Source organism: Anthonomus grandis, chromosome 13, assembly GCF_022605725.1.
Source record: "Anthonomus grandis grandis chromosome 13, icAntGran1.3, whole genome shotgun sequence".
Taxonomy (NCBI): Eukaryota; Metazoa; Arthropoda; class Insecta; order Coleoptera; family Curculionidae; genus Anthonomus; species Anthonomus grandis.
Window position 1 is genome coordinate 10694495 of NC_065558.1, and position 144179 is coordinate 10838673.

Consider the following 144179-nt stretch of genomic DNA (forward strand, 5'->3'; position numbering starts at 1 on the left):
GTGTCAAAAAAAAGTCACATAGTCGTTCAAACTCACTAAATAATTTCGTAAAACCTTGCCAAAGTTATCAAAAATATAGACGGGTAGCTGAAGTGTATATAGAAGAAAGGAATCCATAGCCTATGGTATGTTCATTTTTATTATCCTTTTCTCTCATAAATTTATTGCTCTCACCCCCACAGGGATATATAAATAAGAATTCGACTTTTCCACCTTTTTCTATATCATCGTTGCCTTTTCTTAATAAGGTTTGGATCGCCTGCAAATAGTATTTTTCTCATTTAATTTGTTAAATTAAACCCGAAAAACATCACTTCATTCCCATACTTTTCTCTAATTTTTAGACTGAGACAGGGAAGAAGAATTATTATTAAGATGTACCTCATTAAGAATTATCACGGCCGAGTAAATATCAGAAATTAATTTCTAAATAGCCTCCTGGCTACATTTACGTTTCCTAAAACCAAATTGGAGATCCGATATTATATTCTGTTTATTAAGAAACATAATAATTCTCTCTTTCATATCTCCATTCATATTTAACCCAAACATGTTGACGATATACCTAATATAACCTATAAAGCAGTACAGCCGTATACACAAAATTTGCAACAATGTTTGTCTTCTTTGTTTCATAACTAGGCATCGTAGTCCGCCGTAGTCGGCCCACCCCCTCAAATTGGGGGGGTAATCAAGACAAAGGGGGGAAAACAAGGGGGTCTCGGGCTTCGTTCCGCGCCGCTGCCAATTTAGGGGCAGCAATAAAACTGCCATGGCAAAGCTCCGTCGATGCCGTTAAGTGACATGAATTATCCTTCCACATGCCTCCTGAGCTGCTGGCTGGTGCTGTTGGCTGGCTGCTTGCTTCTACGCGACATGAAATATTTAAGAAGATACAATAAACACTGACGAGATTAAAGTCGGCTCCGTTTATTGCAAGCAGTTATATTAAATAGACAATTTGTGTATAGAATCTTAAAGCCCGGGAGGAAGCGGGAGACGAAACGAGCTTGCAGCTGAAACGTGTCGTTTGTGTTTTATGGAGGCAATGCCTCGTTGATTGTTTCTTTTTGCTATTACATTATTCATTTTTTACATGTTGGTACTTTGTGGCGTATAATTCCGATGCAGGGTGCTCGCTTTTTGAGCGTAATTATCGGGTATTATAAGATCTACAAGGTGTTTAAATGTTGAAGAGCTTAGGCAATTTATTTCTTACTTAATAAATTAGTACCAACTTATGATTTTAAAAAAGCTTTTGACACGATTAATCGTATAATATTATAAAAAAAACTTCAATATTTTTTCTATACGGCAGTCTATTTCTATACAGGGTGGAATTTTTAACTGGAATAAATTCAGTATTAGGGAGCCTACTTATTTGTTGAAAAAATAAAGGAAGGGGTTCCTTTATTTTCAGTTTGGCACATTTGTTTGGTCTCTTTTAACAATTTACCCTCTTTTGTGGGTAGAAACCACCTCTAATTTTTTTTTCAAGTGTGAAGGTATATTTTGTGATAGCTCGTTGGAAAGAGAAAAAAACAGGAATATGATTCACTATTTACTTATTATTAAGTATTTTAATACAAAAATGGGTTATTTAACTAAATCACTAAAATTGAAATTTTATTGATGATTGGCTTTGGAGACAGATTGCGTACATAAGCAGAAGTAGCAGCTTTATTTCACAAAAGACACCCTAATCTTCCAGCAATTTCCCAAAGCACTATCAGCAAAATTAAAATTCGTTATCGTGAAGTTGTCTATGTGAGAGACATACCAAGAGTAAGACAGTCTCGAGTAATAATAATACGATTATTTCCAAAATTTAAATACAATATTCTACTTTACGTACAATTACAAGGAAGAAATAAACGATTTGTACCGAAGCTGCTCTCTTTATAGGCTTGTTGGTACGTAGGGATATATATAGTTCAATTCGGGTTTACAGGTCAATATCGGGTTTTTCTTGTCAAGTCCGAGAAAATATTCCATCAATGGTATTTCAATACATCACTCATAATTTATTTGTATTTGTCCATATTCAATTATTCCTATCGCCGGTTTTAAAACAACAATAAAAATAAGGACAACTACATCTTGCACAACACACAATAAGGAAAGACAACACTATTTAAATTCAAATATTCACAGTAGCACATAGGAACCAACAAAAGAACATGGGAATTATCAAACGTTTAATAAAAGTTATTGCTCTGTTATTACAAAAATAATAAGAACAAGCTACAAGTTATTCACCAAATGATGAAATATAGCCGCATCTGTCTGTTCAATCCATTGCCTTACGTAAACTTTAAACGTTGCTGTAGACATTTTTTCCTGTATGGGTTGGGTTGGGTTGGGTTGGGACTTATTATAAAGTTTCGGTGCTAAATACTTGAAATGACGCTGACCAATACTTTTTTTGTTCCTACCAATACGCGCATTTTGATTAAGCCTATTTTTTGTGGTGTATGAGTGCGATAAAGTTTCAAGAATAATTTTTTTCCTATATATATTCATACTTAAGTTAAAACAGTAAAGTTTCCTCATGTCCATTATTTTTATTTCCATATAAAGTAAATTAGTTGGAAATAGTCGATTTTTTTCTAATATGAGTTTTAGTATCCATTTTTGAATGAGGGTTAATTGCTGTAAGTGGCAATTCCGGACACCACCTCACCCGATCAATCCATATGTTAAATAAGATTAAACCAATGAATAGTATTTTATGGTAAGATTCTTGATACTTGATACTAAGGTAAATATTTAAAGGTTGAAACTAAACCTCTAATTTTATTGGTCAACTGCCTTAATTGTAAATCCTATTTAAGATGTTGATCTACAATAATACCCAAATATTTTATAGACGGTGATGCAGGAATTGACAACGATTGACTAATTTCTAAAGCACCTATTTGGGGAAGATTTCTGGTGTAAGAAGTAAAACTAATATACTTTGTTTTTGCCCATTTAATGTTAGTTTGCTTTGCAATTAATTGAAAATCATTTTCAGCTGTTTGTTTAAGGGCTTGCCATGTCTTTCCTACGTAGACAACAACTGTGTCGTTGGCGAAAATTAATTATAATTCTTCCCACAGTTCTTATAGAAAAAAGACTATTTATATATAAAATAAATAAAAATGGTCCCATTACAGTGCCTTGAAGTACTCCACATTTGATATCTCTCTGAATAGATGAAGACATTCATATAAATGTTTTACTGACTCTCCAAAAAAATCGTAATACTCCAGTTAGACAGGTTGCAAGAGAATGCCACATAAGCCATACGCCTGCATTAAAGTTAGTAAAATCAAGTCAAATGCGTCCTTATAAAATGCAATACGTACAAGATTTACTAGAAGATGATGCAGACCGCCGTCTTCAGTGTTGTGAAGTAATAATTAATGTGATTTGGATTGGATTCTTTTTACCGATTAGTGTACTTTTGCACTCAATGGTGAAGTCAATAAACAGAATTGTCGATATTGGTCTCACTGGATACGAGAAACACACAGTCAGTGTCCGCAAAAATTTTATGTTTAAGCAGGCATAATTGGCGACCAAGTCATTCCAGCTAACTTAAATGGCACTACATATTTCAATGTTTGGCAACAAGAGCTGATATCAGCATTGACTGATTTGTTTCCTAATCGAGTGGAAGCAGATCTTTATGATGATCAAATATGGTTTCAGCAGGATGGTGCTCCGCCTCATTACGCCCGAAACGTGCGACTTTGAGTGAAGTTTTTCCAAACCGCTGGATAGGAAGAAAAGGTACCATTAAATGGGCGCCAAGATCGCCGGACTTTAATCCTCTGGATTATTTCCTTTGGGGTCACATAAAAACGAAAGTTTACGTAATGAGACCAGGAAATTTAGATGAACTTAGGCAACGACTTACATACGAAATTCGCCAAATAACTCCGAATATAATTCGTAATGTCAAGAATTAATTTTATTTTAGATTAGGGTTTTGACAAGAAAAAATTAGGCAGCATTTCCAACAATACTTACAATAAAATAACTTTGTCAAAAAATTCGATTTTTATTTCTTTCTAGCTTCGTAGCTTATCTAAATGCGAAAGTAAATGGTGAGTCATACTCCTTTTTTTATTTCCTTTCCAACGAGGTATCACAAAACATACCTTCACATTAAAAAAAAAAGTTGGTAAAAGTTACCCTCAAAAGAGGAAAAATTTTATAAAGAGACCAAAAAAATATGCTAAAGTGAAAATAAAGGGACCCGTATTCTTTCATTTTTTCAATAAATAAATAGGCTCCCTAATACTGAATTTATTCCAGTGAAAAATTCCACCCTGTATAAACATCCAATATAGGGTTGTATCTTGAAGCCACTTCTTTTTTTATTATGTTGCAAATGTAAATTTATAAATGTTATGATAATACGATTCTCAAGGATTTAAAGGACAACTTATAAATTTTAAAATCTAATACCAAACATTTGAGTCTGTTTTCAAAAGTGGTGAAATCTAATTTTCGAATGTAGCACGATATCATTAGGTTAATACACTAGACGTGTGTGACGGCCGGTCATGTGTGAAGTGCCTGACAGTAGGGATCTCCAGATTTTGTCCAGGAATATCAACACTAGGATGACTGAAAATTCCTTGGTCTTCCGTCATATACCTTACTTCCAGGAATCGTCTTTTCTTCCAATGTTCACACGTGTTTCACTCATTGCATAAAACTTGGCTTCTGTCCAATATATGTTGTCGCCATTGGCCATGGATTCGTAAAATAATTAGTAGAACTAGATTCATTTAGCCCAAAAATATTACCTTAAGAAAATTTTATAAAACTATCCTATCCCAGTCCATTTTCTAAAATATTCAGTGGGATCTAAAATCAAAATCTTCATACCCAAAAATCCCTAAAATTGTTGTTTTTCAGTTAAATCCCTTCCAATTTGCAAAATATATTTTTGGTGGATTTCTTTGTATGCTTATTCTTTTTGCTCTTTTATTTTAGGAACTTTATTATAGGCGATTTATTAAATTAAATATTATAGCTTTCCAAAATTTCCATCAATTTCAGGTTGGACAAAATTTTTGCAGGAAGTTCCTTTGTCAAAAAATCATTTGTAGAATTTTCTGAATCACTACTCATTTTGAACGTTAACACTTAAAAAAATTTACAAAAATGTGCTCGATATTTGCCTTTGTCGATTTGCACATCGGCATTTAAAAATCCGCAGGTCTGCGCCTGCAGTTCCACAGAATTTAAATGCAAGAAATACGTTTGTTCGTTATTCCCAGGCAGTTTCTTTTGCTAATAGTGTGAACTAAATATAGCTAAAAAAACCGTAAAAATAAAAAAAAAATTATGTTTGATAACCAATGCACCCTTATAAACGACCAAAAGGGTCTTAAATCTAAGTTCGATTTCATTTGTCTATCTTTGTTTTTTTCATTCACTAGTTATTGTTTGGTGATATTAATTTTGTGTCTCTATAATGCTCTTTATTTTGAGTCTGGTTTGTTGTGTAGCCAATTTTCAAGTTCTTTTTTAAAACCTCCCAAGCTGATATTCTAGTTAGTTTATCTGGAAGACTTGCATAAATTTTTGGGCTTATGTATTTAAATGAGCATTGTGCCAAGGTTGTGTGTACTTTAGGTAGATTTCTAGTTTGCCTTTTTGCTCAGGTATCATGTAAGTGTTAAATAGGCATAAGAGTATAGTATATTTTATTTTAACTGTCTCAGTAATACACTTTAAACAAACAATTGTGTCAAATCAAAAAAGCCCATTTTTTGGTAAAGTTTAATTGAAGGTTTTTTTCAATTTTTGCCAAGAATAAGTAGCCATTTTTGGAAAATTTCTAGAGGTCTAAAATTTGTAAAAGGGGTATAAAAGGTTTTAAGATAACTGACATCAAAATATTATTTTAGTTGCTTAAACTTTCCGACAAAAGATCTTAACAAATTCGTTACATAGACGCATGATTTGTCCGTTCAAGTTTAGTATCTGGTAGGATTCCAATATACTTTATCTTATTTGTTTATTTAATTTTTTGCATGTGTTTGTTAACTTTGATTTTTATTTTTTTGGAAATTGGATGGAGTAGCTGCCAGAAGCCATAAAAAATATATTTCTTTTAAATTCACTGTTAGCATTTGGTTATTAAACTAATGAAAGGCTTCACCTACATCAATAGGCATTTCCACAATGCTCCTTAAAAATTAATACTGAATCTTCTGCAAACCAAAGAGTTTCTCTAGCAGAGTTGATATGGAATAGTTCATTCATATACATATTAAATTGAATGGGCCTCAATACAGTTCCTTGGAGAATAGCTATCTTTGTAGAAAATGCTGTTTTATAATGGTTCTTAATTTGTACACACTGTATTTTTTGTGACACGTAGCTCTCAACTAGATTATGTAGAACCCTTCCTATAACATAGCTTTTTAGAATATTCTTCAAAACAGTGTAATCAATGGTATCGGAGGCCTTGGCCAAATCCAGAAATACACATACAATTTATTCTCCCTTATCTATCTTAATTAAGTACTGTTTGACGTACCCTCTCTAAACGCGTACTGATATGATGACAGAACGTGGTGTTTGTTCAAAAAATTAGCTAATCGATTTTTTATTATTTTTTTTTAAATCTTACTAACAGCACTTAGTATGATAGATAATGCTCGATTATTATTTGTAATTTGTTCTGATTCCGACTCTGTAAGTTGTCAAGGGCTAGTGACTCTCCATTCTTAAGGAAAAAAATTTTTATTTAAAAAAAATTGTATTGCCGATAGAAACAGGAAGAAGAATTTAACTCTAAGTCCAAGTTTCATAAATGCAGCGTCTACTTATAAGACTTACTTTGATTTAGAGTTATTTTTTTATACGTCTAAGTCTCTTTAGAATTATTGGATGAATAATTCAAATATTCTATAAGTTACTTGAATAGTAAAAAATTGAGCATTTTAATTTAAAAAAAAATTTTTTTTGACCTTTTGGTTTTCACAAGCTTTTAATAAAAGATATTAAAATTTAAATCTTGTCTACAATATCCATATACTACATCTAATTTAAAATCAGTTTTTAAACGTGAATATGTTATCCTATTGTTTTCCATAATAAATTACAGCAGCCCTTGTAAACCTCATATATTTTAATTTTAAAAATTATTTAATTGTATCTCTATAGTATAACTCTTCATTTAAATCGTCCTAACTAAATCTAATAAGAAACCCAATGTTCCGTTTCCTTTTCAAAAATAGACTAATTAAAAGAACAAACTGACGGCGCCAATAAGGCAATATTACCAAGTTTTATGAGAAGACACAACTTTGTACAGACATTGATCCATTGTAATATTCCTAATTAAAATTAAGTATGTGTGAGCTTTATGGCTTAATAAAATCGGATACGGTAAACATTGCGCTATAACACACGAATGAGAACTTAAATGGTACATTTAAAATTGATCCTTAAATAAAATGCAGGCAAAAAAAGCCCCTGCACAAGTTAAATATATAATTTACTTTTCTGATAAATCCGTCGGCTTCTGACAGATGACAGGATACTCGCCGTTACGAATAGATATTGCTCATTTGTACTGCGGTCGGTCGGATCGGCTTTAATTTACCCAAAGATTTTTAATTGCTTTTGTCTCTGCCATCGGACGATCTTGCTTTTATTGGACAGCTCCGCACTTTCATCGACTTATACCTGTTTTGCCTCGGTAATGTCTCGTATCACTCGTCCATAGGGAACAGTTTATTGTCGACAGTTGTGTTCATTAAGCAAAAGTAATACAACATGGTTAAACACCCAGCCTACCATCAATTCGCGATGATTCTGACAAGAGAGATCCATACGCTATGGTTTAAAGAAGATCATAACTGTTATAATAAGGATACCTTAATAAAACCATTATTAGTTGAAGTATGAGCGGTAAATAGTTGCTTAAATGTATTTCTCTATTCAAAATTTAAAGCCTTTAAAGTTTTAAAGTTATTAAAATATGAATTAATATGAGCACTATATTTCGCCTTCAAAAGCACCTAAAGATGATCTCGTTTTATCAATTTGTTGGTCAAAGATTGCTGGCATAAAAGACAAAAGGAAATCCGCTCATTTTAACCGGATCTCTTTTGTATGAAATTGGATTCTCAAAAAAAGTCACATAGACAAACTACAACCATTTCAAATGTAGTGCTACCAAGGAATCTGGCATATTTCCTGGACCGATAAAATTACTACTGGATACAGGAGTGCGAAATCATAATTACCATAAAAAAAGGAAGGTTCAACTATGCAGAATAGAAATATACACTTCTCCAACTGATAGTTTAGGGAAAGATGTGCATCTATCAGTGATTTGCTGTCATCGAAGCAAACCGGACTTTGATTAAATAAATTTAATCAATTCGTAGTGGAAAGCAAAGCATTGTCAGACATCGGGTGTCTATAAATTAATAAACTCGTATAATTGCTTTCTTTAATTTTTGTAAGCATTACTTATCCTTACTTAAAATATTTTTTTTCTCGAATATTCTTGTATTTAAATATTGTAACTTAAATCTCGAATTATTGCAAAATGTAAACGTTAAATGAATATGCTTTGGAAATTGCATATTTTTAATTATTTTATTTTTTTGCTGTATTTAAATAATTTTTATTAATCGTTTTCTTAAACAAAATTTAAACTTGATTTTTTCTCTAAAAGTTTGAAGTTTTGTTTGTTTTAGTAAAAATTAAATTTTTCAATTGTTTGTTAAAATATTAACATAGCAAAGACTGAAAAATTTTAATTTTTGAGTCAATTTAAAACCTTATTCTCACACTTTACTAGGCATTTGTTTTATTTAAAAATAAGAATAAATTAATGTTTTTTAAATAGTCAGTTTTTAATTTAAACATTAACCGTTTGTATTATTTTTAAATTTTATTATATTAGTCTTTGTTTAAATTTAGTTTTATTTTTTTTAACGTTTTTTAATTTTTTTTTACCTTAATATTTTTATTCTTATTAAAAGTTAGTATTTAGAAGATCTTTAAACCAAATGGATATTCTTAAATATTTATGATTTTTTAATATACCAGTCTTCTAATTTTTTTATAAATTTTGTATTTTTCAAAAAAAAAATATTTGAATTTATAATACAGTTTTTTGAACAAAAAAGCTTAAGTTTTCTATTGTTTTAAAATTTTCCTTTTGGGTAATTAACTTTTTAAAATTTAGTTTCTTGAACTACTTGAATAAATGAAGATTTTTTACCTGAATTTTTTCTTAAAAGTTTTTCTAAATGAAACTGAAAAAATGTAGCTCTATTATTCACAGGTTTAAGCTTTCTATTAATTCTTGTTTTTTTTTTATATAAGTTTTTAATCAAAAATTTATATTTATGTTCCAATATTTGTTAAAATATTCGTATTAGCAAAACAAAATCTATTTTTTTAAATTACTTCCTTTATTTTAATTCAGTTTATTTCATTCTACAAATAATTTAAATAATTATTATAGAAACTCAAACAAATTATAGAAATGACTGTGATCAACGGTATCAGGCAATCAAAGAACTTACTTTAGATGTGAACTATGAGCCAATGTTTGCTAAGATTGACTCTACCTGTCAAAAGTTGAAAAAAAATTTTAAACAACAAATCAAAATTTCCAAAACTGAATACTACAAGCATCAAGATAAGCTCAATCTCCTTGAAGGAAAAAACCATAATCCGAGAGAACCCTGTCCAATACTGAGGAAAATTTTGCGATCGCATTAAAACTTTTGGTCCTGGATTTTATCACTTTTATGAAGTTAATTACCTCAGGTAGAAGCGGCCGAATTTTGGTATGAGATAAGAAATACTCTAGACCAACTGGTAAAAGCACCAAAACCGAATATCTCCAGATATAAACAGAGTGCTTTTAAAGATCTGTAAAGAGACACTATTATCAAAATTTCATTAGCAGACAAGAGTAATGCAACCGTTTTTATGTATGCAAAAAACTACAGCAACAAGGTTGAAGAAATCCTGAATAAAGGCGAATATAAACTACTAATCAAAAATCCTGCACCTACAATAAAAAGAAGATTTTACAGGGCTCTTAAGAAGTATTCTGCTTATTTCTCTAATGCGTTGCAGATCAAACTCAGGGACTTCTTTCTATGAAACTTAGCTCAATTTGTCAAACTTCTTTAGGCTACTAAAGTTAAACCCACCGATAAGCTAGTAAGCTTTGATGTCTGTATACAAATATGCTCATCGGAGAATCTCTTAACTTGATCAGGGAAAGCCAGAATGCAACACTTACAGAACACACTAGGTGGATGGAGTCATGGACCTTTTAGAAGTTTGCCTTCGTAACTCCTACTTTCAATTCAAAGAAACTTCTTTGTTGACTTCCAATGGGCGCGCCGTTATCTCCAGTGGTAGCCAACATATACATAGAGTGGTTCAAAGACCACGGAGTATATGGATAGCTCAATCCAAACCCAACGTATGGCTTCGATATGTCGATGATACATTTTTATTTGGGATAAAAGCGATACAGGGCTAGCAAACTTTTCAAAATAACATTTTGATGTTTCAATATTTCAATGTTTCAATATTTCAATAACATTAGGCCAAGGTATAAAGAACTGTCCTTCTTGGATGTTCTTAAAAAAAACTACAATGTACGCTTAAGCACATCAGTTTATCGTAAACTAACACACAGAGGACAATAGCTACATGACAACTACGATCATCCTGGTTCAATAAAGGTGAGAATCATTAATACGCCATATAGAAGGGTAGCCACAATGTGTAGCAATGTCGACTTCAAAAAATGGAAATAGAAAACATCATCAAAGATTTACAGCAAAACGGGTATCTAAGCAAACTAATAAAGACTGATTACGCAGAACTGTTAGAAAAGCAGCAGAAATAATAAAGAAAGAGCTAGATCAGGAGGAGGATCCTACAGGATTTTTTAAGAAATCTTTAAAAATTCAACATCATAACCAAACCAGAATGCCTACTGGATACCTAAAACTACGTATGGAAATTCCCCTGTGAATGTCGAGATTTATACATAGCCCAAATAAGGGACCACTAGAAATCAGAACAAAAGAACACAAAAGTAGACTTGAACAGGAGAAGTTGCCATATTAGGAATAGCAAAATATGCCAGAGTTTTAGTTGCCGTAACAATAGAAATGTCCTGTTCCTCGTACTATTTTATACCTGCTCTTATAACTAATTTGTTGACCTGTCCTCTATGCTATCCACACTTTCGCGCTACTATTACCAAGTTTTTAGTTATGGCAGCCTTTTTTTTCTCAGTGTGGGTAAAATAGGAACGAAATATTTTGATATATCTAGCACGCCCAATTTTATAGGAAGTAGATCTCTACTTTATAAGCTCAACTGGGACCCATTCTATATTTTTAATTTTTTTGAATCTGGAACAAACTCCATGACAAAATACTTTACGCATATTATACTAATTTGTTTTTTCAAGATAAAACAATTAAAGAGACTCCTTTATAATATCTGAGGAGAAAACAAAGAGCCAATTTAAACGGTTTCATCTTTTGCATGTGTATGCAAAGATCTCGAGATAGGAAAAGAAGCGCCAGCACGGCTACCGGACGGCCTATCACCGGTCCCTCATCGTTCCGGGAACGAAACGTCTTTGATTTATTCATCTCGATGATGCCTTCTGCTATACTCCTTGGTCTGCCTGCCATCTAAAGACCCTCTCGCTCTGCATACTGGGAACTAATTAAACGACGTTAAGCTGAATAAAATAATGCAAGGTGTAATACCATGTTTAAATAATCAGTTGGTATTGGTAATTTTATTCTAGGTTTGTTTACCTTGGAGTAAACACTTAACTTATAAATAAAGTTTAGAATAAATGGCTTAGAATTTTAATGGAGACTGTGTGCACCCACTTTGATATTAAAAGTATCTATTTATTTACTTATTAATCACAAAAGTAATAACGTAAAATACTCCAAATAGTATTATAAAAAAATCTTAAAAGTGTGCCCTTAAGTTGCACCATAAAATGTCTATGAGGGTAGTCCCAGAAGACCCGGCCTGACTAGTAGTGAAAAATATCAGTGTATTAGAAAGTATATAATCTATAAAATATATGTTTCAAGTTTGAAGACGCCACGTTGTTTAATATTTGTTTGGCAGCCATCAATAGTGAACGTTTTCAGTGAATTTGTGAAAATGGAGAAAATTGATCATCGTTATGTGACACAATACTTTTATTTGAAAGGCCCCAGCCCAACCAATATAAAAGCTGAACTGGATTCTACTCTCGGTAATCTGCTCCTTCGTTAACAACAGTAAAATATTGGGAAGCAGAGTTTAAACGAGGCCGTACGAGCTTCCAAGACGAGCATCGCAGTGGTCGACTAAATGAGCTGACGACTCCCGAAATTTTAAAGAAAATTCACAAAGTGGTACTGGATGATCGCTGACTGAAAGTTCGCGAGCTAGCGGATATAGTAGGCATTTCAAAAAGTGCGGTACATCACATAATAACTAAAAATTTTGACATGAGAAAGCTGTGTGCAAGATGGGTGCCGGGTATGCTCACACTCGAGCAAAAACAGTGTCGTGAAAATGTTTCAATTGAGTGTTTAGCGAAATTTAATAGCCACAAAGCAGAATTTTTGCGTCGGTTCATAACCATGGATGAAACATGGGTCCATCACTTCACACCTGAGACAAAAGAACAATTAAAGCAATGGACTCAAAAGTGAAAACCGGCTCCAAAGAAGGCGAAAACCGTTTCGTCTGCAGGCATCGGTTTTTTGGGATGCGCGAGGGATAATTTTCATTGACTATCTTGAAAAAGGTAAAACTATCAACGGCGAGTATTATGCAAACTTATTGCAACGTTTGAGCGAAGAAATCAAGCAAAAACGGCCGCATTTGGTTAAGAAAAAAGTGTTGTTTCATCAAGACAATGCACCAGCTCACAAATCCGTTATTGCAGTGGCCAAAATTAATGAATTAAAGTTTGAATTCCTACTTTATGCAACCTACTCGCCAGATTTAGCCCCCTCAGATTATTTTCTGTTTCCAAACTTAACAAACTAGCTCAGTGGTCAAAGATTTTCCAACGATGATGAAGTGATGTCTGCAGTTAATGGCTATTTCGAGGCGCAAGACAGTTCTTATTATAAAAAGGGTATCAAACTTATAAAACATCGCTAAAGAGTGTATAGAGCTGAAAGGAGATTATGTTGAAAAATATATACATTTTTTTCCAAAATTTTCGTGTTTTCTTTTTTGGGTCGGGTACTTCTGGGACCACCCTCGTATATTAGAATATCATTTCTCATAAGTTCTTGTCAAACTGTAAGAAAAACCTTATTGTCCATAGTTGTTGTCACACTCGTTCGAAAGTCTTCGTTAAGTTGGTCCTACAAATTATATTAACTTGATATTCCTGCTTCACTGCGTTTATCAATTAGTTCTGACAAACTGCGAAATTGATAGCCGTTGACCTACCCTTAGTAAACTCGTGTTGGTTCTGTGTTATATCTTGATTGCAGCAGAAAACTCATCCGTGATAATGGATTCAGATATCTTTGATAACACCACCGACAAAAAAGAAACTTCCCGGTAATTCCTTAAGTCTTTGCGCTTTTCAGACTTAAAAAGTGGTACAAGCCACGATTGCTTCCACATAGCTGCAAAGACCTCGCAGTTGAATGATTTTTGTACCAGGATAGGGTTTATAAAAGAATTGTAAGACCAGAATAGTGGGGACTGTAACAGTCCTAAAAACAGCCAGCGAACGCCTTAGCAATGTCGTGAGGAGTGATCCTTTCAACGATGTCCAAATTTATCTTTATGGGAGACCAATCACTTTCTTCAGTAAGTTAATGTAGGATCAGAAGTATTTTATGTGTACGGCATTTGTTCAACAGTGGAAATCGAAGGTAGGAGTAGTGTAAATTGTCGTCCCTGTTTTTACTTTTTATAGATCGCTTATAATATGCCCTCGTTAAAGATGGTAGCATCTTCGGGAGAAGATTAAAACTGATAAAACTGAACTGTTTTAATCTACTCCCGAAGATGTTAACATCGTTTGCGAAACACGTGTCAAGTATAAAATAAAGAGTTTTGGTTAGTGGTAAAATAGCCTCGTGATTTGAACTCAGGTGGAGTGCTAATCCAATTTCTGCAAGTATAAAAACAAACTAAAAGATCACGTTTTGTCTTACCTATATTGAAACAAATTTATTTATTACCAAAATAGGTTATAACAAAGTACAAATAATCATAAAAATATATAAAAGAAGAAAAACTGTCAATTAATTACGTGAAATCATAAATAACACAAATCTTGTCTTTTTGAATAATTTTTATAACAATTTTTTTAACCCTAATGGGTCTGTATTTGCAAATATCTCATTTTATAAATTTTTTAGATATGCAAGTTATATTATTTATATAATTAAATTTGTAAAAGTAGTAAAGCTGTAAGTAATATTCCTGTGATAAAGATTAGATTTATTTTTGATTTATTCATCTTGGAATAAAATCCTTTTTTACTAGGTATACAATAATTTTTTGATGTAATTAATTACTTTGCCTAATGTGACTGGTATGAGTAATATAGAATCTGATAGGTTATAGTTCAACATCCAGTCGTTTTTCCCTTATACGTGTAAATTATTTGTTGCAATAATGGGTTACTTTCAGTTTGTCTGTCATTGCTATATTATTTTTATTTGTTACAGTAATATCTGCATTAAACCTAATGCTCGTTTTGCTTGCAGTTTCTTTAATAAATTTATATATTTGGTTAATTATAACATGCTACTTGGTAGTTAATAGGACGTGCCTATTTGAGATTGTGGTTAATTTGTTTTTTTAGAGATTTTTAAAAAAAGTTTCCGCATATTTGATTAAACATACAGGTTACCCAACATAAGGATCCTAAACATGGTGATCTTGCTACCTGATGGGGTTAGGAGGGATTAAGTTAAATTGGGAAAAAATTGCGTTTAAAAAAATAATAAATTTAATTTTTTCTGATTTTATTTTAAAAGACTTAAAAACAAATAAACAAATAATAGCACCGCATCATTAGCACTCTTAAAGTACTACATAATAATGTTTTTAGATTTTATGTTCAACATTTCAGTTCCAACAAAATATTCCGAATATGGCCGAAATAATAATGCACCCTGTATTTGATTCTATTTTTTATAATAAATTCAGCTATACCACATGCCAATTTTTTTGTTATTTAAAATAAAAAGTATATATTTTAATGATACTTAACTAAAATTTAATTTTAACAGAATAACTTAACATTACACACCACGTTAATAATGTTATTAAATATTGCTCTCCGCTTTTCTATTTCAGCCTTTATCTTAACCGAATAATCGTAAATATCATCATCGTGAGTATGCAGCCTAGATAATGTCATTTTCCTCATTATGTCAAGGGTGTTCTTGTTAAAAGTTAATTTTAACAATTTATTTTATTTTATGATTTTATGGAATCGAAGTTTATGGTTGTCAAACGAATAATACCTTTTTTCTCAAGTAAATAATTTTTGCCTGAACTTTCTCCCAAATCCCAACATGTGTTTTTACCTACTTTTTAAGAAATGCCTTTGTTACCAGTTTAGCTTAAGTGCACTTAAAAATCCATTTTTCTCCTCAAGTTCACTTAAGTGTTGGCCCCATGACACACGTGCATCCCACATTTTTACCCAACATTTCACCCCAAGTCCCACGAGAAAAAATCAGTATTCACTCCGTCGCCGCAAAAAGAAGTACCTACTCTCGCGCCCCAGAAACACAAGGTTTCTTTCACCAGTGAAGGAATTCACAAAGCTTAAAGTACCGAGAAAATAAGTTAGTCAAGAGCAAGTTGGCGCAAGCAATTCCTCTCTCTCTCACTCTCTTCCGTTTAAGTATTTGTCTAAAGTTCATATATGTATACCTAATTGTTACGATAAAGTAGTTTAAGTTATGTAAAAAGGTCTATAGTGAATAAGTGTGCGTAAAGGTGGAAAACTGAACTGAAAGTGAGTGCAACGTTGTGAGTGCAACAGTGGTTGTCAATAGCTGCACAAACCAAGGTGACGTTAGTGCTAATGCCGTTCCTGGTTCCTGCTAAGTTCCTGCTATTGGTCTTGTGATTCTGGAAGGCTGGTAACGTCAACTAATATTGTAAACCCTGGTAAATAACTAACTTCAACATTGTAAATCGTTCATTAGTCTATACCTGTTAATTATTACTAACCAAAAGGTACAATAAACCCTTATGTAATCGTAAATCACAACTGTGTAATTTATTGAACTGGACCTATGTCATCGAAGGGCTCGTCAATGCAGTAGCCGTTGCTCGAGCAGGTATAGGTAGGTTTTTTAAGAAACCCTAATCTATATTCAGTTCTTATTTATGGTTATTTCAGGGCTAGCAATTAAGTTTTTACTGATAACCATTGATTTACTTTTATTTATGTTAAATTTCATGCCATATTCTTCACAAGCGGTACTATTCGATTCATAAGCAATCCTTCTTCACTGTTGCTTATAATGTAACGCAGACTATTTACACATTCGCCATTGGTAATAAGGGTATCTGTTGATTCATCCAGTATTTCTCTAGATATTTTCTCCGAATATTGAATCTCATTAAACAATAGAGGTGACAGAATGCACCCCTGTCGTACTCCTTTTTTAATATTGACATTGTCAGTTGTATTGTTTTAATTCTTACATTGCCAGTTTGATTCCAATATAAGTTTGGGATGGTACGACTATTAGCAGATCATTAGCAACACTAGGTTCCAACATTATTTTGCGTGTTGGTTGTGAAAAACCAAGAAATAATTAATTTCGTAAATAGTTAATAATAATATAATAATAAGTTTCTAAGAAACTAAAATTTTAAACATCACTTCCCATGACCTGAGTTAATCAGCATTATACAGCGTGTTTAACAATTAAATTAATATCTTTCATTTACTAAAAGTCAATTGTTTTTTTAATGAAACATCCTACATTTTATTTTGAATTTAATGGATAGTTAAAAAACCTTTAATTTAGTATCCATATTCTTATACCCAAGTAGCCGCGTTTTAAAAATAAATACGTGTTTTCATAAAATTTGATAATTTTTAATATTTTTATTTTGTAAATTACTTAGTAAGCCAAGTTAAATTATTAACATTTTTATAAACAACTTAATTAAAAAGTTTAAAATAGAAGATAACTTAACTACTAAAATGAGTAGATGAAGCTATTTATTTTCTATGGATAATGTGGTCAAATAATAGCAAGAACATGTAGTCTATTTAATGAAAATCCACCATCAATGAATCGACAAAAATTTCTAAGGTAAAATAATTTTGTTAATTAGGGCTCTAAATTAAAACCTTAGAGAGTTAAATAAAACAAAGCTAGATACTAAGAAAAAGATAATATTATGACTATTGGCATACTTAACGTTATATCCACAGATTCTGGATGTAGATGTGCTTGACAAGTGCTAGGGATGATTTATGTTTGTCTTATTATTCAATTCAAAAAATATTAGCCAATCATAAAACGCATTTATACAAGTTCACTACAGTTTAGGCAGAAACCATAAGATTAACACAAAAGGGAAGAATTCTGTAAAAAAAATCTGCCATTGCAGGTTTTTCGTACTTGTTGGTTTCAATTTGACGGAGGCTTCCTGCACTGTAGAGGAAGTGTAACAAGAGAACTGTACGAAATATTTGATGACAGATGATTTAGGCGTATAGGACCATGGGATTGGCCGGCGAGATCGCCAGATCTGACACCCTTTATTTTTATTTGCAGGCTAATATAAGGTGTACGCAACACCAGTAAACTGTAAAGAAGAGCTTCGTCAGCGAGTTATAACCTATTTTGAAGAGCTTGATGAAAGCATAATTATAAAATAATTAAATTTTTTGAAACTAAATATTTATTTTTAAAACGCTATTTCCGTTTTGGTGAGAGCACAGTGCCTCATTATTTATGCAGAAGTAGCATAAATATAGGGTGAGTCTTCCATTTTTCTACATGTAACAAATTGATAAACCAGGCTGTTTTTACCAATTTTAAGTGGACAAGTCCTGTATGGTCTCAAATACAATAGGTCGTAAAATTCGGAACAATGATTTCGGGTTCATTTTTGTGACAAACGTGTTGTCAGTATCGTCCCGACTATGGACATTGATTTAAATTTTTAAGTTAAATAATCATCTGTTATGAAAAATTTATAAATAATGTTGGATTTTATCTATTATCTATTAGATAAAGATTTTTAGAAAAAGTATGGTTGGTAGGTATAACCTATATTTATTAAATTAACAAGAAACATTTCTTAAAAGCGGAAAAGCCTTATTATAAAACTATAGCAAATAAAATGAAATATAAAAATGATTAATACCGCAATTTGATTATTTTTTAAATGTTTAAAAAATTGTTGTAAAATTTCATTTTTTTAATACGAACCAATAAAAAATGCAACTCTTCAAACATATCTTGTCATTTATAAGGAAGGTACATAAATATAAGGATCTTTTAATTTATTTACCATATTTACATATATTACAATAAAAATATTTACGAAATTTACAAAAAAAAATAATTTATAAATCACACATTTCATTACTCTCATTGCTTTCATCCGAATTAGACATTCTCACAGTTAGTCACAGAAGATTATCGAGGGTCCACATCTTTTCTTCTTCTTTTATAGCATGATTCACAGCATTGCTCCAGTTTTCTTGGGTAACGTTATCCACTGCTGCTTTCAGAAGTTCTCTCACATCTTTCAATTTAAAGGTTTTATTATTTCTAGCCACAAATCCTTTTACTTGAGCCTAAATTAACTCTATAGGATTTAATTCACAATGGTAAGGTGGCAAACGAAGTACAGTTATATTGTGTTGATTTGCCATTTCGTCAATAACGTGTCTTTTATATTTTGATTTATTTTCTGTAACTATTGTCAAAAGCTCGGCTTTTACCGCGTCATCTCCAAAAGGTATTTCTTTTTCGGTAAGCCAGTTTTTTATTTCTCCTTTTCGCCAGCATCAGGATGATGGTAATTTTTCTATTAATCTTGAATGGTAGCTGGCATTGTCCATAACAATAATTGAATTTTCGGGAATTGACTTAATCATTTCGGAAAAATAATCTTCAAAAACATCAGCGTTCATTTCTTTGTGGTAATCCTTAGTTGACTTCGATTCGAATTCAAACAGACCGCCATTTACAAATCCTTTATAGCTCCCTATATGTGTAATTATTAATCTGTGGCCCTTACCAGAAGGAGACTTCAAACCAGTCGATAAACCTTCTAAAAAAGCCTGACGGGAGCTTCCAACATTTTTATCCTGCCAGCACTTGCTCACGGTGTGTCCTTCGTTAAGCCAGGTTTCATCCAAATAATAAATGTTTCTTCCTTCCTTTCGATACTCCTTAATTTGCCTTAAATACTTTCTTCTCCAACATATTATTTATTCTTTATCTATTAAAATATATTTTCTATTTTGCTTTTGCCAAGAAAAATTGAATTCGTGTAAAATTTTCCATAATTTTTTTCTTCCCATTTCTGGTACATTTTCGTCTTCTTTTATAAGTGTCAAACATTTATCGATAGTTGGGATTTCATTCTTAAAATAAAATGAATGTACTGTCCTCCTGATGATCTGCTTTGCTGTCTCATCAACTGCTATCGGCTTCCTACTGGCAGTTTTCTTTACACTCTTCTTAGGCAAGTTCTCACGGTTTTCACTTTTTCTGTCACTAAGAAATCTGTAAATTGTTGCTTTACTTATGCCTGTCATATTGGCACATGAAGAAACTAGATTTCTAACAGTATTTATAAAATTTATAGAGGCATTTGATGCACAAGTGCATCATGTACGTTTAGTACTATAGTCCTTGCTTTAAAATCTAAAACACCTTTACACACTACGGGGCTAAACTTTGACACTCTTACAACAAATGCGCAACAATACTGAAAAATAAATTCAGTTTTTAGGATATATCTACATTATATACCATAAAAAATAACTACCTGTTTGCATTTAAGATTGCACAATTTAGGTACCTATAATACTTATACCTCCATATTTACCTACCTAGACAATATCTACTTAAAAAGGTTGAAAAGAACTTGTTCATTAGGTACTTAAGTAATTCAAAGAATTTATGGCTAAAATTGGCCTATTTCTTGCACTATTAAATAAACCCAACAAATGAAAACATTCATTTGTTGGGTTTATTTAATAAATTTTATTCTTGAAAAGTGGGACGCCAATGGTTTACGACCGTTTTATGGCTATCGACCCTTTCGTGTGCTCCTACGGATTAAGAAATGGACTATAGAAATGTGTTTTAATAAATTAAAGGTATTTCAACTATCTATTAGGATGAAAAATAAAGAATAGGAGGTTCCCTTTGCAATGTAGTAAATAAATAATTTTAATTTAATTTTCAACGACCCTCTATAATGATAAGTAAATAATTTTTCTGTCAAAAACTGCTAGAGATAGGTATAGAAAAGGCTGCTTAATAAAGACTCAAAAATGAAACCGGGAATCAAAATATCCAAAAATATACAGGGTGTTCAAGTTTGTTACCATGGCTACCAATTTTTCAGAAAAATGCTACGTTCCGTTTTCCATGTACGGCTAATGCACCTTCGGTTTTTAGTCACCCTCTATAACCAAATAAAGAGCTTTTTACCCATAGGCAAAAAATTATCTGATCGTGAATAATAATTTTTCTACACCTAAATCAAGGATGTATGTTTTATAATTTTCAGATATGGTTGTAGAAAAAAGTATATTTAACACCCATAATTATGGGAGAAAATCGTCTAGGGGCTAGATTCAAAAGTCAACATTATTAATCCGAAATTCATAACTCTTGTTTTAACAAAAATGATCTACACGGAAAAAAAAACCAAAACAATTCAATAAAACCAAACGACTTCCCGGCAGAGTGTCGTAAAATTTTATCGATTAGAAATGCCCGAAAGTTTCATTGTCCAAATTGCCGGTTAATAAGCTCGGACGGTAAAGAGGCATTCATGAGGTGCTTTCGGCATGTATTAACTTATCCCCCGGTCTCGTTTGTCTCGTTTCGAGTACGGCTCTCTCCCTCTCTCTCTCTCTCTCGCGCGCGCTCGGTTTCGCGGAACTTTTCGACCAGCAATTAAAAAATGCGGCCTATAAAATTTAACAGGTTCCCAGTACCATGCTAAAACTTTTTTCCCTAGATTCTTATTGAGGTATATTTGAAATAATTAATTAAATTTCTTCGGGAGCACCGGAATCTTTATTATGGATTTTTTGCTATAATAAATCAGGTGCGAATGCAGACGCGGCGCTCCCGTGGAGCCCGCACGGGCCGTTCCCACCGAATTGTTTTCGACATTTACAGAGACGGATTTGAACATTGACGAATTTTAACGTAAAATCAATAGAAATTTTCTAAGGGAACCAATTATTCATCACTAAAGATAGACTATAAACTTTCGACATTTTAAAGTTTAATAAGTCAAGAATTAAGAAGCTTTATTGGTTCCCCCTTGATACGACTTTTTTGAAAAACAATGTGTTCAAAGATAGAATTTCAATACTCAATTAAAGATACAGTTAAACTATCAGAGCCTTTTCAACTCTTTTGGTTCCAGTTTGGACTGAATAACTCTCCAAAGCTTTATAATTTAATATACCCTAAAAACTACACACAGAATTTTTTAAAAAATTTTTCCTTTTTCCTTTTCTTTCCTATCCTGAGGAGACTTAAAAATAAAAAGAAAAAATAAATCTAATGAGAAAATGAGCATTCAAATAGAGTTGCCTGTTTTATAGGAGGGGATTTAATATTTTTTGCCTTAAGTCTGCGTTATGTGTTTCATATCTAAACCACTTTTTTTATACAGATACGAAGGAAGTTTTTTGAATAATATTTTGTGGTACAGACTTAAACTAAGTCGTAAGTAAATTTCTTTCACACATATTTATCTAGCCTATTTGACTCTTTCTTCGATTCCATACTTGTGAACAAAAGTCAGTAAAAGCCTATTCAGAAGCTGACAGACACTTAGGAATAGACACTAAGAAATTAAAAGAGAGACTAAAGAAGAGTAACATATGTAGAAACGCGGAAATTAAAATAACCATCAATAAACCAACAAGTAAAAAAAACCTAAATATCGGTTCCCAGGCCTGAGCCATGAAGATTAGTTGAATAAACTTTAAGAGCACGACAATTAGGAACATCACAGACGACTTGCTACAATCTAATAATATGAAAAAGAAACTCTGGATGACCGACGAGACTCTGCAGTTGATGGTATAACGAAGAAAAAATAAAGACGATGATAGCGCATAAAACAGCACAAACAAAACCATTAGAATAAAGATCCTGTCTTGATGGAGGAAAAAAAACATTAATCAAAACTGTACTGGAATAGAAAGACTGCAGGTAAGACATAATAATTTCACCGTAAACCGAAAGCTTAAAGAATTCACTGGGATGTCCAAATCTATATTTCAACATATAACCACCCTTCTGCTGACTTGTAAGGCACATGGAAAAGATGGAACCAGCAATAAAAAAGATCTCCGAGACCCGATTATAAGGGTATAGAGTTTTTGAAACTTTTTGATGAAAACAATATGAAGTGACTAACAATTGTGTTTAATAAGAGATACAGTTCTGATAAGATTCAGCACGAGTGGCTCACATCTACTGAAGCTATTTCTAAAAATCATACATAGAAGAGTGAACAGGATCTAAAAAATCTACAGGTTTCAGAGATGTAGTAGGAACACTAGAGGCTATATACAGTATGTTCGAGATAACGCCGAAATAATGACGAAAAAGCTTAAAAAATAAATTGTTTAGCCAAAAACAGTCGAACGCAAACAGTTAAATTTAAAATTGAGGGGGACATTTATTGACAAAAAGTGCGTCTCTTTAACGTTAGTATTAAGGGAGACATTTATTGACAAAAATTGTATTTTTCTGATATCACCCCTCACCCCAAGGGTGTCCATGTCAATTTTTTTTAATGGGAATAGCGGTCGAATGATACCTTAAATTAAAGGTAATTTTATTCTCTTTATAGCCCTATTTTTGTTTTTTATGTTATCAATTTGTTTTCAAGAAATATGAATAAAGGTGGATAAAAAAATAAACCTTATTTTAAATGAAAAAAATAAAAAATATCTAATACCTATTTTATGAAATGTTAAAAATGTCTTCCGTTGACCTCCATAGAAAAATATAATTGTTACTCAAAACGTCTGCGCACATTAGCGAGCGTTTCGGTTGTTATTAACTGATATTCGGCAATAAATTTTTAAATAACCCTATAGATAAAAATTCAAAAGGGTTAGATCGAGAGATCTAGCAGGCTATTCTTTAGTCCTCTCCAGCCAATCCATCGACTAGGATATATGTTATTTAAAAAATGACCAACGGCAGCAGCGTAATGTGGTGATGCCCCATCTTGTGGAAAAATCAATTAATTTTTTAGAAGTTTATCATCCTGTTCAAGTAAGTTATTCTGGGATTGATAAAATTCTGCAGAAAATCCAAGTAATTTTCCGCTTTAAGATTTTTATTAATAAAAAAAGACCCAACAATATGATCTCCCAGGATGTTAGCCCATACATCATGTTTTTGAGGTCGCTGCGTATGTGTTTCTCGACATAAATGAGGATTAGGGTCGCTCCAATATCGACAGTTCTGTCTAACGACTTCACCATATGTAGAATTAAAAGGAGCATTCGTGGGAGAAACAGATAATATACAGCAAATTTCTCTCACAATTTAACCTATCACTAAAATACTCATAAAATTGTACACGACGATCAAAATCATTTTCATTTAGCTCATGTACTAGTTTGATTTTGTAGGATGATATTTGTGTAATTTGAAATTTAGTAAACGGTACTTTTAGACATGCCAGATGTCATTTTTCGAGCAGATGTATTAGGTCAACACTGCAATTTCTCACTGGATGCTAAACTTAAATGTCTCTATTTTGCACTGACCCTGTTTTTTAAAACTTCCTCATGAAATCCATTACATAAGGATGATTTCCCTTTTATTTGGATGATTACCATTACAAGTGCGTGCTGCTACTCTAGCAGACTTATTTTGTTCATAATAAAGAACTACCAACTCAATTCTTTCTTGCAGCGTATAAACCATTGTTATCAATACTATCAAAATCACCAGGACTAGATTAAACAATTATTTCGTGCTACAACTGCTCACTTTAACATAATATCGATACCAAAATAAAAATAAATAAACCAACAATAAGCGTCGAAATGTGCATTTAATGCATAATTTGACGTTTCTGTCAAAATACACTTGAATTTTCAAAATATATTTTTTTTTATTAGAGATAACACCAATATAATTAAAAAAAAAGAAAATATATGCAAGCAACAAAATTGCATGATTTAAATTTTTTAGGAATGTTAGCCACGTTTATTTATATTTCTTGAAAACAAATTGATAAAATAAAATAAAATAAAATAGGGCTATACAGGGTGTAACATAAGTGATGACTTTAATTTTAAGGGGTGATTCCTTGTCATTTTTTAAGTAAGAAAGTTCATATAAACATAAGTTCGGAAACGCTTCGTTTTCGAGATACAGGGTGTTAAACTTTTTTTTAAATCGATTTTTTATTAATATCCCATAAGCGCATTTACCGAACTTGTTGAAATCTTTACATTTTGTTAGTCACTTTATAAGGTACCTTTTGGAATTCTCACATCTGGCCTAGAAATTTCAGGGGTATGCCCACGGGCTAAGTCGGATAATTCTTTTGTAAAAAAAATATCGCCCGGTACATTTTTTGTAAGTATGATATTTTTTTAAAATAAAGCACCTAAAAATTAAACTTTTTTGTCTCTTAATTTTTTTTCGTATCTTGCTTTGTTTAGAAATAAATTTTAAAAACCATATTTTAGCACGTCTCGGGCCTCTATAAAAAAAACCTAAAATGCTTCAAAATTGATTTTATTGGGAATACTACATATGTATTTATGCAAGTATGTATAAAAATTTCTCTGATAAGAACATTCCTATGTCTTACATTAACATTTACCAGGTACTGGGTACTGTTAGTTAAATGTGTTTTACTGTGCAGATAATTATAAATAACGCCGAATTAGCTCAAATGCATTTCATTTATGGCCTTGCAGATGGAAATGGTGCAGAAGCCCGTCGAATTTATCATGAACGCTTTCCCGATAGACCAATTCCAGCAGAAATAACTTTCATAAGACTCCATGCCCGCCTGTGTGAGACTGGATCTCAAGACTGAATGCTCATGCTGAGCACGTTGGTAGACCGAGGGTAATAATGACGCCACAACTAGAGGAAGCAATTCTGCAAGCAGTGGAAGACAATCCGTCAACTAGCACGCGAAGATTATCGTTACAGTTTAACATCAGCCACGAAAGTGTTTGGAGGGTTTTGCACATAAATTTACTTTATCCATTCCACATTCAGCTGGTGCAAGCACTGTTACCAACAGATTTTCCTGCACGATTAGAGGTTTGCCAGTGGTTTCTTCAAAAAACTGCCCAGAATCCAATTTTTTTAAATTCTTTTCACAGATGAGGCCTATTTTTCACGGGAAGCCATCCGAAACTTCCACAATAACCATCTTTGGGACTTTGAAAATCCCCGTGCCATTGGAGAAGGTAGATTTCAACAGCAGTTTTCCGTGAATGTTTGAAACGGAATTATCGGTGATCATCTTATCGGACCGCACTTTCTCCCTCCTAGGCTGAATGGTGATAAGCAACAAGAAATACCATGTGGTTTATGCACGACGGTGCACCTGCTCATTTTAGTCTTGTCGCTCGAAACTATCTAAATAATACTTTTGCTCAGCAATGGATAGGTCGGGGGGGACCTCAGCTATGGCCAGCTCGTGCTAAAGATTTTCGATCTCCAGACCTGAATCCTCTGGACTATTTCTTTAAGGGATATCTAAAATCGCTTGTTTATGCGACGCCAGTTGTGGATGAAAACGATTTGAGAAACCGGATTGTAAACTCTTCTAATGTCATACGCAACACACCAGGAATTTTCGAACGTGTGCGCCAGTCGATGGGAAGAAGATTGCGTGCTTGTATTGACAGTCGTGGTTCTCATTTCGAGCATTTGATTTAATAAAATTTTGATGATATTTAAAACTAAAGTAAGTTTTTATTATTTTTCACAAAAATTAAGCGATCGTATTTTTAATTGCTTAAATTTGTACAAATATCTCGCACAAAAAAAATGGTGGCGTACACAAACAACAAATAAATTTTAAATAGGTAACCATTTGCAACGCCATTACATTAAAATTTAAACATCAAAAATAGCATCTTATTTATTTTTGTTTTCGGTCAAGTTTCCGGACATATTTTTGTATAAACTTTTTTACTTAAAATATGACAAGGAATCATCCCTTAAAATTAAAGTCATCACTTATGTTACACCCTGTATAGAGAATAAAATTACTATTATTTCAAGGTATCACTCGACTCCTATTCTCGTTTAAAAAATTTTACCGAAAGATAAGGGAATGACGTCAGAGAAATGTAATTGCTGTCAATAAATATCCCGCTCAATATTAAATTATAAAAACCTATTAGGCCGTTTTTGGCAAAACAATTCATTTTATAATATTTTCAAGGTGAACTATTTAGTTTAGGACCCCCTGTATATTAAATATAATGTCCTATTCTTTAACGAGTTCAATTATCAAATTCGAGCTGTAATAAGAGAATTGATTTTTATTTTTACATTGAAAGCTGCAATAAATGCTAAGATTGGCATGAATGAGAAATATATTTTTAATAAGATTTATTTCAAAACAAAGAGAATCGTATGCTTTTAAGTTATGCCAACAGTTATTTAAATAACTGTAGGTCCTAGACAGTTATCACACATTGAGCTTTATTTTCAGTTTTATCCCTCGTTTTAAAAGTCCCTGTTCTATTTTCTTTCTAGATAAATTAAATGTTTTTAACCTTTAAGTAATCCTTGGTGATTAAAGCTCAGTTGACTTCATTTAGACCAAATAAATGGGTAGACTGGACTTTCTAGAGAAGGTTCTTCAGCAATATATTTATACGTTATATATAAAATTAAAACGAGAAAACGGGCCCGAACCTGTAAAATGTACGTCAACTGTCTGTCACAATGGCTAATTTTGATCCGGCCTGTCGATCACGTCCGCGCTTCCAGGAAGCCTTCAATCTGTCTACTTTTGAGTAACCCGCCATAATTTTGGGACCGCGACGGCGGCGGCCGAAAGCCCAAGAATCCGCGATATGCTTTAGGGGCGATGCCAGTCTATGTCAAGCTCAAAACCCGCTCAATTACCGAGAGATTATTATTACATTAAATTTTTTACCGTTGCCTCGTTATAGCTACGTATAGAATATTAATAGTCTTTAATGAACAGACCAGAAGTCCATGAAAGTGCCTTAAAATTTAATATAACATTTCATATATAATTACATAATATAAATATAATATATTCACAGAATATATTACACGTGTTATCAAGAGAGACATCAACAAGTCTCATTAATTGAGTAAAACGTCATTCATTAGCAGAGTTGTACTGCATTATTTCTTAAGCATAAAAAAATATCAGTGTAACGTCTTGCATTTATTTGTTTATTTATTGGTGATAAAAACAGGACTAACTATATATAAAATCTAACAAAGGCCGTAATTTGTAAAGCTTATCAAAGTTTTGGTGATTACGGCCAGGCTGTACAGAGTTGTCGTTTAGGTGCAGGTTGGCTAACATCCATGAAAACCTGTCTCTTGACATTATTGAACTTATGACTGGATCTCTCATTTCCAATCGTGAGGACCAGTAATCCTTGTAGCTGGGTAGCTTTTTTATGCCCATTATCAAATTTATTGCAATAAAACCCTTTATTTCCTTTACATTAGTAGGAGTAAATGCATGACTATTACCTCCGTTTCTTTGCAAGTTAGTTTGAAAAGCTATGTGGTCTAACAGATGCTCAGGGAATATATGCAAAAACATGTCGGTAGGGGTTTCTATATCGGTGGGAATGTTTGGCCCTATTTCTTCTCCAAATTCTTTAAAATTTCGAACACAGTGTGAGTTGGAGTTAGTCCATATAGTTTTTTTGCGAATTTCCTGGGCTCGTATTAGTGACAAAGCTCATCCTCATTGCACCATTTGGCTAAGTCAGCATCAGCGTCTTCGGATAAAGTATCATTCCCAAATATAATAGGCATATTTTCTATGTCAAACAAATCAATTGCTGGCGACGCCACTGCCGTTGGGCCTACTATTTCTGTGTCCCCTTCAATCTCATCTTCACTAACATCTCCTAACTCGCTAATGTCGTCACAAGGAATTTCTTTCAAATAATCATACAGGTCATTGTAGTTGCGATTTATAAGCTTTTTATAAAATTTATCTGTAAATAAAAATAAAATCCAATAAAAAAACCGTTTAGAAAATACTCATGAAATTTTGAGAAAATTATTTGCCTAAGAGACTGGTGTCACCGCCCTGAGCACACCATATATTTTCTTTAAAACTAATACCTTTATCTCAAAATTGCATTCTAGCGATAACACAATTATCATCCTAGATATTTTATTTCTAATATAAAAGCAAATCTTACCACCCATGGTCCCAAAAACTGCTTTAACAACCAAAAAACAGGGAACTTGTTACCACAACAATACCATGTGCGAACATTAATATGCGAACTGTCCAAATAATACTCGACTCTTATTGGCGCTTAAATTTAGAGGAGCGACACGCTTCCGCATACGTCATCAATGATATCTTCGCTGTAAGCACACCAGGACCGTCAGTAAAAATTAATTTGTGTTCTCACCGCAGGCACACTAGCTTTGTGCGCTAACTACACTTTCATAAAATTAACTTGTCTGGCTAAAAATCAATAGGAATATTAAGATATTTCTCATTTGGTGATTTATTTAATTACCTGGAATGTTATCAAACAATGTGTTCAAACCTGATATACATTGAGATTGTCTATATAAACGAAAAATAGTATGGGCCCTTGTGGTACCACAGATATCTGCGTTACATTTTGCTTAAGGCTGAGTTGCTTTGCTGAATGTTGGAAATGAGGAAAGAGTGGGAAACACAGTCAAATGTTTTCGTCAAATCTCAAAAAACTGCTCTCACGATCTTTATAATTTCACTCTTTTTTATAATTTTATTTGATTTGAAGGAGTATTTTTCATGTACTTCTTGGCCTAAGCCAAATTATTGAAAATAAAAAAAAATCAGTTATAACAAATGAATTTTTTTTATAATTCAGATACTTTAAATATACCCAACAGACTTAGAATTAACTGTATATTAAATTTTTTTTATAAAAGGATAAATAATTTGTCCTTTTACAGATCTAAAAAAATTAACATTTATAATATAGCAATTTAAACCTAATGAATCATGAGTTTTATTTTATTTTCGTTTGAAATAAAAACAATAAATTTTAAATAAAATCTGTAAAAAAGACCCTATAATTTTATTATACGCGCTTAATATGTAAATTTATTGACGGCCGTCCGATGTTCAAAAGCATTGACATTGCCGTACGTATATAGTCAGCTATATTGTTATTATTTCACCGGGTCGTTTGTGATTTATTGAAAATTCATTTAAACTGCCTCGGCATATGGCGTATATACATAACAGCGCAATATTTGATGCAAAATAGCAGTTTCAGTTCGGAAAATGAAAATTCTGGCTATTCGATAACATCCCGATATTGTTTCGTGTTTACGTATCAATAGGGCGAAATGGTTTTGAATTTTAATTTGGGTCCTTTTTTTTTGTTTGGGTTTTGATACAGAATTATTTATTGATTATTTGTATTGAATTAGTTATAATTTGGGCCATAATTTTAATTTTTTTTTGGGTAGAAAAACAATTACTAAAAAAATTGCATTTATATATAACACTATTTGAAACATTTTTTTAGGGAAAATTACCCATACACGATATTTATCTCAGGCAAGCATTAAATGCTGGAGGCCAAAAATGTATTTAAAATCTTTTAACCCATTAAAGGAAAATATATTTTTATTTATTCGGTAAAATTCAATTAATTATTACTCATATAATACAACTAGAGAGCTTCTTTATATAGTAATCATATTAGAAGAAATTGCTTTGATAATTAACAATTATAGGTTAAAATTAGGTTTGCTAAGCTTATGTATTTATAAAAAGATATGGCCTGTCTATATTTAATACAAAATATACACCACCTATTAAATTAAATCTAAAAAATACTTTGTAATTTACTTTATAAGTATCAAATAGTTGACATTTTTAATCATTAATACCAATAGCTAGTTTAAAAAAAAAATTATGTTCTCTTAACGGCTTGGATATGTAAGCATACACATTATAAATCCTGATTTTTAAGGCTTCCCATATTCCAGCCACAAATGAAAAATGATTATTATCCAAGAATTACTTTAAAAAGGTTACTCTTATCAACTTAAATCTGTCCACGATATCAGCGAAATTATTGTACTAAAGTTCAGAATACTAAACGAGTTATTTTTCGTCAGTATCTTAATTTAGAGATTAGAGCAGTAGGTTCTCCTTTAGCGAAAATGCATTTTCTCTCTAATAATACAATCTTTTTCACTTATGATTCTAACAACTTCTTCTTTCATTAATTTAAACGTGATAACATATTGGTTTTAGCAGTAATTTTCGTCTACCTATTTTCAATAAAAAAAATATTTTTTTCATACATAATTTATAAGAATATTTTTAGAATTTTCAATCACAAAATTCACAAAAATCAAAAATCACAAAATTAAAACAGAAAAAACAATTTTTAAACATCCTAATTAACTTGATTTTTTTGGTATATTTAGTTAATTTTGAGCATAATTTAAAAGGGCACAGTTCCTATTTCTTCTTTCATTAATTTTAAGTTTATAGTAAATTTTAAATGACGTAATGTAAAAAGAAATACAGCAAATTATGTATAACTTATATAAGGATTTAACAACAACAGGCCGCTATTTATGCTATTTAAATGGGTGGCTTACACGGTTGGCCCCGCACGACACTCTAGACATAGTTGGCCGCGGCATATTATTATTGCTTAAGGTTATTACTTCGCATTTTAAAAAAACCCAAAATTTCCTAAAAAATAGTATATTTCTTAATATTATAATTGATTGATTACACACATGATTACTATAATATTATAGTACTTAATCAAGTGTTTTTTAACTAAAAAAAGTTCTAAACCTCTATGAACACAAGCAAAAGGAAAATAAAAACAAAACGAACAGATTGTTACATTCTAATATATAAAAAGAAAAAAATAGTACCTAGGTTAACAAAAAAGCTTAGCTAATTGGCAAAAATTAAGCAACCATCGAAAGTCCAGAATAGGGAAACTTAAGAATGCTTAGAATTAAAACAAGGCAGGCAAATCTGAGGCTGTAACGGGCATTTGCAAAATGTAAATACCATTTTGGCTTTTTTTCGTACCATTTCTCTGCTGGATTCCTTTTGGATCTTGGCATAGCATTCAGCGCACTTTCTTCCGATTTTTTCCCCATTTGAATCTAATCTCTGTAAGAGCTGATGGTATGAGCCCTTTGATGATCTTGGTCTTTCCATCGGTTTTACCTCTTCAAGTTGTAAAAGTTCGGCTACTAACGATTCTCGAAAAATGGGTATGGTGATCTTTTTTTTTGTTACAGCCTTGTACACCACCCACGAATTCACTACTGCCATGCCCAGTAACAGTTCCATTCCCAATTCCTGGTACCATTTGATACCCTTTCTCAAAGTAGAGACGTAGGACCCCAACTGGTCGGAGAGATCTATTCCAGCTTTACCCTGGTTATAATCAAGTACAGCTAATGGCTTTTCAGTGGCACGTTTTTTTTTTCTGTCTTGGGATGGAAGCTGCGGTGGGAACACTCAAAGGTCTCGCTAACACGTTTTCTTCAGAGGGCTCATCCTGTAGCTCAGATTATATTTCTTCAGTGGGGTTTGTTGGAGTCTCGTCTTCTTCTTGTGATGACAAAGCATTAATACTAGAGCTCGTGGAAGGCAAAACTTGTAATGGAGCAGTATTAGAGACAGTGATCGAGCTTCGTTCTTGTGAAGATGATTTTTTATTTTTTAGGGACGTTTTTGTTTTTACTGGAGCAAGTTCCAGAGCATGTTTTGTGGAAAGCATTCTCACATCTCTGGTATCCTTATATTTCAAGATAACTATACCATTATTATCTTCTCAGGCTCTTTTCAAATTCTTCTGAAGAACCTCTTTCGGAAGATCCTTTTTAGATGACCTTACTGTACCTACAACAAGTGTCTGTCTGGATAACAGGGCTTTTGCTAGTTCATAGCTTGTATAAAAATTGTCGACATAAAGCGTTCTTCCCTGGTCCAGAAGATCATGTAAGAGTTCCATGCAGACGTTTTTCGCTAGTCCGGTTTCTCTCTCCCCACTTGCAGACTTTCCACTGTAGATTTTTAAGTCCCAGGTATAACCATCTACTGAGCATAATTTAAAAAGTTTAATACCATATCGATGCGCCTTATTTGGTATATATTGGCGAAAAATTAGTCGTCCCCTCCAAGGTACTAATGTCTCGTCAATAACAATAAATTCACCTGGGCAAAATAGATTTTGAAACTTGCTCTTCAGGATATCGACAAGCGGCTTGATTTTTCCCAAACGCTCTCCCGGAACAAATGTTTCCTTGTCATTAAAATGAACCATTGACAACAGTAACTAATACCTGTTCCTCCGAAGCGCAAAATAGGCCAGAGATAATCCTAGCATAGAATATGGGCAACAATAAGGCTGCAAGAAGGGCTATCCAACTTGCAACCCAGGGAGCCAGCAACAGCCTGGTAGGCCCTGAACCAACATGTTATGTCAGCGATAAGACCTGGAAGAGGGAAATCGGCAACTGGCTAACAAACCAAAACAAATTCTACTGGGAGCAGCTGCCAAAGATGGAACAATCCAAACAACTTATAGGCAGCCCACCCTTCAAGAAGGGTGAGAACATACTGGGCCTCTCCAGACAACAACTGCGAAAGGTCGCAGGGCTACTTACAGGCCATGCACCCAGCAGGAAACACCTGCATACGCTAGGGAAATCAGTTACCTCGCTATGTAGGGGATGCAATGAGGAGGACGAAACAACTCTTCACATACTGTGCTTCTGTGAAGCATTTAATCAAACCAGGGCAACATTCCTGGAAGAAGAGAAATCCGCACCAGAGGGTATAAGAAATCTACCACTGGGCACAATCCTGGACTTCCTTGAAGCTACAGAATTGAACCTGTGGGACTAAACATGTGGGACACAATAGGACTGCTTCTTAGCAGACCGCAGTGTAGGGAGCCACAAGGCACCACCCAGCGGTGGAGTTTTAGTGGGTATAGGACGAAACAGACTCGACACTGAGTCCCACACTACTGGGGGCGGCGCCGCGTAACCAGTGTTCATAAAGAATTTCTCCACCGAACCAAAAAAAAAAAAAAAAAAAAAAAAAAAAATACCTGTTCCTTGACATCACTGCTCGCGGAACTGCAAGGTTATAGATACTACGAGTGGACCAATAATCTGAAAGGGTACTCAGTCTTACTAAGCCCATCCACATGATTAGCCCCAAGAACTTTTTAATTTCGTTGTTATTCGTCGCTGTCCATTGATTTATCCTTGGTCCTTTGGTTTTTTGGCTTGATCTTATTTTTTGTTGTGCATATTTATTGGTTTTCGTGACAATATGACTAATGATTTCGTCATCGACAATCAATGAAAAAATGTCTAGTGATGTAGAGTTTTCATCATCATTCAAACACGAATTTGTGTTTTTCACAGTATTCAGTCCAACCATGATTATCATTTTGGTCATCTTGATAGGGTTCATCCACTTCATTGGCAAGATCATCTTCTAATTCTTGGACTTCCAGAGTTTCAAATATATCATCTACATCTTCTGGATCTTCGTCTTCAGATAAGTCTGAATATTCTTCGATATGATGGTCAAGCAACGTTTTATTTTTTGACATACCAGGATACCAAACAGGGTCATCAATGGAATCATTGGAGCTAAAGTCACTACCTTCAGTATCACTTATACAGTCTATTTCACGGAGAAGTTCTTGTTCTGTCAGTGGTCTCTTGTTTTTTTGGTGGTCTCCTGGTCTCTTCCTCTTACTCATTTTACTTTTATTTTATACTTTCACTGGGGTATCTGCAAATCATGACATTGAATTATGGATTCCTCACTCATGAAAGCCAGAGCTGTAATGTGCCATTACGGCAAATATACAGTTCAAGGTGGAGAAATCCATGATTCAACGTTGTCTCGAGATCTGGTAAGCCTCTATTTCTCTTCAAAATGACCTGTAACAAAAGAAAAAGCTATCATTCATATATGAATGACACATTAAAAACCATAAACTGATAAAAAACTTGTTATTTGTCCATAATAACATACCCAAATAATATTTAAATCAAAAATATAGAAGTATAGAAGTAAAAATGAGCTTGGCCTCGAGAAGAATTATTCTAATAACAGCACGGCAGTAGAGCTTTATGAGATTAATAATTTAAAAAGAACTATTTGACAGTTAATTTATATCGATTTTTTTCCAATATATTTTCATAATTACTGGCATAATTTAAATGGAAAAGATGCGTTTTTTCTTATATTGAAGTAAATCGACTTTAAAGAGAGTTCATCGGTTTCTTATCGGTATGATCACACATAAATTTCATAAAGATTTAAAAAGATCATTGTCCCGTAACCAGTTAAAATGGTGTCTTTGCTTGTAGCAGCTTAGATGCGTTGATAATATATCTTCATAAAAATTGTAATAACATCCCTTGAGTTTCTTCTGTTATCTTCTGTAATGTGGAAACTTATTGATTTTACCAGTAATTTTAAAGCTTCACCAACCAGTAAAAAAGCTTCATTATCTAATCGACTTATATAAGAAAGATTTTTTTTAAATATTTATATCAATAGTGATTTTAAAATATCCATCAAAAAGACTAAATAAAAAGACCAAAAGTATATACATTTATTTTCTTCATTAGTAGAGTTAATATGTTCATTTTAGCTATGATATTAAGAGTTCTCAACCCAGATGGTAAATAATTATTTGCCCCTTTTCACTTTTAGTTTTAAAATATATATATTATTACATGTTACAAAAATATATTAAAATTAATGATCTAACGACTGGTAGAAGTATTTTACCTTAAAAGATCATAAAATTTTTTGCTAATTTATTTCAATTCAATTGACGAAATTAAATCAATTATATAATTGAAAATCAATTAACTTTAAGAAATTTAAATGAACTAGAATATATTGTCAATTGATTACCAATTTATTAATGTTAAAAAATTAAATGACAAAACACGACAAAAATTTAATATTTTTAATTTATTGATAGCATTCTATGTTAAAAATATTATTAAAAATAGTATTAAAAATAAATTTTTTATGTCATATGTCAAAAAATGACAAGGATGGTTTCATTGATTGTAGAATATAATTATATTAAAATGTGTAATAATATACTGGGTATCCCATTGAAAATTATTGTAATTTTCTATTAAACCGGAAATGACAGAAAATAATATACCTAAAAAAATTCACATCTATATAGCATAATTATATACCAAATTTCATTTTAATTGCTTAAAAAGCAACGAAGTTATAAATGTTTTCTTATTCCGAGCCGCCTAATTTAAACTGTACTATTCAGCGCTTTAAATAAATAAAACAACATTTAAAATAAAATGCCAATAAAAAAAAATGAAAACCGTAAAAGTGATGATTTAACGCTCAATAAAAAAATACCACTGTTGTTAATGGAACAAAATAGTTCCAACCATTAAATATTTATAAACGTTCTTTACAATAATAATTCCCGCTAAAATATCAGAAAACATAAAAGCAAAAGCGGCCAAGGTGCAATAACTGCACGCATTTATGAACTTCTTGCAAAAATGTTCGCTACACTGTGGCCGCGGTATCGTTATAGCACCGTCATTGGGCTTTATGGCCGTTATATTAAATTTTATTAAAGCAATTTGATACGATTCCATCATTTAATAAGTTTTAATATCCCGCATACCGAGAAATGCCGCGTACAAAAATTGCGAAAGAATCGAATCCTCGGAATGATTCCGGGAAGAATTATTCGACCATAAATTACTCGAGTTTGTCAAAGTGTCAGACCAAACTGCACGGTAACCGGCGGCAAATTAATATTTCTTTGTCAATTTTTTTTTAACATAACCTGTATAATTAGCGAGGCGGCAAAACAGTCTTAAGGCGATACCTTTCAGAAAGAAATGAATTAATACGTATTGATTATTACAGGTAATCTTGGAATGATTGAGTTATGCACTTGATTTTTATTTTTCTTTTATTGGAATATTTTTTATTTAATTTTCTTACAGCAGGTCGTGCACTAGCAATTATTGCTTTTTTACTTGCGGCATCATGATTCTGATAACTACTACTTCTTAAAGTTAGTCAGACGTAAACTGTTGTGTCCACAATTGAAATTGCAATATCTGCTTCGTATGTTTCTTTTCCTATTTTATTTTATTTTATTAGAATAGTTTCTGAATTTTAAATTCTGAGTTTTATATTAGTAGTGATAAATTGATTCAAGAAAAAGTGAAGAATAATCTACAGAGGAAGACCAAAGGGAAATAAACAGATAAATCTACAAAGCAATAAAAAGAGATACAAACAGGTATAAATTGAGAGATATTGAGCCGACCATAGAGAATAACAAAAGCATGAAGGTACTTTAAACAAAACTTATGAATGCAGAATTTAAAATAAATATTAAATATTTCCTATTTATTGATTCTATAAACTCCTTTACAAAAGTCAATATGATAATAGAGACGGAGAGAGTCCTGAACTCAAAATCCTGACATCGAAGGGGAACCAATCAACCAATAAGCCTCTTAAGTCACTTTTACAAATGGTTTACTCGAATTATAACCACCCGATTGTAAAATAACTTATATTTCTATCAACCTGTGGAATAGGCATGCTTTCGTCGTGTATTTGGAATAAATAACTACCTATAAAGCATCAACACTTAAAAACGACAACCAAATACATCAGAGCTTTAGTAATGACATTCGTGGAATGGAATGAGGTCAGCATCTTAAAGACATTCTCAAGAGTCGGACATTGAATAACACACAAACAATGAACACTAAATACATTATTACAAATAATATCTTGTGCTTTTTTTTATGATAGCTGATCCTCTGAATATCATATTGGAGTTCTAACAGTTAGGCTGGCAGCTGTAGTTAAAAGATGGATGCTGTCAGTTACATTTGGCAGATATTCAGACATTCTTTTTAGTAAAGGGGTTGACTTATTCAGGACGAATTGGGTGAGGCTCTAAACTCAGCGAAAACCTGCGGAAACTTCCTAGATTGCCTACTTTTTCCCAACGTTTCAGCAATAGTGTCTGACTACTTCAAATGTAAAACTAAAGTAATAAGTTTCGGATATGTTGTGCGTTTAGGCTTTCTATTCCTAGAGAACAGTGGACATATCGGGATATCAGGGAAATGTGAAATGTAATGAGTTTAGAAGGTGATCACATTTTTCTGATTTATGCACATTATTTAAACTGATTTCAGGTGATGTACACTATCCTGATTTTTTGGGCAGCATCAATTTCCGAATTCCAATCCACAACACTAGAAATAAAGTTCTTTTCCATACCCCTAACCATCAAACAAACTATATGTATAATAATCCTTTGAGCCATTTTTATCGGTCGGCAAATGGTGTTGGTGGTGACTTCAGTGGCATTTTTCTCTCTTAATTTAAGTCTCAGTGTCAGTTCAAGTAAGTTCACTTATCATGATGAATTGTGAATTTTTGTAAATTTTTGTTAATATTATTTAAAATAATTATTGTTAATGCTCATGATTTTATAGAATGTCATTTTCGATGTGATAAAAGTACATAGTATCTGCCTTTTTATATATTTTGTTAATAAGTTTAAAAATACAGGGGTGATCCCCAAATAAATAAATAACAACAGAGAAAGCTCATAAACCCTGACCAAAATCGGGCTAGCCCGGGTGGTACCACCTGCACTCTGTAAAAATAATTAATTTTGTAATGTCTATGGAATGTCTATGGAAATGGCATACATTATTGGAGGGTCACCCTGTATCCGTTTTGCATACTTAATAAAGTTTCACTACTCTCTACCTATTTTTAATAGACTTACTACTCTCTACATATTTGAAATAGACTATATATTGTAGTAAGATCTAAGATCAGATACAGATCAGATACCAACTTGATGGAAAAAAGTTATATTACTCCCTCTTATTCATAAGAGAATCAATAAAGAGAAATATATTGCAATTCTGAATAGGTTCTTAAAGTTCTCAAGAAAATGGATATTTCTTATCTTAACTTTTCAGTACGAGTAATTCGTTCATTCATTCATTAAACAAAAATCTCTTCAGAGGTCTCTAAACAGATTGTAAGATAAAGGGATTCCCAGGTGAGTGGCGCCTGGCCCGATGATTTAGTGTGACAGGGCCACAAAAAAGAGCCCTGATGGGCCTGCCACGGTTTTGTGTGTCCGCAGAGGAGACGCCACGCCACAGCCAGACCCTGATGCGACAATCAGAGACTAGATTTATGGGAAGTTTTACTACGTTTCCTTTTACTTAAAAAGATAAAAATTTGAGAAACAAAAAACAAGGGAATAAGTTGCATCGGGTCGCTAAAGGTTTGACATTTTAGGGGTGTTATGATGACGTTTCCTCAGATTTTATGAGGCATGGCAAATTTTTTGGTTGAAATTTGTATGCGATACTTAGCTTAGTCCTTTGTAGTGTTTTGGAATTTTTAGTTGTTTATTACTATAAATACTGAATACACGATAAAAACTTTAGGGCATTGCAAAAAAATCTTTCATTCACGCTATTGGTTTTCATTTCTCGTAAAACCTGTTAAAATACTTTTGTTCTTCATTGAGATGAAGCGTCTTTTTGTTGAGCTTCTACTATATAAACCAGCTTTCTTAAGTCTTCATTTTATAGAGTTTACTGATATTGAAACATGTCCCACCTGTTGTTTAACTCGAGAAGCACTAATGAATGGATTTTTCACATCAATCTCTTGATACTGTTATCCTCCACATATCAGTTTGTTTTTTTCTGTTTACCACTGTAGTGTAAAATCTAAGATGTTTAGGACATGTTCATATACATTTTTTCTTGCTTGATTTCGTTCAAGGAACACGTCCCTGAATTTTGTCGCAACATTAAAAAAATACCCTGTATATTATTGTGTTTAGTAATTGTTTTTCAAAACTGTACTTAGTGCAGAGTACTTTGACAAACAATGCATCAAAAAGATTATTCCAATAATGCTTAATACTAAAATACTAAGATAGTCTACTATTTACTTGATCAACTATAAATTTTTCTATAAAGGTTTGACCTAAAAAGATTTAATAGCATTAAATTTGGAACAGTTCAAACTTTAAACCTAATTATCTCAAAACTATTTTTTTTGTAATTATATTGTTTTGACTTGGCACGGCACAGATGTCTGACTGATTTTTTCCCAAATTTAACTATGTATAATTAGAATCACAGCAAAAACTATGTCCCGATCAAAAATTCAAAAAGACCATCCCTATTAGACATTATTATATTGTATGTCTAGCTCCTGTCAGTAATGTATACAGTATAAGATTTATAGAGAGTATATGTATAGTCCAGTTTAGAGATCTATTAGAATCTTTGATGTGCCGCGAATAGTCCGTGTGCCGGTGTTGCTTGTATTGTCACATGGCATGCATGTTTAAATCGCAAATTTTGCGATATTTAATCATTCCACTTTTTGAAAGTTCTTCTAAGGTACCTCTTCTATTAAAGTTAGAAATCGTTATGCATACTACTAATTTATTTAAATTTAAGTCTTCTGCTATTTTTCATTGCTTTTCCCTATTTTTAGTTTCTCCAACAGTTTTTCTTCACACCGTTTGGCATGTTGACTCCTTATACTTTTAAATTCACCAAAGATAAACTCAAGAGTACATACAAAACTAAACAGGAAATAAATATAAAATTTATTTGCTCTGTATGTAAATTGCTTAAAAATAAAAAAAATATCATATTTAAGATTAACAAAACAAATTTCCAAATATTATGGTACTAGATATATTTATTTTATACATGTTTCTTACCGTACTAAATGAGGGTTTACTTTAATGGTAAGCATAGTGTGATAAAGATAAAGCATTTTAATTAATAGAAGTTGTTTGTTTCAAAAGGCTTCGTGATAAAAAATTCCTTTGAAAATTACTGGATTAAAATGTAATGAAAATATTATTTTTTTTTTACATATTATTAAGTAATTCCACATTATAACCTTCAAAATTTGTAAAAACTTACTCACTGAATAGAATTAGTATTTAGAAATAAAGAAAGGAAAAAATCCTATTAAAAAATATTAAAATCGAAAAAAAATTTTTTTTTTAATATTTATTTTTTGTTTTATTTTCACAACACATTTTTAGATAAATAGCAATATTATTTAAATAAATAAAAAAATGACCAAGCCTTTTATCCGACAATTGCGTATAAAATATATTTTTTTATTTTAGATAGATAGATAATGCCTATATTCAATAAATAATTTTTTTTTTAACAAATATAAATAATAATTCTAAAATAAAAAAAGAAAAAAATAGCTACTTTCTTTTTTTAGACAGATTCGTGAAATTTACTAGCCATGGCTACTCTTAATTAACCTGCGAATTTCATTTTATTCCGTTTTTTGATCTGAATTACCATTAAGTTGTACCATTAAGTTGGGATTATCATAATAAATGACAAAAAAAAATAAATTCTATAATAAATAAATATTTTTTTTATTTACTTGTTTTCTCTTATTAAAGTTTAGTTTAAAAACAAAAATACATAAAAAGGAAAACAAATTAATTTTTTTGAAAAAATCATGATATTTGTAAACCTCAACAAAAACTGACACACCCCCTCTCGCACCCGTTCATATTAAAGGCGATATTCAACGATTAAACGGAAGTTTGTAGTAGAGATTAAGATAAGCTCATACGTATGTAATAACGCATAATAGCCCGTTTAATAACACATAATGGAAGCGGATAATACAGTGTGTAAACAAGCTGCCCATCGAGATCGTATCGCACGGTTATTATGAAAAGTGAAGTCGATGATATAGTGGCGATAATTTTGCGCAAAAAGGGTGACCTCCTTCCCCCTCGGGTTACAAAACAGGATCTACGGGGTCGCCTTGATTAACGAGCTTCGAGGATTATTTTGATCCGATTGCAATATTTGATAGTAGGCGACTCACATGACACATAAAAGATTGGGTAAGTTTGAAGTGTGCGATGACTTTGGCGGATTAAGTTTGTTTTATAACTGAAAATCCTATGCTGCCATCATACAAATATTTTTTAAGTCCTGTAGACCGACTCCGTTTTCTTTTTTTAAGTTATAATTTTTTTTTCTAATTTGGCTTACTCACATTATAATAATAACAATAATAAACGGTGTATTTGTTTCATGACAAAACATTACAATAATAAATTTCACCTTGTAATCTATAATGAAATTAGAAAAGGCTATATCGGCTTGCTTCAGATGAAGCTGCTGCAAGAGCTTTGATACACTTTATCAAATAAAAATTATTATAGTAACTAAAAATATTACGATTTGTAATCAATCATATAATAATATTAGGGTTTGATTAAAAAATGTGTTTATAATATCATCACACAATAATATAATAAGAGAAGAGCAAAAAAGCGAGGAGAGAATTTAAATTTAATTTTGACATGCTTCATCATATTTGATATGTATCTCAAATTAAAGGTCTTAAAAAGTTAAGACGAAAAAGTGAAATCCGTTTTCCCCTATCTTTAATAGAATTGGCTCTAGAGCCTCTAAAAGTAATGAAAAGTACAAATTTGAACACCCTGTATATTGGAAACAATTATAATATAAAGTATGACATGTGATACATTAAAGTTTTTGGTATTTTGCGTAGAATCCAATAAAGTAATAATATACAAAATTAAAAATACATTTATGTTTAACTTTGTTTTGCTTTTATTTTAGATTTCAATTCCATCTGGCAGTAAAAGATCCTTAGCCATTTTGGAAATGGTACGAGTGAAAAACCAAGCTAACAACCCCAATGTTGCTGCTTAAAAATCTTTCGTCAAAACAAATCAAAACTTTTCGATTCGAGATCAGTCTACGGAAAATGATATGAACATGCAAAATGTATCATCTCTAAACCATTTTGATCAATCTCTCATAAAGGATATGCCTGACGAACTTCTCGACACATCTTTAAATAATCTAAATACATCAATTTTTGATAAAAGTGACCTTTTTGAAAAAGAAACTAACTGCAGAAGCTTTTTTAATAAGGGTATAAATATTATTAGAAATTAATATTAATATACAATCATATTATTACATTAATTATATTATATTACAGATGATGGTTTAATAAATATGGAAAGTGACCAAGATCAATACCACGACCGAGACCACCGAACAATCAGCTCCAATCAGTCCAACTACTGCTCTGACCGCAAAACTCCAGACTACAATTTAACCACCTTAAGTACCGTCGAAAATAACTTAAAACAAAATTTCAGCAGCACTGATGAGAGAACTACAACACATGATGGTTTGTTAATAAATCAGGAAAGAAACAACGAATACTACTATAATAATAAATCCGAAAATATCCCCGAAAACAACTTAACAGATGAAGATTCTTCTTTCTTGGACCCTGAAAACACATCTGAATATGATCCTGAAAATAACTTAAGTGATGAAGATTCTTCTCTTTCTGAAACCGATTTCTTTGCCATTAAACCAGGGACAAGGAAGAGAAAAATGTATTTGCATTCAAAAGAGGAAAGGGACAAAATTAAAAAAACCCAAAAAATTCAGTCATATAAAGTTCAAGAGTCATGTAAATGTCGCAACAAATGCTTAGATAAAATACCTCAAGACATGCGTATTAAAATAAATACGAAATTTTGGAATTTGGATTATGAGGGTCGAAAAACTTTTGTGAACATGACTTGTCAAGGTTTGCCAAAATTTCTACTTTGGAACTTTGGGATTTAAAGGAAATAATGGTTCTTTGCACAAGTTCTTATCTCCCCCTCAGGACAAAAGAGGAACACACAACAACCATAAGAAAACAGTAAATGTTGACCAAATAAAAGAACACATAATGTCCTTTTGTCCTACGATTTTACATTATCGTAGGGAGCATGGTCCAAACAAAATTTACTTACCGAGCGATTTAAGCATCACAGCTATGCATAAAAGGTTGACAGCAATTTATGGATCCAACGCAGGCAGCTACTCTACCTATCGACATATTGTGACTAACGTACTGAACATATCGTTTACACATCTTGGTCATGAGGAATGTGAAATGTGTTCCGAGAACAAAATACACAAAAAAAACACATTGTAATGAAGTATCTCCTGATTGTGCAAATTGCCAGAAATACGCAGTTCATTTTAAAAACGTATCTCAAGCGTGATAATTATATAAGGAAAGCGAAAAAAGCGCAAATAAAGAAAACGAGTTACATGTTGCTGTTGATTTGCAGAAGGTTATCATGCTTTCGAGGCTGGATATGTACAAAGAAGTAATTTTTACACCTCGATTAATCGCTTTTCATGAGAGCTTTGTACCTGTGGGAAAATTTTGTCAAAATAAACCTCCCTTCGCTACGGTTTGGCATGAGGCCGTGTCAGATCGCAAAAAGGAGGATATAATCAGCACCTACAATGCCTTTTTTACCGAATATGCCAGAGATTATAAGAACATTGTTATATGGTGTAATAACTGCCAGTCACAGAACAAAAACTGGTGTCTGTTTTCCTATCTAATCTATTTAATTAATAGTACCGAGATAAATGCTGAGACCATATCTTTTTGGTATTTTGAAAAGGGTCATACTTTTATGGCTGCAGATGCTTTTCACCATCTGGTTGAAAAAAAACTAAGAGAAAAAAAGTATGTTTACGATTTTAAAGATTTTTGCGATTGTGTTCAATTTGCATCAAAGACGCAACCTGTACTTAAAACAATGACTCACAATGATTTTAGGAAATGGCCGGTCGATATTTCTAATAACCAAATACAAAAAATGAATAAAAACAACGCTCAAATTTTAATAAAGGATATGAAAGTGGTTACAGTAAAAAGAGGGTCCAAAAATTTGTTTTTTAAAACAAGTTACAATGATGGTAACGAAGAATCACTGATGTGCCTTGCAAAAAAATTACAACCTCAAAATGTTGTAATTACTAAGCCTCCAGCCGCTGAAAACGATAAGATACGAACACAAGCGCGCATTTTGGCTCAATTTGCCAGTCCATAATCAAGTTCACGATTATATTATTGAAAGTGATGATGAATAAATAGTAGAGATAATGTTTGCTTATATTTTAGGTTAAGTAACCAAAGTTTTTAAGTTTATATACATACTATGTACTCACACGTTTAAAATAATTACAGTTAGTACCTAATTATCTTAAAATGTAGTTTTTGTTATTTTTTATTATGTGACGTACTAGTTAAATATACATTAATTTTTTTTTTCTAAATATATACGTGTTTTGTATTTTTCTATGTTAATTTTATTAGCAAAAATATTTGTTAAATATTAATAAAAGTTAAAACTTTCCTTTTTTTTGAGTTTTTATTCCGTTAATGCATACTAATTTAAAATTAATAAATTTAATACTAAAGATTCGCTCTTTTTTCTTAAAACGGTGAAATTAATTCCACCAATATACTGTTTAATAAAAAGGGCGAATGTACTTTGTATGTTACATTCGCTCTTTTTGCTAAGAACGTTGGCTTAAATATAAAAACGAGGAAACATTCGCTTTGCTTTTTTTGATATTATTATTTAAATAAAGGAGTTAATTAACTTTTATTTAAGCAAAGGGTAAGATACGTTTGGGGGAAAACATTAAAAAAAATCAGGCCAAAATATTACCTAATAAATAAGTTATTGAATTACTAAATATGCAAAAACTTTAAGTGCGTTTTTCTCAAAACTGTAATTTGTAACATTCGCTCTTTTTAATAACCACGGCAGAATAGCTGTAGATTTATCTCATAGACAAGCCCGGTTAAAAGGATATGTAGACTTAAGTATCGCAAAGAAATAATTTTTGCAATATTTTAGGTCCTATCCAGAGATTCTAACATACCCCAGATATTTTAGAATTCGTTTTTTAATGGTGTATGTTTGTAATGTGAGCTCTCCATGATATTATGAGCAATCTTCTATACAGCCACATTTCAAATACTTTTAGATTTTTAGTGGTAGCTTCTGTGAGTGTCTAGGTTTCAACTCCATACAATAAAACAGAACAGATATTAAGTACCTTACTCTTGTTTCAAGAGAAATGTATATATGCACCTTTGGCAACATTTTGTGAAACGTCTTCCGTGCTTTCCCCATACGATATTTTATTTCTAGTGCACTGTCCTATTATTCAGTTATTATCACTCAAAGGTAGCAATCTAGTTAAACACATTTACTTCGAGTTCCATCAACATACAGATGATCCTTATTTATATCAATAATTCAATCTGTTGTTCACTGGATCTCTATTAAATCTTAACCAAGCTGTGTGATTCCAATAGAGATTTGAAATTATTATAATATATTTATCATTCAAGCTGGTCTCTTCCAGGATATTGATCATTTTATGATGTTGAATGTGAATAAATGCTTTTAGATGCTACAGAGGAGCTTAGAATTTCATAAATCGTATTTTCTTATAACGAGGATACTCTTGGTAATTTGTCAAGCCGACTTTATTTAAAGTTTACATAATGAATTAATTAAATATGATTATGGCTGCTAACCATCTTAACTCTCAAATATTTTATTGATCTAGGTACCTTTTGAGAATATTTAAAGTTGCACAAAAAAAACAACCTTGTTTTTCAACAGATTAAATCTCCCAAAGCAGTTTTTCTATTGTTAAGTGCTAGAGCATAGGGTTTCCCTTATTTTGCAACTGGTAGAATCAAATTATCTCTCTTTCTTAAGAACGTTTGCTTGCAAAATATTCTATTGCAAAAACATTAGCGAAAATTAAGTCCACCCAACCTCATGAAATGAAACCTTTGAAAGTTTTATAATTGAAAAAATCCTAATTGAAAATTACGCCTTTGAGACCTTATCGATCCAGAAATATTATATTAATTATCTAATAACTTCGCAGCCGTCAAGTGAAAATGATTTTTTTTAGATGTGATACCAGACTTTGAGAGCAGTAGAATAAGTTTCTCTCTTACATTCTTATGCTTCTTTATAATTACTACTTATACAAAATTTGTGGTGTCTAGTACGCACTAATAAATTTGAGAACCAAATAAGTTTCCCTAACAAGAATAATACCAGGGATGGATTTCTAAAACATTAATTTCTTTTTAGTGAAAATCGTTCTCCAACTACCTGGAAGAAAATAATTATTTTATTAATTCCAGGCAGATGAAAAACAAAATAAAGAAATTAAATTTAAAAAATATTAGGAAGAAGATGAACAAGAGGATTCAGACCCATATCATCATAGATGAAGAAGAAGAGTTAGAGTTTTGATATGGCAATAACTTGATAAGTTACATGAGGAGAAGAATTTTTTTCTCCAACTACCTGGAAGAAAATATTTGTTTAATTAATTTCAGGCAATTTCAAAACCAAATGGGTTAAAGTGCCTGAAATCCGAAGTAAATCGCTTAACTCTTAGCGGCGCCTAATTTAGTTGGTAAAAAAATAACTAGTGGAGCCAAAATATTTTTTTTTATGAATTTTTATATTTTTTGTAAAATTGTTGTAATTTATTACATTAGTAATAATAAAAAAATAAAAAAATGAAAATCTGCCAATAATTCGGTGGATCATATTGTGGACCACCGCGACACAAAATAAAAAAACTAAGAGTAAGATAACAAATTTATTTAAAAACTCATACAAACTTGGGTACTAAAAATTACGTTGCATGATAACTTTGGAAACACTCTTTATGTTTTCCCAAGCACAAAGGGACTTTACATATGGAACATACCCAATCCGTCCTTACTGGGTTAGCCTTAGTGCTAAAAAGCGCGCATCTTCTTCTGGTACTCCTTGTAGGGTGATGAGCAGATCACTGCTGTCTTATCTCTAAGGGTACGTAAGATTTGTATTTTTTTATTTCAACATCTGATGGTGCAACCAAGTTTCTCTTTCGATTTACAAGCATTTCTGAGATTAAACTGACACTTCGTCTAAAATCTTTAGCAGACATTTCTGATAACTCCAACCTATTATAAATAATATTGGAATTTACAATTGATGCATCTAATAAGTAAAAAAATATTCGATGCCACCACTTTTTACTGCGATGGTCAATCTTGTAGTTAGAAAGTTTTTGGTCAAATATGTCGACTCCATTCATATTAGAATTGTAATCGATTATAGATTGAGGACATGGAATTCCAGTAATTTGTCCACTTTTTCTTTTCTTTTTACTGTTTGTACATCTTCTGGCTGATGAAAATTTGATAACATGTGAACACATCGACGGTCTTTCCATTTTGCAGCTTACAATCCGGTACTGCTACAAGCACATCACCGCGTTTTAAATTCTTGTCTGGTTTAAATTTTGGCATATGACGACGGTTAAGATTTACCGTTCCAACAGCATGGATTTTTCTTTCTTTCAATTGTTAGAATAGATCGACACTAGTAAAAAAATTATCAACATATATTACATGGTCTTCATTTTCTAAGTTTTTTATCAAATTTGTAACGACTCTTGAACCATGGCACTTTTCTATCTCATCAGTAGGTGATTTTCCAGTGTACAAATCAAATTTTAGGCATTAACCAGATTTATCAGCTAAGATCCACATCTTATACCCCCTTTAGATTGATTTTTTTGGCATGTATTGCTTAAGGCTACTACGACCCTTAAATTTAATCATTGACTCATCAACTACAACTACTTGATTACGAATTAGGCATTTTCAAAGTTATGAGTCAACAGTTCTAGCATAGGGCAAATTTTATAGAGCTTATCATAGTCTGGGGAAGATTTTGGAGGCAACAGAGAATTATTATTCAGATGGAGATGACTCAAGAGCCATCCAAATCTTTTTTGGGTCATTACTGAGCTGATAAAAGCATCATGCAATTCGGGAGCAGTTGACCAATAATCCTTATAGCTGGGACTACGTTTGATACCCATTAACAAATTTATGTCCAGAAAAGCATTAATTTCACACTAATTCGTAGGGACATAGCTTTTCCCAGTTGAAAGTTTTTCCTGCTCGGCATAAAGATTTGTTTGAAACACTAAAGTACCAATAAATTCCTTAGTAATAAACATTTTAAAAATCATATATGGTGTTGGATCATTAATGTCTTTGATAACTGAGGAATTCCAGAAGATTTGGTAAATTGAGGAAGAGGATCAGGTCTATGAACATTAGACCAAACAGAAATTTTAGCTTTTGACCACTGTTGTTGCAGTTCGGAAAGGGGGATATTATCACTTGGATCTTCCTCCTCAGAAACCAGCAGTTACCATATCTGTAATAACTGTAGGAACTAAAGTTTCGTCCTCTATATCGGAGGAGTCCATATCAATTTCTGACTCAGACCCCGAAGGCAGTGTATCGACATAAAATTTGTCGATTTCTGTGTTGACTTCATCGTAAGGCAAACCTACTACCGTCTTAAATGGCAATGGCTCCATACCTGCAAGAAAATATTGTATAGGTATTTTATAATTAGTGAAACTCAATATTCTAAGTTGAGCGGTGCTAGTAAAAAAGGACCACCTAAAAACAATGTTTTTTTTACAACATACTAATAAATATATGTAAATTAAATATCTATACTTACTGGAATGATGTAAGCTATCACTTTTTGCAGGATCTAATAGTATTTATCAATTTAGACACAGATAACTAACTTTTGTTTATTTTAACCTCAAATTTAATTCATAACAGGTGTCATCAATGCTGCTATCCACCGAATAAGAAATCTAATAAGTTAAAATGTCCACGGAGGGAGCTCCAATAGGTGGTTTAAATTTTGTGCTTCGGCAGCGCATTGCAAAGCAACATCAAAATATGGTCTATTTTTTGAACTACTGAGCCTTTAAACCATTAGTCAGGGTGGTTTAAATTTTTAATGTATACTTAAAGAATTAAATAAATTAAAATAAAAAATTACTTTAAACTTCAAAGAGAAATTAAATACCAGGCACAATTTATCAGTTTTATTATACATTACATCTTCATCTTCCGTTTTTAACTCTTTAGGCCGTACTTTTATTATTTTCATTATTATATTTTCATTATTAAAAATTTCCGAGATTTTCATAAAATCATTGACTATATCTGGATCAACTGGATGGATGCATTAGAAACACGTAAAAACAGTCTATATTATGAAAGATTGATTTTGAAAGAAAATATTTGATAGATTTGGTTGCATCTCCCTTTATCTTATTTATTTAATCTTTCCATAAATATGATATCAACGTTAGGTTCAACTTCAATCACTATCAAGGATTAATCAACAATTAAAAAAAAAAGATGAAATAAAATATAATAATTACAATAAGTTAAAGGTGACATAAGGGTCTTTCATAACTATAATTTCTTTTTAAATAATATATGATCAGATCTAGATCAATTGAATGCATTGATTATGAAAAATATTTCAAAGAGCTGGATTCATTATTTTTGCTTTCTCGAAAAAAAAAATGCATCTGACCTGTTTCAGTTCTCGATAAAGTTTGGAGCTGATCAATAAAACTATTTTTCGCCAAATGAAATATTTAACAGACGTTTATGCCACTATACCATCGACTTTGTCAATAAATTGAAAATATATTAAATAATAAAAAAAATTGAAAATATAAAAAAAATAATACGCTATAAGGTATTAAATTAAAAAAAAACTAATTTTTGGTGAATATTGGTAATTTACATTTTACAAAAGATCAATGTGATTAAAACCGTTAAGCACTGCCCCCCGATAATTTACACTTTAAAAGAAAAATGCAAGCTCATACCCCCGGCTACCGAATGAAGAGAACTTCATATATATGGTAACTGATATAGCTAATATGCTCATTTTATAATTTGAAGGATATGATGAGTTGCACTTTCGTGAACACCCACTGTCACGGTGGATTTATTAAACTGATCATTCCCTTTATTCTTTTAGCCCCCCGTTTTAAGCATGAAAAATTCCAAAATTGCTTTTTTAATTTTTTTTTATAGGGTGTATTATTAAAAAGTATAGTCATCGGGGCCTGAATATACACGGTTTTTGTTAAAAGTTGTGACCAGCAAACAAAATTACTTGGGGTGAACCTTTTTATAACTTAATAACGTTCGAGAAAATTAGGCACACCAAAATGACCCCAAAAGCGAAATTATGATTATTAAAACATAGGGAGGCAAATTCGCCGTATCAGTTTACCTTTTAACTTAAGGCCCTGTTTTGGTATAATTATCTTTTCTATCTTTAAGACCCTCGTTTACATGGACCAGAGCTACTAATTAGGCTGAAAAACAGATCTGATCTCATAATAATTAAATCGATTTTTAGTAGCAATTTAAGAAGTTCGGTAATTGGGCCCTAGGGCACGTGACAGGGGGAAAATTATAGAAAATTTCAATGATTTTTGTTTTTTTTTTTAAACCGAACAATTCTCAGAATTTATAACAACTATATGATTAATGTAATAGTCTGTATGGCCTCCGTAAATACGCAATAAACCATTACCGTAACTCAAACCCCATTTGTATTCAGTACCATTCACTTTTAATTCATTCATATTAATATGACAGTGCCTCGTTTGACAGTGGTATGCGCTAGTAAATATCGGAACCGTGCGAAAATATGAATGACATATTTCTATTATGATATTTGCATGTGGCGCACCCTCACGGCACTTGTTTATTGGGCACGTGGCGTGCATCTTGATTTGTTTAAGCAAAGTCGTTACGTGGAAATTTCTTTGGTCATATGGATTGGTACCGTTTTGTGAACGACCTTCATCTAGGTCGTCTGAGGTCATTACTGCTTGTTTATGATAAAAGAAATGGGTCCAAGTTTGTTAGGTAATTGTATTGAATTTGTTAGCTTTAAACGGTATGCAATAGTTGTATTTTTTGTAGAAAACATAAGCAAAAGAATGTGAGATGCTTAAGGCATATCTGTAACTATTTGTTGTTTTAATTTTAACTTGGTTTAGAAGTTCTCTTTAGTCGTTTATTAATTAATTAGTTAATAAGTATAGTACGCGGTATGTTTAGAAAATAATAAAAAAATTTAAATTTCGCGGATTCGGAGCGTCCAATTGTCCATTTTTTTCTGTAATGTTGGTACATATGTCCCTAAAGTATGATAAAAGTTTCAGCTGGATGCATTGTTTACTTTATTAGTGACAGGTCCTATTTACATCAAATTTTGCGTAAAACAATGAAATAGGGTATAAGAAAGTGTGTGAATTGTTAACGGAGACCTATGGTGAGTCTGCAATGAGCAAAGCAAGTTTACCAGTAAGGGTACGGTATAAGGATTTTTAAAATGGTGTTGAAGATGATGAACATAGCAGCACATCAAAACCCGATGAAAACTACAATCAGAGAAGTCGCTGGTTATGACGTATTATAATAGATGACGAAACATGGGTTTATAGTTGTGATGTCAAAACTAAGGCTAAACTATCCCAGTGGAGCCATTCTAGAACACTCAGTCCAGAAAAAGCTCGACAAGTGCGGTCGAATGTGAAAGTTATGCTCACTGTGTTTTTCGATTTTAGTGGCTTAATGCATCATGAAGTGTTGCTACGAGGTCAAACGTTTCGTGAATATTTGGCCAAAAACGATACTCCAGCCTCTATATTCGCCAGATTTTACTCCGTGTGAGTTTTTTCTATTTTCAAAAATAAAATAAACCTTAAAGGGCCATTATCTTATAAGCATAGATGATGGCTAAAGGCCATTCTAAAAATCAAGCTTGAGAAGTGTTTCAAAGATTGGTAGAAGCATTGTGAGTTGGGTTAACTTAGTGCCCTTTTTGTGTTTAGTGGCTTCAAAGAGGGATTTAGCAATTTCTTTATTAAGAGTTCTTCTATGATACTCATCTGTATACTTTCGTTCAAGGACTTTGTTATAATCTCTTGCATCGAGATTTTCTGGATCTTACTATACACTCATATTTTTATTTATAATTAGTTTATTACTTTCGTGGCATAGGCTGATTTTTATTATTGCTCTTACCATCCTATGATCAGTTTAAATATTTCACTGGTTTAGAAATCTTTCGTCCTGAACGACGGTTCTCTTGTCTGTTACGATAAAGGAAATTTCATTCTTTTTTCTTCTTATTAGACTTATCCACCTCCATCTTTGATTTGCTTTCTTATAGAAAAACCTGTTCATCAACAATAAGCCGTTTTCTAAAACTTAGTTGAATAAAGGGTTTTTCTGTTTATTTTCAAAGTTATTCCCAAAGTCTCTCTAATATATTTCTATTTCCTCAGTTTTATAAGTCCTATTTTCACGTAATAAAAGTCTGTACTTATAAAAGCTGTCTAAATATTATTATAGAAATCGTTAGTTTCTTTATCAGAGTTTTTACTATTTGGCATGTAAACATAACTCATCTTTAGACCATAAGGTAAGATTAGCTCTAGGATTAGGTATGCAAAAAACTTATGCGAAAAGAGAAATGGTCAAACTCAAGAACAAGAATGGTCATACCACGACAAACAAAAAACTTTTATTAAAAATTGTGAAATATTTTTATGAAATTTTAGACACCAAGCAAGAGGAATATCTGCAGAGAAGGTTTCAAAAGCGATGAGGATAGGAGAACTAGTACTGATGTCCATGATTCAAAAACTCTTTAGTCTATGCCTGTGGAATCAGAATATTCCAAAAAATTGGCACAATCCAATACCTTTAATTTTGCACAAGAAGGGAGATAGGAGAATGGACCTGAAAACATAAGACCAATTTATATTCTATATAAATTATACACCAGAAAAAAATAAGTAGATTGGAGGCAAAGTTGGATTTCTGTTAGCTACTGGAGCAAGCTGGTTTCCGGCTAATTCAGAGAGACTCAAGCATCTATGCTTCGCGGATGACATTGTTATTTTACCAAATTTCTAGTGATCGAATACACATTAATAAGAACATAGTAGAATTGGTTGAGAAGTACGTATATTTGGGTCATGAAATTAGAATACCCAGAGACAGTCAAACTTGTGAACTAAACAGACGAATACTCTGGGATGCGCGTCCTAGGGGAAAAATGAACGACATAGTATAATAATGAACGATAATAGTATTGCCAATTCTGACCTATGAAGCAGAGACCTTAACTTTAAAGAAGAAAACTGTAGCCAAAGGTCTATGGAGAAATTGATGCTTGGCCTATTCCTTCCTAGAAATAAAAAAATACGCTAACAACTAGAGTAGATGATAATATGTAACGAATCAGAACACAAAAATGGAAATAAGCTGGGTACATTGTCAAAATAGAGAATAGGAATGGATTAAAAAACTTTTGGATTCGAGACCAATAGCTGACAAGCATAGTGGAGGATGGACGGATGACCTGAAGAGGATAGCGACAAATTGGGTTGCTACAGTCAGGGACAGAGAGACAGCCTATGTCCAATAATGGATGCATGTGGATTAATAAGAAGTAAGCAAGTATGAAAAAAATTAGGAAAGAAATTTATAAAGTATATATGAAAATAAGAGTCTGAGTCTTGAAATTATTAGCATATGGTAAAAGAGATATTTTTGAAGCTTACGAGGAGATACGACAAAGAAGAAGAATCGTCTGAAAACATCAATTAAAAGAAGGACCAGAGAAATGTGATTAATAATTCAAGAATTGGAGAAACTTTGCGAAATCACAAGTAGACGAAATTAAGAAATTATTGTAAGGACAAATAGTAACAGAATATAGATTAGATTCACTCAAAAGCTTTTCAATGTTTGCCTATATGTATAATATCTCGTTATCAAAAAGCTGGAATAATATAATAATGATCATAATATATAAGAAAGGTGAGGCTGCCGACTTAAAGAAAATTACAGGCCTATAAGCTTACTAGCTATACAAGTTTTTCACAAAGACTATAAATAAAATATTGGATGCAGGCTTCCGTTTGGGATACGGGCGAATAGTCACGGTATGCGAACATGGATACGATGCATAATATGTAGTTACATTTACATACATAGGTACATACATTTATGATTTAATTAAGAAAGCAATTTATAAGCATTTAACACCATCGAAATACATGTGAATCTAGAAGCGCTTAGTCAGATACCTTCGTTTGATACATAATAGTTATATTAAGTTAACGGATAGTGTTAATTTCCATGGTACTACTAGGAAGCTTTTTATACAAAGAGGTATACTATAGGATGATACTTACTACCTCCAAAATCAGCTAACACTTTTGGAAAACATGTTCTTAAGAACATAAATTGGGACAATAGACGAAAAAAGACAAAGCATCTGCGGATGACACAGTACTAATAACAAATGATTTGAATAAGGCTGATTTAATCATAAAAGAGCTGGAATAGGCAACAACAAAAGTGATCTGTGCATAAGTCACCAAAAATCACTACTAATAACTAATTTGGTACAATATCTCTAAAGAACAAAATCTTCAATCAAAAGTTCAGACAAAACAAGTATCTAGGATAGAATAAAAGTTGTTATATACAATCAACTACACAGAATAAAAGCAACTAAAACCCAGAAACTACAAACAAAAATTATTCTGAGTTAAGCCGCATATGGAAAGTATACAACCAATGCATATTTCCAGTAATTACTTTTATGCCGATACACCATACATAAATTACGTTTTATAATAAAATATAACGTCAGCAAAAATATTCTAGAAAAACAGAGGTTGGAAGAAAGGAGCTTTTCAAATATATAGCAATTTATGATTCTAAATTATTTATAAAATTTATTGTATAGTATAAGGGATTCCAGCTTCTAAGGCTTCCTCTTCTACCAGCACAACCATTGAAGTCACTAAGATTTCTTTTTGTTTAATCTATATTCATGTTTATCATTCTTTTTATTTAAATACGAAGAAGATTATAAGCACTCAATGAGAAATCTAACATATTGTATACCACGAGATACCATTCAGATATACAAAACACTAAATTGTATTTGAATAAACAATAAGAAATTACCTCAATTTGTTTCTGAAAATATTAAATAAAATAAAATGATATAAAGCCAAGATTCATATTTAGTCTAAAAAGGAGTAAAAAGTGTCCTTTTTAATATAATTTTTAAGACCAAAATTTAGATCCCCACTTAATATACTATAAACGACAATAAAATTTGTCGAAACATCGATATAACTAATTTTTTATACGAGTTTTAAAATCTGTTTTTATATCACAAACAATATTTATCTTATAGATGTAAAATTGCTTCGTTTCAATAAAGATCGAGATCGAATTTCATGCTCCCACTATAGATTTCATTTACTTTAGTACGGTATTGGTTCACATCTACAGCCAATCGTAATTCAAAGTAAACCATCCTTTGTCAGAGAGTCATTAAAAGAAACAAATTAAAGACATTTAAAGTAAAAACAGAGGCGAAACGACCGGCGCTCTCTTTTATAGCTGAACATTTTTACTAAAAAGAATGCCACCAATGAAATTTATAATCCTCGCCATATATCGTTTGTGGCTGGATGACGAAAAAAAGGCCATCGTACATACTTTTTCAAAACATCCCGTGCCGGGGAACAGTTGAGCAATGACCATTCCACCGGCAATATAAGAAACGTATAAGAATAATATTTCCTTTTCAGGCCGGAGTGCAAAAAGATGGCCACACACGATGGTCGTTAATTCAATTATTGTTGGTGAAATGCACATTTGAAAAATTGGCACGTACCCGTAATTATTGCGTTTAATTAATTGAACTTGCAAAGGAGATGGTGATTGTGTTCCAGTTTGTTTTTAAAGCCATAATGAGAAATTGAATAAAATTAATTGGCTTATATTGTGGTTGAATTTGTATTCTGTAACGACCGGTATAACATGAAGTGTCATCAAGCGTTCATGTTCCACTCTTAAAGCCGGTATAACCAATGGCGCAGTCAGTAGGATAGTTTAGTTAATTTTTTGTCACTAGCAGCTTGTTCTCACTCTAAAACATGACAAAACTGAGATAATTTGGTTTGTCTAGAAAGTATCCGGACTTTTTAATTTTTTAAATTTTATTATATGTTCCTTTCGGTAAATTTTAAGACACAAGTAATGCTTCAAATAGATTGTGCCGTAAGTGGGCGCTGGATAAAATTGTGTGCCAATAGACTGAGGACAGTCTATCTATCAAATATTGTTGATTGTAAACAGGCATGAGTTTTGTGAAATAATTTGACAAGTAGAAAAAATGAGAAAGATGTATTAATATTGGTATATAAAGTGCAGTGCTATACAAATATTCAATATAAATATATATAAAATGTGCTAACTAGTGCAAATGACTGAACTAGGGTTTAGTGAATTTACGACCAACAATAAGAACTAGGCCTAAAGTCAAAAACTGGTCAGCAGACTTAGAAATATGTACGGACCAAAAACTGTTCGTATGGCACTAAAAAGACAAGGCTACATATCAAGGAAACCAAAAGAGATCCCTGCAATAACACCTCTACAAAGGCAACGGGAAATGGAGTTTAGTCAATAACCGCTGTCAACCACAAAATTAAACTTTTTTGTCACTCTATTGTTCCAGGACCCCTTTACATGCAGATGTATTCAACTCTCATAGCTGGTCAGTAAATACTGCGGTCAAAAACGGTGGATATTTTCCCACCAGGAGAAGAACTGTTCTTAAAAGACAGATCCAACAATCTACCCTATGACATGCAAGGGGTGTCCCACTCGAGAAAATGCTCTGAGATAATTTAAAATGCAGGAGAAGCTATATTTGTACCCTCCGGTTGGTACCATCAAGTATGAAACCGCAGAGATACCATATCAATTAATCATAATTGGATAAATGGGTGTAATATAGAGACAATGTGGCAGGCACTAAAAAATAATTATGCTAATGTTAGAAGTGAAATTGCTGATTGTAATGATATGGAAGGGTTTGAAGAGCATTGTCAAATCATGTTAGAGGCCTTATTTGGTATAAATTATGATCAGTTTTATGATAAATTAAGATCAGTTAAGAGGCAATTTCATTAATATTTTTATATTATGAGGGGGTTGTTTGTGGATTGGTGAAAACCATCTCAAATTCCTATCAAGAGAAAATGTTATCGTTCAAATTTATAAATTTCCTACTAAAATATTGGTTTAGGGAGCAATATTTCAACGTGGTACTACACCTGTCTGTATAGTTGATGGAATTGTTAATAGTGCAAAGTAGTGTGATGATTTAAATGGATTTCTTCTTAAAACGGTTTATACTTTGTATTCAGAGGGATAGCGTTTTCAGCAGGATAATTCAGGATACCATATTTCTGCCTATACTCAAGCTTGGATGCAAGAACACCAACTGACAACAATTATATGGCCAGCAGCTTCACCAGATGCTAGTCCTATTGGAAACATATGGAAAATAGTGAAGATTGTAGTGGAACGAGCAGAAGAATTGATTCCCTAATTTTTTATGACCCGAATTACCATCACTGAGTGGTACCAACTAGTTTCTGGTATATCTGGACGGTTAGTTGAGTGTTTAGAATTAAATGGAGGTTCTATAAGTAAATGAAATGAATTGTTTGTTGCTATTTTATAATTAAAATATATACTGCATAACTATAATTGTGTTATCTTTTTTTTCTGCATACATTCTAGACGGACTATAGTTTATAATGAAACTTAAGTAGAAATTATAAGCATGATGAATTTTTTAAAACTTTTTGCACCCAAAATTAGGTTCAACATTTTCAATATCTCAAGAACTATTAGAAGTTTAACCAAGAAACCTAATATGACTATTTATAAGGTAAAAGTCGGTTAAAAATTACGTTGAAGTTATAAAGACTGTGAGTATTTTAGTTTTTTTGCAATTGTCTTGTATAGTTAGGTTTTTTCGAGTAGCTGTAAAAATGCTGAATTTTAAAGGAGTCTGGGCAAACATTTTACTTTTATATTAACACCAAGAGCTCAATTGTACTCACTTGTCTGATCAAATTTCATGCTCTTATCACTGCAATAAATGCGTCATTGTGACACACTGTTGTTGAAAAACATGAAGGTATTTTAAAACAATTTTATACTAACAAAGAGATGTTACATATTTGACGTAAAAACTATGTTGTTTTATAATAGGAGGTGACTAAGGACAATTTTAAAATAAATCCCTTTAATGTATAAAGCTACCTTAAAAGCAACCAATTAATAAATATTTTTAAAATTCAGCTCAAAAATTTCAACTGAGATGAACTAAATGCAGTTAAGTATCCAACTACAAATTTACCCATTCACCTTCAAATACAGAAATTAATAATTAAAACTTACATTTGATATATGTTTTCTTGGTATTTAGAGCAAGTTATTTTTAATACTAGATGCTTTATGATAATTAACTTCTTTATTTGGAGGATAATAAATTTGGATAAGTTCTATTCTTCACTTAGTTAAATTTGTAAGATATGATACGATCTGCTACTCAGCAGCAAGTAGTAGCAAGAATATATTAACCAAGTTTTACATATTTTTAATTAAATATTTGTAACTAATGATTAATTGCTTAAATACTTTACCAGAGTTAGGTTAAAATTATTCCTAAAAATGACAAAAATTGTCATAAAAGATTTAATTAAAAGAAACATTAATTTATTATTTTACCATATATTTAAAATAACAAAATAAATATTATACACTAATTTTTTGATTAAATACTCCAATACGTTAAGGCCTCATTTATTTACTATTTTCTTAATTACACACTTATTAAATTTACAGGGACGATCTACTTATTTATCACAGTGAATTTTTCGGTAAGCTTTTTCTTAAAACTTTAACAAAATCAATTCTCTATAGTACCATTAAAGCTTGTTCAAAAAAGTCTTGACTTTTTTTGTTCGTCTTGACCTGAAGAAGCCAATAAGTAGAAACGTCCGAAGGCAAATACCGCATGACTTTTTCTGTTTCTCTGCGGAAAACAGAATATCTTTTTTTCTCTATTTTTATCAAATAACCAGCTGACATTTGTAAAGAAACAACCCCGCCACTAATTAAATTTCCTAAAAACAGGCAGGAAGTTAAAAAACTAATATTAGCTAAAACCTGTGCCTTCTTTTTAATTTTCTTTCCAGGCATTATTTAAGTTTAAATTACTTCGAAAAAATGCCGGAGGGTGAAATAAAAAGTATTTTCGTTTTCGGTTTATTTTTGTCTAAATTACGGAACTTTTAGAAGTAATGTGGGGCCCGTTCGTTTTTCGGAAAGAAAACATTTTTAATACCGAATCCGTCTGATTTAGATGAAATTTTATTTTCAACATCTGGGTTTTGTCTCTTGTTGCTAGTGAGGGGTGTTGAGGTATGTTTATTTATATTTAACGGCACAAGATCTTTTTAATTAGGATTTTTTTTTCTAAAGAAGCCATATCATGTTTATCAATCACCTCACGAAACCACCAAATTATGAACACATTAGTGTTTTATATTAGGACATACGAGGATCGCATGCTAAACGAACCAGTCATTTTGGAAATACCGATCATGTAAGATGCGAAAAGAATAATTTTGAATATATTTGGTAACTTGGGTTCTATGTATTTTCACAATTATCTTTTATATACCATACACATTCTCACGTTTTAATCGTTTTTCTACGCACTGAAATCTCTTGAAACTTTTCTGTTTAAGAATTTTTACGATGAGGTTGATATTTACGGTTATTACTCGAAATAGCCGCGGACTTCATCAGACCAAACCGATATTATATTTAATTAAATCCATACGATCACTTTGGGTTTAATTAGCTGCGTAACGACATTTTTAGGTGTATTTCATTAATACATGCAAGTACTTAAACGATTTGAGCCTATACATGTGTGACTTTAATTAGGGAAAAATTTTTTACTACATTTAGAATGTATGTGTACAGATAAGTCTAGCAAATCCACTTTAAAAATTCATTTAACTAGCATCTTCTACTCATATTTGGAGTGTGAGTCACTAAAATGAAAACATTATGATTTTTTGTTGATTAGTTTCAATAAAATATAGATTTTTATAAATATGCTAATAATCATTTTTATTGAGATTAAGCGAACTGGTAAACTTTAATATAATACAAAAAACACGAAAAATGTATTAAAATTTTACCGAATAATTAAAATAAAAAGTTAGTCTATGAAATTAACCGAATTAGAAAACACATAATAACGTGATGAAATAAAGATATTAAATTAACCCAGTCAACTTTTTTACCTTAACTATTTATTGGATTAGTTTTTTAGCATCAGCCACTTAGTCAATCCACGAATAAACAATTTTTTTCTTTAAAATCTTCAATCATTTTGAAGCTGTGACACGACAATTTTATGGTCTATTAGTAGTTTTATTACTGACCTCCCTCCTCAGTCCTTATCCCCTTTAGGGATGTGGATCTTCCATTAACTCTGCACTCGTTCATCAGCTTTTCCTTCATACTTGTTCTTCTATTAATTATACAAATATTTTTGTTGTATTAGCAGTCTATCTTCTACTTTGAATTGTTGTAGTATTGCTTAATTGATTCAATCAATTCAACCCATGATATTCTTAATATGCGGCACAACAGATCTGCTTTGTTATGGCTATAAGAAAAAATGAATGCTCTTACCAGCCTTAATACTTTGTGTGTGTATTGTTATATTCGATTTTTTCCTAATTGTTGTCAGATTCATCATAGCTGTTCTTCCAATAGTAAGTCTTATGTATTATGTATCTCTGTCAGATACACCTTCGTTTGTTATGACACTCCAGGTATATGAAACTATTTGTTACTTCAAAGCCCCTAATTTCTTTAATGTGCTGAAGATTGTTCTGTATTCATTATGATTTTTCTTTTATGTCTACTGATTTTCTGACCTCCAACTAATACTTTTCGCATAATGTGTTCCCTGTAAACAAAATTGAAGATTTTATGTAGTTTTACCTGATACCGTGAAACGGGGTTAAATTGATCATTTCGATTGTAAATTTGCTTGTAACTCTTTTGATAACTGCGTATCGATATTAAAATTAATCATAAATGATTGTGTATGGATGCCGTAAAAGGATTTTGCAATCGTATCTGATCTAAATTTAAAGTTGTTTAAAAAAATGCCAAAATAAGGTGTGATCAATTTCATACCAAAAGCGGGGATGACTTTGATCAGTGCCATATAATTGTATTCTTCTTGCAATGCCTTAAAATGCATTATGAACAATTTAATCCCCGCTTAAGTTCATCAATCCGTTTAAAAGTTACAGATAATTCTAGGTTTTGGGGTGAAATTGATCACTTAGGGGGAAATTGATCAGTCATAAAATTCCACTAATTGGTTCTTTTTTTAGGTAAAATAAAAAAGAAACATTGCAGTTTTTTAATACTTTATTAAAAACACTTGTTTAAAAATACAAAAACTTATAAAAGACATTCAAAAAGTAAAGAAACAAATCTTCAATTAATAGATAGAAGCAGTAATGCGTATAGTAAAGATTTACATCCCCTTAATATCTACTGCTTTTTTGAATTGATAAATGATTTGACCTTTGACGCATTCAGCGATAGGTTCTGGCAAAATAGCAATTATATCTGCCAAGTCTATGGAAAACTTGTCGCCTTCTTGTGGTTTAAAAACAGTTTTTCTTCCATCGACAGATTTTAGTCCCAGAACTTCGAATTCGTTTTCATTGAAATTTTGAACTGTAGCTATGTAACGATAGCTAACACTTTTTCGCATGCCCCCAACACTTTAACCAATAAAAATGTCCCAATTTTGATCTCACTTTGACTCACTTCCAAATATTCAATTTCTTCGTTTTCCTGCAACTGGATAAATAGATCACCGGCGGTCATGTTATCGTCGGAATTATCATTTGTTATAGTCGCTGTCTGAACTGTTGGAATCATTTTGGGCTGTCACACTTTTCCCTGGCTGAACATCAAGTTTCGTTCTCTTCTTATTTCGTCTTGTTGGAGCATTTGAAAATCTCTGTTGTTGTAAGTAATTTACCAACACGTTCTGCGCCTTGGTCTTGATTAAAATCTTCTCTAGGCAGCAGGGACTATGCCACTTGCTTCAAAAGAAGAAATAAGATTTCGTTAAACCGCATGAGGTATTTTATCTTTGTATAGTTTCCTATCCATTGTCACCAAGGTTTTTTGCAACAAATATGGGAAATCCTTTTTGTCAATTGATGAATGTGTCGGATACGTATTTTTCCATTCTAGCAAGACTTCTCTCCAGGCCATTTTAAATGGCCTGAAAAACCCTACGTCCAACGGCTGACCTAAATGTGTCGCGTTCTTTGGCAGGCATACAAATCCAATGTTATGTTCTTCACACAGTCTAATAACTTCTTCTGTGAAATGTGAGGCTAAGTTATCGCCTATTAGAATTTTTCGCCCTTGCTGTCTTTTGGCATGTGGAAGAAACGCAGACTTAAACCAGTCATTAAAAGTTTCGGAAAAGATCCACCCATGTGACGTTCAGTTGTATCGTGATCCAGCTGCACAGCATCTATCTATGCAACAGGGTTCTAATTTTGGTCCTTGTTTAGTCCACTGCACCCACATTTTTTCTGCTCATACATAAGGTGGCAAAAGAACTCCTGCCGCAGAACCACACATCATCACTGAGGTTGCAGATTTAGTAAAATTGCACACACGTTCAGGGTACTTTACTCCACGGGAATATATTAGTTTTTTGCGCCCAGGGTCGTCAAGCAAATTAGTTTCATCATAATTATATACGTTGCACGACGGAATACCATTTAAAGTTGTTTTAAGGTTTTCAAAATATTCAGTTAATGTTTGCCTGGAAACATTAGCACGAGCCCTTTTAATATTAGCTGCAAGCCTTTAAGTTATTACATTGTTATGTCTTTTTAACAGCGAAAATACCCAATCGGTACCAGGTAAATTGTCCTTAAATTTTGCCACTGAACGATCTTGGGTATCTAGCAGATTTTTTGCCATATGCCTTAAATCTGTTAAATTAAAAGGAAACCCCCATTCGCCACAAATAACAACACATTTAAGAATTGATTGCTCTTCATTGGAGCTAAAAACGGTTTGCACGCCGTTACTTTTAACATGACGCCCATGGTATCTATTATTTAAGGTCCCGTAAGAAATCTTGAACCATTTTGCAGCTTTGCGTAAACTCCACCCTTCATTTATGACCTTTTCCAACGCATTTTCTATGTACTCTTGACCGTAGTCTTTGTGCCTTCGTGCCCCAACTTTTCTCTTATAAATTCTCGGCATTATGTCAATATCCTAAAAGCAAAAAATATTATTATTACTAGTAGTACTATACCCTTAAAATTATATAAGCTTTACAATCGGCTGATCAATTTCACCCCATTCAGTTGATCAATTTGACCCCATCCAATAAATCTTAAAATTTGACAAAATCCGGCAACGCCGCAAACTTTATTTTGAGGTTATAAAAATACAAGATATTCAGGATACTAAATATATCACGCACATATCCACAATTTGCATGTATTATTAAATAGCAGTCAAATTTTGGAAGGTTATATTTTTATCTAAATATTACTTACATGTTTGAGAGCCGCAAACTCCAAAAAAAACGTTTAACTGACAAAAAACATGCGCATGGATCACTAGCTACACCATTACTGAATACGATTTTTTACCGAACGGAAAAAATCGGCACTTAATATGCGCGGGAAATTTAAATGTAAAATATTTTGATATGGTGATCAAAGTCGCCCCGCGAAATCAAATTCACCCCATTTTACGGTACCAACGTCTATTCTGCAATTACCGAAATGTGTGTTGTTTATTTTTGCTATGCACTTATTATTTCTGTATAGACGTATTATCAACTGAATTAAGTGGTCCTATGATGTGTCCATCTCTGCTTCTATTGACCACAGATAATACCATTTTACTTTATTAAAGGGGTTTTTGTAAATATATATTTTATGTTTTACAATATAGTTTACTACACTGACAGTAGTTAACACTTGATTTACAAAAATAGTCAATTCATTTCTTACACACGTATACACTAAACACAATGACTTAAGACTACTAAAAACATTTATTTACAATGTTCTTATTATCTATTTTTTATTCCGATTTAAAAGTCGCGCCAATATTGAGACTTGTACTGGCCTCCTAGCGGCGAGGTTATGAGGTAGATATTGTTCCGGAACATTCGCCAACTTTCTACGTGTCCCCAGATATTTCGGACTTTCGGGTTTAGTGATTAGTAGTCAATTAGAAATTAAATGCTGATTAAGGAAATATGGCGATAAAAACATTATATTTTTTAAAAGATAAACAAGGAATAATATTTAATATTTGAATTATTTAGAGTCATTTTTAATTTAATTCCAGGTATTGAAATCACCTCAAGCATTTATTTAGACATTTGTTTTCCTGTTTTATTTCACGTATTTGAAGCCCTTTTCTAAATATTCAAAGTAGTTTTTTTAACGTCACATTTCATTCGAAGACTTTATTGTAATTTTTTAGTATTTAAACCCAGTATTTAATATTTTCCAATTAAGTCCATGGATCGTTAAACTTCAAAGTTATTGATATTTTTTCCTAATAATAGATTATAATCATTTATTTTGTATTTTATTCGAGAAATTTAAAGTCATTTTAGGCATTTGAAGTTATTTGCCAGTTTAAATTTCCATCAATTTTTTTCCATAATTAAATACCTTAAAATAATTAATTAAAAAAATTAACGTATAAATAACATACCCAAGTATTGAATTTTTCTGTACAGATATTGCAGTGGTCAAATGTATATTATCTACTTACTGATATATAATTTCTACACTTACAAGTATCATCATAAATAATCACTGATCATGTTTTAAATATTTCTTTCTTAGCTCCATTCGTTTGCCTAAAACATCCAAATCAAACACTACAACGATAATAATATGTAACCCAAAACCATTAAGAAAAATAAACGGATGAATGAAAGGATGACACTGAATGACTGGAATAAATTTAGCTTTATCGTTAGTGGTCGTAACCCTTAAAAATTGTTTATAACAGGGATCTGAAAGGAATCTCTGCCGCCAAAAGATGATTCCAAAGATAAAAAAAGAGATTTTGAAATAAATGGTTTCCTGACAAATGCGCTGGTGTTTTGTTTTAACTTGTGGTGGGCGATATCGGACGTTCTGTTTTTGAAAAAAAAATTATGTCCCTTTCGGAGCGCTATATGGGTGTTAAACATATTTTTGATGTTGTGTCGTCTTTAATTTTAAGTATTTTTTTGACGTAGGTGAGGTGAAGTGTTGTTTTAAGATGCCTCTCTCATTCAGGACGTCCGGTAAGTTATGGTTTAGTCAAAGAATACAAATGCTCCTGTAAGAGATAATTAATTATTTTCTCAAGGTTTTGCTTCTTTTATGCAGTCATTTCGACTATTTAATTTTTACCTGAAAGAAATCTAGTGCTTTAACTTCCTTATCTAAGTAAATTTTCCATAAACACCTAGTAGAAGTCATTAATTAAAAATTTACAAACACTGCAATGAAGTTCCATCAGGAACCCAAGTAAACATATTACCTTGTAAAGAATTTCAAGATGGCCATTGTTAATTAGAGTCAAATTACAAGCTGGAAGCCGGCGGTCGGAAGTTGTTTGCAAAGGCGCAACGAAGAAGTTTAGGTATAGTTAGGGAAAGTTTGGTCCCAACAGGGGTGTCGGGTTAAGACTGTGCCCCGAGAAAATCAGAGCTATACAACACTTTGTTGGTTTTGGCTAATTTAGTGCTTGCACAGTTTCACTATACTATTTTTCAAATTCGCATTAACACTTTTACATAATAATGTTTAAAATTGACTAATAGAAATGTCTATAACACTTTTGTTGGAAAAAAATGCATAAGCTGATATCTTCTTATGGTCTAGTATATAATAGATGAATATAAGTCAATGTGACATATTTTCCCTTGAAATCTTAGATTATCCTACCGACTGCACCGTTTATCTATATTATTCATAAAAATATCTGTATTAATTGGAAACTGATAAATGAAAAAGTCATAAGGGTGCTGTTTACGGAATACCAACCAGTAAAATTATAAAATTAATTCACTAAATGGTAGTTAAATCTAAGATTAAAGGGATAGTAAAATTTGGTAGAAAGGAACATTTGTCTAATTTGAGGAGGTATTATTAATTGGCTACTTATGGCGAAGGTATTTAGTTATAATATCCACAATGGATAATTACTATTCAAAGGTAAGCACTAGGTCAGTTTCCAAATTTTCACCAAGCTTGTATACTATAAAACTAATTATTGATTAAAGCTTGGTGTATCCTACCTGACTATACCGTTTGAATGTCGTGCTTCCGAAAATACATTTTTAGAAAACTTTATTTTTATTTGTTTAAATTAAATTAAATTTAATCATTGTGGACTACTTCATCCGAGTATAAAAACATATTTTTAAACGAGAAGCCTAATGTAGTTTTGAATTTTTACCTTTTTACATTTTCGAAATCTCATACATAAGCTGCATTATTACATACCAGTAAAATTTTGTTAGAGCTAGATTATTTGATTAGTTAAAACAGATTGCACTATCCTACTGACTTCTCCATTTATTCTAATACATTTATATATTTCCAACTAATTTCAATTAATCAATTGGAGATTGGAGATTTTATGGTTTTCGTATTGAAAATGATGGCTTAAATGAAATTCGGAGCATCAGTGAAACCAAAACTGAATTAATAAGCTAAAAGAATTCTGTACTATCCTACTGACTGCACGATTTAATTTAATACATTTATATATTTTCAACTGATTTTAATAAATCTACTGAAGATTCGATTGTTTATGATTTTCATATTGTATGGTCATCAAATGATGGCTTAAATGATATTCGAGCATCACATCATTCTGTCGTCTTCAGATTGAATTTTTAAGCGAACAATTAATTTTTTTATAATGACTTTTAATCAATTTTTGGAAATATCATTTATTGACTACTTTCTTATGATTAACGAAAATTCATGATCAGCACGTAATAATGAAAATAGTTTTTAACATCATTCTTTCATTTTTATATTGGCTGCTGATCATAGGCTCATGGAACAAGGTCAAAACTTTTAGCAAGTTTGTTTAGTTTTTAAAACGAGAAATCAGAAAACAGTTTCACCACCAACTAAAACTCATTATTTTACTCTTGATACGTGTTTCGCTAACGATGTTAGAATCTTCAGGAGAAGATCAAAACTGAACTAAAGTCGAAATTGTTATTTAAGTTTCTGTTATTAAAGGACCGAAAATAAGTGATGTATCTCTTACGTTGGGTTTTTATGTATTGCTGGATTACCACTGAATGTTGAGGTAATAAATTCATTTTTTTAAGAACTCAGGTATTTTTCATTGCTAATTTTTCAAGTTTTGAGGAAACTTAACGTTTTGCAAAGATATTTCGATAACTTTTAAACTAAATTTATTTTAGTTCAAACGAAAAATAATAAATAAATAAAAAAAATTTCAACCTTTTCAGATAATTACTATCAAAAAATTGCTACCATTTAACCTTAGAAAGCTATTTATTTTTTATTGTATTTTCTTAAAGAATATAATTTGAATTATATCTTTTTCAAATTATTTAACATTTCTTTTTATTTTTGATTAAAATGTTCGTAACAATTATGTTACCTTCTTAAATTAACTTAACCTAATCCTGTTAAAGTTTTTAATCAATAAATCAATAGGTAAAAATATTTAATGTTACTTCTAAAAAAAACTTGATTTGTACATTCTTTGATCTATTGATTTAATTTTCGTGGCAATTCAAATAGTTTTTTAAAGAATATTATCGAGGTCATAACATAAAGTAAATAAATAAATAAAGTTAAAAGCTGTTGGAGCAATAAATCAATTAATCAATGACAAAAAATTATAAAAAGCGAGTTATTTTTTTAATTTCATCGTATTTCTTAAATAAAATATAAACTTTTTGTTTATATTTTCTTTTATTTTTTAACATTTCTTTTCCCTTTTAATTAATTTTTTTGCGACAATATTACCATTTTAAATAATTTTAACCTACTTCTGTTATAGCATTTTATCAATAGATCAATAGCTGGAATAATAAAGTTTACCTTCTAAAAAAACGTAATCGACTTGACTGATATCTACTTTGTTTTTCTTCTATAAATACTTCTTTTCTCAAATTACTCCACTCTTCAATTATATTTTCGTCTTAATAAAATATTAAAGAAATAAGAATACCGAAATCTTTTATTTATTTAAACGAGTATTTATTTAATCGATAAATTAGTTGCTACATCAATAATTTGTGACATTATTTTAAATATATGTTTACACTGTATATTTTTAATACAAAGTAAAAGTTTTTTTTTTATTTTGTTTAAATGTTATATTCATAGCAATTTAATTATTTTTTTATTTAGTTTTATTAACATGAAATAAATAAATTAAAATCAAAGTTGATTGGGGTTATTAATCACGAAATGAATGACAAGAAGCGTTATAAAGGGATTTATTTTGTAATATTTATGGTATTTTTTAAATAAAATAAACTTTCCTCATATATTTTTTTATTTCCGTAACATTTCTTTTCTCTTTTAATTATACCTTTGTCACAATTTTATTAATTTTTTTAATAATTTAAGTTTAACTTTGTTAAAATATTCAATCAATGATTAGCTAGCATTATTTGGTTTTATTTTCTAGAAACACGTAAAACTTAATTGATATCTACTTTGTTTTTTTTTTAACTTATTTTCTCTTTTAATTACATTTATTTTTTTGAATTTGTTATATTTTTGTTCTATTAAAATGATAAATCTATAAAAATACCTCCATATTTTTTAGGTATTTAATTATTAAATCAATAGCTTGATATTGATTGAATTTTACCTTCAAAAAAATAGAAGTGCCTTAATTTTATTTTTTTTAATACTATGTAATTAAATTTTTGTTTCAATTTTTTACATTTTGAATTGATTATATTTTTATCTAATAATAGAATAATAACTAATAATTTATCTAAGCTTTTTCTAGTATAAAATCAATCAATCAATTAAATTGATTGAAAGGTAGGTTTTTTTATTTCACATAAAAAAATTAAAACTATTAATATATTCTTCAATTTTATTATCATTTAATACTCCTTTCTCTTCTTATTATTATTTTATTTGTGAAAATTTTAAAATATTTTTATTATTTTTTTAATTTTTGTGAACATGAAATAATAAATAATTAAAAGATTATAAGATTAAACCCTGTTAAAGTATTCAATCAACAAATCAAATAAACGACTTACTATGTGAATTTTAATATTTTTTTTTCTTTCGAACATTAACATTTTCTGAGTACTTTTTTACAATTTCGCTTGAAAAATACACTAAAGATTAACTTTTAATTTCATTTATCATAAGATCGCACTTATGGCATTATCCTAAAATTTAAAATACTGTATATTATAAAATATAAATTTTTATCGTTAAAATAGGAAAAAAATTAAATAAAAGTGCAGCAGTTACTTTAGTGCGCAAATGTTTTTCTGATTAAAGTGGCTTTCATATAATTTTACTTAATAATTTCCAATAATTTTGTTTAATATTTCTGTTTTAACAATGAAATCAAATTTTCACTTTCTAAATGGTATATGATATACATTATTTCAATTTTAAAAATACATGTAAAAAGTATTGCTTATTAGTATACTGGCAGTAAAGTTAAATAGGTCCAATATAATATATCTGCTATATAATTTTTTTTTCTATTTATTAATTAAGTTACTAAGAACCTAAACTTTATAAAAAAAATATAAAAACCAGAACATTATTAAAAAAAACGTTTGTGGTTTTTCCAGAACACTGGAAATGAATGAGAATAGAGAATAAAATGAGAAAAACGTCCGTATATTCTATTTGCAAAAATATGACCTGAAAATGTAAAATACCTATGGTTCAATATTCTTCTTGCTTTTATAAATATTTTGAAATCTTTTATACTATTAGGACTATTTTTTAAAAACATATAAATAATTACAATCTTTTAAAAGCTTATTTTTATTACAATAAATTTAATTTGAACTTATTGGTAATTATATATTTTTTTGTTTGTAATATATTCTACCTTTTAGGAATTTTTTATTATTTTTAAAAAGGTATATTCAACTTGGAGTAGATACATAACCTGCAATAAATAAAAAAGTCAATATAAAAATTGCATTTTTTAACGTTTAAAATGACGAATGTCATAATTTTTGGCTTTTTTAAACCTTTTTTGGATTCCCGTAGTCATACAATATCTACGCATAACTTACGAGCATATTTTGTATATATTTTCATTAAATTAGTCTCAGTTATTACAGACAAAACAATGGTAAACATTTATAATTTTTTTCTTACATCATATGAATTTATTTATTTTAAATTAATTTTTAGAAATAAGAATTAACTGAAATTACTTTCTACCTAATTCTAATTATTAAGCCAGTACACAAATGTCTTTTTAATATTTTATAATCCAAGTTGCTCTAATAAAGCATTAATTGTTTAAAAGGTGTTATTAAAAGTAAACATCATTTAGTTTTCTCAGTTTATATCTAACATATAAGAAATCTCCTAAATAAATTATACAATATTAACAGTAGATTCAGAATATATAATATTTTTATATTTATTTTTTAACCTCCTGACTTGCTATGTTTGCGATATAATGAAATAAACAAAAACTTTATATAGTCGGAACCATAACATCTAAGAGCAATTTTTTTCTCCCAATATATTACATAAATGTCTTAAACTTAGATTTTTTTATACTGCTTCTATTGACCAATTATGTTATATAGTTAATAAATAAAATTCATATAAAATAAACATTTTTACTTTTATCTTACCCTTTTTCCTAATTTTTTCATTTAAAGGACACATTTCTTTATAGTTTCTACCTGGCGTGGTATCGCAGAGACAAAACTGTGGGAACAGGGCCTGATTTATTACGGATATATAGGTTCTCACTCATTAAATTCAAGTTATGTCGCTTTTTATCAATGTCATATTAAAACTTTTAATATAAAATATTTTAGATTTCTGCATCGGCCGTAACAAAAGGTAGAACGATTACCATAAAAACAATAGAATATCCTTTTTTTAATTTATCGGTTTGTTGGGACAAATACTTTATTAAAATACCTTGGGAATTTATGATCAATTATAACCATAAATTAAAAGCTTGGTAAATATATTATACAACATTATTTTAATATATATCATTCTTTATGATATTTCAGATTGAGATGAGTATGTAATTTTATTTTACACTATACAGATAAAATCAAATTAACGTGGGAGAAAAAAATATTACTACAATAGTTTTAAATTTGCTACTTTTTTTATTTGTAAGTTTAGGATTTTAACAATTTTTATAATAAATTCAGAAAATTTTGGACGGTATTTAAACCTGCCAAGTAAAATAAATAGCACTATTTCATGGTCACATTTTTACCCCGCATAAAGCTCTTTTAAAACTAGTGATAAGACTGTTCGTCTTTTAGCGACCATCATTAATTAGAAAAAAATAAATTCTATACCGTATACATCCTAACTGGGAAAGTTTAATCGAAATAACTCAGGTCGGGTGTCTAATAAAATACAAACGTAATATATACCGTAACACAAAACAGAATCATTTCTCACTGCGATATTTATTTTCGCCTTGATAACGAAGTAATAAGGTTGCCGCGCGGAACGTAGCTTCCCCCAAAGTTATGAGCGAATATAAGTGGAAAATTAGAATATCTAAAGCCCTTTGCTTTGTTCCCTTCCGTATTAAACGTAACCTTATTTATTAAAGGAGCAAACTAAGCTCGAATTAGCATTAAATTTCCATTCGTCAGCGTGACGCGAAGTTATCAGTAAATAAGCTCGACCTCCCCCGACTTCTTACATTAGAAGTTACACCCCATTTGATGGTTTTTGTTGTGATGCCATAGTTTTTTTTTGTAACTAGAGAAAGTATATTTAATTAATAAACTTAAAAATATATAAAAATGCACTCTTAGACATTAGAAAAACAGTTCTTTATACTCCACAAAAAAAATATATGGTCAGAAATAGAAAAGGCATTAAACAGAACATGTAAATACTAAAGATTTATTTTATTAATCTAGAAATAAATGTATAAACAATTTTAAGATATTAAGTTAGATGTTACGTTTGACATTTAAATCATATCATTTTGCCAATGGACCGCGCCTTCCTCTGAGATAAAAAATCTTGTAAAAAACTTCATCAGTGTTTGAAATGGTCGAAATCATTCCATGACGAATGAAGTTGTGTAAGATACACGTTGTTAAAATCACTTTTTCGGCATATTTAGGCGCTTTCTTCTGCCATAAAATCTGAATTTTTGGGTAAGAATTCCAAATGCATTTTCATCTACCCTGCGGGCGCGAGATAATCGGTAGTTAAAAATACGTTTTTTAATTTGATTTTCAGTATGAGTTTCAGGAAAAGGTCTCATTAAAAACTTTTTTAAGGGAAAAGCCGGATCTCCAACGATAACGTATGGGGCAAGTTGCTGAGTCCCTGGTTCGTTTGCATCATCCGGAATATCAAGTGTATTTCTTTCTAAGCGCTTTTCGAGATTTGAATTTGCGAAGATCCCTCCATCTCTACTTTGCTAATTCGCATCGACAAGTGCCAATAAAACTATTGAAAAGGACTTCTTATAATTGAAGTAAAGGGAACCCGAATTGTGGGGAGCTTCGATAACAACATGTTTGTCATCCAAAGCTCCTATACAATTGGGAAACTGCCATTGTTGCCAAAATTCTTGGGTAATTTTTTTTTCTACTTCATAGACTGTTTGTTGTACTGTAGAAGTTCCCAGGCGATAACTGAACGCTATTGTCCTGAATGAATCACCACTGGCCAAAACCTGGAAATAAAAACATATTTTATTTGTCTAAGTAACCCGTGTTATATTTAAAGAGCTTAAAACATTAGAAATTAAAAACTTTTACAACCATATTCGGCATCTTAATCTCTATTAAACCTCTTTTAGCTAAAAAGCGCTTTTAAAATCAATTTGTCTTTATTTGACATGTAAACAAAAATAGAAAAACAAACAGACATATTCAGCAACCGTTTTTACACCTATTTTAATTAAAAGCGCTTCTAAAAATTTGTTTTTTCAATTTTTGTTTACATGTCAAACAAAGATTGACTAAGACAATGAAAGGTTTTAAAAGCGCGAATATGGCTAATTAGGTTTAACCTATATTCTGAAGCACGCTTTTTTTTAGCCGATGAATGCAAGCAGAGATGGATGAGTTTGCGAAGTCAGCATCGCAAGGTTCGTCAGAAATATACTACTGTAAGTAGAAAATGGAAATTGGAAGATTTTTATGTCATTTTTGGAGCCCTACATAAAGGACAAAGAGCGATTGTCATCAGTAGATTTGAGATAGAAAGTGAAGAAGAGACAGACAGTAGTCAAAAGGGAGAACTGGAAAAACAATCAGCTCAAAGTATGGAATATCAACCAATACCCGGATCTTCCAAGCGATCTCTGGACCACAGACCAAGATTTATTACATCTAAGAACCCACAAGAGACAGCTTCCTTAACCGTAATGAAATATTTATTTGAAAAAAAAGAAATTGCGGACAAAATGCCACAAAAGGATTCCTCGGATCTCTTTATTGAATCAATGTTGAAAACTGAAAACCTTCTCTCATATAGATCTGCATCAAATAAGGGGCCAAATATTTAATGCAGTATCGCAGATGGATGCCAAATATTTGATGCCAATGCCACAATCTCGGCATTCTTTACCTCAGCATGGCTCTCATAGTATTCAGGTACAAAATACCACAACTGGAACAGACTTGCTGTATTTCGAAAATACAAGCAATCGTTATGTCTCAACCCCAATCACTTATTTTTCAACTGCTTATTTTTCATTTCAATGATGGAAGGTTTAAATTGAAAATGGCCAAGTATTGAATTTACAAATTGTTTCTGCTTTAAATATTAAAACCAATTTTTTGTATTAAAAACATTGAAAAATATATCTACTTACCTTAAACAAACTGCTAGTTTCTCTCTTGGTGACATTGTTGCCCGACATTTAGTATCCTGTTTCTTAAGGTTACCACCAATTATTGAAAGCAATATTTCGAATCGCTCTTTTGACATCCTAAAATACTTGAAGAACCTTGCGTGGATCTGTACTGCAAGGAGGGATGTACCCATTTTCTTTTTCTTTTGGGTTTTGGCTCTAACAGCAAGGCGATCAACAACAACTCTTCATCGGAAACATTCATTTTATCGAATGAAGTTTACTAGCATGCACCTTCGATCATAGTCTGAACACGCATGAATCTTGAGCGTACCTTGAGCATCGTATGAGTGGAGCGTGAGCATCATCTTGGTGTGAAACAGCCTTTAGCATGGAAATCGGATACCATATTAACTTCTTTAGGGATAGTTGCGTAACTTTTCAGAGTCGAACTAATTGTGTCCATAGGGCTATTTATTGTTTTTTACTCTGATATTTTTTTTTTCACGAATCGAGCAAAATATACTGGGTGTTAACCAACAACATTTTTTGACATATTCTAGGGGTTATTTGAAAGCTCTTTACCCTAATATTTTGGGTCCTAAAAGTTACTGTTACGATGATATGATTTTTTTAACGTTTTCTCTCAAATTATCTAAAATGTCGCCTTTAAAACCATATACAACTTTTTTATTAGTGACAATAAAATTACGATTTTTGAAAAATAATTTTCTATATAATCTATGGTATCTAAATAGTTAACAGCTTTCGTTTCAACTGATTATCCTTAAGGGACCGACAAGGTTTTTTAATAAACAAAGTCGGTAATTGTTTGAAGAAAATTCAACGTCAAAATTTAATTTAAAAAAAGTAGCAGAATTAGGAGCTTCATTTCATTTTAATAAATTTGTTAATTAATGGCCTTTTTAACAGTATGCTAAACAGTGATAATAAAACATAATATTTCGTTCAAAAAATTTAAAATCGTAATTTTATTATCAATAATAAAAAGTGAACTAGTGAAACTAGTGAAGGATCAGCGAACAGATTCCAGGTGTTGCCGAAATCCCTCCTGGCAGAGTCATGTACACATGGGCAGTAATAAGTAATTATTATTTTTCAGTATCTATTCTCACATAGTTAGATAAATCATCTGCTTGATTATTAAGATACCATAATAATTTAGCATGAAAAACAACACAAATATTAACAATAATTTTCTTTACAAGTACAGGCAATAAGAAAAGCCTCCTCTATAATAAACGTTACAAACATTATATTAGAGAAACTATTAATGGAACAATAAATGAAAATGTATAGACACGTTTATTTCTGGGTTGTTTCTCGGTAAAAATCAGATTTAAAAACTACGATGTTTTAACCATACCAAAGTATTTCCCAAAAAAGTGAAAAATGAAATTTTTTTGGCATATAATTAGCAAAAAAGTCCTATATAACTAACTGATAAGAATAGTAATTTTGTATACTTTTTTATGTCTTATGAGACTATGACAAAAATATGAACGTTATCTATCTACTCCGTATCAGCATAGCACCTAAATTAACTTCAACGTGCGAAAACTATCTGAACACACAAGCATGAAAATAAAACCGAGGAAAACTGTAGTAATATCGGAAATTCTCGTATAGGGTAAAAAACGAATTGGACGGGTTTTATTTTGTGGCTTGGCTCACAGATGGCTACACTAAATACTTTTTCTTGTGTGAGGCAAAAACCTAAACTGGATTATTATATTTATTGTATTTATTTTATTCGTGTCTCTTTATATAGCATGTGATCAAATTAATTATTTCAGATGGTCCAAATTTGTCTTAATTGTTCATTGAATATCTTAGGTCTAAGTAAAGAAGATACCAATAATAACTGTAATAAATTCTTTGTATTAGAGAATTTTATGAAATTTTACATTTAGTATCCATAACAAAAAATTTAGATGTAAAGCAGATTTCCAGTAGTATATGTTGGAGGCAATAATATAATTTTATTGCGTATGGTAACATCTATAATGGATGTCAGTCAAAGACTGAAGAGATCAAGTAGACACTAAATTAAGATTTATAGTAGGAAAATCTTGACCTAAATAAATTTAATATCGGGGTATACTGCAAGAGCAATGACTAAATTTTTGAAAAAATTAAAATAAAAAAATTGTCCAATTAAGTCCTTAGCTCTTAGTTATGCACACAGTTTCATACAGGATACATGATCCAATAGCCCAAATTTATTTATGTTATCCATGTGATTATCTTAATATGTTATAAAAACCTTAACTATATTACAGCCATTGTATTGTAAAAAATTATATTAGTTTTGATAAAAGTAGTTTAATTTTATTATGTATCTTTTTAAAAAAACTAGGGACCACACAAGCAATTTCAATATAAAAGTAGGACATATGGCACAAAATTATAAAACTAGTTAATATAAAAAAACCTGCAAAAACTAAAAATCTCAGTTTATTAATAAAATAATTTCAGAGTTTATATATGACCAACACTTATAACCTGATTTCTTTTTTGCTGTTTAAGTTATTGTTTATGATAGTAGAAGATTGACTATTTGATTAAGAACTTATGAATTTTCTGATATCTGTTTTCCTAATAGTCTCACGCCGTTATTGTGACAAATAGCTTAAACGAGCATTTAATCTACCTAATCTACATAATGCATACGAACTAATAGATGTTCTGCATTTGTTTAACTTCTTACTGCAAAAATTTTTTGTTTTTTATAAAAAAATTCTACTAGTACAAACTTGAACTTAAGATTACGTTAAAAATATTTTAAAAAATCCTTCTTCGATACATTGTTCTATTTTTTCTTGGTTTTTTTGTGGTTCATATATGGCACATTATGCATTAAAACAACATTTAAAAACCGCAAAAAAATTCCTTATTATTTTATAATTAAATTTATTCAGTGGGAAACTTGTAAAAACAGTTCCTATCTTTGTTTAAACAGAGAAAAACATTACATTGCTCGAATTTTATGAATCCCTTTTTGCGCCACAGGGATATTTGCAATTTGCATCTTTGCCTTTCATTACACCATAATGGAAGATGATCATATCGAAATCCGATATCGAATAGCATCGAATCCAGGAGGTCGACACCTCCCATATACTAATTGTAGATCGTTACAGCTCTTGGACATAGAACCATTATATCTTATCCTTTTTTGAAAATCGTTTCACCTGGACTGTTGGCATACTTCCAGCCTATATTGATAAAAGGTTGACTCATTTGTTATCATACCATGCAACAACAGATATTTTGGTTCCATCAATTGTAGCAACTTTCTTTACTATAGCTCCTCGGCCGTTCATTTCTAGTTCAGAATCTTTTGGCATTTTACTGTTTGGCACTGTATTGATTCTAACTGTTCCTTGTGGTAGACCCTGTTTCGTAAGATAAATTTGCAGTAGAAAGCTACTGAACCAATTATCGAAAAATATCTTATGATTTATATGTCTGGGTACTGTTTGTGTTAGCCGCAGAACCACGTTTAAACTCACACCCAGATCAGGAAAACCATCGGGTAAAATATTGGTTTGACTTCTACCAAAAATTTCATTATCGTAAGAAAATCCGCTAACTCCACTAAGAACAAACGCCTTATATCCCCATTTGTGGGGTTTTTGGGGATTATATTGTTTTATGGACGAACGCGCTTTTGTAGGAAATATCTGCTCATCTATAGCTAAAAACTCCTCTTTTAAAACTTTGAGTCACTGCTCTCGTAGTTTACTTAGAAGCGGTCCGATTTTAAAAAGTATATCATGAGCAGGATCACCGGCAGCAATACCATCGTTATTGTTCGCGAAATGTAAAGGACGTTTTATTTCCTCCCATCTGTTACACCGCGTCTGGCAATTGCACTATTGACATATTAATACAGGTTCTTGTGAATTGTTCTAGCACATTTTTAGTAAGATCTAAAGGTTTTTGAGGTCTTTTTTTACTGAATGTAATATAGTTTGATAAACTATATCATTGATGTGATTTCATCTATTAGAAAAAATTTGAAAAATGCGTAAAGGGAATCCGTTTGCTGCAATTTAGGTGGCAGGTTAGTAGAACCGAAAAATTTTATATCTTTATCTGATGTTACCAAATGACCTCGCTTTCAAGTTGAATGCTTTTTATCTCTATTTTTTATTAGACTATGGCGTAATTCGTTCATGGAAATATCATCTTCGTTGTCTGAACCGCTTTCTGAATCTGTTTCTGGAATAATCATTTTTGATTCATTATTTTCTCTTGTATCGCCTTGAGTGTCTGACTCGGGGGCTAATATAATAAAAGGAATATCATCATTTGATAGTCCTTCGCCTTCACTACCATCAGGTATATCCACAACTACAAGTTTTTTTGAGCCATAGAAGTTTTTCGGGTACATTTTTCTAAAATACCAGAAAAAATAAAATAATGCCTAGTTTAGAAAGCATATTGTCCATGACAGTTTTGCACAAAACTGCATATTGTGGCATATATGACACAAACAATTTTTTAATAAAATACTCAAATATAAGGAAATACTTGAAAATACTCAGAGAATCACTTTCTTGAAGGCCTCACATTTATGTGGAAATTTTTTTTAATGAAAATATTCAATAGAAAATTGATTACGATAATTGATTACGATAACGATAATTGAAAATCAAATTTCACTATTCTTAGAAGCACCTGGCAATACAACGACCATTTGCAAAATTTCATAAAACTTTAACTTGCTGTATTGAAATGGCGTCACATGACCGGTTATATGAAATTTGTGTGCCATATATGAACATATCATGCATAAATACTTTGCATTGAGGTTTGGTTTGTGCCATATATGACCCACTATGCGGTAAGGGGTTAACATTTGGTACTTATCTTTTATTTGTTAATGGCTTATTAACTAAGTTATTATATGGAACTTTGATTTTAGTCCATGGTTTAAATATATGTATAAACATATATATAAAAGAGTTTGTCCTGACTGACTGACTCATCATCGCAGAGCCCAAACTACAATAGCTAGAAACGTAAAATTTTGCCAACGGGTTCCTTTTATAATGTAGGCACCGGATAAGAACGGAAATTTTTCGAAATTCAACCGATAAGGGGTAAAAATGGGAAAATTGTTACCCGTGACCTCGAGAACTAAGGGGGCGTGGGTTCGGAGTTTGAACGGAGACTGCCTGCACCAACACTCGTTGGCATCAACTTAAGAAAAAAAAATTAACTGCAACAATGTTTTTTTATAGTGTAGGCTTCGGATACGAACGAACTTTTTGAAATTCCACCCATAAGGGGTGTTAGCGATATGATAATTATCGCATAGCGGCATAAAACTGATTAATAAATACGATTGAAAAATTGCCTCTGTATTATTTATATTTTGGTAGACATAATACAACAAGGAGGGTCCATGCGAGACTGATATCCTAGAGGTGACTCGACTCAGTCTTACCGCTCGCTCTGCATCTAACGAATCATTTTAAAGATTATTTGTGTCTTGGTTTTATAATAATTATATTATATTAATCGCGCCCCTTGACCTCAAGAAAAACGGCGTGGCAATTGTGGGTTGCATGTACTATCAGTGAAGCGAGGCTTCGGTTTTTATTTTTGTGTATTGTGGGTTGCATTTACTATTATTAAAGGCCTTTTTCGACTTTTCTTTTATTTTCACGCGAGCAACGCCGCAGGCATTCAGCTAGTTAAATATAAATGTTAAAAATAAAGATGAGAATATTATATAAACACATATTTTGAATAAAATTCCTTGAATAAAGCATGAGTCCTTAATTACAAACAATTTTTAACCACTATTAATTATATAAAATAAAAAGACATCCAGTGATATATTCATTTAGTTTTCATAGATTAATTGAAGTTTATATTTTGCGTCAAAGTTGTTGGATCTAATCTTTGCATGTGCTTAATACAAATTTAAAAAAATTATTTGTAGTTTTATATACGATGTAATAAGATACTAAGAAAATTGAATTTGCATAAAAAAGATACCATCCAATAGTCCGCATGGATCTAAAAATAAGTCATCTACAAAATCAGCAGTATTAAAATATATGTTAGTATATGGTGTAAGAGGCTGCTCCAAGTTAATTAAATCTAGATATGAAAATCTAACTGTCAAGTTAAAAATATTCAACAAATTTCTATTTGATAGTCATTATGGGTCTAAAAGTAAGCAAAAAGTAAAATTTGGCGATTTTATCTACAAAGAGCACACATCATGAAACATATGGCTATTGTAGTTATTTTTTAATGCACTTGAGAATATCGATAATAAACTTATTAAATCTAAAAGGTTTCCTCAGGAGGTAAAACTAACTTACGTCCTTTCTAAGAAGAAAAATGTTTTCTTTGGAGTAAGGAATCCATTCTACCCCTACGACCCTTACAAGTAGCTTTTACATTAGATGCCTTTGCTAGTCAACTTTTCTAAGAGTTTGTATTCTCCATATGGGTAGTATTTTTCATAATCTTAGTAATACATTGCTTGGACTTATAAAGTTATCCTCGAAAAACTTTATTTTGGTCAAACATTTAAGGTATAATAAAACGTTTTACAAGGTAATTTATCAGGGCTAAACAACACAAACATTACTTTGTTCAGTAATCCGTCCTAATATAAAAGGCCAAGCACAAACCAACAAAGCAACTACATCAGTGACGTCCACCGGAGTATTTGCGCGCCTCTCGTCTGTATGTACCTCTATTTGCTATTTGACTAGTGGCCGGCAAACTCAAAATACATTTCAAAGGTGGATCGTCCGTGCATTTACTAATTTATGTGCACTCAAACCGGAGTTGGATGCTACTAACGTCCCGTTGTTGAAACATTGAGAATATTCGGTGTATCCATCAATTATTGAGCATAATGCAAATTCGATCCTCTATATCGTAACCCTTTGGAATCTAAATTCTGATTCGGGAGGCCGAATCGCTAAATTGTTCCCACGAATATTTCGTATCCGTACTTGACTAGAGGATTAATTTTAACTGAAATAGTTCGCAATTTTGTTGCGTTTATATAAGTGAAGAAATTTTAGTTAACTTAGTGATTATTGTTTTACTTTATTAGTTTAAGATTTAAAATATGGAAAAATATAAATGTAGCAGGCTTCCATTAGTATTCTTTGAAAGAATTATAAATGCTTTATTCATATGCTTAAATTAAAATGCAAATAAAAATTAATTAGAATGAAAACAAAAGGAGTTTTTCTATATCGAAAGAACGAACACCGTTTAAGTGACTTTAATAGTCAGCTTTATTTTTAATTAAATTACCATAAGAGATGATATTAAAAAAAATGTTGACAGCTATAAAATATAGAAAACATGGTGTCTTAAGAAAAAAAATATTTAAACTATGAAATAATAATTTTATAGCTTGATTTTTTAGTTATATACTAATAAAAAGCATAAATTAAGTACAAAAATTAAAATACTTAATTATGCAGTAGGTACGTAAATTTTAACCTTCTATATCATTAACATCTACATGTATTATTTTATTTTTTTAATACATGTTTGTAATTATTTCATTTTATTGGTTCGAAAATATGACTCGAACTTTAAAATTAAATGAAAAATCAAAAAAAAAATAATGTAAAGAATAATTTTTAAAAAAAAAGCTTTTCATCAGATTTTCTAGAACAATCAAATAGCTGCTTAATAAATTGATGTTAACACATTCAATAACAATAAAATAAAAACTATTTTTATAAAATAAATTTAGGTATTAAGTTATTTGCGGTAAAAATTTTATCTAAATACCACTTTGCTGAAGTCACTTTTTTCACTCACCCATTCTGCTGAGAACCTCGATATTTGTTATGTGGTCTGTCCATACTTTCAATATTGTCCAATATAACACAACGTTTCCAATTTCTTCGTTGTCGCTTCAGTAGGCATCGATGTTTATACTCCGTAAATCAAAACAGAAAATACGTCATAAAAAACGTAATTTCTGTTTGAAATGCCTAGAAGCAATAAAAACTAAGTTAGAATGCCTAAGAGAAACGAGAACTAGCCTTAGTATTATGGAAAAACTAATACTGGAGAATTTATTCCCGTAAGAGCTAGTATCTGTTATCATCCTTTCGAAAAGTTGAAGTGAAAATAAATATTGTTTTGGGTCTCTTGCAGGCAATATAAGTCAATTTTTATTTACTTTCAGGTAGCTGAAGTCGTATTATATCTACGTTAATTAAAGAAATCTGAAACAACTAAAAACAGTTCAATGTCTAAAAGAGACCAACATGTTCCTGTTCGGAAGCAGTTAATAGAAATTAATTTTCATTTTCAAAAAATATGATCTAATTATTTCATATTGAACAACTAATCACACTATTGGGTGTCCAATAATCAAAATTTAAAATATTGCATTTATTACGGTTAAATAATTTATTAAGCTAAAACGTATAGAGAGGAATCAGCAATTGTCCGAAATGTTATTTACCCGTGCTTTGCCATATTGGGCCATGGTGACCTCCGTGTATGTGCTAATGTACAAAGGCTTTAATCAGAGCAGTGCATAGAGCAAATAAAGCGTTCGCCGCCGAGTCAAAACATCATAGTAATCAGTTTTGATTAGATTTAGGAACTATTCCCGTGTGCATCACGCGTTCGGGATTTTACGCCCAAAGGGATGTTTGATCATAAAAGTTTGATTTTTCCTTAAAAAATATCGCGTGTATATATTATGATTTAACAAAATACCGATATAAGTGCCAGTAAATCAGCAATTTTTATTCAAGTCTGACCAAGGTTCTTTTTTAATTCCCGGGGTGTTTACGCGCCGCCGTTTCGAAGCAACCGTTCGAAGCTTTTCTTTTAATTTTAGCAACCGGAACACGTACATATAAATTTATTACTATTCAACCCGTTTCCGAAACTTAATTTCATTAGGGCTGCATTGTTTAAAATTGAAAGCCGGGAGAGTAGGGAGAGAGATTAGTTAATTTATCATGTAATTCGGCGAATTTCCCTATTTTACACTAGAGCGTCTTTTGTGCACTTGAATCGGAGTACGGTGCGTGTACGAAATATCGGCAACGTTTATTTTAATTGATTTATATGGGGCGCCTTTAACCCTTTTTAAGTTAAACAATACCCACATTTTTCCTGTATTAAAATAGCTTTAATGATTAGAGGGTGGCGTCAACATGACTGCACCTTGATTCTGCATCATAACTAAAGGACCCTTTGGTTTATTTAAAGCAAAACACTTCCGAAAGTAGTTACAAGGGAAGAAGTTAGACAGGGCCCGCAAACCAAAATGATCATTTACTCCGACATCCAGCAATCTTAAAGGCCTCCAGTACTACAGTTGTAAACTAGTTTGAAAGTGCAGGTATGTGCTGGACTAAGTAACCAGACTTTTGAACTAAGTAAGAAACATATTTCCCATATCTCAGACATGCGAACCAACTAGAGAAAATTGGGATAGGAATATCAATTACTGAGAGGTCAAAGAACTGCTATCACATCTATCTAAAGTTAAGGATAACGTGGCTGCTATCCCGCTCCAGTAAGAAACCACATATCAATTTATAGGAGAATGCGACAAATTGGAAAAGAGCACAGAAGAACCCATTAGTTCTCTCATTCTACTAGGAGAGCAGCTAAAGAACGTAAAGAACATTAATTAAAAAGGCCTCCTCTTCTTTGTTAGGAGAACGAGTTGCCTTATTAGGGAGATTAAATAGAGAGGGTAGTCAGCGGTAATGACAGGGTTTCAGAAGTTGGCAGAAAGTGACTTCTAGGCCTAATCAGCGGACACTGTTCTCCTACTATTACTACTACGACTACTCATCTTCCACAAAATACTTTATGAACATGCCAAAGAGTACATGCAGAAACCGTGGGCCTGATATCATCCAGCCAGCGCTTCTGCGGTCTTCCTCTACTTCTCATTGTTCTTCTGAAGCGCCAAAGGATCACTATGTTCGTCATCTACTGTCATTTTCTCTTGCCGCAACCTCTATTCATTATCATGTAATGCAACCTCCATTTCATCTCGGCCATTTGGATTACTTCGGTCACCTTTATTCGTCTTCTTATTTCCTCGTCTCTGATTTGGTCTATTATGGAAACACCAAGCACCATTGAACGTTCTAACACACACGTGCTGTTTTCAATTGGTCTATACTTATGATTGCCAATATTTCGAGGCCTTTTGTTATGTACATATCATAAATTTTACGTTTTAAATGCATTGGAATGCAGTTTTCCAAAGACAACATTCTTAAATATTCTCATTGGATAGTTATAATTCAATGTGATTGGGAACCTGCTTTAGGTTTTATTGATGTTGATTTTTAGTACTATTATTTTTGATGAGATATTTAATTATTGCATCATTTCCTGTAATTCCTCTGCATCCTCGGAGATGAGACCAACATCGTCCGCGAAGTGTAAGTGACTTCCGTCGATTTTTATATCCTTCTGTTCCCAATATATTTCCTCAAATATGTCTTCCAGTTTCAGAGTGAATAGTTTTGATGATATCGTGTGGCCTTATTGAACGCCTCTATTTAGGTTTATATTTTTTATTTTCGTCAATTTTAATATGCATTACATCCTTTATGACTTGGAATCTTGAGTCGATTCTAACGTTATTAATAGCATTGAGCACCATGTTTCGATTGAATCGAATGCTTTTTGGAAGTAAATGCTATGAATGCCAGATGTTTTTCTATTATGATGCGTAACATTTGCAAATGGTCAATGGAACTGAATGCACTACGAAATCCTCTCTGTTCGGCAGGTTGGTAAAGGTCTAGTTCATTTGTAAGATGGTTTACTTGCTACGAAGTATTTTGCTCCGAACCTTTTGAGACCTACAACTGTGTACCGCCAAAAAAGATTTGTAATTTAATTAATATATAACTTCAATCTTAAATTAAAAAAGCGACTTAGTTTTCAAATGTTATCACGCAAAATAAACATAAACTATAAATGAAAAATTTTTTATTTCGGTACTGTAATGGATAAAGAAACTCGACTGAATACTACAATTCTTTTAACCATGAATCAATGAAGGTAAAAAGATTTTTTTTCTTTAAACTTTTATGGTCTTTTACAGGATATTTACCGCTCTTCGTTCTTTTCTATGTATATCTTCGTGACATGGTTTTTCTGGTATATCTTCAAATCTTGCGCTTAGTATTGTCCTGCTATTAATTTAGTGTTTGTGGGTCTTCGGTGTTGTTGACTTATATAAGTTTGTACCGAAATCTTCAATAATTTGAGCAGTTTACTCTGGGATGTATACAATCACTAGTTCTATTTTCAGCGTCTATTCAGCGTGGAACCAATATGCTGTTGTCTTTTGTTTTTTTAATGATCTTTGTTTTATAGGTTCTTACATCCTACCCATTCGTAAGGATTTTTATCCGTTTGTTAAAATCTCTGTGTTCTTCTGTTCCCCTTTTCAACTCTCTTTTCTGTCTCATTAGTTGGGTATAGCTGGGTGATATCAGCGCTTATTTTTGAGTGTTTTCGTTTAAGCGCATTTTCTTAGTTGCTGTATGAATGGATGATTTAATTGTTTTACTTAGCTGATTTATATCCATATGGTTAATGACTTCTATTGATGAATATAGTATATAGTAATATTAATTAAATTATTAATAATTCTAATAACAATAATAATAACAACTTTGTCTCAATAAAACCCAGAATCTTTATTAATATTTCACAAGCAAAAACTTATCGTTTTATCGCCATCTGGTTGTTCTGCACACCCATTTGTCGACGTTGAATATGGGAAAAAGCACTGTTTGAAACAGAAAATATTATTGGAAAAATAACTATAAATATATATAACTTCAAATAACTGCACCAAATTTCAACCAAATCGGTTTAAGGATAGTTATAGTATTTTTAAAATTCCGTTATTTTTTGAACCTTCATCGCCCTGTATCTCAGAAACAAAGCAACTCCCGACATACGTTCATAGGAACTTTTTTTCATAAAACGACCTAACGATTCACCCTGTATAGTTTTGTACCGTAGTTAGGAAACACCCTGTAATGTAAATATGAATGTAGCTGATCTTAATTATGTACACTAAATTCTAAAATAACACTTCATTATGAATACATGTGAATTCTGGAATGCAGTAGTGGGTATGAACGACGACGACTATGACGATACTTGATTACGTAATATATGAATTGAAATGCGATTAATAAGTATAAACGCCTCTTTTAATACTAATTACTGACTATTGTTCAATACATTAATGCGGGCGAAGCCACTCAGCTTGAACTGCAATCCGATATAACAGGAGCACTTCTTTTCCCGTGATTAACCAATAATGAGATGCAAAGTGATGAATAAAGGCTTACCTCCAATCCCTGGCTTTGTTTAAAAAGGATACTTATGGGTAAATTGTCCCTTTGTCTTGCAAATTATTGGTTGACGTTGTAGAGGCGGCCTTAATATTTGTCTTCACCTGTTGTGGCTACTGACCTCCCAAATTGTACTTGTATCGCCGGAAAATCTTAAAATCCGGCTTGAAGGACCATAAAATGTTTTGTTGCTGCTCCGCTGCTGGATCACCAAATTGTGTTGTATCTCTGCTGCTATGAACAGCAAGGATTAATTGTGGACTGTATTTTCATAGGTGAATTAAACAAACAAGTCCATCGTGAACCACTTCTTTATTTAAGAAATGCACTTAATATGTAAAGAAGGTGGAGGGCTTATTTGACGGCGTTATTAGTTGACAACAACGTGCCACGTTCACCTTTTCTCTCCGCCATGAGCTTCTGACTTCGACGCTGTCAAAACGATTGAGGTGTTTAATTAAAGTAAACCTTAACATGCCCCTCAACTTGAAAGAATGAAAATACTTTCAATGAAAACTAGAGGAATGCAAATCACTTAACATAAAAAACATAACTTAACCTAAGTATAAAATGAAAATACGCAGGTTAGATGAAGTAGAAATGAAAATGAACTTAATAATTATTAATAACGGAGACTTACTAAATTAGAACTATTCTAAACAATGTCAACTTTGCTAAATATCAATTGTCACTAATTGGAAGCGGACACAGTTTGGTAACAGTGCATCTAATGTTACCCGATATAGTTTTCACGGATACAACGCGCACAACACCATCATTCCCTGGATAGAGGGTATTAACGCAACCTAGGGTATTAAGCAACCTAATTTCCACTCAAACGGTGGCAAGTGATTGTCTTTGATAAGAACCATAGTCCCTAATTGAATGTTCGGTTGGTTCTTCTTCCATTTAAGTCTAGTTTGCAAGTTACAAATATACTTTTTGGTCTAGCGCGACCAGAATTGTTGCATTAGAAGTTCTAATTGCTGAAAATTAGATAATCTATTGATAGCAGTATTCTGGAAATCAGGGTGAATAACAAGTGATCGCCCAATTAAAAAATGTGCTGGGGTGAGCACTTGCAAATCATTTGGATCTGTCGAGAGTGGCGTTAAAGGTCGTGAATTTAGAATAGCTTCTATCTGGGTAATTATTTTGTAAAGACCTTCATAAGTCAATATTGTGTTAAGTAAAATCCTTTTTAGGTGATGTTTTGCTGCTTTATCCAGCTTCCCACAAACTACCATGATGAGGAGAATAGGCTGCAATAAAATACCATGAAACTTCAGAAGATGATTCTAGATTTTCTTTAAGTGTTGGTGAATTGCCTTTTAGGAAGGTTCCTAGTTCCTTCAAATAGTTGGATGCGCCTACAAAATTAGTACCATTGTCAGAATAAACATTTAATGGTTTACCACGTCTTGCAATAAATCTCTGAAAAGCTTTAAGAAAGGCCAACGTGCCTAACTCAGTGACCAGCTCCAAATGGATCGCTTTTGTTGTTAAACAAATGAAGACTGCTATACATTTGCTTATCTTGCAACCACGTCCCTTTTGATCCTTTATTTAATAAGGTCCAGCATAGTCAATGCCAACATCAGAGAACGGAATTCGAGGACTGACTCGGGATGACTGACTTGAAAGATTACCCATGATAAGGCTACGTGAAGTGGGATTGAAACGAAAACAAATGAGGCACTCTTTGATAATTCGCTTTGCTAAATTCTTACCAGATATAGGCCAGTAATTATCTCTGATGTTTGCAAGCAATAATTGAGAGCCGCAATGTATAAGCACTTTGTGTTCATGCTGAAGAATCAACTTGGGATTTTTATGTAATTTTCTCTTTAAGGATAAAAATTGTTGTGTTACTTGAACCTTTGTATCTCCCAAGACTTCTAAAGACATCTTCAGCGAAATCCCTACAATGAATCTGCCATCTGAATCTCTCACAACATTTTCGATGAAATGTTTCTCTGCTAAGAGTTCTTTTTCTGAAAGGATTGGCGATGAGGTTGAAACCTCTTCAATTTCCCAAAACTTTTGCAACTGATTTTGAATATCTAAGGTTTTTGAGAAAAGATAAAGGGTATTCTTTGATGAGTTAGGAATGCCTATGGGACCTGATACCAACCAACCCAATTTGCTAAATGATAGTTAGTTGGAAAATGTCAGCTAAATGATAGTTAGTTGGAATATCTAGATATTCTGGATTGAAATATGTGTTAGGTAAATCACCTGTGATTTCTGGAATGACTAAACAATCTAATGAAACATTGAAGTTGTAATAACAAGACTTGAATTTGACTCAACATGATTTATTAATATTAGACACTGAATGCCCAATTCCTAGGATTGAGGAATTAAATACAAAATTAATTCCTATTTGACGGCGTTACTAGTTGACAACAACGTGCCACGTTCACCTTTTCTCTCCGCCATGAGCTTCCGACTTCGACGCTGTCAAAACGATTGAGGTGTTTAATTAAAGTAAACCTTAACAAAACTATTTAAGGAATTATGGCATGAAATCTTTGTCAGAACACTATAAGCTGCAATCTCGATACAATACTTACAGTAGTAATTACAATAAAAATTAAGTATTTAAAACAAAAAAACAATCAAAATATTTTAACTTTAGCCTCGTTACATTAATGTTGTCAAGCCAAAAAAAATATAGATGGTTTTTTAAGCACTTCATCCCAATAAAAGTCCCTTTAATAAAATTGTATCAATAAAATCCATAAAGGTTTAATTAAAACAGTTACAATCAAAACGCCACGCCAGTTTGTTTTGTAAATTTGTTTGAATTTGAAATGAAAGTAGTTTTTCAAACATTAAAAATATCCAGAATATTTTATATGCCAGCGCATTTTAAAAGCGGGACATTTTTTTTTTCGTGATTTTTTTTTCAGGCACTGATACTATGTGTTACTTAAATTACGAGTTTTCAATTTTGAGCGACCATTTTTAACGCCGTCGTTTTATTTTTATTTGGCTATATCCAGCTACGCAAAGATAATTTCTCTGTCACTGGAATTAAAACGGTTTGAACGTTAATTAACTTACTAATTGCTGTGTATAATACGTAATTGTCAAAATAAATGTATTGAATTGACTTGGCTGAATATACATATTTAATTTAAATACAAGAATTTCCCGCCTATATATTTTCTACTCGTAGAAACATAATAACTTCTTGGGGTCAATAGCAAAAAAACCGCAAAAGCGTTTTAATTATTGTACCATTACACCGTTAAGAATATAATCCCCTTCCTTCCGTTTAAAATCGTTAATTTTTTACACTTCACACGGTATTATTTCACCATAATTTCCTGCGTTCTCCGGCTTCGCACTTCTATCAATATGAACCGGTAATTGTTTTATGACACTTGTAAGGATGTAAAAAGGCATTAAATTTAAGATATGTGAGGCATACAGAACGGCCATAAAAAAAATCTATTTTTAAATACCGGTTACAATTTTACGGTTTGCCTTAAACTTCATTGTTTGGAAATAATTTAGTTCTTCTCAATTTGAAAAAGAAAATTACTTTAGAGCATGAAATTTATGTTTATAATCTGCAACTATACAGTGAGAACCAAAATATATATAATCTTTAAAAGTGACAACTAATTTTAGAGATCATAGTGAAACATTCCTACCAGGTTGGCTAAATATTTTAAAGAAAATGATTCAATTGATATAGTCCTCTCGTTAGAACAAGAAAGTGTAAGCAGTTTCATTATTTTTTAAAAGGTAATCAGAATTATCGAGCCAAAGCATATTGCTGCTATGTAATAATTATGTGTTTCAGCCTTTTTTTGAGCAAAACTTAAATTATCCCGGATATCTTTGAATCCTTTAAGTAAACATGAATTCCCTCAATATCTTAAATAATATGAGTAATACGTTCAAGAATATTTTTCTTTATTGTCAAGGCTGGCAATAATCAATGCTATGAGTATTCTTAAAATAGCAGATTCATTAACTACGAGTGACGTCTTCTTCTTTGAATCTTTCCCTCTATTATCAGTCATAATAAGCTGTATTTTGACCTTCTCATAAAATGCTCCAGATACTGTAATTTTTGTTTTTTTATTGGCAGAATTATATTCCTTATTTATCCACACATTGATCCAGAAAAACAGATTTGGTAGATAGACTGAATATACCTGTTGTTATCATGCTTCATAAAAAAATAAAAAAAAAATCAGTATAGACAATCTTCAGTTCTATAAAGTCATCGAACTTGAGCTGTATTGGAGCATTTTTCCTTGTTTGTGCAGATTAATCGTCTATAGCCACTATTTTCTACTTCTACAATATTATTATATTTTATCGCCATTACTTGGTATTAAGTTAATCGGATTCTAAGCCATAACTGAGTCAACTATGGATAAAAGAATTAGTTAATTTTTAAAATAATATTAGTTACACACTCTCACGCTTAAAATAAGATTCTTCATTATTAGCATTGTGGTTTTGAATCTCATGAGATCCTAGAGGAAATGAGAGAGCATTTTATATCAAGGTTGCAGTACTTTTTCGTTTACTGACTTTTACTTAAAATTAAGAGATATTTATTCCAGCAACATAGGTCAAACCACGGAAGTCTATTTTTGAATTACCTTTTTTTCTATGATCTCTTAAATCTATTGAGGAACTCTCAAATTTATAAACTACCTGTATAGTTTGAAAGAATAAGCGTTTGAAATTAATTTCCTGCATTAATAAATATGCTTCTCAAATGTACACAAAAGGAATAATTTTAACTTATTTAATACCATTTAATGCATAACCTAAATGACTACGATGCCTGTTTCACTAAAATAAATACATAATCTTATATTTACTAATTTTTTTAAGAGTTTTTGTTGTCCAAGTAGACGTCGACAAAAAAGAGCAAACTGTAATCATAGGATAATCAGCCACATTTACGTGTAAAGTGGCACTATCTCTACAAAACAACAGAGTAAAATCATATAATTTAAATAAAAACATAGAGTAAAAACAAGTAATAGAGCAAGTAATATTTATCCTATTGGCATATTTTCAGGTTTCATATGCTGGTGAAAGTCTAGAAGCTGGCCACTGTGGTTTTACCATCTTAGCACTTCAATACCTATTTGTTATTCTTTTTATCCAGCAAATTTTTGGTATTCTTACCGGTATGCCAGTATTCGAAATCCTCTAATATTCTTATATATTTTTTCCTATATGCAGAATATTCTAATTCTTATTTTCATGCAGCAGTCGTTGTCTCTCTTAATAATGGTACCAAGGTATTTGTATCTTTCTATTGTATTGGTTGTTTGTATATGTAGATTTATCCGACATTGCTTGTTCCTTTTCACGTTCAATATCAGTATATATTCTTTGCTTTCTTCATTTATTTTATTTATTAATATTCGTAAATTTTGAAGCGAGCTTGCAATCAGTACTGTATCATCAGCACACCTTAAATTATCAATGGGTATTCCGTTTATATTAACTCCCCCTGTTTTATTGCTTAATGCAATTTTTGTGATTTTCTCTGCATAAAGGTTGAATATATCACCTTTTCCGATTTTGATCGTGAGTTTACAAATATTATTAAATTGAGACGGATCCGAAGATGCCAAACAGATAGTAATGCCTCCTCGGTATCACCAGTTGGTTTCAGAATCTCAATATTGATATTAAAAGCATATAATTTAAACAAAAACATAGAGTTAACACAAATAAATTATATTAATCTTATTGGCATATTTTAAGGTTTCAGGTTATGCTGGTGAAGCATTCTAGAAGCTGGCCATTGTGGTTTTACCATCTTAGCACTCAATATTTGTTATTCATTTATCCAGCTAATTTTTGGTATTCTCTCCGGTATGTCCAGTATTCGAAATCCTCGAATATTCTTTTATATTTTTTCTTTAAGGTCCCTGTCTCCATGCCATAAAGTAGCACATACAGTACATAGCATCTCAGCAACCTGATCTTCATAGAGAAATTGATATCTCATATGCAGAATATTTTTTTCATTTTCAGAAATGATAATCTTACTTTTTCTATTCTAATTTTTATTTTCTTGCAGCAGTCGTTGTCTCTCTTAATTATGGTACCAAGGTATTTGTATCTTTCTGTCTATTGTATTGGTTGTTTGTATATGTAGATTTATCCGACATTGCTTGTTCTTTTTCACGTTCATTATCAGTATATATTCTTCGCTTTCTTCATTTATTTTATTTATTAATATTCGTAAATTTTGAAGTGAGCTTGCAATCAGTACTGTATCATTAGCACACCTTGTATTATCTGTATCATCAGCACACCATATCAATGGGTATTCCGTTTATATTAACTCCCCCTGTTTTATTGCTTAATGCAGTTTTCGTGATTTTCTCTGAATAAAGGTTGAATAGATCACCTTTTCCGATTTTGATCGTGAGTTTACGAATATTATTAAATTGAGACGGATCCGAAGATGCCAAAAAGTCACACAGTAATGCTACCTTGGTATCACCAGTTGGCTCTAGAATCTCAATATTGATATTAAAATCACCCATGAATAAAACTTTCTGGTTTTGTGTACAGTGATATAGTCAAACAAGAGCCTGTAATCTTTAATTAGATAACATATAAATATCAAATATAAAAGTAAACTTAGAGTCCACACTAATCTAGCAGCAAACAACATTCAATAGATTTAATGATCATCAAAAGAATCAAACATCACCACAATCGCTGCCCTAACTAGGCAGCAATTAGAATAAATATGTAGTGGTAATAAAGTAAGCATTACTGGAATAATAATTTAGCAACTATACATGAAAACATTACAGTTATTACTCCAAATAGTGAAATGTTAACTGATAATCTTCATTTATTCCAAATGACTTACTTATCTTAATCAAACAACACTTTTACACCAGGAAAAAAGATCCTTCGTGCCTAAACTTCGAATTCGGAATCAAGATCCATCTAACAATTTGTCACGTCCTCCTCCGTCCATTAATCACAAAAGCCATCTGCCGGTCAAATGCTAATCAGCATAGACTCATTTAATTAATTTTCTAAAATAAACAAGCCATCAGCGACCAAAAATGGGCATTAGCATCACCATAACGGCTACTCATGCGGCGAGGCGAGTCGCCTGATTTGTCTCGGGCTGCAATGGCCCAGCGTGAGACGCCGCGGGGTACCTTATTCCCTTGCTTTTAGTTATGATATTGAGAGGATGCCCCCTTTCCACACCCTCCATTAACTCCGCTACTGTATGGCCAATTTATGTAATTTAATTATTTTAATTTGCTGATGGGTTCGAGACACCTGTTAGTGTTTGATAAAGGGAGGATGAGTAATATTGGTAATGATCACTTTGCAACCATATCAAGATGATTGCTATTTAGCAATATTGCCACTTGGGATTCTTCTTCTTTAAGTGCCTTATTCTGTACGGTCAGCTATCATTAGCACTATCTGTAATTTGTCGACCGATCACTTTTTTTAAAAGACTTATATATAGTTTCACCATACCATTATCGCAAAATTTTTAGATTCGACGCCCGGATCCTTTTTATGCCTTCAATTTCACTCTTTCTGTTAATCATTTGAAAAGTCCATATTTTTAGTTTCTGCGAATGTGTCCAGAGTATTCAGAATTTGTGTCAGCATGATTTCGAGATCTTTTGACATTCTTGTAAGCACATTCGCATGTCGCACTCTGTACAACCAGAATATTTCCAACAACCATCAATACGTCTACATTTCAAAAGCTTCCCTCGTTTTACACATCATTTTTACGCGTCAATTTTTGTTGACCTGGCATCCAAGATATTTGTATGACTGAATGCGTTTGATTTGTTGGTTCTGTGCCTGTAGAATACCTCCTTCAATTTGATTTTTAATAATAACCAGCTATTTAGCAATTTGATTTTTTGATGTTTAAATTTAATCTTAATTCTAAACTCTTAGTTGCCACAATAATTGAAACCTTGTCAATATGCAGTGATTTGCGTGGCATTGCATTTGACCATGACACTTTAAAATTATCAGATTTATGCCCCAGAGAGTACATACTAGCCCAGGTGAGTAGGTACTCTCGCATTAATTTAGTCTACGCCAAGGATTCTGGAAAAAATACAAATTTCACAAGAGTACGTTCAAAGTATAGTCAAAACTGCAACTCTAAAGACAAAAACTGTACATTCAGACGAAAGCTTTACTAAAATGGAAAGTGAATTACAAAATATAAGATAATGTTAGAGTTAGTGAGGTCAGAAGGCAAGGTAAAGGTCTTGAGATTGTAAAATCCGGTCACTTCTTTTACCACTACGCAGAATAAGATGATAATTCATAAACAAAAAGCTTGTGGGAAATCTCAGAATGGTCCAGTCAGTTTCCACCAGGGTAGTATATGTTATCTTTAAAATAAAAAACATGATTTAAAAAATAAAAAAGTATGATTTAAATGGTATTCAAGTTTATGCAAGGAAGAACCCTACAGACGAGGAAGTAAAAGTTTTTTAATGATGTTTAACACAAATGGCTCTTGATAATTTTAGCAGTCTACAGCGAAATGATCGTTGCAACACTCTCTTAATTTTCAAGTTACAAATTGTTGAATTGTTTTATGAAATTCTATACACTAAACAAAATACTTTAGTAAATACTTTAGTGACTCCAAGTATATTCCTAAAATATCTCTGGATGAGATTAATATTGCTTTGAAAAAGATGAAGAATAAGAGAGCTCCAGGGGATGACGATATCGTTGCAGAAGCAATAGGGCTAGGAGGACCACAACCGACAGTATAAGAATCCATGATTTAAAAACTCCTTATCCGTGCCTTTGGAATTCGAATTTGCCAACAAACTGAAACAATTTAGTAACTATACTTTTGCAGAAGAAGGAATATTTAACGGAACTAGAAATATATAGACCAATTAGTCTCCTTAACCATCTTTATAAGCTGTATATCAGAATTTAATTATAACAAATAGATTGGAGACAAAGGCATATTCAGGCCCGAAGTGCAGTACAAACAACCACTTGCAGTGCTTGAAAACCTTGATAGAAAAGACCCTTGATTATAACCGCCCCGCAGCATTGATATTTATTGACTTCAAAGAGGCTTTCGATACAGTAGAACTAGCAGCCTTATTAAGAGCACTACAAGACTATAAAGTCGACTACTGATATTGGGACATAATTAAAATATATATGAAAATGTCACCAAAACTGTAAATCTAAACTCCACAACCAACAAGATAAAGATGGAAAGGAAAGTTACGCAAGGCGACATCATGTCACCAAGGCTATTTATTATTGTCCTTGAGTATGTATTTAAAAGTTTGGCATAGCAACACAAAGAAATACTCATTGATAAAGAAATAATCTATTTAACCCTTTAAGGCGCAGTAGTTTTTTTTTTCTCAAACTGCGACAGTTTTTTGTTAAAAGGGTGGTCGATTATTCAACCAGTGCACCTTATGGGCCTCAAACCCCATATATATCTTATAAGCAATTTTTCAATCACTTATTTTTAGTAATAAATAAAACAACTTTGCTCTGAATCTTAAAACATTTATTTCACAAAAATATAGGTTAACCTTAAGAAAATGTGATGAAAAAGCTAGTTTTGATGACAAGGAGCAAAACATTCCAAGCTTATGCCAGAAAGGTTCGGAAAGATCCATTACAACTCGTTCACCTAAAGTATTTTCAGTCTGTGTTTCTTGTTTTCCCTGGTAGACTTGAAGGGAAATCATATACCCAGTAGTAGAGCATGCCATTACACAGACTTTAAAACCCCGCTTTATCGGTTTCATTGGCATATATTGTTTCAGTGTTGTGCGCCCTCTGAAAGCAACCATACTTTCATTAATTGCACAATGTCCTTTTGGAATGTAGGATCTAAAATTGTCACACAAAATATCGAGTAAAGGTCTTATTTCATACAATTTATCGTAATTCGGTTCTGCTCTTCTTGGCATTTGGGTGTTGTCGTTCAAATGACAAAATCTTAATATTTGAAGAAATCTTTTTTGTGTCATCAAGTCTATAATTCTATCAACTTTAAAATTTTTGTCAGTGGACCAATAAAGTTTCATGCTAGGCAGGCTGTGAAAACCCAAAATTATAAGAATTCCCAAAAAGACTTTTAGATCTTCTACATTCAAGTCAAGCTTTTTACAGCACTGTGTTGCGTATAAATTTGATTGCTCTACAATCATTTCTAGAGTGTCTACGCCCCAACAATTGCAAAAAAATTTCTAGAGGAGATTTCAGAGTAGTACTATTTAAAGTTGATCCAGTTTTTTCTCTAAAATCATATCTAAAAAACTTATTGGGATTAGTGTCTGTTTTCCCATCACTAATCCCGATAAGTATTTCATTATCTAACAGATCGACGTAGTCTGTATCCTTGACCGAATCATCAGAATTAAAATCTAAAATAATAAATAAAAATTTATAAGATCACATAACCTATAGCAGCTAGGTTTACCAAAATCTTAGTCATGATCTAAGTTGGTAGCTTAATTAGTATCCGCAAGCTCAGTTAAATCCGTTTGAATTTGCGCAGCATCTATTCTTCTGTCTTCAGATAGTTCTAAAAATAATTTATTTTTGAGAATATTTCGGTATTATTGTATATGCAATACTGAAAGTACTAACTGGTTGAGATTTTAGAGGAGAATTAGGAGTAGAGTATCTGCTAGGCCTGCTAGTTCTGCTAAAAGCAATATTTGGAAGAGCATCTGCATTGCTATCACCTCCAATATCCGAATCCTCTGGTTGCTCGTCTGTTATACTATCCAGCCCATCGAAGAGTGTTTCAGGTTGTATATCGTCCAAATCGCTTATATTTATTTCGGACATGATGAACCTTCTAAAATAAATCTTCAGTAAGTCAAAACTTCAGTATAAACAAAAAATTAAAACATTTCTTACTTAGGATTGTTAGGAATATACCTATGTATAGGTATTTGAAAATTATCTACATGTGAAAGTTGAAAAAAAGCATACTTGATCTAATAGAGACTAAAAATAGCATTTCCCAGTGGTTATTATAAGCTGTAACAGAAATAAATTTTTTTTTCTAAACTGTTATTTAGATCAAAAAAATTATTCTTTCATAAATTAGGTTTTTCTTAAGTAGAGTTACTCTTTACCAAAATTTTAAAACAACAGTTTTTAATAATTAATTACCAAAATTGGATTATGAGTTAAAAAGCCGTCCATTTTGAAACAATCGCTTCTTCCGAATTGCGGTCGTCGTGCAACATTGTTCGGTTCTCAACTACGGCAATTTGTTGTCGAGCTGACATTGTTCCGTACCAACGGATTCGTCACTAATTGGCTTTCTACCACATGTTATAATCTGACGCTAGACATAATTGTGTAAAGATAAATCCCTTTGTTCTACTCCATGTGTGGCGTTCGTGTTGTGTCTCTTGTTGATGACGATTTTGCTCGTGTTAACTGAAGATTACAAATATTTGAACTAAATTTGTTAGGCAACGTTCTGTTGCTATGATAATCGGCTTTAATTCCGTGCAAGAAATTAAAATGTATTTTGTCAGTTTGTAGTAATAATTGCTTAAATAGGTTTGAGATTTTTGTTTACAATAAACGAGTTAATAATATATGTGATTTTTATATAAATAATTGTTTGTCCTCACACAGAAGAAAGATCAACCTAAGAAGTATATTCCTGACTGCTACTATAATACTATTAGTATTATTTCAGTCACATTCTAGATATTTTATAAATCAAAAACATTCATTTATAAATATCCAGAATGTATGAAGTTTACATTGCCCTTAAATAAATAAAGAGGAAATGTTTAACGTAGCTGCTATATTTTTATTTAAAAAAAGACGTATAAATAACAATAAATATCCATACTGACAAGATTTCCCATATTGTCAGAAATACCTTAAGTAATGTACAGACAAATATAATTTTTTTTATATTTGTCTGTACATTTTTCTCCCTAAGCGTTTTATCATTTTTTTTTAGTAATTGTTCTTTAGTACTTTAGTGACTATAGAATATTAACAAATTTAGTTGTATTTTATAAAAACTAGGTACGAAAAAAAATTTGGTTTAAATAAAGCTATTATTGACACAATTATTGGAAAAAATGTCTTTTGCCTGTATTTTATTATCCATTACTCTACTTCTCTAGAATCCACCGATTTTCTAGAAAAAATAAATATATTTTGATATGGCTTGCTTTGCGTAGGATCGATCATATTTGTCTTCAATAAATTGATAGAATTACTTCATCTAATGAACTGTATGTACCTAACCCATTAGAAAGTATAGTTTATAATACGCGACAAATCCATTATACGTTGCGCGCACGGATATATTATAAATTAAATACAGTAATTTACATTTAAATAGACAAGCTCCTGTTGTCAAACGCTAACATAAATAAATATGAAAGACTACGGACAAGCGGCAATAAACAATCCCTTCAATTACAACTCATTATGGTCAGGAACGGAATAATGAGACCAAATAATAAACAATGTAATAAGGCAATAAATTCTTGACTCGCTTAACAAATCATTGTTGTTATAGGTTACGCAAGTTTTGATAGCAATGCACGTCATTTACATAAACATGTGTTATAAAAGGTTGGTTTTATTTTTTCCAATACTTAATTTTGGAAAAATGTATTACAAATCAAAATTCAGTTTTGAGTACTTTTTGCTATTTTTTTTTGCGAAATAATCTCTGATTAAAAATCTCTGAATAAAACTGATTCAGATGAAAAAACTTTTTAAAATTCTTCGGATAAAGTTAATAGACAAGATCAGCTTTCTATTTGTTCTTTCTTATCTAATGTTAACATTTCAAAGCCGATATTCAAAAGTAGCACATGGATATACAAGCATTTAATTTTGTGGTCCACAAAAAACAAGTTGTTAATTTGAAATTCATTGAACACTAAAAAAACTACAAAACTAGATCATTTACAGGAAAAAATAAGAAAATCAGAGAAGAGATGAATAAATAAATTCAGAAAAATAGACCAAGATAAAGGTTTATATTTAAAGTCATAAAATAGAGTGTAAAACGAAATTATAATAATGACCATTTCTATGAAAAACTATTACTTTTAATATCAGAAAGACACGGTAAAATTAAATATGATTTTGGAGCTTTAGCAACCCTTTTTTACTTAAATATAATAAAATAACAATCATGTACCTTAAAGTTATGCCTAATTTTTCCAAAAAAATCTAAATATTGATTTTGAGCAACTTGCATATCTTTGTTAATAAACGAATATGATCGATTAATTGTTTTTATATTAATTATAGGAATGATTTCTATTATTACAAGGAAATAGTTTTTGTATTTTATGGTAAAAATTATTAAATATTTATTGTGCAAATTTTAAATTTCTCACACGTTTATGAATTTGTTTTTTTAAATTTGGTATCTGGTGACATAACTATTTTTTGTATTTTTTAGTCTAGATAATTTTGCCATACCCTAATGTGTCAGGTAGAAGTTTCAAAACATATAGTCATTTGTGCCTGAACTTTTGTAAGACTGATGTCATTTACTGCCTTAATGATTGATATATATGTGGGAATATAGAATATAAAATTTCCCATTCACTAGATTTCTGCGAGTAACTATAAATGAATATTTTGAATTTACTTTATTTAACTTAGGACTTGATCAGCGATACTCTTAAGGATATAGGGTAAGCTGCATTGGTATTGAACTAAGCAGTACAATGTCTCTTGCATTTGAGAGTATTCCTTTCTAGGGTTTGCTAATTTGGAATAATTTAGTGCCATATTGATTTTAAAAAACACAGTCAGGTATATTTATGGGCCAGACTATCGAGCATTTTATTGCAAATAGCTTTTAAATCAAAAACTTTCAACGCTGAATTTATTTTTTATAATGGAGAAGTTAAACAACAGTCACGTGCTTCCAAGACCATCTTTTGGCTCTGATTTACAGATCTATTCTTTATGACATTAAAGTACGTCAAGCAGCTGCTATTACACAGACTACAGCTTTGGTGAGTTCTATGCTCCTTCAATTCCTGAGTTAAGGGTGAAAACTACTTTACCTATTTTTTATTTTATACGTTAGTTTTATAACTCGAATACCCTATTTCATTTTGTGATGTCTCCAGTTTTTTACTAATTTTCTATTAATTTGCAAGTTAATTAATTTATCGTTTAAACTTGTAATTTGACTCCCAGAAAATGGATTTTAGTTTTTTTTATACTAAGGTGTTTTTTGTTTTTTTGCAATTTTCATTTTATTAATTTTTCTATTTCAGCTGCATATCCTGAAGAGATTTGTTTTCTTGCAGAGATAAAGTCATTCTGTTATTAAATCTAGCTATAGTTCAATCCAACTAATTAATAAATCCACCCTACCCTATATTCAAAGTGTTAAAATTTATTGTTTTTCTTCGTGGAAGAGCCACACCATCACATTCACCCCCCAGTTTTCTATTCGGGCTTTTAACATTCCAGTCTCGGGCGGTATTGTTTAGTTTTATTGTGCATGTTTCACCTTAACGTATATAAATGGCTCTTGAAATAAAATTATACCGATTGTTTTATTTTATTGCCTTTCGGTAACAAATGCCCTCCCGAGGGATTACCATTGAAACTAAATTAGAGGAATAGATCCTGCTCTTACTTTAGGTTTATTTAGGATCTATTGATAATATATGTAAGTTTAAGAAAATTTATTGAGACCCTACATTTACGTTTATTTTTTAAACCGTTGAGAAAACATTATCAGATCTCTTAACATCATCAATATCTATTATGATAAGTTGAATTAAAAAGAGAAAGTGTGCGTGATACACTAACAAGTTATGCATCAATTGTACAGTCTGGTTTATTGGAAATATTTTAGTATGCATCTTTTTAATTTCAATAAAAGTCATAAATCTTGTCAGCGACAGAAATCCTGATAACGCTGTCAGTCCACATCCTTTAAAATCCCCATCAAAGGCAAATATTCCAAGGAAAGATCTAAATTTAGCTCGTTCAGAAATAAAATACGCATCAAGGTATAACGGTTTCAAGCGAATTAAAAATTCCGGAGGTGTAATAATAGCTACCGTTCGCGAACAATAGCAGAACATTGTATCGAATTATGAGATCAGCAGTTTAATGGCGGCAATTCGGAGTAATGAGCTTCACATGTTTTACATTTTATTTGCATTAATTTCAGTTTCCTAATCGTTGTTTTATGGCGACTAATAAAGTATGCTTTCTTTAAAAAAACCTTTGAGAATCAGTATGCGTATCGGAACTTTAGAAGATACATTATCGTCAATAATGCATCGTGGTGGTGATGATGGGCAATAATGTTTGCACCAAACAACTTTTATTGGGTCGTTTATAGAGTTAAACGTTATTATGTTTTGATAATTTATTCTTTTTGCTAGACCTTGAGTTGTGAGTCCTTATCTTTATGATGATTATCGGTTACTTTAGCTAAGGCATTTTCTACATAGCTATTATATCTAAAATGATTAATTTAAATCCATATCATAAAATTATGTAACAAACATATACGGAAATAGCACTAATATAATTTTTAACTGACATTTTAGGTTTTCCCAAAAATGTGTTTTTCGCCAAAAGTCTTCCAGTAAGGTACTACTACTACCTTGATCTATAAATAACAAAAATACCGTCATGCATTTTTTTAAGTGGGATATGATTAATAGTTCCCTTATTCAATAAATCTTAATCTTGATAAGTTGCGAGTCATTCCGAATCAGCTGAAGTAGGCTGATAAAGCATGAATAATTTTATGATGATTTCAAATTGAGTATTTCAGAAAAGCAAACCCATTCTTTCGGTAGAGTGTTGATTGACAAAAAAATCCAAGATGTTCAGAAGCTGGAATGCTGATTGATTGATGGTATTGATTAATTCAAAAATCTGGAGTGTAAAAGATTACAAGAGAGCCTAAGGATTAAATATTGAGCTCTTGTATAAAACGACGCAGTTAAAAAGGTGATTTATTTCTTTTTTTTTGACTTAATATAAAAAATATCTTATATAGTATGAGGTAAGTATATTGAATATTATCGATTTTTTACAATTTTTAACGTGAAGCTAACTTGCTAATGAGTTTTAAGTATTTCCTTTTCCTATTTTTTTTTCAAATAATTAGAATGTGCTAATAATTAGCTAGATGTGTATTTCATCTTATGTCTCCCTATAACAATATTTGTACATCACCTTTAGGTCATCAGGAGTTTATGTAGACCAAAAAGGATTTAATGTAGAGAAACGTTGCTGCCTGGAAAAATATTTGATTTACACACACTGCATCTCTATCTCTTTTACTTCTTTGAAAATAACTTTTTTTTCTTTAATAACTTAATTCTAATTAAAGAAAATTCAAGTCGATTTTTTTAAGCAAATTACTTACTTTTTAATTACAAAAAGCTTATTTTTGCAAATATACTAAAAAAAGGTACTTAATCAAAGCACAATCGAAAAATAAAAAAAGGCTGACTTTCTTCTGTTTAGATATGCCACACAGCAGTAAGCTTATACATAAGGACCTTATACAGTGCTTTTCTTTGAAGTCCCCCCCCCCATTTATTTTTTGAACGAATCAAAAAAAATTTTTGAAACTTGGCATAAGTACATTGGTCTATAGATACTATTTTTCACTGTAAACTAGGTAGTTGTAAATTCCAAGATGGCGGCTGGGCGACATCTTGAGAAAAAATTTTAAATAGAAAGGGGGGTCGTGTGGTACCTCATTTTAAAGGTCTCAATGAGTACTTCATAATCCTGAAATATTAGACCCATATCTTAACTCGTTTCAAAATGGCGGCCTAATAAAAAAGTATTTTTTTTTATTTTAACGTTTTACATTTTTATGATTTTTGAATAGGTAAAAATGAGTGTACGAAACTAAATGCGTCACTATTTTATTTTGACATAAAAACGACAGTTCTAAATGTCAAAATAACACATAAGCGCCATCTTGAATAAATGCATTAAATAGAAATCTTGTGTTACCTCATTTAAAAGGTTTTATTGAGTACTTTTAATATTTATTACAGAGTGAAATGTGACATACGAGGGCGGTTCAATAAGTCTTTAGAAACCAAAAAGTTAATCTTTAAATCCAAAATTCAAAAATTATAAATTATTTGTATATTATTATTAAAAACGTTAATAAAATCGCAACAGTGTATTTTTTTGGCTGTTACTTTTAGACAGGTCAAAACGGAGTCTACCGAGTCCATGTAATAAATATTAAAAGTACTCAATAAAACCTTTTAAATGAGGTAACAAAAGATTTCTATTTAATGCATTTATTCAAGATGGCGCTTATGTGTTATTTTGACATTTAGAACTGTCGTTTTTACGTCAAAATAAAATAGTGACGCATTTATTTTCGTACACTGATTTTTACCTATTCAAAAATCATTAAAAAGTAAAACGTTAAAATAAAAAAAAATACTTTTTTATTAGGCCGCCATTTTGAAACGAGTTAAGATATGGGTCTAATATTTCAGGGTTATGAAGTACTCATTGAGACCTTTAAAATGAGGTACCACACGACCCCCCTTTCTATTTAAATTTTTTTCTCAAGATGTCGCCCAGCCGCCATCTTGGAATTTACAACTACCTAGTTTACAGTGAAAAATAGTATCTATAGACCAATTTACTTATTCCAAGTTTCAAACAATTTTTTTGACCCGTTCAAAAAATAAATGGGGGGGGGGGACTTCAAAGAAAAGCACTGTATATAAAGATTACAGATCAGCCTCAAAACAATTAATTATTCCATTAGTGCCACATAAGGGACTCTCTAAAATATGGCAACACTGCTTGTCGACTTGCAGGAATAGACTTTAAAATATTGTTTATATTTTATTTACTTCGGTAGTCTGTTGACGAACTTGTAAGTATTGTTTTATTTTTGAGTAATATTTTGAAAGTTAACGCCATAAAATTTGGTTAAAATCAAAAACAAGGCATTTAATTTTGTATATGTCTTTATCTTATAATAAAATTTTAACAAATTTTTGCCTAATACGACTTATAATTTTTTCCGTCCCTTTTGAGGGACGTCATGCATTTTAGCCACTGAAGTTCGGTTTGTTTTCAGATTGAGTCTTCATGAATTACTGCTAGAATTAGAAAATGATGAGCACAAAAAAGCCCCCATTTACTTAATTCCTCCCGATGACGGTGCTTTAACGGATGAAGACAGCGATAAATCGGATGATGAACATAAGGCTAACCCAAACCATTTGGGAGTGGCAATATTGCGAAGAGAATGCGAAGATGAATCCGAAGATGACCTTCCCCTTTCTCATTTTGTGAAAAAAACTAAATCACAAGCAGAAACCTCAACAAAGAAAAAAAAGCTTGGAAAATCAACTCAAACATTACGGAATTGAAATATTGAAGAGACGTCTTTTATTATAAATTCTACGTGTGTCCCCGAGCAGCCACTAGCTGATTTAGTGAATATTACTTTCCCACTAACATTTTTCAAATTTTTTTTTAATGCAACGATGTGTGAACATATTGTTACCCAAACAAATCAGTATGCATCTCAAAAAAAAAATAAATTTATGTCATGACGAACTATATGTTGTATTCGGTGCTTTAGCTCTTTCTGGGTATGCTAAATATCCAAACAAACGAATGTATTGGGGAGCTAATAATGATATTCCAAAAATATTAGCAGAAAGTATTCGCCTCAACCGTTTTGAGACAATATTACGGAATTTGCACATGAACAATAATTCCAAAATAGATAAGAATGATAAACTTTATAAGCTTCGATCGGTTATTGGGCGACTAAATGAAAATTATAGGAAGTACGGAGGTGTTGCTGAAAAACTAAGTATTGATGAGAGCATGATTTCTTATTAAGGAAAACATTATGCGAAACAATTTATTAGGGGAAAGCCCATAAGATTTGGGTCCAAAAACTGGGCTCTTTGTACCAGCAATGGGTATCTTTTAGCTTTTGATATTTATATGAGCAAACAAAATAATTTAACTTATTCCAAGAATAAAGAATATAAAATAGGAGGCCACGTTGTCTTATCTCTAATTTAACAAGTTAAGATACTACCAAATGAAGGCTATCAATTTTACCTTGATAATTATTTTACTTCTCAGGATGGTTACGTCTCAGGATGGTTACTGTACCACAAGTATTTTACGTGAAAATCGAGTAGAAAATTGCCCACTAAGGGTAAAGCAAGAATGGAAAACTGAAAAAAGAGGCTCCTGTCATAGGTCTGCATGTCAAGATGTTGTAGTTGTTCAATGGAAGGACAACAAAGTTGTAGCAGCTGCTTCAAATTTTGACGTATCTGCAAAAAATCAGCTCTACGTTACTGCAGAGAAACTAAATCTAAGGTAAATGTTCTACAGCCAGGCATAATATAAAATTATAATAGAGGGATGGGTGGGGTAGATAAATTAGACAATATGGTTGCCCTGACTATAGGACCTGAATAAGACAAAGAAAATGGTGGTGACCAATTTTTGCCCATCTTTTTGATGTGTCCATAGTAAATGCGTGGCTACTTATGAGAATAATTCACCCTAAGGATCCAATAAGTTCTTCTTTAGTTATGTTTCGAAGAAACATAGCCCTAGCTTTGCTGCATTCATATGGCGTAAAGTTTGTAAAAGGAAAACTAAGACCAACCTTACCGCTGGATGTTAGATTTGATTATATCAATCATTTGGTGGAATATTCTGAGACTGATAGAAGGCAAATTTTGTTTGCGTAAAATATAATGCGGGCTTACACCCCAAAATATGTTTCAAGGCTTATCACACTAAATAGGCATATCAAAGAATTAATTTTTTGTTGATTATCAGAATATTTTCAGAATTTTTATTTTGTTATTTTTAGCATAATGTTCCTCATAAGGGACTGTTCTCTTAGGGATTGTTTTGTTTTATTTCTAGTTTTTTTCCACTTTGCCTGCTTATTTGAAGTACACTAAACAAATGTTTAATAAAAAACTTATGTGATTCTTATTTCATCCTACTTCATGCACTAATGGGTTATACACTGACCAACAATAATACTAATAAATTAATCAAGTTGCTACATCCAGAAAACCAGGTAATAAAATTGACTTACTCTTGAAGATGTTACAGTTGCTCAGCGTAATAAATAAACCGTTTCTACTCTACTTATCATACAAACTTTACTGGGCGATACAGGCTTTACTGGTTGTCATACTTCGCCAGATCCTTCGCTCACTGGCTGCATTAAAGGATGGGCTGCAGTGCCTGCAGTCCAGCTGAATAAACAGATTATCAGATACAATAGTCTCGGGTTTTTGATGCTTATCAAAGTGGTTTGTGGTATCGCCTTTTATGTTTTTTTGTTGTATTAAGATTTAAATTTTGTTTATTATAATTTGTATTTCATTAAAAAAAACTCTCATCGACAATTTGATAAACATTTTAAAAATTACAATTGTAAGTGTAGTTTACAATTTCTTTTAAAACAACTGCGAATGTTCATTCTAGGTCTGTCTGCTAGAAAATACAGTACCGTAAGAAAGACAAACTATTTGATTACGAAGTATGCTTTCCAAATCATTGGATATGCGGCTAGGATAAGAAAATTGCTTTCTTCTATTTCCTTTCCTTTTTGTCGAAGAAAAGTCATGAAAATTGTTTCTTAAAAATCCTTTACTGATATCCTCCATATAATAAAAATATGAGATCTTCCAATTTTCTAAGATACGAGTAGCCACTGACCAATAAAATATCTGTATGACAAAAGTTTTAACGATTTTAAATGCTTGAGGCAGATCAACGAAGATGCATAGTAAAACCGCTTTGTTGATAAGGTATAATCAAAAATTCAAACTCTGACGTTTTTGCTGTAATAAATATTACAAATAGCAGTAGTACCCCAAAAAGATATGACCAAGTTTTGTATTTAAATGTCACTTATCACCCTAGTAACAACTAACAATTACACTGACGAACAATTATATAAATATACCAATCAAATTGCACTATCCATAAAACCGGTTTACATAATGGGCTCACTATTGAAGGTGTAACAGTTGCCCAGCTAGGTAAACATCCTGTGTCTGCTCTTCTTATCATTTAAACTTAATTGGGCGGTATAAAGCGGGGCTGCAGCTTCTGCAGTCTGAACAAGTACACAGATGGTGAAATTGAATAGTTATATTTTTTTGTATATTTCATTCAAAATAACTGTCATCTACAATTTGACGAATATTAGAAAAACGATAATTAAAGCTTTCGAAAAAAAAAATAATTTAGGAGAATAGGGATGTAATTCCAGCTCTGTCTATTGTGTAATTTTTTGCAGGCATTTGACGTCCTTAGAAAAAAGAAGAAACGTTTGACTTAACTGCGTGTAAGAAATCAGTAATTTCTTCCAGGCAGCTGACGTACTTGAAGAAGAAGAACAAGAAGAACAGAAGAAACGTTTGGCTTAACTGTCCATAAGAAATCAATAATTTCTTCCAGGCGTTTGAGGTTTTTACCAAGAAGTAGTGGAGGAATGGCCCCAAGGTTAAACTTCGCCAGTTGTGCCCTTCATAGCATGCACATAATTATTTTCTAATAACATTGACTGTACTTATGAAGTAATAATAAAGACGTTATTTATTTATTTATTTAAAATGAAGCTTTTTTGCTTCTGTTTTACTTGTGTTGGTACTTGTGTACTTTTTGGTGGGATTCATGGGATTTGTTTAATAAAAATTCCTTGCAGCTATATACACCCTCCATATTTCTTACATACAAGCCGCTACTGACCAACAAAATATCAATTTTATTTTTGATCTTCAAATTAAAGTTAAGAGTAACAATGTCAAATGCTTGAGTCAGATCAACGAAGATGTACTATGAAGCCTCTTTTTTGTCTAAAGTTTCATAGATTTATTTAGTAGGAAAACTATATAAGTATACTAATAGCATCCTGAGTTGATCTGATAAATCTAAAACTGAATTGTTTCTTTGAGAGTCATATCATTAATAACTTCAAGTTTCTTACACTTTTGTATATTGGTTTAATTAGGTCAATTATATTTTTTTAATAAATTGCTGCTTCTATGCATAATATGAGGTGATACTACATGTGATAGTTGTTTAAAGCTTTTTGACCTAATAAAATCTAGCTTCGTAAGTTTATTAGCTTTAGTTTGTTTTTATTAATATTTTCACTTATTTAGGAGTGATATATTTCAGATATAATAAATTTACATTTGGCATTTACTCCAGACGTTTACTTACAGTCTGAACTAGTTTACTTGTCAGTTTTTATCAGAGTTCAGGAAAATGATCCTTTAAAGTTTTTGCCATCTTTCGTACATCGGTGGAACACCTATTTGTTATTTTACTTCATTTGTGTTTTTTTATTCTTATAGTTCATATTTTGTTTTTATTTGCAATTGGTTAACACTTATGATTAATAACAAATTGACTCTACAATTTTTGTACCTACTGAATTGCAGAGCTTTTGCAGAACGGCACACGTAAGTCTGTAAGCAATATTATTTTCTTGACTTGAATATAATTACTCAAATAGAAAAGTAATATTTCACATTTGAGTTTCTGGGTGCTGTCTATCTCATTCTTTAAGTCTATAAGCCTTATAGTTCTTAAAATACCTACACATTCTATTTTTCTAAATAACAAAGAGTAATAATCTTGTGAAATCCTTTCATAAGTCTCATGCTATGAACAAACAAATATATAAATTTTTTAAAATAATTAAATCAGATAAACCAAAAATAATGCATAACAAAAAGAGGATGCGTATTACCATGTTAAACCGAACCGAAAATTAATGGTATTAAAATCATTCGAATGAAACTATTGCGCGTTATATTATAACAGAGGCGACATATTAAGCAAATTATCATATCAAACAATAATAGAATAATAAATTAGGCAAGTGCGGCACCCACTATTATAATACACCTGACAAAACGGCCTTGCACTTATGAACGCTCCGATATGAAACAAAAAACATTTTACAGTTCCGGTTTAATATAAATGCTGGGATATCCGGCTTTTATATAATGGACTGATTTAATAAAAAATAATATACAATACTCATGTTTGCTTTTGTTTGCTGATGGGTTGGTTAAATTGCTAGCAAATTGTGTAATAATAAAAAATGCCAATCCTTGCTTATTCAATTTTAACTAACCAGTAAATCGTTACTTATTGTTGCATTTAAGTTTAATTTTTTACTGTGGTCATGCATAACTTAATTGGATTTTATAGCCGTCTTATATTAGCGGAGAGATTCTTTAAAAATTCCTTTTGAATTAATCTTTTTAACGGCATAGCTGAAAGCAAACATACAAAAACTCTCCACACGACTCCACTTAATCAATATTTTATAAAAAATTAAGGCAGACAAAGGTGTTATCACATTTTATCTTGGACTGCCATTTTCTTTAATGGTCGGCCAGATATACTTTGGGTTGTAAAGAATCCGAGAAGAACGCATATATTTTAACCGACACCTTCAGAATGTTGGCGAGAGGTAGAATATTCTATATAATATGCGGCATTCAATTTAAATTTTGTGAGAATCGAGTTCTCGTGATTTTTTTTTCGCTTTTCTTTTCATCGCTTTATGGCTATTTATATGCCTATGGTAATGCCACTTTTGTTTGACTTTTTGCTAAAACCGACACACCGGCCGACACACGGCCGACCTATACCTCAATAATTTTAATGGCCATTGTGGTGCGACTTTAAATTAAAGTTACTGCCATCTGATAACGCCTCTCGCGGAAAATATTGGCTGTGAAATTCAAATAAAAATATAACAGATCGTATAGATATCTAAGAGGTGTTTGATATTTTTAGAAAAGATGTTTTATGACAAAGTCTTAAGGAACAACTTAATTAGAGCCGCTTTTTAATGTTCAGTTTAAGTGGGAGATCTTTTTCTTCTTTAAGTGCCATCTCCTTTCCGAAGGTTGACTATCATCAAAGCTATTCTCACTTTTGATGCTGTAGGACTAAACAGCTCAACGGATAATTATAATTTGTATTATTTACTTAGATACGTACCATCTCATCAGCTCTTCTGCTTCTTTTTCTCTGTATATTTTCCTACAAAATATTCTGCAACATTACATATCTTTGTTACCTCATCACCTGGCCCAGATATTGCAGCGTCCTTATCTTAATTGCGTTTAATATCTCCTTTCCCTTTCTCATTCTTCCTAGTACCTCCTTATTTATTACTATGTCCACCCAGTTTAATTTAAATCTTTCTATATGACCACACCTCAAATGCTTCCAGTCTATCATTCATATTCTTCTTTAACGTCCAGGATTTCACTTCTCGAGTATTTTGACTCTAAGTTGTAAGCTAAGATCTCTACTGCTAGCACATTTTTCATTCTATTAAATATGACTCTGGCTTGTCCTTGATTTAATTTCCCTAGTGTACTTATATATTGAGCGTCATTAATCGTTCATGAATGTCATTAATCATTTTTTTAGAATGTTACTGAGTAGTGTCTACGGTTGTTGAATTGTGAGGTGTCTCCACTTTTCTTTTATAAATTGAAAATATTAAAAAAGGTCAGACTACTAAGCAACTGCACTATATAAGGAAACCTGGTTGAAGATCATCTGATCTAGGACCCTTGCTTACATCTAAGCTGGATAATTTAGTGCAAATATCATAAATTCTTGTTTTTTAATTGGACATATGAATATTATTGAGAGATATATTATTAGAGATAATACACAAACAAGTCAACAATGATGGCCTCAAGGTAGTGCCCTTGTAGTAAGTACCCTGTGCTTCGGCCAAGTATGGTGTTGACAGCATACCGGATATTCTTTGTGGATATTCCATTAACCTTAACTCCTATTGTTATTTGCTCTCTGAATGATTTTTTTCGAGTAAAGACTAAATAATAGCAGCGATAGTACACATCTTTGCGTTATGCCACGTTGTTGAGAGAGATCATTCACATATATTAAAAAGAGGTTATTAATCCAAACTTGCACTAGTACTGATGATGATTTTTCGCCATTTACACTCAACAACTTGGTATCAATTTGATAAATATGACTTGCAATAGAGCGCTACTTGCATCATAACATATCAATTTGTTGAGTAAAGTAGTATGATAGACACTATCAAAGGCCTTCGAGAAGTCGCAGAAAGCTGCTGTAATCTCTTCCCAGACTTTTACCCTTTTAAAAGCCTAGACCACATCCGTTACCAAACTAATATTAACATCTGATCTTGGGCTGATGTATGGCTTATTAGCATATTGCTGACATAAATTTGGAATAGGTTTTGCAGTAAGACAAGAGTTGATGAGATAGATAATATCATTCAAGCCTATAAGCGAATGAATCTTATGACGAAAGAAAAATGGCAAAACTATTCATTAATATCAGTCCATGTTCCGACAGAAGAAGGAGATGAGATTGACAAAGACTCCTACGATCAGCTAGATACAAAATATGCTCATCCTACTAAGGAACTTCAAAGCCAAATTAGGTAGAGAACCTGCGCTCATTACAGACTTCATGTTATTTCAATTGACAATGGTCAACAGTTAGCAGGACTAGCAGCGACCAATATTTTAATGGTTCTATCAATAACGTTCGAACACAAAAACATACATAGACCACGTGTTGGTCAATGCGAGATATGTAAAAAATGTCATTGAAGTAAGAAGCCGAAGGGGTGAAGACGTGGATTCTGATCATTTCCTAGTACAGGCAAAAATGGGTCTGAGAATCAAGAGCATAAAAACGAAGGAACAGCAGGTCCTGAATACTGCAAGATGGAAATTAAGCATAGTTGGAAACGCTAAAATAGGAAGCAAATACCAAACCGAAATGTAAAATCAATCACGACAAAACACACCTGAAATTGAAGATATAGGAACAGCGTGGGGCACGCTCTTATTAACTAAAGTTACGGTCAGGAAGAAAGAATGGTATGATGTGGAGTAAGAACAAATTCAAAACCTAAACAATAAAGCCAGATTGCGTATGTTCCAAGACAATAGTAACACTAACATAGATAAATTAAAAACATGCAGAAAGAAAGCAGTTTTCTTGCTTACATCTTATAAGGAACAAGAAAAGAGTGGCCCAGAATAAGGTACTACAGCAGCTGGAGGAGTATGCTAAAAGCAACAATAGTACGAGATTTTTTCAAGAATTTAATGCAGATGAAGAAGGGATATAGAGTTATAAAAGGGAGTATCCTAAAAAGCGATGAAGACAAACTCACAACAGACTGCAGAGACCACAACATAACTGATAGCGGAAATAGACGTAGACGAGGTAAGCTTTCAAGAAATAATAGTGGCAATCAATAACTAAAACTCTTTATTTTACTCTTGACACGTGTTTCGCTAATAATGCTAGCATCTCCGGGAGAATATTAAAACAGCTTTATAGCATATTAAACCTGCGCCACTGCATTAAAATCAGTTTTAATCTTAGCGAAATTGTTGTGCGAAACACGTGTCTGGAATAAAATAAAGAGTTTTGGCTAGTGGTAAAACTGTGTTGTGATTTGTCATGAGTGTCGCACCAAAGGTTCCAACGATATGATTAAACTTAAAAGTAACAAAGCTCCTGAATGCGACTCAATACGAGGATAATGCCTACTACCTAAATAAATACTAGAAATATGGTAATAGGAAGCCTTTCTAAAGAAATAGAATGAGGGTGCTATTATCCACATCCATAGAAAATTCTGAACGCAGCATACAAGACACTCCCAATGTGTCATTGAGAATCAGTAACATTCATGCGTGGGATCACTATAAAAGGCTCAAAAATCTTAAACTATCGTTGATAAGAAGGGAAAAACGACAATATTTATATAGTATATGTCTTGAAAAAAAAATTGGAAGATGTTGATGGTCTTTTAACGTGTGCTCAAACAAAACTGACTTAAACGTTACTAATAATTGAATTGATCCTAATGATATAATCACTTTTTTTAGAAAAAATTTTCCAAACCCTTTTGATTACTCTTCTAAAATAGGCTTCTAAGTGACTAAAACATTTAATAATGCAATTCAGTTTTGTTCTAATTCAACTTTTGTTTGAAATTAACTTTGAAATGACTTTTGACTGAAATTAATAAAATAATTCATAGTATTAGTGCATACATCAATGGTGGATAAAATTAGTACCAGAATGCTAAACTTTTGCAGTCCATTTTTGAATGTTTTTGAACAGAATTACTTTCCCAATCAGTGGAAAATCGCGATAGATAATTACTTACCTAAAGTAAAAAATCCACAGAACCTTAGTGACTTGAGAGTAATAAGAATTTTGTCAGTTTGATCAAAAGTTTTTGAAAGTGTGTTATATAACCAGTTAATTATATATTATTGCAAAAAATCAATATGATTCTTAGAAAAAACTTAAGTACTGGAGTTAGCTTTGCCGATGTCACTGATGATATAATGGCCTCAATAGATAAAAAAATTCTCAACGGTACTTGTTCTTTAAGATCTTTCGAACCCATTCGATGTGATACATTCGACATGATCTATTATTAGCAAAAACTAAATACAGATTTTTAAAGCAGTCGGTCAAGCTCATTAGATAATATTTACCAAATAGATTTTAAAAAATATTTTCAAATCATTTTTGTTCTGGTGAGGTTAAAATCTTATCTGGAGTACGTCAGGGTTCTATTTTGGGGCCTTTGTTATTTATTATCTACAATTCTGATGTATTTAAATCTTTAAAATATTACAAATTTTTGAATTCTAATGTATGAAAGATTTTTTTAAAAATCAATATATTGACCTGGATGGTGTGTCTCTTACTAAGCTTGATAGTGTAAAGAATTTGAGTATTGTTCTGGAAATTAAATTGAGATTTCCTAAATATGTAACTATATTAATTGAAAAATAATTTTTATTATAAAAAATCTAATACAATAATTATCATGTTTTTAATTTTCATGTTGGCATAATACTTTGTGAATCTTTAGTCCTGTTCAATTTTAAATATTATGATTTTATTTATGGTCCGTGCTTAAAAAACTTAATTGGTTGAGAATGGATAGGCATAGGGAGTTGCATGTGGGTAACATTTTGCTCAGGATTCTACTAAGCCCGTCGTTTTCACTATCTAAATTTATAACACGCTTCAATATTCACGTTCGAGATATCAGATGCTCTAGTAGGTAACAATGCCTCATCAGCGGACTACTACGTTTAATGCCTTTAAGCTATACAACTCACTACCTATTGAATTAACCATACTTTAAACTGAAGTTTAGGCAATATCTATTGAACCTGTGATATAGATTCTTGTGGAATGTGTATTAATATAATTATATAACAAAAACAATCCTGTGCAATACACCACCAGAATTATGTATAAGCTTCAAACTGTAAAAATGAAATATTGGTGTAGATGATACTTGCACACTACAATTTTACTGTAATATATCACCATAAAGCTTAAACTCAAAAAATATATGTTACTAGACAATTAAAAATGAAAACCTACTTAAAATAATGGACTAACGGTTTATGGTCAATTACGGGTTTGATTGTGGGAAACATAATATTAAACCAAAGAAGTACGTTTGCTACCTGCTGTTTGTCGGTTATATTTATCGAACGGATGCCTTAAAATAAAAGGGGCTCCTCAAATTTTAAAAAAGGTGTTATTTAATTTTACACTTTATTAAAGCGGTCTATGACGGATGCTAAACAAACTGCAAATCATCAACCCCCAAACGAGAATCACTACATATGGATTTTCATGCCTCGCCCGCAATTTTCTGCTGGTTTTATTTTATGATTAAACTTCATAAAATGATACATTCAATAGCCATAATACGGGAATCAATGGGTCCGACACAACGGCGATCGTCATCCGTTATGGCAACACTGATGCAGTAGCAAAGACGAAATCGACTATATAAATCGCGTCAGTGTAGATATGGAAACAGTATTCAGTTGTTTATGACGTCAAGTATAATGCACATCAGGAAGAGATGAGCCTGCAACGAAACGGGCTCTCGTTACTTTTTATTATTCGCGGAATTCATAAAAGGCCATAATATAACTGGGAACTATAAAGTGCAGTTAGATGACTATAATGGTCATAAATCGGCGTGTTAGTATTTATTTTAGAAATTTGCAATCCATTAGATAAGAATATTTATTCAGTTATTAAACAGAGAATAAAGAAAACGTTCGAAATCTTAGGACTTACAATTATCTAGACGTCAGAATAAAGCAGAGTTCAGAGCATATAATAATGAATACAAATAATGACGTAACGTTGTGAAACAAATTATTCTTGAATATAATCAAAAGTATTTTAAGGAATCTGTATCAATTTAGAACTGATATCTTTGATTTATTATTTAATGCAGACGATTTAGGTTTAGATATTTGGGATTTCCGGAAAACCAGTATAGAATAATAGCCATAGCCAGTTAGCTACATAATTAAAAAAAAAACGTTGCATCTTTCAAAACATCATGGCTTTATTGGAGCAATTAAAGTATTTATATAAACATTGAAATAGATAAACAGCTACAGTCCAGTCAGCTACAGAACAAGTCATATATATTCTTGCACCTTTCCATCACAATGGCTACTTTGTTTGTTTGAATTATTGAATTAAATAAAACAGCAAAGATGTTATATACATATATGATACTGATTAGCTGGAGACAGAATAATTATTATTGGCTATAGAAATTGTCCAGTAAGTGAAATAATTGAAGAATATCTTTGAATAAACTTTGAAGGAAGAAAAGAATGCTTAGTATATAATAATAATTAAAATAATAATAAAATACAAATTGCAATGCTTTACGTGCTACACACAAAAGCAATGATAAATTAATAAGAATAGAGTAAATCTGAAAGAATAAGAAAAAATAAATTTCTAAGTTTTTTAGAAATTTATTTTTTCTTAACTTTCTTATTTTTTCTTTTATTAACTCTCTAGAATATTAATAAATGTCAATATAATCATGTTTGTTGTATCATTTAATTAATTTCAAATGTTCAGGCCGCAGTTTATCTAAATTAAACGAGTTCACCCAAATGGTAGGATTTGCGACGAAAATAAGTAGGAACTTTTTTTTATATTCAGGATTTCTTTGATAAATGCAATAATTTATATTTGAAGTAAATATTTATTTTTATAAAATTATATTCATAGTTCAAATGAAATATTTGTTATAATATTAAACAAAAAATACCAATGTATGTACAAATAATATGTGTGTGTGTGTACAAAAAGAAAAGCAAAATTTATTTTCCAGCACCCAGCAAACACTTAAAATTCTTCCCAAAGTTTATTATTTTGTATCGTTATTAATGATATAGACGATGCAGTTCCATCTTACGTTTTACCTATGCCATATCATATCATACGTGTTCTTTAATGTGTATTATTATACTTAAAATAAGATCTGATGATGTCATAAGGCCAAACGCATAACCTAACGAATAGATGCTACATTTGTGAGACTTTGACTTTATTTTCCTCCTTGTTACATCACATTTAATGACTGGTTCAACCTAGGGCATTTATAACAGTTGTTTTAAACTATTAATAAGCATACAATTTCTGAATATCTAGATATACAAATATAAATTTCCGTACAATCGTTTTTTTTTCCTTTTAACATTTTATATTGATACATTGGTGTAAATAACAATTAATTTAATTTCATTATAAAATACTAAAACTCTTTATTATTTGTAATAAATTTGGTCATATCGATATTTACTATTGACTGATTTTTTTCTAATTACTGACGAATCTCCGCAAAATTTAAAGTTTCCACAGCACAATCTCACTTATCAGCATATAGTAACAAAACTGTGTCAAAAAGTATTAATGCAGCAAACGTCGACTGAAGGTCCAATAGCAGCTACTTACATATTATTATAAATTTACGTTAAACTGGTTGTTAAATAAAATCCGGGTATTGTAATAAGTTTTTATTATTAGTATAAAAACCTGATCGTTAGGTACATGACTAAACCGAGACTAAAACTAAAAATCAAGCAAAATATTATTATATCGAGCGTTACCTAGACGTCTATTTTTGCAACCTGTTTGTCGATCGTTCTCAGAATTGGTTTGTTTTTTATACCTTTGACTCTTTTCGAGATAAATTTTTAACATCGTCCCTGGAGGGCTCAATCTCTAAAGTTTAATAGGACTTCCCATAACATTTCCATTGCTAGTACGTACAGCACAAGTACCACGAACCCATCCGTCTCTACCTTAGTAAACTTCTTCTATCTTTGATAATTTCCACTGTTGTCGTATTAATCGTAACACAACATCTCCAACATTAAAGACTTGCGATGAACCTTTGGTGTTGTAATGTGCGGATCTTAACTGTTGCAGGTAATCTGAAACCCACACTTCCAAAATCACTTTATTAAATTCGTTCGTTCTTTCCATAATTTTAACAAGTCACATTCTTCTAACGTTTTCTTATCAATATTTAGACCTGATGATAAAGTTTGGCTAGTTCCATTAAGAAAGTGACTAGGGTCAGTATTAAATTTTCAGGATCGTTATCAATATACGTAAGCGGACGAGAGTTGACAATAAGTTCTGCCTCTATCAGTATCGTTTGAAGTTCATCGTAGTTCACGTATTTTCTTAATATTACTTCTAACGCGTGTTTATTCGTCTTGACCATACTGTCCCAGGATCCGCCTCACCAGGCAGCCCTTTTAACTACAAATTTCCACTCAAATTGAAAACTGGAACACATATTTTGAATATTATTACTGCTTAGAAAAGTGGAAAGCATTTGAAGTCCTTAGCAGCGCGTCTAATGTTTTTGCATTGTCTGAGTATATAACACTGCAAAAAATCTCCTTAATGCTCGGATACAACTCTTTGTTGATAGTTCTGCTATAAGTTCCAAATGTACTGCTCGAAAAACTGCACATGTACAAAGCATTATATATAATTTACTCTTTTGTTCATCATGAGTAGTATATACAAAGGTTTAGCAAAATTGATACCAGTATATTTAAATGGATTTGCCACGTTAATACAGTCTTTAGAAAGAGAAGCAAATTGCTGTCTTCCTGCTTTTCCTTTTAGTTTTCTGCATATCACGCATTTATTTAATATGTGTTTTATTTTTTGTCTTTTAATCATCTAAAAGTTTTGACGCAATTCTGCTAATGTAGCGTTAACACCAGAATGCGCTCTAGAAGCATGACAACTTCCTATAATCAAATTTCTTATGTGAGATTTTTTGGTAATAATACTGGATCTCTGGCATTGTATGATAATGCTGATTTCTGCAAACGTTTCTCAACTCTTAAGATTTCATCATCATGTAGATGCGATCCCAGGGTCAATATTTTTGAAATTATATGAACAGATCTATTGCTTGAATTTAATTTCCAAATTCAAGTTATTGATTAAACATAATACAATATTTCAATGCACCTTTTAATTCTTAAGCAGTCATTTGACCTGGGTTTACCTCCATTCTAGTTTTCAGATTCGATACGAAACGTTTCACATATGCTGTCACTGAAAGTTCTTCAATACTAATAGAATTTAAATACAACTATTTTAGGGGCCACATTTACATAAACTTTTAATTTAAAATCAGCCTAAAACTCTCTTTCTAGTCGTCTACTTCATGGCTGAAGTGTTTTGATCTCTACATTTTTGACTCGACCCTTGTTTATGCAAAAGAACGAAGAAGTGGATGAAATCCAGTGCTTCGACCACTGTCCAGTTTTCCAAATCCTATATCAGATCTTCCATAATAAGTTAACACCGCTTGAAATAAGCTGTTTTAGCATATCTGCCCTTACATTATCTACACCACCTGTACTCTTATTATTTTTTTCAGTAACAGAAGGCTTGCTTTACTTCTGCTTTTAGTATACCTGGTGCCTGTTTAATTTCACCAATAGAAGGCATGTGTATTAATTCTTCATTGCCTTGTGTTGTATGTATAAGTCTTCACGGTATTTCCTGCAACCCTTCATTACGTCGTCTATCTTATTCATGAAATGGTCTCGGGTTTTGTTGGTCATCTTTAGCTTTAATCTCCTGGCATATTTGTTCTATATGGCCAGTTTAAAACTACTTCTATTAAATTATGGTATGCCCTTTAGTAACATCATCATTAATATAAACCAAAATCAAAACCATTTAGTCAACCGATCAAAGCCGCTATTTGTTAAAATGTGTCGAAACCACGATTAATAATTAATCAACTTTACCCAAAATGATTTTACCGCAACTTTGATGGCTCTATTATCATTATTATTATTGCATGCATAGAATGGCTTCATTTCTCACGCCATGGCACCCCGTTTGTTATTAAGACTTGGCGGTCGCGCCGGCGGTGTTTACCGTGCCTAAAGCAATATAACTGAGACCACAATACGGGTTTCCAACCCCTTCTTCGCTTTCTGTTATCATTAGGTATCAGGTCTTGTTTGGCGTGAGTATATGTAGGTACACTTGAACTGAATAAGTTATTTTTGCTGGGTGGGAAAACGTTTATATGGAACTCTTTGTGAAAATCGCATACAACTTTCGTAAATTCTTTTTCAATATCTTGTTACTGTCTAAGTAACTTTTTCTATGATCGTTTAATAAGGATTTTTAATAGATAATATTTCTTATTACTTACCCCATCAGAAATTATTCGTTAATAGAAATCATTTGAGTATTGAAATTTCGAAAGATTTGTGTATCCTGGAATACGTTAAATAAGTGATATCAGTTTCTGAGTGAAAAAAATTATGGCCAAAAAATATTGGCTTTTCACCTGAAATAACAGAAATAGCGACCGCCATATCCAACAACTTGCTATCAGAAAAATCAAGAAGCAAATATGCTATTCTTTTCATCAAAATTTCATTAATTAAATAAAGAAAAACACAAAATGTGAATTTATTTTCGGAAAACGTGATCTTAGTATATTTTGAACAACTTCTCTATAAATATAAATCATGTTCGTTTTGGGCCATTATTTGATGCTAAAGAGTACGTTGGCATTAAATGATATTATTCAAAACTCACTAAATTTTTGAAAACGGTGTCACAGAGATATTGAATAAGAAAAAACAAAAACCTTTAATTCGAAAGAAATTAATAAATTTATCAATAAGGCACCATATAAGGAGCATTTAGTAACTAAAGTAAGAATGGTAAAAAACATGCATTAAAATACTGATCGTTTTACATTTTTTTAAATTCCCTAATTTATGCAACTAATATTTATGCAATATTAGTTGCATAAATTATGGCGCTTGTTGTATCACTGAGTTGCGGCATATGAAAATAACTATATAGAAAATAACTCCCAGAATAATAATGGTAGCTTATATGTTCTATAGAATATGTAAAATCTACTTTAATATTACACTCAAAAATTCGTCTTGTATAAATAATGTATTCCTAAAAAGGACTGTTGGCATAAATAAATTTGGTTTAATGAGGAAGAAGATTGCAAATTTATTAAATCTGCCCGATCCTAAGATATATATAGGATACACACTAAGAAGTGATCAGCTACTCTTCTTGTACACGGAGGTTGACAAATGCCTTAAAAAAACTGGGGGTGGAAATCCTACTATTGGACTATTGTATCTGAGACGATCACGAATAACATCAATTTCTATAATTACAACTTCATCAAATAAGAAACTTTATCATTGTGAGTAATAGTTATCATTACATGCTCATTAAATAACGTACTGTTAAATTTGTTTTTTTTTCTACATATTTCAGAAAAAAACCACTCTCACTGTACTGTAGAGACTGTAAGAGTACTGTAATAACTGATTATGGTTTTCCTAGTCAGTTTACTAAAAGTAAAATTATTTCTAGGATTTGGACGAACTATTTTGGAAAAAATAAAAGAACACCTAGAATTTGCTCACTATCCGAAAGTAGATATTAGGGGATCTCATTTTTGGTTCTGAAACTGTCATCAGTCATCATTAGGTTCATATTCATATGTTACTTCAAGGTCCTGATAATTAATCTCTGTATTTGTTGGATGTTGGTTTTTATCCCCACTATAATCATAACACCCTACAGATAAGTAAATGCTAAAAACTGTTCTTTCATTGATTATTGACAATAAAAACTCATCTGCTGGGTTAGTTATTACAACGTAAAGAGGTATGTCTTCCCCTAGTGGCTCTCGCATTGATTTCTGGTTAGCAATTTTTTTTCATAATTATTTCTTTTCATAACTATTTATTTTATGTTTTATTGTCAATAAAACATAAAATAAATAGTGGATTAAGAATTATTGCCTTAAATTCGGCCATGATTTTATTCCTTTTTTTATTTAAGCATCCCCTTTTTTTATTTGACAGTGCATAAGTTTTTTTTTTATTCTCTATTAGCGCATGCATCAATTTGAAATTATATTATTCTTACACAGTTTGATTTTTTGGATGCTAGTTCTATTTTTTTTATTATCTACCATATTTCAATTATCATACATTCACTAATACTGCATGCATGATCATAAAGCTAGTATTTTTTATACGAAATTTTACTTACTCTTCAACAAATAATAGTAAATAAATAATAGCGATCATGATGTCAATTTGAACCATTGAAAAGCCGAAAAAGGTAGGTCGTTGTGGCATTAAAGCAATTTCTCAAATTATTTAACCAAGAGATTCTTCTCCTGCCAGATCTTAGGACTTTTCCCTAGACAACCAGGTGTAGGGAGCTCATAACGTTTTCCATTCCGCATTATGGATAGTAAAGTTTCTATGCTATGAAGTACTGAAGCTTATTAGTCTTTATTTTCTTTATAATCTCCATACTTTTAATTATTTTTAGTACTCCAATACTAGTGATGTGGCATGTCCAAGGTATTTTAAGTATTCGCCGATATAGATACATCCCAACGAGTGTTGTGTAAGTGTCTATGATTCTGCTAGGAACATGATGATTTTGCTAAGATTAAGGTCTTCGCTTTAAAAAAGTTTCAATGTATTTAGAGATACCGTCAGAGATTTTTCAATCCGACATTTAATTTTACAAGAATGGTCCTAATCTTCCTTTATTGTTGTGCCTACGGTTCAGCTTCAGACCAATTTTCCACTGTTATCTTTGACTTTAATCATGAGTTTTTGTAGGTCCTAAATATTGTCAGCGATACCATAGTAATCTAATTCTGAATTCTATGTCATCAAGGGCTTTTTTAAATATGTGTTGTGAGTATATATTAACTAATTGGGATAAGAAAATATCCCTGTCAAACTCTTTGCCTTTGGATTACATTGCTGTCATCGGTTTTTATTTGTATATTTGCTGTTTGACCCCAATAGCGGATAACAATAATTTTTATGTCACGGTTCTAGTTCTAGACTAAAATTATAAAGACGTTAAATCGTCGTGGGACTTTTCACTATCTTTAGCGTGGAGTCCAATTCTGGTCACTAAATCGGGTGACGATAAGGAGCAGACTGGTGCAAGTTCGTCAATGTGTGACGGGCGATATGAGATGATAGGATCAATAGATTCCAATGATACTACAAGAAACTATATTATCATAGCACGATAAGGTTAGCTATTCACCGTTACTGTATTACCTTCTTCGTTTTCGATAAAAAAAACGGTCCAATTATTCCTCCAGACCATAATGCACGCCACTACAGTGGCACGTTGTAGGTGCATTCCTTTCTGATGACTTATTGGTGGATATTCTAGGGCCCAAATATGAGAGATTTGTCTATTAATAGAGCTATTAAGGTGCAAATGGGCTTCATCATTGAGATAGTTGGATTTTGTAGGCATTCACTTGTATTACATTCTTTAATAAGAATTCGCTAATGAGTGTCTGTTGAAATGTCCAATTCTTGTGTCCGAAGACGAATTCAGGTCTCTAGCCTTTCTGTCACACTCTCCTGAACTACCGCGATGTTTTATTCTGAACGACCTTTATGACCTCGTATCGTGTGTTTCACATCACTAACCGAACCAGTACTTTGGAATTTTTTATTACACTTTTAATAGTAACATTAGTAACGTACCTTAGGAATAGTGGCAAATACACTCTCACCATTTTGATGAATGTTAACAATCAAACGCATTCTACCATGTAATGCTTCATATTAACTAATTCCCAGCTATCAACTTTCGATTTGTCACGTCATAATAATGTGACATTATGACTGTCAAAATCTGATTGGCGCGCAATTTAAATCTTGCGTTCTTTTTGAAACATTCTTTATAAATGTTAGTGTATAAATTTTAAAAAGATTTTCAGGAGATGGCTCGTAATTTATTACGCAGGCCACAAATGTTGACTTTAGCCATATTTGAAGTATGTTTCCCGTGGTGTATATGCATTTAAAATATTTAGCATCCAAAATGGCTGTATTAATTAATAAAATATTCCCTCCTCATCGAGAAGTTTTAGGTTCTTAGAGTGATAGTCATCTTTATTGTCTTTAATACGTTTTATAGTTTTTCTAATCTTATCTGTAAAAAAAAATCTCATTTCTTACTATACCTGTACTCTCCCAAAACACCAATTATACTTTGCTCTGGAATCTTATCTTTGAAAAGTGGAGCGTACTCTTTCCACACTTCTAATTTTTTTATTGATAATAACCATTCCATTGTTATCCTGCTGACCTAAAGTATGATGTCCATATATACCCGCAACTTCTTTGAGTTTTTTATGTAGGTTAAAGTGATGTCTTTCTTTAAGCATTTTGATTTTCCGGCATTTCTCTTACTGCATTGTTTTGCTGTGAATTCGTTTATATTCCTTAAGATCTTTCTTTTTTTAGTTTTTTATGTTCACTTTTAATTTTTTCACTTAAAATTACATTTAAAAACGGTAAACGACAAAACTTTTAAACCACCTTTAGAGTGCCTAGAAGCAAATATGCAACAGACAAAACGATTATATGACTTATGATCTGGAAGGGTCTATAGTCTAACGGTTATATGACTTATTACGTCTACTTCTTTTAAGAGAACTGTGTTAAACTAATGGGCCTATCCCTAATGCAAATGATTTAGTTTTGCTTTTTGCTCAAAAGGTCACCCAAGTGCTATCCTTTAGGCGTCTTTAATACGTCTTTGTATAACGCGCTTTAGCTTCCCTTAAGATGTCTTTATTAAAATAAGGATCTCGTTTCCTTAAATAAAACAAAAAAATAAATAAATATAAAGAAGATTATTCAGAAGTATAATCAGTTATTTTTGCCTTTTCTGGATAAAACTGATAATTACCCAAATCTTAACTACACTCATTTAAATGCTTTATACATATAAAAGATGTATAATGGCCTATTAAACACAAATAAAATAATCTATAATAGGGATAATTGAACAGAATAAATGTACCAAGTCAAATCGAACTAAATTCAACTCTGCCGTAATTCCTTTAAATAAAAAAAAACCCGGCTCGCGATTTTCGGCAAAACTAGACTCTGCTATTAAAAAAATCGCTCTTTTACCGTAAATAATTGGCATCGGCCGTTTTTTTATTTTTTATTTCGTCGGGTAGGGAGGAGGGTCGTTTATTCTATTCTGCCGGACGAGCCCAATAAAACTGTGCAAGGTTTTGACGAAGCCGGTGTATAAATAGGATTTGTCCGGCCCTTACTTGCACCCATTAGCAGCTACAAATGGCAAATCTCTCGCAACACGATTCACACATTCCCAAAGAAGCTCCGGATAATCCGTATTATCTGGCAAAAACTTTAACATATTATACACCTTCTGTTCCATTAACGGGGCCGCTTCCCGCTTCTCGGCCCTTCTGTTTTCATTTTATAAAAGGAAATTTAATTTACTGGAGCGGGATGGATCCTATGGATGGACGGACTGGACTACTCCATCAGTTTAATTTTATTTTGCCAGTTTTGTTGATTAAGTTCTTTCCGCATTTTTATCGATTGAGAACGGTTAATTTTAATTGTTACATTATTTTTTAATTTATTTAAGCAATTACATGGTAAATTATTGCGTTAAAAGGTTTATTTTATGTAACGGAAAAGTATGCTAGATAACTTTTTTTGCACATATAAAAAAATGCCAAGAAGTACTGTAAAAATATCGAATATTGCTAAATAAAAAATAAACAATTAAATAACATACAAATTGAAATAAAAACACAAGTGAAAGTCATAGGCAGGGGATGTATTAAGTTGATCACACGCGTGTTTTCCTGTATCAGGGCATCATCAGGGTCAAAAGTAAGGTAACGAATTACAACCAAAAGTAAACCTAATCAATTATAAATAAAGAGCCATTTTAAAAATTTAAATGATTAAAAATACTGCAAAAAACAAATAGTACATATTTAGGGGTGATTTAAAAATAGTCATTTACAATCATTTTGTTTTTTTTTATGAGCTTGGTTTTACAGATTTTGATTGATTTTTCAGTGGCTCAAAAGGAAAAATTCTACGGGTAATAAATCTGGTGATCGTAAATATTATCGAACGAATAATTTGTCACATTTCTTTAGTTGCTTACTATACTTATGCATGTACATTTATTTTTTGTGCTTATTTAGGCAAATAAAATTATTTTCATTTAATTTGATTTGATTTTGATTTAATTATATTATGATTTTTTTTATATACAGGGTGTCCTATTTGCTATGTGTGACTATTGCTATTTTCGAAAATATATGAGATACGAGGGCAGTTAAATTAGAAAAAAGTTGCCAATTTTGATGCTTATTTTAATTTTTTTAAAGCGTTGCAAAATGTATATTACTTCGTGAATTACAGGCTCATTTATAAAAAAAGTCACATTTTATTTTAATTATTATTTCCAAACCTAATGGTTTTAGAAACTTACTTTTAATTACAAAGTTTTATAATTTTTTGTGTTCTACAAAACTTCACCTTTAATTTTTTTTATAACGTTTGGTATCTTGGCAACGGCTATCAACTTTTTTTTTTAATACAGATCTGCAATTTTTATAACTTATTTTGAAAGCATTTTTTATTCTCTTTAAAATTATGTATCTTATTCAAATATTTTTCAACATGTCAACGTATTAATACCAATTATCAGAAATTTTTCGTTAGTGCGGATCTGACTTTTTTTAATGGCTAAAAACTTAAATCCTTTTAAATATTTATTCTTTTCCTCATGATTTAAAATTTAATTAATTAAAAGATTTAGATTATTAAACTAATCGTTATTTCTGATAAACCTGATGAACCCTAATCTTAATATGTTGAAGTCGGTATTGTCATGATTACCAAACAAAAATAATATTTTTGACAGGAGTCATCAAGCTTTCGCGTCAGTTTTTGTTCATGTTAATATTTGTTGGATTGGCAATAACGGTCCTATAAGATCGCCTGATATAACACCCATGGATTTTTCAATATGAGGTTTTATTAAGAACCAGATTTATCAAACTAAGCTTTAAAATTTAGAGGACCTAAATTTGAAAATAAAAGAAGCGTAAAATAAAATTTTAATTCATTCAACAACATTCAAAGAAAAATTGTAACCAATATTTGAAAATGCTTACAAAATAATGGCCGAACATTTAGATTAACAACAATTTATTTCATATTTATGTACATAGAATTTAATAGCCTTTATTTATTTTACAGAAGTTCTGGATTTATTTTTGTCCATTAAAAATAATTTAATCATAAAGTTCATTGTTGTAATATTTGTTTTTTTAAATACCTCTTTTTAATATTGATGTTTAACATTTAGTATCAATAATGTCATTCAGAAGATGATTATTAAATAGTTAAATTGATGATAGCTAAGCTAATAGGAAACTCTTTAAAGGTTATTAGAAAAACCAAGACATTTTGTGTCTAAAATGGAATTATTATTAATATTACCACTTTTATATTATTTTAGGATTTATAAATATTTTTTTAAATCATTCAAAAAGATAAACTTTGTAACTAAAAGTGAGTTTTTAAAATCAATATTTTTGGAAATAATAGCTAAAATTAAATTTGGCATTTTTTATAAATTACCCTGTAACTCACGAACAAAAAAATATTTTGCAACGCTCTAAAAAAATTTTGAATAAGCATCTAAATTGGCAACTTTTCTAATTTAATCTCCCTCGTATCTCCTATATTTTCGAAAATAGCAATAATCACACATGGCAAATAGGACACCCTGTATAGCAAGATTTAGGTACAAGCTTTAAATTTTTTATATTTCACTATTTTTTAAAGTTCTTATTAATTAGTTTTCTAATCGGTTTTGTACTGTGATTTGGATTTAAACAAATAAACAGTCATGTTTCGACTTAGTTTTGATAATTCTTTATAGTCCCTCTTAACCTTTTCACTTAGAGAATATTATTTCTTGATTTGGTACACCAGATTTTCATTATTTTGATCGATATATATGACCATAAATTCTCTCTTGAGGCCGTTTATGTACTTATTGACTTTTTTCAACTGCTAATTTATATTTTTCTTCGAGGGACTTCCTAGCACCTCTAAGTTTTATTACAAGTATGAATAGTTGCCCCTATATTTCTCTCTAATTCTTTCTTTTCTTCAGTACTTTCATTCTGATATTTGTCATTTGGTCCTTACGACTAGAGTGAAAGATACCATGACATTTTTTACAACAAATTTTTTTCTTTATTTATACTTTTTTTAATATTTGACTTAAGAGTTATAAAGGATACATAAAAAATAAAAAGTTGTTGGGGCAACAATTGGGATCAAACTGGCATTCAGTGAATAATCAAATTATTAATCAAACCAAGTTTTTTATTTCAAAATAATAAGAAAATCTTCAACCTCCCTCCCCGCCTTTCTGTCTTTGTCATTATCTCTTAAATGTAAAAATATAAATTTAAATAAACTCTTCAATTATTATATAAACAACTATACTTTCGATACTTGATATTGACCTGTTCCTATATAATTCTTGTTTTCTAGAAAAACTAAATTGATTAGATGTTCCTGAAGAATTAAGTGTGTTTTAATATAAAAAACTTTAATTAGAGAAAATTTATTTTTTGTAGAAGATCTGGATACAATGGAGCATATATTTCTTTTTTCTAGCTTCACTTAACGATCAAAAAATTCGTTTGGCATATGTATGAAAATTTATCAATTTTATTTTAAAAAAGGAAAAGACAATAAAAGGAAGGAAGCTTCTAAGATTCCCAAAATAATTAAATCAATACAAAAGGGAAACATAAAGAAGAATATGAACTAAAGATAAAATTTAAGGACGACACATCACCAATACTTGTTTTTGCTATTTTCTTGCTACCTTTGTCTAGATGAGGAATCTTCGAACCTATACACGTGCAAATAATAACTGTGTACATTACTTGCTTCTTACTTAATATAATTGATAAAAGTTATTGTTTTTATATCAAAATTAATTCAAATAAATTAAAAAGCTTTTTACCATAATTCCACAAATGAAAAATTCTAAATTCCAAAAATAAATCCTTTCATCCTCCCTAACAAAAAAAAAATGGAATTTATTTTTATGTTTTCCAGAACAAATGACACGGAAAGCTAAAATTAAGACCCAACATCTGTTAGATTATGCATAAAAAAAAAACCCGGAGAGTTATTCATTTACCTTCCCGATGTTTCCCTCGTTCCGGCAAAAAGCGGGAGCGAAGGGAGAGCCGGGACGCTTTTTATATCTCTAGAGTATCTTCCTCGACGTTTTTTTTAGCTGTAATAAAACTATTACATTAGTTTTTTTTTTCGAGAGGGGTCATCCGGTCCCTCGGCGAAGTGACCGTGATACATCAAGCAATATCAGTTGTCTAAGAGGAAAGAAGTCTGTGGCCCTCCGCGGCTATACATTTCAATATAAACTGTCACCGCGCGCCCGTTCATTGTGCTTTATAACTTTTTCGCTTTTTCATATTTTTTGGATTTTCCATAATGGTAAAACTACATGGCACCACAAAGTTAACGGATGACTTCCTTTATATCATGGAAACTGAATTTTTAAAGGAAATTGAAATGTTAAAATATTTTAGATGAAGCTTTTTTATAAATGGTTTTGATTTTGCTATAACCTTTAAGTTTGTATGACCTGAATGATTTTTGTTTTTTGTTACATCAAATTCTTTTCTACAACTTATTTTCTTATATGATATGGCCTTTTTTTGATCAATGCAGGAATGCTGATCCACCATTCAAAGCCAGTTTCTCGATATGAATGCGCAGGTATTGACGCCCAACATCAAAGGATTTTTACTTATTGCAACGTATTTAAGGAACACACTTTGTTACAGTTTTTTTTTTGTGAGCATAACTCAATGTATTCAAATTTGAAATATTTTAATATAATTTAATAAAGCTTCTTTCATTTATCAAAGTCTTATATTAGTGGTTATAAAAGTAGAAAGCAAACAGGGTTTGGGCTTATAAGAAAGAGTAATCTCCATAGAAAAAGCAACCATAATTGTTTAGGTTTCAATAATTATAAAATTTTGATCAGTTTAGAAAATAAACATATTTATTGCAAGTGTATTTAAATGGCAAATGTATGTATAAATATATCAGAATAGAATATAAATATTAATGGATAGGATATTTTGTTTTATAACAGTAACTACTTATTAAGAATAAAATTCATATTAAAGCATAATCTTGACTAGGTTGATATTGTTGGTACCTTGATCTTGTATTGTAAGGTTGTACAGGTGTCTGATTTCTTTCGGTTGCCTTGGCCAATGTCGATCTGAAAATTAGAATGAGACTTTATTATGTGTGATGTCTGCAATAGTCAGTTGAGTAAAATTTGTTACTCTTCCTTTTAACATAATTTTATTCTAGGAAAAGTGAGTAAATCTTCATTTCAATAAAATTATAAACAAAGTAACTGTCAAACCCAAATATTGATTTTCTTCTCAAGACCTCTTTAAGTTTTATTGTGGCTGGAATATATTTACTGTACTAGTTATTTCATGCAGGAATTGTCAATATTTTCAGTAAGATTCCAAGGTTGACAGATGACTTAAACATGGTAAAATTTGGAGGGGGACCATTTCGACAGAAGTTTTGCCGAGGGCAGTTTTAAAGAAACATACTAAAGAGTTTTTAAGATTTCCTGTGTTGATTTATCATAAAAATTCCAAAGAAAGGCCACATTCCAACCTAAGTAACTTGCACAGGGCACATGGTCAACTTATGTTTATAATTTTTCTTATAACCCATTAAATATTTGCATTTATTTTAATTTTAATTTAAAGTTTATAAAAGCATCCAATTTTTTAAAGAAATGTTATTCCTCAGTTCAGTTTCTCACATGTCGTTTTGTTTTTAGGCATTTTTTTCTTTCTCTCTTTCTTCTTCTTTTCCTATTTGCCCCCTTATAACGACCACTTGGGCTTCCTCATCTATTTGTTCAATTTATTACTGATATTGTGAAGGATTTGATGGTCTGAGCCCCATCGAACCCACTTAAGCTTCTTCTGGATATCCTGAAATCCATGACAGGGCATAGTACTGGCTAAATCACTTTGTCCAACCACCATAGAAGACACTGTCCTTGTCGTCTAGTTATCAACCAGGGCGAGAACAAATACCACAGGTATCACAAAATAATATAACCATTTAAAAGTGTAAAACAAAGGCCACACACATTATTTTCGGCTTAGTTAATACTAATTGAATAATTTATCGCATATATATTTACTAGTTTTACTTTAATTTTTGAGGCACCTTATTGCCATAATCTTTATTGGGAACTGAGTATATACGTATATGAGAGGTATATTATAAATTGTACCGTATTTATTTAACCATAACCCGCCGGTTTTTATCACTTTATTTAACTTTTATAAATTGCTTAATTCTAGTGAACTTATAAATTTCATATGATTAATACCCATCTCTTTATTTAGCCTTTGACACATTCACATTTGAACTTTGATAATTGGAGGTTAGGTTAATTGTCAATATACTAAAGCTTTTTATATTTCCTTTTGCTGACCTAAATTAGTTATGGTTTAAATTATCTAAAAATATTTCCTGCTTTCGTTTCGAGGCCATATTAAGGAAAGATTTTGAGAGAGGGTAGCAAAGCGGGTGGCGCTTATAGATACATATTCGATAAAGTTTTCCTACACTACTCTCGTGGACTAGCCGGAGGCAATTTTAAACCTCGGATACCTCTATTTTGCCATAAGCCACCCTTAATTTAATTAAATAATTTAATAATAAACATCAATATTCATTTTTTTATTCTGTAATAACTTATTCCAGGAATACTCTTTTATGTTAGGAACAGACTTCTTATCGACAACGTCAAAACTTTAACCTGACTCACGTTGACTGTCGTTTAATTGTTTCTAAGGTAACTATTAAAACTGATTAAAATATAATGAAACGCGGTGCCTTTTAAAGATCCATGGAAAAATTTGAAAATGCTTAGAACTTTCTACATTATTTTTGCCGAGACCATTAATTTCATGAGCATACTGACAGTCAAAGTAAGCAAGTATACAAACTCTAGAAAATGGAGCCCTTAGATGAGATGAACTATTAAAAACCAGTTGTTTTAACGTTATTAAGTTAATTAAGCGTAAGTAGAATTTGACTATTCAACTTAAGCTACAAAGTAAGAGCAATAAACAATACACAAATATTTAAAGTATCTACACGTTCATAACACTGCTCTCAATTCATCATCAAATCAAGTCAACAATCAAGTTTCAATTAACACGTGCAGGGCTACCTGAGTCACCATGTCGCTTATTGTGGTGGCCACGTGGAATAGACTTTTCCAATCATGGACTTGCCCTTCATCCTCCGTGAATTATATAAACAGACTCTGGATTAAATCCGGTAGAATTGGCCTTTATATCATAACACCATTTGCAAAATACTCTTGTAAATAATCGACGTACCTTTCAAGGGTTTCAGCCTTATCAGGTCACCCAGCAATAATGTCCAAAGGTAAACGAAGTTCATCATTGAAGATAAGTTTTGCTGAGGTTTTTTCCAGTAGATTCAAGAGTAGAGGAACGACATGCTAATAAGAATAGTTGTATACAAGTATCCCCAGTTGGTTTGCTTCGAGTTGGTCACAATTCTCAAATAGGTTTCAAAAATGCGATTCAACCTTTAAACCATTCCATCAGACTGAGGGTGTTGGAATACTTGTGACTCAAAGTTCCTTCCTTGGTCTTAATGTATCTCTCTGAAGACAGCAAATCGGGATATCCAGTCTGAAACAGCATTTCAGCTAATATGGTTGTTTATTGGTTTGGAATGGGATAAACCTCGTGCCACTTACGAAAGTAGTCCATAGCAATAAGAGCATATGGATTTTCGGAGCTTCTAGCAGGAAAAGATCCTGTTACGTTTATGGCAATTTGTTTCAAGGGTACACCAACTTTCAAGATACTGCATCATTCTCCCTCTGGTCCCTGGACCCTTGATGAATATTGCTCACAGCGTTCAACATTCAGCCAGTAAAACCTTCCTTTCACTTTTGCCAAGGTCTTACTAACTATAAAACGTCCTCCGTCAACACCCCCATGGACACCTTCAAGAATTTCAAGAATCCGTTTTCGAGGAAGGACTGTCAGATATCTCTTTTCCTTTAGATCAATGCTCCCCCAAACTCTCCTTAACAATCCATCTTATATAACCAACGAGTTCCATTACAACCAGTAAGCTTTTATCTCTGGAGATTTTTATATTATTTTACAAATATCTCGGGATGTTATTTATTTCATTTTTAAGACAATGTTTACATGTTTCAATGCAAGGTCTTTTGAATAAAGCATCAGCGTTTTGGTGATATTAGCCTTTTCTATGTTCTATTGTGAAGTGATCTCTTGAAGTTATTGAAGCCGTCTTGCTTTAGGGTTTTTGAACTGAAACAGCCATTTTAGAGAAGCATGGTCCTAAGGATGAATTGTCGACCATACAAATATTTATGGAAATGTTCAATATAAAGTATGTTCAGGAATCGCATACGTTAAAATTGAAGATGTGCACAGACTTCTTTTTAGCCCCTGAGATGCTTCTTCACAGTCTACTGACCAACAAACTACCATTTTGTCCGCTGTGAGCTTGTGTAGAGGTTTTGCAAACTTTCTTACAAATCTTCTGTAATATATATAAAACTCCAAGAAACAAGCGTAACTAACGAGTCTTAACTGGTATTTGTTAGTGGGTCGTGGCCAACTTTATATTACTTCTACTTTATCTGAATCACTTTTAAAATCATTTTCTAATACTACATGGGCGATGTATCAAACTTTACTTTGCAACATTTTTTGAATTTAGTTTCAGGTTGGCCTTTCGGAGCTTAACAAATATCTCTTGAATGTTCTTTAAATAATCTTTAAATATTTTCCCCAGTATGATGACATCTACATAAACCAAGCATGAATTCCAAGTCATTTTTCGTAACGTAACGGGTTTTCATAAGTCTTTCAAAGGTCGCTGGAAATAAACTGTCAAAGTCCTATTCCAGTCGAGAATGCGATCTTTTCTTTATCTTTTGGATGCATTTTTACCTATCACTATTTACTTTTCAGACCAAGCATTGAAAACCATTATGAACCTGATAGTGTGTCTAGGGTGTCAATCATATCGTTTTAAGTTTACCATTTGAACAAAAATAGAAGATTTCTTGGGTGGATAACGTCTTTGCTTAAAAAATTCCTTGACCATATACTTTAGGGTTTTGCATGCAGGCTTACAATCAAAACAGTTTCTCCATATTTTTCTCCTGTTGTGGCATTAATCACCACCTCTGAATTAGGTTATGGTAATATTCTGAAATAACTTAACGACTTCGCTTGAACTAAAAGTGAGAGTAATAAATAGTATAAAACTATGAAAATATTAACGTTCTTACATGTCCATAACATTATTTACTGGCTAGCTTATTTCATCTAATTTTTAGTCTTTTGATTCATAAAAGTTGATTAAAAAGGAATAAATTCTACAGGTGTAAAACAGACACTAAAAAGCATTAAAAATTCAATTGACCTTAAACCTACAAAATCGGTTGATTTGAGTCTTCACTTCAAAAGTCTTTTTTTATATATTCCATTAATTTCTTCTTTACAATATTCTTTTGTTTTGTCACACTAGTCTAACTTACTTAAAGATATTATGATTTTGCAAATCTAATTTTTGTTTTTCTCCTTTGTCTTTTTTTTAATTTTTATCCTAATTTCTATAGTTTTCTATGTTTAATTTGTAACATTTAGTAAAAAAATTAAATATCTTATAGAAACTACATATTTAAAAAATTAGACTCGTTAAGGCTAGTTATGTCCCCTGACTTAATGAATAAATATTTTTTAATTTAATTTTTGTTTAAAAAAATTCTCTTATGAGGGGTAATAAAGAAAGAGCTAAGCAAAGGAGTAATTTATTAGGTACTTGCTTGTTTTCTTTATTTCTCGCCTCTCCTAACTCTTAATATTAATTTTTTTTTAACTTATTTACTGGCTTAGCATATTTCTTTTAATTTTTAGTCCTTTAATTATAAAATGATGATTACAAAGAAACTAATTCAAAAGATTCCTTATTTCCTATATTCCATTAATGTCATGTTTATAATATTCTTTTGTTGCGACAAGAGTCTTGAGGATATGATTTTGAAAATTGTATATTTTGCTGCTCTTTTCTTTATTTCTTAGTCTCGTTAAAAATGGTGATTAATTCTTATAGATTGTTTCTAAATCGTAACATTTGATAACAAATTAAACTGATTTTGCTTTAAGATCTCATAGATTTGTATAAAAATGAATAAAAAATTATCTGACCAGTGGTATTAAGCAACGAGCTAAGTAAAGCAGTAATTTGTTACTTGCATGTATTTCTTGCTTGTTTTCTTCATTTCCTGCACTGACAGTGAGTAGAATCAGGTATTAGCGATTTACCATCCCTATTGAAGCACTTAAACAATTTAGTTGATATCTTTCTTCATTCTTGCTTTTCCTTTTGATTTAAATTAGGACAGGCATTTAATACATTATATGAAAAAAAATAATTTTATATATTTTGGTAATTTCATACTTTTCCTAGATGGAAATATATTTTTGCATACTGGTTCCGTATTTTTTTAATTTCTACTTGATTTGGTAACAATATGCACTACACTAAAAAAGATCAATGTATAGAAATTTTTCATCAAGTTTTTTAAGATTAAGTAGTTCATAATAGAGATATTATTAAATACAATGCTTATTTCCAACTATTCCGCTTTTGCCTATCATATTAAAGTCAATTATATGTATATAACCTTAACTCATTATCAGTTTATTAAAAAATAAAAATTTCATCACATGAGTAATTTTTAGTCATGTTCTTAATATAGTTTAAATAAATAAAGGTACTATTTTACGGATATCTTGATTAGAACTAATAAAGATTTTCATTTTACCTTAATCTACGACTTCACTGTATGCTTGAACTATTTCTTCAATAATAAAGATTTGCTTTCTATTTTTGTATGAAAACGATCTTATCATCTGTCGTCTTTCTTCTTCTCTTTATTAGTATTTTCTATTTACGTGCCGCTTTTGCAATTTTTAATGCGTTCTCATATTGGAAGAAGATGGACTGGAAACATTTTCTCATCTAATTCGATCCCTATGAATAATTATGCATTTAAAAAAAATAAAAATAAACTTAAAAAAATTGATGCTGCTGAAGTCTTCAAAATCATATAAGATTTTTAGAAAATTCATTAATTTGTTCTTTCAGGCATTAAATAATATTGGAAATTTTATGTGCTTCTTAATATCTCTTTGTTCTGCCGTAAATTAGTTCCTATTGCAAAATTGGATAACAGTGCTATATTTCAAAGAACTAAGACGAATGAGAAGAACAAAAATAGAAAACAAAACAAGGAGTTACGCATTGATCAGCATTCTTATTTTTAGTGGGAGTTTATTAAACAGCTTTCTACCTCCATATATGATAGAGCTACGGACAAGTTCAAAATGAGGAATGGGTAGCCTCAACAAATAATTTTTTCGCGTATTATAGTGTCTTCCTAAGTGGAGTTCCTGTTTATATTTTCTAAAAACTAAGCAAACTGTTTTCAAAATAAAAATACAACACAGGGTTAAAATATTATGACTTACAAAAAGCGGGCGACATGAGTCACGAGGCTTGGCCTCACATAGATATCTAATGACCCTTTTCTGGAGTACAAACACTGAACTAAAAAGTGAATTTGAACATGAACCCAAAAGCAAATTTCATATCGAAGGTGCGACTCGATAATCGCGAAGTATGCAGATCTGGCGATGGAGAAATTAAGACTGGTGGCAATAACCCTTAGGGCGTAGCAGCCTGATGAGACTTTTTTACATACATTCACAATATGGTCTTCAAATTTAAGAAACTTGTCTATGGAAAGACCCAAAAACTTACTGAACGGTGATGGCTTCATTATTTAAACATATGTCATTTGTATTACATTTAAAATTAAGGATATTTGTTTTGGAAACATTAAATGTCAAAAAATTTGCATCACACCAGTCTTTTATTTTTAACAAATCTGCACGTATATTGGCCTCCATTTGAGAAATATCAGAGTCGTGCCAGAGGATGGTGGTATCATCGGCAAACAATGTAAATTTACCAGTTACCTGCAGTTGTGGCAGATCGTTCGCATAAATGAGAAAAAGTAAAGGACCAAGTACTGATTGAGGAACACCCACATTTATATTAAGTTCCTTAGAGATCCCACCATTAAATTTGACAGCCTAGACATGATTTGATAAGCAGGAACTAAACCACTCAAGGGCAGTTCCTCTGAAACCATAGAGCTCCAGTTTCATCAGCAGCACTCTGTGACTCACGCAGTCAAATGCCTTGGACAAGTCACAGAATACCGCTGCTGCAACATCACCAACATTCAGTCGGTTGTACAGGTGCTCTAGAAAGCTAAAGATAGCATCATTTGTGCTCACAGACTCACGAAAGCCAAACTGCTGAAGACTCAATAGGCCAAACCTATTTAAAAATGAAACCATTCTTACCTTAACGAGCCGTTCCACTATCTATGCTAAAGTAGGCAATGACGCTATAGGTCTAAAGTTAGAAGGACAGTCACGATCGCCACCCTTGTAAAGAGGAACAATCATTGCTCTTTTTAAGCACTCTGGGAAAACTCCAGACATAAATGAAAAGTTAATTGACTCGGCCAAGACTTGCAAAGCAACAAGAGGTAAAGCAGAAAATATTTTAAGAGAAAGCCCATCCCAACCTGATGAACTCTTATTCTTAATATTAACCATTAACTGTTTAAGCTCTTCTACACTTGTAGGGGCAAAAAAGGAAGATTTGGCTACTACCACATTGCTGAGATAGCTCCTGGAATCTATTTTTTGTGAGACATTGGCTGCAAGGTTACTAGCAATATCACACTAGAAGGAATTGAGGACATTGGAATCTAAGGTACTTGGAATTTTCAGTTAACGTATTTCAGTTCATCTTCCAGTTAACGTATTATGAAATTACAAGATTCACTGTAAAGAAGAATAATATTAGGCTAAATAATGGCTGTCACTGTAAATTATAAAATATCAGTAGACTCCTACCTGTTTTAGTAGGAATAACCTCCTAAAGTTATAATTTACATTTCTTCGTACATTAAAAAATAAAAGTGCTCTAAACAATCTGTCTTCATACGTGTCTCATTATTCTTCTCCTAGGCAGAACATTACTTTTACTTTTCTTATTAGATTATATACTATAGCGTTTTCTTGTGTGATGCAATTAGTAGCGTAGATTTTAAAGCATTTTGTCTTTAAACTTGTTTAATATTCTTTAATTATGTGACCAAAATGGTTAAAGAGGGTTGATCAAAATTTGCAAAAAAGCAAATGAAGTAACAGAGGTAAGTCAATGATGCCAATATGGTTTCAATCTGGGAAGTCAATAGCTCCTGAAATTTCCTAAATATATGAAAAAAATTTAAAAAGAAAATTGTGAACTGCACCTCCCATTAAGTCAAACAAAACTAAACCATATTATTCCGCCTTTTGTTGATTTGTTGGAAAAAAGAGAGACCATTGTACCTAATAACGAGAATGAAGAAATAACGTTTAATTAATGTTTGTATTGGCAGAAAGCGCTAGTAAGTGCTTCCGGCAATTGTCTTCTTCGGTTGGGTTTCGGAACAAGAAAGTGGAGGAATCGCAGTTTCGTGAGCATGACGGACTATAGACGAATTAAAAAAATACACCGATCGCAATACGAAATCGAATCGAGTTCAAATAGAGTTTTATTTTCTGTAAAGATTCAAATATTTATACAGATGACACCGATGTTTTATCTTAAAATTTTACTAAATGGTTCTTTATTGTACCTATTGTTGAGAAAGCACAAATGATATTGCACAATGCAAACGTTTTTGGGAGCTGCAATGAAACGTTGCCAATATATAACATGGATCATTAGGTACTAATTAAGCACTAATTTATCCATATGAATAATATTGGAAGTACACGTTGTACTTATCTATGAATTAATAGTAAACCTTAATTATGGTTTTTATAGCAAAGAATTTTTTTTTCAGTAATAACTTTAATTTGCAGAGTTCTCTATTAAATGCTGAGCGAGGAAACTGATGTTAAATATTCTATAAAATAGGAATTTAAAGCTGGCAAATTATTATCAATTACCAATTTCATAAAATCTGGTAATTGGTTATCCTTTCCATTCCATAAATACAATTATCATCCATATACCTTTCGTAAAAATGAAAAAAAAAATGATTTCTAGTGCCTAGAAGTGCTAGAAGAAATAAGAAATCATTCTTGAAGCTTAAAACCATATAAACACCCTGGAAAAACTTAAAGAATTATTCCAAATCCCTAAGAGAAGTAAGAAGTTAATCCTAGAATTGATACCTTTGAACCATTGCTTAACTGCCGTTGCTTAATGCTTTAACTGCCTGAAAGAATTTGAAAAATGACCCTAAATTTTTCGAAGAAATTATGAAACTGGAAAAACTTAAAAAATACTCCAATTGTCTGGAACAATTAAGAAAGTATTTTTAAAATTTAAAACCACTTGTTTGCGATAACTTGTTACTTCAAATGCTTAAAAAAAAATAAAAATTACTCCAAGAACTTGATACCATACTACTACAATTGCCTGAAAATTTAAAATATGACCTTAAGTGCCTGAAGGAAAGATAAAAATTATTTAAGGAATTGAAACCTTTGAATTATCGGTTTCAACTAACTAGCAAAATTTAAAATATATTCTCAAATGCTCGAAAAAAATTATGAATTATTCCAGAATCTTAGGACCTACAAAAAATCATTTAGGCTGCCTGGAAAAAGTGCTTGGAAGAAATAATAAATTATTTTAGAATTTTGAAACTTACAAAAAAGTTATTTCAACTATCTTAAAAATTGTTAAATATTACCCCAAATACCTGCCAAAAATAAGAAATAGTTCCAGTAACTTGAAGTCTTTGAATGATTGCTTCAACTACATGGCAAAATTTGAAATAAGACCTCAAGTTCTTGAACAAATGAGAAATTATTCCAGGAACTTATAACCTATAAAAATTATTTCAACTGCCCAGAAAAACTTAAAAAATTACTCCAAAAGTCTGAAACAAATGAGAAAGTATACTTGAAATTTAAAACTACTTCACCTGTTTGCAAAAACTTAAAAAGTTACTTTAAATGCTTGAGAAAAATTTAAAATTATTTCAAAAACTTGATACCTTTAAATAATTATTTCAAGAAACCTGAAATGCATAAAAAGTTACTTTAACTACCTGGAATAATGAGAAAAATTAATTCAAGTGCCTTAAATAAATAAGAAATTATTTAGGGAACTTGAGACCTTTGAATTATCAGTTCGAACTAACTGGAGAATTTTTAAATATGACCTCGAATACCCGGAACAAAATTAGAAATTATTCCAGAAAATTAGGACCTATGAAAATTAATTTAAGCTACCTAGAACAACTTGAAAAATGATCTGAAGTGCTTGGAACTTGTTCTAATAACTTAAAGTCTTATAATATAATATAAATCATTGCTTCAACCACTTAGAAAATTTGAAATGTGTCCATAATTGCCCATATATAAATGTATTTAAATTAATTAAAAAACTTAAAAAATAATCCCAAAACCCTGGAAGAAATGAAAAATTATTCTTGTTAAGTAAAAGTATTTCAACTGACTGGAATTTTATTTTTTACTTTAAAAAAATTATAAATGACTTTAAATGCAAAGAGAAATGAAAAATGACCTTAACTGCATAGAACAAATGAGAAATTGTTTAAGAAACTTAAAACATATAAAAAATTAGCACAACTATCTGGACAGATGAAAAAAATTACCCCAAGTGCCTGGACGAAATAGAAAATTATGCCAAGGATTTGTAACTTTGACATCATTACCTCAACTACCTGGAAAATTTTAAATATTACCTTAAGTATCTGAGAAAAAAAAATTCCAAGAACTTAAAACCTAAATTGCAAGAACCAGATTACAAGAACTAAAAAAACATTAGATTGTCTGAAAATCTTAAAAAGTGATCCCAAGTGCCTGTAAGAAATAAAAAATTATTCTTGAAAGTTTAAACCACTTCAACTGCCTTGGAAAAACTTGATAAATGACTTTAAATGCCTAATACAAATGAGAAATTGTTCCAAGAAATTGATACTCTTGAATGATTTCTTCAATTGCTTGAAAAAATTTGAAATATGACTTTAAGTGCCTAGAAGAAATAAGAAGTTATTCCAAGAACCTTAAGTCTTTAAAAAATTGTTTCAACTACATGGAAAATTATGAAATATGATCCCAAATACCTGGAAGAAATAAGAAAATATTGCAGAAACTGAAAACCTATAATAATCATTTAAACTTTTTGGAAAAACTAAAAAAATTATCCCAAAAGCCTGAAAGAAATGAGAAATTATTTTTGTTAAGCAAAAGTATTTCAACTGACTGGAATTTTATTTTTTACTTTAAAACAATTATAAATGACTTCAAATGGAAAGAGAAATGAAATATTATTTCAAAAAATTGATACTTTAAAATTATTGCTTCAATTTCCTGTAAAAATTTGAAATATGACCTTAAGACATAGAAGAAATGAGAAATTGTTTAAGTAACTTACAGCATATAAAAAATTAGTGCAACTATCTGGACAAATTAAAAAAATTACCCCAAGTGCCTGGACGAAATAGAAAATTATTCCAAGGATTTGAAACTTTGACATCATTACCTCAACTACCTGGAAAATTTTAAATATTACCCCAAGTATCTGAGGGATAAAAGAAATTATTCCAAAAACTTAAAACCTAAATTGCAAGAACTAAAAAGACATTAAATTATCTAAAAATCTTGAAAAGTGATCCCAAGTGCCTGTAAGAAATAAAAAAATATTCTTGAAAGTTTAAACTACTTCAACTGTCTTAAAAAAAGTTGATAAATGACTTTAAATGCCTAATACAAATGAGAAATTATTCTAAGAAATTGATGCTCTTGAATGATTTTTTCGATTGCTTGAAAAAAAATTGAAATATGACTTTAGGTGTCTAGAAGAAATGAGAAATTATTCCAAGAACCTTAAGTCTTTAAAAAATTGCTTCAACTACATGGAAAATTATGAAATATGATCCCAAATACCTGGAAGAATTAAAAAAATACTCCAGAAACTGAAAACCTACAATATTCATTCAAACTTTTTGGAAAAACTAAAAAAATGATCCCAAGTGCCTGAAAGAAATGATAAATTATCCTTGAAATTAGTTCAACTGCTTAAAAAAGTGATTGGTCAAAATTGGCCTCTAAAAATGGGAGTAAGTTAGATTTTGCAAATGATTTCATTGGGTTTAAAAGAACGAAACTAACAAAAAAAAAACCATTGAAATTATAGCAATAAATATAGAAGCAGAAATATCGACTCTAGAAGTTTGGGATTTCTAATTTTTCGAGAACTATACCATCGTCTTGTTTTCATTCCATACATCATAGAAACACTGAATTATAACGGAATATGAGCAGATCTACAGGAATAAGAGCAGTTTGAAATTTCGTAAAAATGCCATTTTATACAACTTTTTTTAATTCAAAATTTGCGTCTTAAACGTATAATAGTTAAATAGATTTTTAAGTTTTTTATTGGTTTAAACAATTGGGTCAGATTGCATAAAACTAACTTAGTCTTCCTCGCAGTGGTTGCCCATTTAAATCAGTGTAAAACTGCAATTTATTGTTCGATAAAATAGCATAAAAATATTTTAATTTATTAGCTAATAATTGAAGTTTCAGTACAGTCACACTTTTCATACCCTAAGACAAAGAAGCTACTATGATCAATCACGATTCCGTCAGATTTTTTACATTTTCAGTGCATTTATCCTTTATCGATCCTGTAATAAACCAAAAATTAACAAAACGTCCGGTAAACCCGCCGAATTTCAAAAAATTTCAGCTATAAATTAAAAGTGACTTTATTGGCATTTGATGTATTTAGACCCGGATACCAAAAGTAACAAAAATGCTAATAAAGGGCAATATGGAAAAAGGCAGGCGACATATCCGCATGATTGGTTTGGCTGCAAGGGACTAATATTCACCACAGTCATTTTTTTGCATGGAAGCTGGTCGAATTTTTAATTAAAAAAAATTTACTATTTATTGGTTTCTTAAATAAAATTTAAAGGAGAATCATAAAAGGCTCCCTTATTAAAATATTACCTAAGGATTTCATTATAATTCGTACCATATGGCAACAATGATACTACTGTCAGTCGCAGGTCATCATATTTCTAACCTCGATTCAATTTTATTCGCTTATTGATCATCTATATGAATACCCTAATGCCCAAAGCGTTGTTGCCATAATTTATTTCTAGGTTCTATTTCAGAAATAAAGATTACCTGCGATAAACCTGATCATTAATTCTAATTATTTATAACATCTCCTATAGAGTATGAAGTGGTTTAATGTGAGTATAAATTTATGAAAACTTATTTCAACTTCCTATGTTTAGCATAATTAAATTAATCCATTAAGCAAGATTTTGTTTCAAAAACTCTTGTAAACATTTTTTATTTTTATCTCCAGACATCTTTAATTTAGAAAAGACTTCTCTATGTTCTAGAATCTTATCAATAATAAACGTAAATAGTTCAAGTATAAAAGGTGCAATTTCTTTGATTAATTCACTCTTTATATTATCGTGTCGTGGAGATTTTGTTTTTTTTATTAAGGCATTTAATTTATTTATATATGTATTATACTGTTGTTGCTT

The 144179-nt window shown here is 31.3% G+C and overlaps 1 protein-coding gene and 2 long non-coding RNA genes across 3 annotated transcripts; 1 reads left to right on the forward strand and 2 right to left on the reverse strand.

The window, feature by feature from the left end:
- Positions 1 to 31352: 31352 nt before the first annotated feature.
- LOC126744021 (uncharacterized) lies at positions 31353 to 87273 on the reverse strand. Its single transcript, XR_007663042.1, has 3 exons — positions 86910 to 87273; positions 82360 to 82535; positions 31353 to 34466 (listed from the first exon to the last, which is right to left on the reverse strand). It is a non-coding gene; the product is annotated as an uncharacterized LOC126744021 (long non-coding RNA).
- On the forward strand, positions 42266 to 44716 carry LOC126744020 (uncharacterized). The gene is made up of 2 exons (XM_050451330.1): positions 42266 to 42576; positions 42646 to 44716. The coding sequence occupies exons 1-2, from the start codon at positions 42411 to 42413 to the stop codon at positions 43287 to 43289; spliced, it is 810 nt and encodes a 269-aa protein (XP_050307287.1). The 5' UTR covers positions 42266 to 42410; the 3' UTR covers positions 43290 to 44716.
- A 9314-nt stretch (positions 87274 to 96587) lies between the features above and the next one.
- LOC126744138 (uncharacterized) lies at positions 96588 to 98187 on the reverse strand. The gene is made up of 4 exons (XR_007663074.1): positions 98106 to 98187; positions 97572 to 97785; positions 97402 to 97506; positions 96588 to 97345 (listed from the first exon to the last, which is right to left on the reverse strand). It is a non-coding gene; the product is annotated as an uncharacterized LOC126744138 (long non-coding RNA).
- Between the last annotated feature and the right edge of the window lie 45992 nt (positions 98188 to 144179).

What these genes read in the sequence shown, in the direction of transcription:
- LOC126744020 (XM_050451330.1), top strand. Translation starts at nt 42,411, where the DNA reads ATGAACATGCAAAATGTATCATCTCTAAACCATTTTGATCAATCTCTC. An exon ending in CAGAAGCTTTTTTAATAAGG is followed by an intron (nt 42,577 to 42,645) that starts GTATAAATATTA and finishes ATTATATTACAG; the next exon opens with ATGATGGTTTAATAAATATG.